We start from the raw sequence: 144179 nt of genomic DNA, 5'->3' as shown, positions 1-144179 counted from the left end.
CCATGATTGGGTATTACACCAGCTTTTATCTATAAGTTATGAAGAATAAAGTAAGGCTGAAGCTATAATAGGAAAACAAAACAATACAAAACAAAATATAGTGGCCACTCATTTTAACAAAGAAAAGAATAAGGTCAGTGATTTTGTCGTTCCCACGGTCTCCATATATATGGTTATGATATAATCTTCCTGTCTTAACCCATCATGGGCACACACTGCCTGGTCTGACATTGGTATTCTGTTAAATAGTTTATTTTCAAGAAAACATCATCATCAGACTCTGAGTGAAAAGCCACATCCTAGCAACACCAAGACCTAGCTTCAGGATATCAGGAGCTGCTGTTTTCTTTTTTATTAAGTTGTATTTTATTTTACATGGTGAACTGCGTTTCTCAATAATACACAATTTGTCTCATTGTCCTCTTTATCATATGTTAATTTATCACGTTTACATGTGTGCTAAAAAAGAGATTTCCATTTACCCTCAAGGGTTCTTTCTCTCTCTTTTTTTGAATTGCCCGTTAATCAAATAAACACTAGACAGGTCAACAAAAGAAAACTGTCAGATTTTGGAAACCTCACATTCATGAGAGATTCAGAGACAGAAAGGAAAGTTGAATTATATAAGACATTCTGAGCTAGGCATGAGTAATGCACTGTGGGGATTCAAAGGATAATCAAAGGCAGAGCAAATGTTTAATAATTGTTGGTCTTCCCTACCATATAGACAGGTAAAATGCCATTTCTGGTTTTAACTCTTATCATGGGCCAAATTCTTTATTTAAATTCTCCCAGGCACATCTTGGAGTGGCTAATTCTTAACCATTACACATGGAATTACTGGTATCTCTGTGATATCACATCATTTAAATTGGGAGAGAAAACAGAGCTAAATTATTCAAAATCCTTTGCTAAAAAGAAAACTGCAGGCCCCAAATGGTATCGATTATGATAAAGCCCACAATTTCAAACATAGTTTTAATATCTGAACTAATTGCTGTTTCAACCTCTTTCAGAAAGAATCTTAAGGAACCAGCCTGGAATTTTCTGGTCAATATCAATTAGGTAATTTGCTACTAGGTCCTCTATACCCCACACAGAAAGAAGAGGGAATCTGACGATAGAAACCCTTGCCACCACCCTGACCCCAGAAGATGTTCTGGTCTAAAATTAAACATTTTTGTTGTTGTTGATGTTGTTGTTGTTGTTAATAGCGTCCTTGTACCTTTTTTCCTATGAAAACTTGACATTTTCTTCAACCTCTTAGCACTTACAGTTTTTAGATGGGATACTGCCTGATTCATAAATCTGAATAAAGCCAGTTAGATCTTCAAATTTACATGGTTGAATTTGTTAACACTTTTATTGTCAGTGACAGGCTAATATATTATTCAGTTTTAAGAATTTAAGTTAAATCTCTAAGTTTAAATTTACAGCATGGTATGGAAGAAAAAAATCTCAAACTTCAAAACAAGTGATCTGATGCAAAAAAGAAGCTCAACAGACAAACAAGCGAATTACTATAGTTGGTACAGTGCTGAAGAAAAGAAGGGAAAGAAATCTTAAGTCAGCACGGCTGAGTCAGTCCTTGAGGTGGCCCTGAAGTTGAAGGGGAAAGTGCAGTGGGAAATCAGAAACAAACTCTGAGTCAAGTGCATGAAGTGCTTGTAGGGAAAGCAGGAAGTTCAAACGGCACCAGAGATGTGTTTGTGAGCCAGCTACCACTGTGGAATGCAAAAATATTTTGGCAAAGCTGGAGCAGGAGGAGTTAGGAGAATTTAGAGAATAATCTGACTTTATCTACAAACAACTGAAAAACAAGCAAACATTTTGAGAAAGAGAGTAACACGACTAGATTTATGAATGCCAGATAGCACATAGACAAGGACAGAAGAGTCTATCAAAAAAATTGGAGGCATAGGAACAAATTAGAGACTTTCTCAAAAAGGTCTAAGTTGCCTTCAGAGCATTCACAAAAACTCAGGGGCTATTCACTCCCAGTTTCTTTTCTGAAATGTATTTCTGTTATGGTATGTATATCAACTATATCTATACATTGTCAAATTATATGATATGCCTTGATTTTGCCAAAACAATTTAACAGATCCACTCTTTACTAAGGAACAGATTTCTTATAGAATAATTTTTTAAGACTGAGCCTTTAATCTTGGGATCTGATACCATCTTCAGGTAGTGTTGGAATTAATCATTTGGTGGTGTGGAAAAAATATAAATATTAGAATTGGTGTCAGAATTAGACTAGGGTTTATTTATTTTTTATGAAATTTTATGATCATGGATTGGTAAAAACTCACTCCTGCCAATAACTAAAATTAAGATATTAAGCAGAGAAATTTAGTAGATAAATAAAAAGCTGTAGAAAGACATTTGTTTCCAAGATGGCCTGAGTTGAAGAGAATTGTACCAGCCCAGCAATGATATGATTCAGGGTTACTTGAAAAACTAATTTGAATAGTAGTTTGAAGACCAAATTAAGTTTAACATATAACAGTTAAAGTAGAATGAGAGAAGCAAAAACTTGTCATTAGTGCTCATAATTTTATTATTATTTTAAGATAGTTTCATGCATTTTAACATATATTGATTATACATAACTGAATTGATAGCAATAAATGAAAGGTAAAACTGTGCATTTAAGATTGCATAATCTAGTTATTTCTCTTACATAAGTCAAAAAAACCAATATAATTTTACCTTCTTAGTCTATAGATCAAAATTTATAGTAAATGAATAGTAAAAACTGCATAAACTACCTCTAGCTGTAGCTGGTTTCCACAATTAGATCAAAAATTCAGAGCTGATATTTTCTAAACTATAGATTTAGTTTCTAGATGATACTCCTGACTGATAACTTAATATAATTAAAACATCATTTTTAAGAGTAATGCAAATGTGTGTATAAATATATACACATGCAAATATATACAATTACTTATATAAACATTATATATAAGCACTAAATATATAAATATATGTATATATAGTGTTTAGCAGAAGAGTAGATTCTCAGTTAAGAAAAACTGGTTTTGACTATATAAACCATAAAATAAGTATTCTGCCAAAACAGGAATTAGAATATATTTTATATATATATATATATATATATATAGAGAGAGAGAGAGAGAGAGAGAGAGAGAAAGAGAGAGAGAAGTAAAAAGTTGAAATTTGTTTATTTTTCACTGGCCATAAGAATATCAGTTTCATAAGGATAGATGGGAACCATTATTATGCAACCTGTTTTCATACTCCAAAACTTATAATTTTAGAAAAAAAAAAATTTAGTGCAGGTCTATTAAATGGTACATTGTGTTCCTCAAGTACAAAATAACTTTGGGAATATTCCATCCCATTTTGTAGCGGATGAGATGATTCAGCCTGAATAGGCTTCCTGTTGAGGCTGAACTGTTTTAATAAAAGAAGGAAATCAATGACTAACCATTGGGATATAATGGATCTGTAATGCTATATTTTAATGAGGAAGCAATGAAAGCCCATTAGAATGAAATGGATTACCATCAACAGCACATAAAATAATTTATTAAACAAGTTGATGTTCAGATAATATGGTCACTAAAACTATGTTGTAGGTAGGGATTAAAAAGTGTTAGGGTATAGTTTCTTGATAAGTTTCTAAATTAATGATTATTATCATTTTTATCAAAGAAAAAATAGTTTGCTAATATTAGGAGCTTTTTACCACTTTTAAATCCCATGATTTTTGTAATTTGTGATAAAGTGAATTTTTTAGTATTTATGATAAAGTGAATTTTTTTGTCCCTACTATTTGGAATCAAATCTGTAAACAATGTACAGTCTTTGAAATAGAATTACTATTAACCTATAAAACATAATATCAGATATAAATAGGTTGTTTATTATTTCTTGTCATGTAATCTATTTTCAGTCTCTCACTATTAACTTAATGCATATCTTATCTAGTCATTACCTAATCAATATAATTTTATAATATCAGAAATAGTTTAGTAACTTCAGAAGCAATTCATTTTGAGAAAGCTACATATCCTATTAGTAGAGCTGTTCATATTGAAGATATTACGCAAGAACCCCATTTATGGCAGAGAAACATCTACTCTTTTAATTTTTCCAGGTAGTTTTAGAAAAATACTTCTAAAATAATTTTCAATATTCTAGAATCTGGGTTAAAATATTCAACCTACCAAAGGGAACAACTCTTTAAAAAAGATATATTGAAATATGATTAAAATTAATTGAAACTATAACTAGAATTGCCTTGAAATTAATTATTAAAGCTTTATAGTGAAATATTAAAAGCTTACTACTGTCAGTCTTTAATGAGTGCATTTTAATTATTATGCTAACTACTTATCATCAAGTGGAACTGGAGACATTAATTTTTAGTCTTCTTGGCTACAAATGTTATTTTTATTTCTTTTGTTCGTTCATGTCTATGTTGGCATGAGTTATGCAAAAGTTAAATACTGTTCTTTTGCAAAAAAATCCTGTTCATTAGACTTTTCCTCTATCTTCCAATATAATAACACCAACAGGCCCCACATTCCTCATAAGTGTTTAGACTTGACATTTTCCCCACTTTGGAGTTAAGAGGAATGCACTTACCATATACCTCCCTACATGTACCCTGCGAGTTGTCAGAAAACTATGACTAGATAACCTCTTTCCTTAAGTAATGATAAATTGCAAACCAGGTTTGTTTTTTTTAATATTTTATTTATTTATTTATTTTACAGAGGGGAAGGGAAAGAGAAAGAGAGGGAGAGAAACATCAAAGTGTGGTTGCCTCTCCAGTGCCCCCTACAGGGGACCTGGCCCACAACCCAGGCATGTGCCCTGATTGGAAATTGAACCAGCAGCCTTTTGATTTATAGGCCAATACTCAATCCACTGAGCCACACCAGCTAGGGCTCTTTTTCTTACACAATAAAGAAATCACCAACTTTTAAAACTTGCTCCCAAGAAAGCTTAATTAACAACATAGCATATATATATGTAATCTTTTCATGGAGAGAAAAAATAATTTTAATTAAAATTTCCAATAAAAAACATAAATCTATTTTATACATATATTTTTAAATAATCTTAAAGTTTTAAAAATATTTATATTTTCTGTGGTTAAACTCCAATTTCATAGTCTCTTAAAAACTATTATTTAATAGATTGATGAGTGATGAGGATTCAAAGATAGTGCTATACTCTAGTGCGGAAGGAAGTCTTTTAATATATACAAAATAAGATCTATGAAGGGTGGGACCCCCAAAAAAACACAATTTATTTATAAAACATTGTGTATTTAGTCTTACATGTTTAAATTTCACTCACCTTCAAAGTATTCTCCATTTGATGCAATATACCTATCGAGATGTTTTTTCCACTGCTCAAAACAGTTCTTGAACTTGTTGATTTTTATGACTATTTCTGCCCTTTTCTTTTTTTCCACATTGGCAAAACATTTTCCTTTGAGGGCTTTTCTCATCTGGGGAAAAAGTTGCTTGGGCTGAGATTGGGTGAATTAGAAGAGTGGAACAAGGGGATCAATGCAATTTTAGGTCAAAAACTGCTGAACACTCAGTGTGGTGTGGACAAGTGTATTCATAAATCACTCATTTGAAATGAGCAAATGCACTGAAAGTCTTCAAAAAAAAAGGTCACTGAAGCCAAATGCAGCTTATCACAGTGACAGCTGGCACACTACACAGACTCACTTAGTGGGGGATGCCTGTATTACAAGTGGGCTACCTTTTAGAAGACAATTGCATTTTGGGGGGTTCCCATATATATATTTCAATACAGTGAAATAGCCACTCTATCACAGAAGAATATATCACACCTCTTGAAATACAGAGGGACACCTGATAAAGAAAAAAAAACTTTAGTAAAGCTGAAAAGGAACAAAACATAATTTATATGACATAACTGTAAAGTAAAACCACCTTCATTTTTATATTTATAAATGCATTCACACAGATAAATGATATTTTAATAGCTCCGTCTGGTTTGTTCTAATCCAGAGTTAAATCATAGCAAGCATGCTTTTAATTATATAGGTAATGAACTAAATAAAAATTATTCCATTTAAGGCACTGAAAAATAAGGATGGATTCAAATGATTAAATATTTAAATATATGTAATAGATACCTACATTACATGGTACCATCTATGAGTAATCAGAGAATGTGATATCCTGCATAAAACTAAAATCTTAATGCAAATTAGGAGGGTAATAACACAAGAGGGCAATATATCCCCTTTCTAGATGTATTAGTTTTTATGCACTTGACTCAGTAAATGGTGCTTCATCAAATATTAAATGGTAGTTGAGTGCTGGGATTTCAAGAAATTTAAATTTTATTTTAGTTGTCATTTTACCTTGTAGTTTTTATTTTTTGTTTCTGAAATGGAGATACATTACATATACAATTAAAAAGTAAGATATATACTAAGAAAAATAGAATTATTATAAAAAGTATGTTTTAGTAATAAATATTTAGATGTTTCTAAGAATAATGATTTTCTTTTTGGCAAGTGTTTCTATTTCTTGGCTTACACTATGACTTTTTCAGTGACAATAGAAAAGAGATAGTGACAATATAAAATTTTATTTATCATATTTATAAAATAAAAAAATTATGATAATTTTATTCACAAAATGAAGTCTCCACCCTATAATTAGCTTTCCAGGTTCTATGTAATAGAAATAGCTTCCAACTTCATTTTAAGTTCACATTTATTCCCTTTTAGTGTCTATATTTTATGACCATATAAAATCTAGCTAAAATTATTAAAATTATTTAAATAAAATTTAATTTTTATTCACATGTTATGATATATATTTTATTATCACAAAACATAGATGTTATACCCATATAACATCTAGATAGATCGATAGATAGATAGATAAAATAATCTATCAATGAGGAAATAATAATCTATGACAGCTGTCCACTCCTTAAAAAGATAAATTCCAAACTTTTTCTGTGTATACACATACACAAATACAGCTAAAAACAAGTTGTAAAAGAAAATGCACTATGTGGTGTAAAGTTGGTTAAATCAGGGATTGGAAGTAGACATGTGGGATATAAGGAAACAATGAGTAGCTTGATTTTATACATTTTTGTTATGCTTTAGTTCACACCCTAAACACACATGATTTACTATGTTAAATGGAAAACCAATTTTTATGATGAAGAAAGATTATTAAAATTCATTAACAATTGAATATCTGAGTTATTGGATATTTTCATAAAATTAGTATTATTTTTATTCTAATGATATGAAAAGTTATATAATTTTTTAATATATGAAACCTTTATTTTATTTTATTTTTTATGTAGTTATTTTTCAAGTACAGTTTTCTGTTTATTTCTCCCATCCCAGCCTACCCCTCCCCCATGCTCCCTACCTCCCTCCCATTTCCACCCCCCTTAGTTATTGTCCCTGTGTCCTTCATATTTGTTCCTCTAAATCCCTCCCATTTTTTCACCTTAAATTCCCTCCCCTCTCCCCTCTGTCCCCCTGTTCTCTATTTCAGTGTATTTGTTTTTATTTTGCTTGCTTGTCTGTTTTGTTGTTTAGCTTCCTGTTGAAGTTATATAAAACTTTTATTTTGGAGCCCTGGCTGGTATAGCTCAGTGGATTGAGTGTGGGCCTGTGAACCAGAGGATCACGGTTCAATTCTCAGTCAGGCCACATGCCTGGGTTACAGGCCATTTCCCAGTGGGGACATGTGAGAGGCAACCATACATTGATATTTCTACCTCTCTTCTTCCCTTTCCCTCTAAAGATAAATAAATAAAAATCTTTCAAAAATTTTTTTTATTTTGGCCCACTTTTAATAGCCTGCTATTTTTATAGTTCTTGATATAAAAATCTTACTGACAGCAAAATTAATGAACCATATAACTCATTCTAATATTTTCATATTTCAGATTATAATAAAATTCTATTTTTTCTTATTTATTCCCATCCAATGCACTAAAAATCTCAACATCTGCCAGAAAACATATGCACTGAAGGGAAAAAGGTACTCAGATATTCAAATCTATCCCAGTGAAATGAATCATAAAAACGTTTTACTCATGCCAAATTTTCCATTACATTCTAAATCACATGTATGGCTGCTGTTTTTGACACCTCTCTAACATTTTTAAGCTAACTTCTCACTTTTTATTGTATTGTAAGAATTGTTTGACTATGCTGCATAGAATTTAATAGTTATTCCAGAAAATGATTGAGGGTAAGGAACATGACAGGTTAAATTACTGTGAGCCAACATAAATTTTATTCTCTTAGGCTATACAGAAAGGAAAGCTAAACTTTTGTGCATTCTTGCTATTTGACAAAATTGTTATCAGAACCTTGGATAAATATAGACCTTCTCCAGATGACCACTGAGCTAGACGAGATGTTCCAGAAACAATACTGTAGGTTATAGACATCTCTAGACCATGTGAATATTAGCATTTTGCTGTTGTTGTTTTTATGACCTGCCCCAAGTTTCTGGTACAGTAGACCTTTCCATCCTCATGAGATGCAGGTAAGTCCCAGCTAGCCAAGAGGGAATGCTATGGAGCCCTAGCTTTGGACAATTCTCAGTTCTAACCTGTACGACGTTGAGCAGCCATTCGACATCCCCAAATCAGTGTGATTTCACCTTTATAATGAGGACGCTTTTAAAGGACTCATGGGGGTAAAAGGCTCTTCATACTGACTATTAGTATGCAAAGTCTGTTGTTCCTCATCTAAAACAATACCTAGAAAGTAAACATTGTATCAACAGCCCCCATCCACCAAACTTAGATGGTACTTTTAAAACCTATTGATAAATCATCATGCAGCATGTACACTCCCGACCCTTCTGTGCACACATCCCTGAGGGGCTGGTTATTTTGGGTGAGCGCCAGACCTCAGTCCTCCTGGTTATTCATGATGCCACTGATGGGGTGTCCATCTTTGTCTCTTTGAGCAAGTTCTATGGCTTATTGATATAGGGAAACCTAAATCTTACTGTTTTAAAGACTGTATTACTTGTTCATTAGGTTCTGAGCTACTTTTCTATTGTGAAAGTTGTTTTTTCTGTTATAAAGCAGAATAAAGCTGTTTCCTGTAGACTAATTATCATTGTGGCCAAGTCATGTCCTGCTGTTGCACAACAGTTGATGTATAAAAACAAATAGCTTTTGGCCCTGGCTGGGTAGCTCATCTGGTTTGGGTGTTATCCTGATATGCCAAAGTTGCGGGTTTGATCTCTAGTCAGGGCATATAATGAGAATCAACCAGTGAATGTATAAATAATTGAAACAACAAATAATGTCTCTCTCTCCTTCTCTCTTTCTCTCTCCTTCCCTCTCTCCCACCCTTCCTTCTTTTCTCTGTAAAATCAATAAATAAAATTAAAAAAACAGCTTTTAAGAGGAAAAATATAGCACTACAGAAATTAAAATGTCACATTTTAGCTGGTAATATCAATGTAAAAGTTACCATCTCCATCGCTTTTGAAAATTATAAGTTACTTTTATTTCAAAGGGCATAAAAATCAGTTTTAAATACATAAACCAAGACCTCAATTCCTTTAGCAATATGCTTACTATGGAATAACTATATTTACTTCTTGCAATATTATATTTGAACAGTGAGCATCTGTTTAAGAGTCAAAGGTGGAAGGATTAAACTATGGTTACTTTCAGTGCTTAAGCTTTATCTTCAATAATAGCTAAAATGTTCACCGCTTAGGTTCCAGCTAGAATAAAATTCTTCGGCAATACCAATGACTATTAACTGATTTTTCTGTACTCTAAAATTTATTTCTTTAATATGTACCTTTTAAAAGAGATTTTATTTATTTATTTCCAGAGATAAGGAAGGGAGGGAGAAAATGAAGGCGAGAAACATCAATGTGTGGTTGCCTCTTACATGGACCCCACTGGGGACCTAGCCCACAATCCAAGCATGTGCCCTGACTGGGAATCAAACCAGTGACCCCTTGGTTCACAGCCCACGCTCAATCCACTGAGCCACACCAGCCAAGGCTGTACTCTCGAATTCATTTATAACTAAAATACTATATGTAGAAACCTTTATTTTCCATTAATACATCGTAAAAAATTAGTGATGAATTACCATTGATTCAGTGACATAATTTAACTGCTGCCTTCATCCAAGGGGTAGATAGATTGGAGTCAGGACAACTGACTTCAAATCAGTTCCTCTATCTAATGCATTAGATTTCAAGTTATTATTTGGGTCCTTGAGCCTGTTTCCCAATTTTTGAAATATTAACATGTAGACTTGGTGTTCTATGATGTCTTGAACTCTTTAACTCTCTAATATTCTTCAAGTCAAAATCATGGGTTATGGCATTTTAGGGAATTACAGTGTATGGTGACAATCCAATGAGTGTGATGCTTGTCTAACTCCACCCTTTTGAGTGCATTTGGAATCTACGACCTGTTTTAACCAGTAGGAAATGGCAAGGTGATAGAATATCACTTGCATGATTATATTACATTGCATGACTTCACATTAGCAGATTAGAGTGTGAGATTCTCCTGTTAGCCTTGAAGAACCAAACAACCATGTTGTGAAATTGCTATGGAGAGTGTCACTTGGCTGGGAATGAGGAGGAACCTATAAGATCTGAGGATAGTCTTTATTCAATAGCCATTCAGAGGCTGGCCCCTCTGTTGCAGAGCTACAAGGAAACACATTTTGCCAACAATCTCAATGAGCTTGGAAGACGATTCTTCACTAATGAAGCTCCAACTGAGAATGTAGCCTGGTTGACATCTTAATTAGAGCCTTGTCAGATCCTGAGCAGAGACTCCTGCTAAACCATGCTCAGAGTCCTGACCCACAAGGAGATAATGTGTGTTGTTTTAAGTCACTAAATTTGAGGCAAGTTGTTACCTAGTAATTGAAAATGAATACAGGTATACAGATTTCACATCTCTGGATAGTTGCTGATTGTGACCCCACCCCTCCCAAAAAGCAAAGCAAACAATAACTCATCTGAGTGTAGGGGAGTCATATTTTTAACTTATTTCAAACTGGCATTTTTACATCTTCTCTCGCTTTTTTGTCTAATAGTTTGCTACAGGAGCAAGTAATTACGAAACACGGGGAAATGTTATTCCTCTCTAATAGCAGTTACTAAGTAAAACATTTTCTTCTTGTAAGTATAATCTGTGGCACATATATTTTTATACTTCTGTTTTTGTTTGGTAAAATTAAGATGATAGAAATGCATGACTTTTTTTTCATAGCCAGCCACCCCATGACCAAGTGTTGGAGTCACGCCACCTGAAATCGTAACTTCAACACTTTCCAGTAATTTCTTATAAATGCTCAAAAATGCTTATTGAGTAAATTCCCAATAAGTTAGAGTAATTATCTGAAGCTATCAATATAATTTAATAGCACCTATGTTAATACTTCAAATTCACTTTAATTTACATTTTCATTTCTATGCAATATCTCTAGCAAGGTCTTAAACTTGGAGCTTTGACCTAAGGGAGTCAAGAGAGCACCAATCAAACCACCTCATTTTACAGGTGAAGAAAAGTTACCCATGAAATTTGAAATGACTGTTTAAAATTAGTAATACATATATATGTCACGGAATTAGGACAAGAACATAAGACTTAGAGTTACCAAGCTATATTTGAGCATTTATATAGTCACATAAAGTTTTGCAATTGCATATTTTAAATAATATTGAAAAGTGTGGAATAAAATAGTAATCATCTGTGTCCTTTCCCTCTAAAATTAACATTCTTAATACCTTGGCATTTTGATACAATTTTTACAGACATGTACTTATATTGCTCTTACTATTATGAAATATAAAAATGTCAGCATAAAACAGTCACCCAGGACACTATCAAGAAATTATCATCAAATGCACTTCAAAAAATATTTGGTTTGTTAATTATCACACGGCTTTGAGGTGGCATAGAAGGGATGGGAATAGATCTCAACCATGTCGTCTTAAAACCCATTATTTATTCTGTATTTCCTAAGAAGTTTGCTTGAAAATGTAAATGAGGCTAGTCCTCCTTAAGAAGTTGGCCTTTGAAAGAAGAATTGCGGAGATAATAGAGTCATCTTCTTGGAAAGAGCACTGTAAGAAGTGGGCAATTTGTTTAAAGGCTCTGAGATGGAAAAAATAGCTCACTCATTTTAAAATCAGCAAAGAGCTAACATTGAACAAAAGTCCTTGTACTTTACAATACATTTACAGTTGAACCTTGTTATATTTCTGGCTTCACCTTCTTCCATTCTCCTCCATGCTTATGCTACTCCTGCTTCTTTTGCATCTAAGTGAAAGCACTTTGTTGGTTTGAAGCAGATGAGTACTCAGTCCAACTTACTTTGTTGCTTTATGTGTTGTTTTGTTAATAGTATGATTTTGTGCTTAATGCAAGTGCAGTATAACTAGATAATTAGATTTAACTAGTGTGTTTTTACTGAGGATAAGAAAATGCAGTATAAGAGGAGACTTCAGGTTGTATACAATGGGATGGTTATACTAATTGACTACTGAGTTTAAATATGATGGCAAGAAAATATATTAATGCTGACAATTGAAAGAGCTAACATAAGTGGAAAAGTAGTAGAGTCAAAAAACTGGTATCTTATCATTGGGGGAAGGAGCTGGGGAGTCAATGTAATAAATGAATTAAGTAGAAAGTAGAGCATGATAAAGACAGTAAAATGTGTGTCACAGATTGTACTGGGTACTATGCTAAATATGTTAACAGCAGATAAATGAGAGTCTGGGCTATAGTGAAGATCAAGGTCATTGGACGAAGGGCACTTCTGAGGGACAAAATCAACTAGCACTTTAAAAGGCTGCAGGGGAATTGGTGCTCTCAAGAAGGAGTGGATTTCTTTAAAAGTGGGAACATTCAGGAAGGTAATTTCCAGATAAAAGATGGTAGATGTAGAGAATTTTGCTAATGGTGGTTTGGTGATTTCAAGGAGGACAGTGAAAACATTTTAAAAAGTGAAGAGATGTGTGAGATGGGAACAGACAAGGTATATAGAGAAACTTATGACATTAGAATTCAAATGAAGACATGACTTTGGAGTCTTGAAGCTTTCATATGGTGACTAGACCTACTGGGTTAAAAACATAGTGTAATTCATATTAGATGGCTCAAAGAAGATATTGCTATCAACATTTCAAGTAATATTAAGAAATAGGAGAAGTGGGTATCTAAAATTTTCTCTTGATCCTTGGCAATTGAAGCAAAAACGTGACTTTTGGACGTTGAGTGTTGCTCTGGGTGTATGAGTCCCCTTTAGCTACTCGATGAAAGTCAACAATATTGAATAAAAGAACTAGGTAACTATTGTGTTTGACCCAGTATATGAGATCTGATTTTTTAAAATTTATTATTTATGCTGTTATACTTTTTCCCATTTTTTCTCTTTCTCCACTTCCGTGCAGCCACACCCTCTCCTTTTCTTAAATCCATCTCCATATTGTTGTTCCTGTTCATGGGCTGTACACAAATGTTCTTTGGTTATTTCCTTCACCCCATCTTTCATCCTGTCTCAGCCCCCAACCCTTACAGCAGCTGTCAGTCTCTTTCATGTATCTAAGTTTCTGTTAATATTGTGTTTATTAGTTAATGGTGTTTATTAGATTCCACATATATAAGAGATCATGTGGTGATTGTGGGATTTGAATTGACCTTTGTTGGAGGAGTGCAAAAATTTCTTACAGTTCCAGAAGCCTCTGTGTTGCACATTGAGCACTGCTCATGGGATTGACAGTAATCAAAGAAACTTGGTATAATTTGGGAACATAAGACCCAGCTGGTTATTGCAGAACATTATTTAAGGTGTCATGTAAAGCTGTATACAGATGAAACAGTTCCATAATCTATGTAAAGATGAAATTGCAAGGGTATTTTTGCATAACCTATCCCATAGATTGAATCAAAGGGGCTAATTAATGAAGTTTGAATGCTCTATTTTATTCTAGCATATTATCTTTTAACAGTCTCTTCCATTAGAGTAAATAGCTATGGCTTTAGGTCTTAAACTGTGCTCTATACTAAAAATCTTTAGTCTTTACATACTGGTAAAAAGTAATATTTATAAAATTTAAAGACTTAGCTTAAGTGAAGTCTCCAGTGTTAGCTTTGTCACATGGAATAAGTCACACAACTTTTGTTGATCTAGATTTTTTAATCAATTAAATAAAGATGGCAGTGACTTTTAAAATGCTTTTCTTGACCCAGTTTGGTTTTACTGTTATTCTTTATAATCCTGAAGCACTTGGAGTGCACTTGTGCTTCAGCTAAGGTAACCATCAAGTTTACCTTCTAAATTACAGTACTTCTGAGAGTGAAAGCAAATGCTGGTTGTAATAGTGTGAATAAACCTTTTCTGTATAAACAATTAAAGATAATATCAAGTTCTTCTCTACTTTTGAGAAATGATAATACTTCATTTACTTTTAAAAAATTAGCATCACTGTAGGGTAGCCCATTCTTGGGTACTCAGGGTTCTACTCTTCAACTTTACAAAGCCAAAAGTTTAGTACTGAAAGACTAGTAAGCCCTTGCATAAAGAAAACATTTATAAGGGTTTTCATGGAGGTGATTCAATAAAAGCTATATTTTAACATAAATAATGTATTATCGATGCTTTAATTGTATGCAATAATTATTTGAACAAATCTCCACAAAACATTAATGAGACATTACAGAAAAATAGCTTTGAAATCAGAAAACCATGTACTGATATTCCTGTATGAATTTGGGAAAGTTTTCCATTTTTATTTGAGATTTCTTTATTATAAAATGTGTACTTGAAAGGCCACTGAGCTGAGTTATGAATAGGATTGTGAAAATTCCTAGCACAGTATCTTATGCAAAGTAGGCTCTCAGTTACTAATAATTAATGTTGATAGCCCTTTTCTTTCTTGTGGTATTAATACCACTAAAACTTGAGAAAATATTTAAAAGTTACCTTTTGCTTTCTGGACAATCAGAAAATAATAAACCTTTTTTGTATTATGGCAACTCTAAATTAGGAGACATATGCAAAGAGCGGTTGCAATTAACAAGGGATGATAACCAACTTTACTTTTATCTCTTAAGGAGATGGCCATTCTTTAATGTGTTGAAAAAAAAAGTAAAGATAAGCCTTTAAATTTTATCTATGCTATTAAATTGTAGGGACTCTTTTTTTGAAGCACTTTAGAAACTATTTTCTGTCCTCATTACTTACCAACATAACACAGGTGACTTTCACATTAACTGCTCCTTTTTTTGAGAGAGAGAGAAGGGGGAAAGGAGGGAGAAAAATGAGGAAAGAAACATTGATATGTGAGAGAAACATCGATCAGTTGCCCCTCACATGGTCCCAAGCACAGGCATGGACAGCAACCCAGGCTTGTACCCTGACCTGGAATCAAACTGGTGACTTCTCCATTTGCAGGACAACACGCAACCCACCGAGCCTTACCAATCAGGGCTGTGGTATAACATTTTAAGAATAGCAACTTTGTGCCATACATTGTACAATATAATATACCTAACTATGAAAAATAAATAAAATAAGCATAACTATGAATAAAATAAATGTAACTATATTTCTGAAGGAAGGGAATGAGGAAGCTAAAGGCTTTTGATAGACCAAATATCAGTGGTTTGCCATACACATAAACAATAGTATACATTTTCCGGAATAAATTCTGCTGATATTTGATACAATGTAACATTTTTAAATGTTAAAAATATATAATTAAGTGACATTTCAATTTCTGCATTTATAAAACTTTTGGGTAAATAGATTTTGTTCACACATTTATATAACTTTTTGGTTTGCATACTAGAATGATTAAAAATGTGGTTTTCCCTATGCTACTGGTTTTATTTCTAAGTTAAACATTTTCTACTTGAGTTTATGGTTTAAGCCAAGCTAATTATTTTTTTATGATGATGAACAATAAATTCAAAAATAAGTTAATTAATTACCTGTTCATAACCCATGGTGAAGAGAGTTTAGGTACTGGGTCTTATGGAATATTCACTTTACTCTCTTTTGAAGAAAATATTTTAATCTATTAAATATAAATTAAAAAGTCAATTTGCAATAACAAGTGACTCAAATGTTACACCTACTTGGACATATTCTATATTGCTTATTATATCTGCATATGTTTGGACAAAACTATAATATATGTACACTAACTTGTGTAAGTATATATATGCAGTTACAAGATGACTTAGATTTTACCCAAATTATGTATGTGTGCATATATTTTTCTATTAAATTTTAGTTAAGGAAATTAAGGCTTAAAACTGTATTTACTGGTAAGACTTAATTCATTAGTAATTGTTTTCTTTGGTTAGAGTCTGAAATGGACCCAATATTTGTAAAAATAAGTTTGCTTAGTATGTACTATAGCTACACATACACAAACATCCACAGGCCCATAGATACACACACATATAGCATAATAAAAAAACTAGAAGTCTCTGCAAGTCTGATTTTATCTGATTATGACAAATTTAGTATCAGTAGTGTATAATGGTTAATAGCATAGATTTTAGAATTAAATTGATTAGAAAGATAATCCTGTCTCTACAATTTGCATGACATTAGACAAATTACCTAACCTTTCTAAGCCTCTTTTCTGGAATTATATTGAGAAACTCAATATTTGTTGTCTGAGTTTCTTTGTTACAGTCTCTTTTATATTCACTTTATACTAAAGCTTTCATTATGAATACCTAGTGCACTACCCAATGTATCAATTGCATAAATCACATGATTCATGCAATTATATGTATATATATATATATATAATTATATTGTACATTGTGTGGGGGTGGATATGTAGATAGAGATAGATATATAGATAGATAGACAGGCAGATATAATATCATGTACTCAGAATATGAGAGCAGGAAGAGCAGTTAATTGCAATACATTTAGTACAAGAACCTCAATTCAGGGATCTAAAAATGTTGTAGATGAAATAAGTATTAAGTCACAAGCAAATTTAGAGACAGATACGGGTATAACAAAAGTTTCATGAATCCAGTTATATTATGTAAAACTCAATATAAAATGTTTACATAAATAATCTACCCCAGAATGTTATAAGCATTCTCTTAAGATATCCCACCTTTTCTCATATACAATTTATTTCAAATATAATTAAAATGTTAGGAATGTACTGGCTAGTAAATTAGGGATGATAAATATGGTAGTCACTACAAACTTAATGTTTAAGGAAAAATATTAAACTATTTATTTGAAATCTCTGTTTAGAATTACTTTTTTTTAATAACATCTAGCTTTAGCAATCAAAATGTACCATCTACTCTATCCCTAGGTGTTTTCCATCTCAGTGAATGAAGTGTATGACCTTGCTATCCATACAGATGGTCCATGGTGGCAGTGCTAGAATCACCTTTTCTTTCTGTCTTTCTCCTATTCTCTTTGCTAATTCATTATGTATCATTTATTCTACCTCCACTGCTAACATCATTGGTTTAGGCCACTATCATCGTTTTGCTGGACTAGAGAAACAGAATTTAACTCCTCTCTTCTGTCCCCCTTCCCTGCATTCTGTATTTATTGGCAAGGAAACCTTTAACTATAAAACAGATTAGGTTATTTTCTCACTTGAAGCCCTTGACTGGCATACCATTGTTCTTGAAGTAAAATCTAGAAATATTTTTATAATATACAAGTCCCAGAGTATGTTTTTTGTTTTTATTTTTTGTCTAGTCCTTCAATTTTGTGTCTTGAATCCTTTTGGTGCATTTAACCATAGCACACTGGCACTCTTTCAGTTCTTTAAAGAGTTCTTTACAGAACTTTTTCAGTTCTTTAAAGATGTCAAACTCTAAATTTTTAATAGGTTCTTCATATGGTATTCTTTTTGCTTGCATTGCTCTTCTTCCCATTCTTTATATCATTAGCTCTTCTCCATTTCAAGCACAGTTTCTGACTATGAATTTCTATAAAGCCCATCTGACCATAATATGGCACATTCTTTTATTTCCACAGTTTGTGTTCTCTCTACTTCATTTCATAATCAGTCACGAATAGAATGTAATTTGTTTATTTTTTCATTTTTTACTTATCTTTAATATGTTCATTTTATTTAAATATCCATGAAGCGCAGCAGAATGTATCTTCCTTGTTTATCACAATTTTCTCTTTATTTAATATGGTGCATGGCACTTGATAGGTTTTGTTTTCTTCAGTTTTAATAAAACATATTTTGACTGAAAATATGTAACAGTAAGATTCCTCAGGGATCAATAGTATTCCCCAACTTAGTCACCATTTTCTTTTTTAATTATTATTATTATTATTTAAATTATTTTATTGTTGTTCAATTACAATAAATACCTTTTAAATTTGTGCATGGATTATTTTTCAATCAGATTAGGCATCTGATTTTTTACCTGCAAAATGTCATTTAAAACAAAATAGAAAGTACTCAGATCTTAGACAAATATATGACAATTTTAGAAGTTTTGCAGAAATGAACTTAATCCTCGAAATATCAAAGGTTTCATAATCTATGCTTTGCAGAGTTTCAGAGAAGAAGTAGGAGATATAATTGACTGATGGAAGGTCTGTTAAGATCTCACTGTGTTTCCAGTGTTGGATGCTTCATTTATATCTACCTCAACTCGTTTTCACTATAATGTGGATGTTATTATCCACATTTGGAGATAATGTAAAATTAAGTAGTTTATAAAAATTCCCCAAATTATTATTACTCATGAGTTTGGAAAACATGGAATTTGAAAATAAGTCTACCTGGTATTGTGGTTCATTAATCCTTGGTATAATACACTTTCCTGGAAAATATACATACCCAAAAGTATTTGGGAAATGTAATTTCCCAAAGCCACAAGAATTAGTAGAGAATGAATAGAATTTAGGCCCAAACCCTGCAGCTTCAAACCATATACTTTTTACATTATAATGCAACTGCTTTATTTACACTGAGTCTATAATTTGAGTAAGTAACAGTAGTGGTTCATATATAAATATACTACATGTTTATATGTTATTTTGATGGAAAAATTAGATAGTTACAAAATAATTGCCATTTTAAAAGCTGTCATAGTTTTAAAAGTTTCAGGACTGTGGGATGACAAATGATAAAAAAAGTAATTAAAATAAGTATAAAATAGATGTACTCACTAAATGTATGTTCTATGGATGTGGTGGTCCCAATTCTGTACTACTAGGGATGGAAGCATGGCCCCTTCCCATGTTTATTAAATAAACATTTCATCAAATAAGCTAAAAACTAAAGAATGTGGATTTAATCCCTAGCAAACTTATTTTCATTCTTTTCTATAATACATAAAGCATGCATCAAGATAAGGCACATTTATGAATCTTAGAGAAGAAATTTTCCTCCAAAGGGAAGTACAATAATAGTCTGTAAAGGAAATACTTAAACTAATTTTAGAATATTAAAATCCCTATACTCATACCATTAAGGAAAATAATTTATACATATTTGCCAAAAACACATTAGCAACTGAAGAAATACCACATGAACACATAAAAGCTGATAAAGCAATAACAAAATATTTGAGGAACTTTTTAAAAACTCTATGATCATTGCCATTCTGAGAAATCTCGAATGACCTAATGATTTTCTCAAATGTTATTTTTTTAAATGTCTGAAGTTTTGATCATTATAAATATAGGAACATTAATTACTCATTAAAATAAATCTTAACTGTTTGAAATAAATATTTTACTATTTCTAAAAAAGTATAAGTGATTGAAGTTTACAATTTTGATATTTTTCTGGAGAACAAATTATTAAAATTGAATTTCTATTTGTTTTGTTTCCATATGAAATAGTCACATAAAACATTTTATCCCTGACCTTGTTTGATAATAGTCTGCATTGAAATAATAATGTGTATGTCAGTTTATGAAGTTATTTTACTGTAAGCTATTGAAAAAAGAGACATACAGTATATATTATGGTCAAGGAGTTTTTATTGATAGAAATTAAAGAGAACATAGTATTTCATTAATATTATGTTGTATTAGTAGTTCCTGGTCTTAAAATGAAAATGTCAAAAATGAAAAACATGTTAAAGATCCCTACACTTTCATTTTATTTTTAACATTGACATTAATGAGGCACATAAAGCCCAGATGTTCTGATGTGGCCAAGTTCTTACTAAAATAAGCCGGAAAAAAATCAACTGAATCTATATCAAAACTCCAGCAGTAAAAATTGCATCATCAGCACATGACTTATTTTTGAAATGTTAACAGATTAGAAAATACTCTTGAATTTGTTACCAACATAAAAAGCCTTGAACAAGAGGGACTTAAAAATTGCTTTCTATATTGCCAAGTCAAAGAAAACATTGATTGTCTTAAACTTGGAGAAAAGAAATTTTGGGTATCATGGATTTGTTTAGTAAAAAAAAATGGGAGTCATACCGTCAACAACTCTATTGATGCCATTGTTAACTTCAAAATAGATAACATTGATTTTAATATTTTGGGGATGTTCTTGGCAGCGACTGGATTTGCGATTAATGTACAACTAGATGAAACCATTGATGTCTGACATTGCAGCTCAGCTTGGGTTTGGGCCTGTTATTGGTCCACTGAATCATTTGAAGTAGGAAATTTGACTGTGCACAGCTATTTATAAGAATGTGTAAAAAATATCTGCCTTCAAAACTGCCTGGAAAAATGACAGCTGGAGTTGTATGCGTAGTTTGGGCATCTCTACTGAGGGAAATAACCTGAATTCCACTTTTTGCATTAGAAAGAATCTTTGCACATACCTGTGACTCATTGTTTTCTATGTAGGAATGCATTGCAAAAGTCTGAACAGACTGTTGTCTGATTCTTCTTAACTAATTCTTCAAACCATTCATTCTATTTCAAGGTGTTTTATTAAGCAATGCGAGCAGAATAGGTATTTAATGGATTTCATTGTTTCAGGTAGAGCTCTCTTGCTTCAACTTTTGTACAGATAGTTTGCCACATGTAAGGGAAGAATGTTTCAGCTCAGGAAATTTAACAATCAGTACTAGAATGTCAAATGGATATCTGGCATTCACAATTCATTGGAAGAATTTGTGTGTGTGTGTGTGTAGAATGAGGAATTCTAGGCTTTGGAGTCCGGCCATTGGGAAAGAAGGGTCTGACTCTCTTCAAATAGTTTCCACTGTTGGGTGAAATACTTTTGCCAGCTGTATTTGGAAAAGGAAAATACTTATTATTTCTGTGAGAGCAGAAATTAGAAGATAGGGGGAAACACTGTAGTCTTCTTGTGTAGCACCTACTCTGAAAAACTTAAAAAAGGTATATATGGTTTGGTAATTTTTAGAATAATATTGGTAGATATAGAGAAAAACTTTTCAAACCCTGCCAGGGATAACCTTACTGATTTGACAAAGTAAACAAATAATAAAATTGAGGGCTTTATATATTAATATATAAATTTCACAAATGATGATTTGTATTCATTTGCACACTTTTTTTTCTGGAAATGGAGATCATAATTTTCATCTGTTTTGGAAAACATCCTTGACCAAAAACACTGTATGTCTTACGTATTATAAAATAATTTTAATTATTTAGTGTGAGAAGGCTAGATACCTTATAGAAAATTCCAGGAATAATTCTTCTTTAGAAGTTATATAACCAAATATTCTGGGATGTGATGTAATATATAAAAGAGAACAAAATATTGTAGAGACTATATGTATTTTAACAATGTAAAAATTATACTGTATTTAATATGGTCATTATTAATAATATCTAACGTGTTGATGCCTATGGTTTGCAAAGTACTCTATGACAGGTTAACATTTTTAATTCTCAGAACTATGTAAATGTTACACTGGGAAAATTACTTCCAATTAAAAAAATATCAGGCTCAAGTAATAGATATTAAAATTGTATTTGTAAAGGCTGGTGAGTTCCATGAATTTCATTCTCCCTTTTATCTTGGGAACACAATTAAATATCATCTCACAAGTATTCTAATAACCTAACATGACTGAGTTCTAAGCAAAAGAATCTGAATGTAAATGATGTGTGTAAATTTCAAAATTTCCCATACCTGCTAGTCCATATTTTTATTCAGTTACCCCGCTCCCTGAAATTGTTGCCAAACAGCAAGTCATGTCCTGCTGCCCCCATTCACCCCCTAGGCAAAATTCCTAGGCCAGAGGTTTGGTTAAAAAGAAGGAAAGGAGTCTTTATTCAAAAGCTACCCAATTTTGGAATAACAGCTTTCCACAAGCTTTAGCCACTTAAGCCTATTAACTAAGGCTGAAATCTTTTTAACTCTTGACTTTCAGCTTTAAATCTTAAGCTTATCAATTAAGGTTAAAGTCTTTAACCTAAAGTTACCCCTTCCACAGGTGGCAAACACAAGGCCTGTGGGCCAAAGCCGACCCTCCACCTTGTTTTATGTGGTGGCAGCTGAGCTCTTGCTCTTGCTGAACTGTTAAGGAGTTATTACATCTACACAGTCCTAAAATTACATTGGGCCCTTTGAAGGCAACCGCAAGGCTGATGTGGCACCTGGTGAAATGAGTTTGACAACCTTGCCCTATCCTTTCCCCTGCTAGTTTTTAATTACCTTATTTCTACAAGATTAGTTTACAAACTAAAACATTGTAAGATACGAAGGCTACTCAATTTTGAAAGAATGGCAGGCTTCTGCCATCCCCTGTAGAACATCCAAAGAAAAATAACCCTGCCACCCTCTGCCAGGCCAGTCAATCCTAGGCTGTGCCCAGAGTTCCTTCCTCCATTTAAAATATCTCTGGGGAATGCGGATAGCTATAGCACGATCATCCAGGTGTCCTTGAGGAAGTACAAGAGAGCCAGTCTCTGCACCCTTCTCTTTAAATCTTCTGGCCTATAATTACATGCACACTGGGAGTTTTCAGCTTCTCAGTCAGTCCCATCCTAGACTATTCACCATGGCCTCAGGCAACCTCCTCCTATGGGGCCCTTCCTACTCTTCCTCAGTGATCTGATTAGATCTGTTTGTATCAGAATGGCAATGCCCAAGTGGCTTTCTGTGACCAATGGTCCTTATGATTTTGATTAAATCAACTTTGAATCCTGGTACAAACATTTTCTCTCTCCTCCTCTATTCTCATAGATCTGACACTTCCCACTGGCAATCTGTAATCCCAGAGGCAGCAGAAACCAATAGTCTGGACCTGACTATGGTCACTAGGTCTCCACCTCTGCTATTGATCTAAGTTAATTTTTAGTTCCTGAGCTTTAAGGTGGAACAACTCCCTGGCTACTGTCCCCTAAAACCATATGGAGGGATGCCAGAAAAGACCTCAATGTCTTTGAGATCTGAAGAAATAATTTATTATCCTTACTTCACGTATGACCAATCAAATCTTGTGATTCGGCTCTATATAATCTGTAACCTACATGCCCTCAAGAAGTCAAGTCTTTACAACATTAGTTCCCTCCACCACAAAGTAGCCAATTCAATATTAATGTTTCTATTCCAGAAAACTCTGGATTGTGTATTTCTTTTGGTCTGTGTACATAGGCAGGTAGACTCAGATTTTGGGGCCTGGTAACACATTGGAGATTACTGGGTCTTTATCATCCTGGACCACTGTCCAGCAGTCTGCTCCTGGATCACTGCTGGAGTCTGCCACTCCAACCTGCACCTTATATCCTGCCCAACCAGTATGACACCACCTTGTACACTTATGTGAGAAAAGCATAAGCATATTATATCAAACCACCTTTTGAGCTAATGATTGAGTAACTCAATGTGCTCTACTAATGGGTTGGCCAAAAAGTAAATTTTTTTTTCTGGTAAGTAAGTTATTTCTAGTAGTGCTTAGCTACCTTTAACTTCATTTGAAACAATTTTGTTAGATTGTATTGTGATAGCTGTCATATTAGCATGCATTTAAAAATTCAAAATTGGTGAATTTTTGTGTAGCCATTTTAATATTGAAGATGGAAGAAAATATGCAATATTTTCAACATATTATGCTTTGTTATTTCAATAAAGGTAAAACCACAACGGAAATGTAAAAAGAGTTTTGTGTGGTGTATGGAGAAGCTTCTGAGACTAATTTAATGTATCTAAAGTGTTTTGTGAAGTTTCGTTCTCAAGGTTTCTCACTGGACAGTGCTCCATGGTCAGGTAGGTCAGTGGAAGTTGATAGCAAAAGAATCAAGACATTAACTGAAATCATAATACCACATGGGAGATAGTCAACATACTCAAAATATCCAAATCAGTAAAGTTATTGGTGAAAATTCAAAAATGTTTTTTATTTTATGGGAAAAAAACTAAGTGGACTTTTTGACCAATATATGTAGTTGTACCTTTAAGAGGATTAATATTCTAACAGGAAACTTAAATATCTCATGAACAAACTGAACTAACAAGGAAAATAGACAGACTCATAGATTGAATGCAGATGGCAGCTAAGTGGGGTGAGGTAGGGGATGGAGGGATTGAGCAAAAAGAAAAAGGACTCATGGACATGGACAATGGTGTAGTGATTGCGGGGCCAGGGGGATATAAGGGAACTAAATGGCCATAGAAAAAATACAATAAAAAATAATAAGAATAAATAAAAAATAAACAAGAAACTAAAATATACAGCATTACATTAATAGTTTTGTCATAGTAATCCGAAAGAATATTACCAAATTAAAAAATTAAGAATTATGTCATGCTGTAGCAAAACATTTAGTAAAACTGTCTCCTATGTTAACTTGGAAAACAGATAATGAATTTCCTACTCCTGTATCTCTAGGTGAAGGAGTGGGAAAATGCTAGAGTATCAGTTTGTATTTATAGTTATTTTCTGCTTTTAGCAGAAAATAAATGAGCTCAGAAAAAATGGTTTATTTCTATACAGACATTAAGTAACTCAGTGTACTAGAGAAGTCAAGCTCTTCTGGACCATAAACAGTAGGAAGTAGGATTAAAATGTGTTTAGAAAGACAAGGGAGCAAGACCTCTTAGTTAATACTCAACTTTGATGCATAAACAAAGAATGTGATTAAGTGTGTTGCTTCTTAACAAGTCTGTTTTCTTCGGATGACTTTTGCACAGACACCATTAAATTGGGTGGATGGGGTAATAAAACAAATGTAAGAATTATATAGCAAAAGATTTGGGTTGTGGTTATTGGCATAAGAAAGGTCCTGAAATCAAATATCATATTTCCTCACTTAATTTTTTTTCATATTTTAACATCTCTGAAATCAGGATTTACCATGAAATTAATGGTATTTTACAATTACTAAAATAATCTGCAAGTGAACAGTGAAATACACTTATAGATTCTAGGAATATTTTTGAATTCTTTGTTTTTAGAGTGAGGAAGAGATGGTGAACACACACTTTTGAAGTGGGAGAAGTGTACTAACTGTGCTTAAATGAAAAGCCAGTTTAAGAATCTAGTACCAATGGCTTCAGATTGTTTTATAGATTTCTTCTCCAGTGTTCCTGAAGATGACATAGAGGATGTTATCGAGTCAAAAAACTTTACCATCTGTGACTGAATTGAGAACTAGTTACAAAGGTTGGTCTCTTGCATGTGAAGGCAGATAAAGGAATACTTTAACTTGTTTATTTACTTATTATTTTTATGCCTACATGTGCACAGAAATGACAGCAATAATGTTTTCCAAAGTGTGGTTCCTGTAGTAGATGCATATGCACCAATGCCTTTCTTAACTTAATTAGTATAATTATAGCTCTTTTATATTTCTGTACACATTTATCTACTTCTTTTTACATGTTGGCAAGAGGTTGAATTAATAATATATTGCGTTTACTTTTTCTGTCCAGTTTAGACCCTTGAGAATCCTGAGAAGCTCAGCAAAGACTACATTGACAGATATCATCAAATCATGCATCCAATAGCTTTCTCCTAATGTATCTACCCTGGACTTCATTCAAATGGAAATTTTACTCTTAAGAGAGTTCTTCAATATATTCTCGCTCAGCAATCTTGAGTACTGTGGACAAAAAAAGAGGCCACAGATTACATCTGACAAGCTGAGGGGTGGCCTGCATGGTGGGCCTTACAAATTTAGAGATCAAAAGTGATCACATAGGATGGTGGAAACTAGAAATTCCTAACTGCAGATTATGGCAGATGGTCATGTCCTGGGCCTGTATCTTTCTTGCAAAGGTCAATCTTGTCTTTAACTGAACCTGTCTATTGTCTTTGTATTTAAGATAACATACCTTTGGGATGGTAGGGTAATTTCTTTGTTTCAGACCATTCAAAGCACAATCTCCCACCAGACACCACAGCAGGAGACCACAGAGCCCCTCATTGTTACTGTTCTTTTGTTAATCGCTAAGTGTTAACTATCCTATACTCACCTATGTAAAAGAAATCAGTGTCATTTTCCTTTTTATCTAGTCCCACAGCTCCCCCTAATTTCCCATTTGCTTTCCCTGGCCTACTTAACCTATCACCAATGAATTTCATGTAGCCCACTTAGGCCTCCTCCTCTAGTTGTAACATATAAATTCAGGTCCAAAACTGTCTTTCTCTGGAGCAAAATCCAGGAAATTTTGTCAGTTTGGCTCAAATTCATAAAAATTCTTACAGGCTTGGATGTATCTGATGTTGACAGAAAAGACTGACATTTTGTGTCCATCCTGTGGAGATTATGTGAGAAAGTGGATTTAAATCAATCCCTTAGATATTCAGTTTATATGGCATTCAAAGACTAATATATAAGGATCCGAATTTTGAATAAGGAGGATACATTGAATCAGAAGCTAGTGTAGAACCCAAGGAAAATCTGTTGGCTTCTGATTTATTTTTTCTCTCTAAGAAATTCACTGAAGTGTTGTGTTTCTTAATGACATCAATAACATTTGACACTTTCATCCACAATGAAGTGGTTAATATCAGGAAAGACAATTGTATTTGCACAAGTAAACTATATTATAAATTTTAATATGGAACATACTTGTAAATTTAATAATTTGATAGTTATTTCATAAAATGTCCATTCTATTGAGCTTTGCACTGTATTGGAGACTGTCATACTGTACTATTCCTTTCTCACTTAGTAAAATTATTTGCAAAAAGCAACTAAAATGCATTTAGTGAATATTATCATGTATAAAGTATTCTTAGAATTAACGCGTACTATTTTAAGTCTGTATAAATAGATTTTATTAACCTTTTCCTGACTAATTAACCACTATATTTACTCAAAATAATCCACGAGAGCTTTAGAGACTATTGGAGAGAAGACAAAAGCAATCTCTACTCTTAGGGACCCCATAGTCTAGCCAAATAATATGTAGTCTAATGAAGTAAAATAAAGAAATGTGATTTCCTAGGGAGCAAGAATTTATGTGAGGAGGTTACATTAGCTTGCTCAAAGACAAGATAAGAAAGTGTATAGGAGATACAGCAGGTAACTTTGTTAATTCATCAGAACATTAAAAAGAAATTCAGTAGTATACCAATAGAGAGCTTACTACTATAAGCAGGAATAGCAGCAGGACAATGGTGAAAAATTTGAGATTCAATCCTGTTCTGTTGGAAATGTTGGTCCTGTTTCTGTAAGTTTCATTATATAGCTTCCAAGCAGTGTGAAATACTCCTGGTTAAATCATGGGCATTTCTGATAATTGATAAGAAGATTAAACAAATAAAAATAAGAGAATGTTTTTAATGTGTACAGAATGAAAGAGCCTTAAGGTTACTAATATCTGGGGTTTGAGAAGAAGACCTAGGTATCAAAGACAGAGAAGAAAAAATGGTTTTGATGAAATACATAGCAATTAAAAGATGATGATATTTAATAATTGTTTAATTTATTTAACGTATAGTGATGTTTTAGAAAAATGATTATGCATTAATACTGGGTCAGGAAAATAAATCTAGATTTAGTTTTTCAGAATCTATGATAGAAAAATATATTAATGTCTGATATTGTAGATAATTACCTGCTTTGTAAGTTATTCTAAGTGGTCAATGCAAGGGAAAGAGAAATGTAATAGTGCCTAAGTTAATTTCCTTTTAAATATTAGTCTCTCTCCTTCAAATAATAGATTATTATATATCTGTAAATTTGGATTTATAGTAACAACAATCACCAATATGTTTCATGTCATTATATTTTAAGTAACATGTATTTAATACTATTTTTATAATGTTTCTAATTGCTTTAAAAAGTCACGATTTGCATGAACCATATACTGGTATCTGGAAAGACCTGTGGATTCTCATCCTTCTGTCTCTTTCCCTTTAATCCATTTCAAGATGAGAGTGGACATGTGTCATGGTTTCAAAGTGCTGAGTGTTGCTACTTTTTAGGTGACAACTAAAACTATATCAACTTTGATCTAGCATCTTGAGAGGCCTGAAAAAACTGAAATCCCTTGAACTCGGTTTACTATGGTGTTTTCTGTTTTGCAGATCATATTGCAAAGTTGGTGAGAATAGGACAAGCTAAATCTTTTTCCTCCTTGGAAGGTGGGTCTCTTGCAGTTCCAGTGAGGTTTCCCTGAGTTTGTTCTTCTGTTTTATATCTACCATTTTGAGAGGTACCTTGTATGTAAATACATTATGTAAGAGATGTTGTTTTATTGCTATCAGTATATAGCAAGATATTGAAAAGGGGAGCTAAAGGGAACTTAGACATCAGACTTAATAAATGTGAGTCATGAGCCTGTGTGCTTTACAGGGAAGTTACAGCTTATCACCTTCCAGGGGACCAAACAATTGTGTTCCACCAAAAGGATTAACAGTTCAAAACACTGGTGATCAGGATCCTCACAGAACTGGTTGATTTTAAAGAACATATGGAAGCTAAACTAATTGAAATTAATGGAAATACACAGGCAACCAGTAGTAATGGAAAGGAAACTGGCACTCAAATCAAAGGAGTGGACCAGAAGGATGAAAAAAGATGACCAAACAGAAAAAGATGAAGAAACAAGAATTCAAAAAAATGAGGAGAGGTTTAGGAACCTTCAGGACATCTTTAAACATTCCAACATCCTAATTATAAAGGTACCAGAGGGGGAAGAGGAACAGCCATGAGTGGAAAACTTATTTGAACAAATAATAAAGGAGAACTTCCCCAATCTGGCAAAGGAAATAGACTTCCAGGAAATCCAGGAAGCTCAGAGAGTCCCAAAGAAGTTGAACCCAAGAAGGAACACACCAAGGCACATCATCATTACATTAGCCAAGATTAAAATGAAGGAGAGAATCCTAGAAGCAGCAAGAGATAAGGGGACAGTCACATACAAAGCAGTCCCCATCAGACTGTCAGTGGATTTCTCAAAAGGGACCTTACAGGCAAGAAGGGGCTGGAAAGAAGTATTCCAAGTCATGAAAACCAAAGACCTACAACCAAGATTGCTCTATCCAGCAAAGCTTTCATTTAGAATGGAAGGGTAGGTAAAGTGCTTCTCAGATAAGGTCAACTTCAAGGAGTTCATCATCACCAAGCCCTTATTATATCAAATGTTAAAGGTACTTACCTAAGAAAAAGAAGATAAAAAAGATGAACAGTGAAAGGACAGGAAACTCACAGTTATTAAGAACCGCACCTAAAACAAAAGCAAACTAAGAGGACAGCTAGATCAGGAATAGAACCATAGAAATGAAGATCACATGGAGGGTTAACAACAGGGGAGTGGGAGGAGGAGAAGGGGGGAGAAGGTACATAAAATAAGTAGCATAGATGGTAGGTAGAAAATAGATGGGGGGCAAGAATAGTATGGGAAATATAGAATCTAAAGAACTGGAGACACGTGGTCATAAACTAAAGGGGGGGATTGGTGGGGGAGGGGGTATGCATGGGGGAGGGGAATGAAGGGGGGGAAATAGAACAACTGTAATGGCATAATCAATAAAATACATTTTAAAAAATGAAAAAAAAAAGTAAAAATAAAAAGTGGGCAAAGGACAGACATTTCTCCAAGGAGGACATACAGAAGATCCAGGGACACATGAAAAAGAAAAAAGAGGATTAATACTCCTTCCCTAACTCTGGTACTAAAGTTTCAGGGTTTCAGGGGAAGTGAAGGACCATATAGGCCTCTTAGTCTAACTAGGGAGTGTAAACTTGTTCAAAGCCAGTGAAAATTTGAGAAGTTGGTTATTTTGAGAAAGCACCTGATATGTCCCAAATCTAAGCTTAGTTATAACCCCAGGAGAACAAAGAAGCACTCTCTCTCTTGCTCATGACCTGCTCTCTCATGTGCACTCCACTGTTCTCTCCATGCTGCTTCTCATATCGGATCAAGCTGAAATGGACCACAGCTGGAAACACATGCTAAGCTAAGCCGATGCTGAACTGGACTGTACTTGAATATGCAGCGTAAACTCTGTACAGTGGCCTTCATCCTGGCCATACTGAAGGCAAGACTGGACTTTTTCCATAATGACATGGAACATTGGGAAGTCGGGATGGGAACTCCCTTACCTGCATATCATCAATAAACTGCACTGCAGAGCCACATCCTCCCGTGTGGGTCTCAGGAAATTATTTTCCTTTAGATACTGCAAGAACTTCACTTCCACTGAAAACAGTTTGACCTGTAGCCTCAGTGCCTGGTGCAGTAAGGAGTAGCTACTGTATTTTGCTGTGTATAATGTGCGCCCACATTTTTGGCCCAAGCTTTTAGGAAACAGAATCTTTCATTATAATTTTTAATGTAATTTTTTATGTTTGTATTTAGATACTTATTTTTTGGATTATAAAGAATTATTACCCAAATAATCCTTTGGATTATTAAAAATTTTAGATTCATTTTTGAACATAGTATGGTACAAGAAATGTTATGTAACAAGAAATTACAAAGCACAAGAACAGACACAAGGTATTTCAGGTGCTACCCTTGTATAATGTGCATCCTTATCTTTCCCTCAAAAATTTGGACAAAACAATGTGCATTATTAACGGTACTTTAAAAATTGAGTTTATGATTAGTGATGACAGATTTGAAGCTACATTGTGATTTCAAGAAGGGAGTGAGAGGTAGCAAGAGGTGGGCTATTGGTTTGAGTTTTAAAGTAGGCGGTATTTCAGACTTAGTTTTTTTTAGCAGAATACGTCACCACAAAATATGCCATTTTGCCATAAGGATTATTTTTTTGCTAAAGGCATTTAAAAACCAGCAAGTATAAAAGGAGCATTTTTATCTCCCCTTTTTCTTTCTGAAAACAGGTGATAAAAATTCTCATAAGGGAGATGCCCTTCTGGTATCAGGAGAAAAGAAACTTCTTCAGTGGTGAGTAAAAGCCAAGAGAAGTCTGTACAAACGACCTTGTTCAAATGATTGTTATTCTCCTTTGGCCCCCTGACATATTTTCTTTTCCACAATTGCCTCTTCTCTCAACCTATCATAAAAGCAAATAGATTTCACTATTACTTTGGATCTTCATTTCTTTATAAGGGCTCGTGTCATGTAAAGCTTATATAAATTTCTACATTTTCCCCCCGTTAATCTTTTTTATGTTAGTTTAATTCTCAGGCTCAGCCAAAGAACCCTGAGAGGATAGAGGTAAATTTTTTTATCTCCCCTTCACCTTATATCTCAAATTCTCTCTAGCTCAGATAACTTAAAGAATATATTGGCTTTAACACTACTAGCTGTCACTAACAATGCATTAATAGTTCTCTCAGTCCACTGGGCTTCTATCACATATGAAGCACTAAGTGATAACAAGCCATTTGTGACAACTCAAGAGTGCTAAGTTAGTCAGATCTTTCTGCCTGCTTCATCAAATGTAGTTGCAGTGTTCTTGATCACAATATTGAATATTTGATATTTAATGACTGATTAACTGGCCATGAAATAGAATTATATTCTATTTAAAATAACTTAGAAAAACTCAAGGAATTACATTAGCTAGTGCTTGTGAATGTAAGTTTTACAAATAAATATTTTAAGTAGGGTATGACATTTTTCTCAAAGAAACAAAAAGTAGAGTTATTAAATTAGATTTCTATGTCTCCATCCTGTGCCTTATACTTTCTCTTTATCTCTGTATAGTATTCCTGTTTTTAGATATCATATTTTGTGTTGTACTGATAGTTAATGAGACTCAAATGTAACTTGAAAACTCATGAAAAGTCATTTAAAAAAGAACAACATAAAGTTTATATGAGAAATTTATTTAGTATATAACTTTCCTTTAAGAAGAAAGTTCATACTTGCACATGTATCTCTCGTTACTATCCAAGGTACGTAACATATCATTTTGTTTATAGTTAAGTACTAGCATTTATTTTTGTTTTCAAGTCCTCACCTATATCTAACACAGAAAGTATTTAATAACCCTGTGTTAAATAAATAAATATATAAAAAAATATCTGAAAGAAAAATGCATGACTAAATGATTAAAAATATGTAACATTCATTGGCATTCTGGTTCATATCTCACAAAATATCCTACTATTCTGTGTTCTTTAATCTTATCACCCAAAATAACCTAATTATACATGTGTGTGTCTACATGCTAATGTGTATGTATGTGTATGTGTGTGTATATATATATATATATATATATTTTGCTTGCTGGTAAATAATGTTATAAGGTTATTGTGGCTCTAATACCTGGTTTCTTCAATAAAGTGATTGAGAATTTAGTAAATGGTAATTCCTAAAAGCTTACATAACTCGATTTAAGATATACTGGTATTTTTAATTTCTTTAAACTCTATAGGAAGATATTATTTCAAGTTTGGATTTGGCAATTGATAATACTAGGTCTACTCCAGCCTGTGAAATATTTATCCATATAAAATTAAGCTACAATTGATGCTGATTTTAAGCCAAGTGTAAACTGAAATGCAGGACGTGGTATATGATATCTTTGTTATTTCTTTTTTATGATAAGCTATCTTCAGGTTTTTATATTTATATTTATTTATTTTATTTCTTTTCAATGACAGTTTATACTCAATGTCATTTTGTGTTAGTTTTAGGTGTATAGCACAGTGGTTACATAATCATGTACTTCATTCACAAAGGGTTCCCCCTGATATTTCCACTACCCAAATGGAAACATGTATAGCTATCACAATATTATTGACTACATTTCTTATGCTGTAATTTTTTGCTCAGGTTTTTAACCCCATGACTATTTTGCTCAGGTTTCTAAACTGTTACATTAAGTGTGGTTTATATCAGTCCCTCATCTTAGTTTGTAATATACCTCAATGATGAAAAAGCCTTTCAGGGCAATGTGGATCCATGGGTCTTAAATCCATGTGACTAATTTGTATATTAAAAATAAATAGCACTAATTTTTATATTTCATGATTTGAGGAACCATAATGAAGTTTCTTTGCAGTATTGTTTCTTTTGACTTTGCCAAGTTCAAAGTGTTATGCTGATTCAGCATTAACATACTTCTGTGCCTTCGGGCTTTTTCCATGATGAATGAAAACCTTTTGGCCCTTTCTTTTCTTGTTTCTCCAAAATCTCTGTTCTGATTTTGAGGGTCATGTGGTGAGGCCCATCTGTTTAATCAAGTTCCTGTTTGATGATGCAGGTAGACTGGAAAGTTTAAACTTAACCATACATTTCTTTAAGTATTGTAATTAGCCTCTTATATCTTCCCAGAAGCTAAGTAATGAGCAATTTTTAAAATGCAGATAATAGCAGAATGTAAATTTTGCTTGCTTAAGCTACTTCAAAATCCCCATGGTTGAGTGTCTTCCTTCAGCCAAATTGGATCAGGATGGTTTAAGAGTGCCTTAATATATCACTAAAGGATGTAAGCCAACCTCTTGGCTTAGGTGCCTGAAGCTATACTTGAGTAGGATTAGAGTCATTGTTCAAAGCCAGTCTAAAAATATGTGTATTTTTAACTTAATTGTTTAGAGTGAGTGAGCATGGATATTCTCTCCCTTTCAGAAAAAGACTCATGTAGTATTGTTCATTTATTATTATTATTATTTATTCCTAATGACTATATGTGGCATAAAGACACAGATAAATTGGTTTTAACCATAGACATGCTTTTTAGGTAATAACTGGGTATTGCAAATATTAAAAAAAAATCAGGGTTTGTATTTGGGCTTATGAGAGGAGGAAATAAGAAAGATACTGCTACAATAATCCCTTTGTGTTAACAGTAAAGATTTCTAAGGTATTTTGGAACAGGAAATCAAGTCAGGTCCATGACTAATTTCAAAATGTGGGTGGTTGAAATGGGTTGATTAAAAGAGGGAATTTATGAATTCCTCCATACCTGTCTTGTTTAATATTCAAGTTGCAGGTACAAGTAGCTATTTAAATTAAAGTTAAACTAAATTAAAATCTAGTTTCTCATTCATACTAACTGGTATTTCAAGTGCTCAATAACCATATGTACCTAGTGGCTAAAATTCTGGGCATCCCAGATATAGAAAAAAATTATCATTACAGAAAGTTCTACTGGAATAAGCTGCTCCAGAGTAATGACATTAAAGGAAATTATTCCTCAATGTTTGGTCCCAGTGGGTCACAAATCCAGGCTTTAGCTGCCCTCATTAAGCTAAAAATTCCTGCCCAGTTGGCTTAAAGCTCTACTTAAAAGGAATACTATTTTTAAATCACCTTGATTCATTTTCGGTACTCCTCAATGTTGGCTAATTTTTCCCTCTATATTTCCTATATCATCATCTAATTTTATTTGTTTCAATTGCCCCCTAACGTGCACTGAATATTGTTTTTAAGAGTAAATTTAACTGCAATTTTACTTTTAAGTGATCTTCCTATGGAAAGCCTTGAAATCTATTACATGTATGTGACAATTTTATTTTTGCATTTGTGTTTTCAGGATTACCAATTATACTTATTTAATGTACTTTATTTGCTTTCCATACATATTGAATTTTATATCTATATTATTAATTTTAATCTCCTTTTAAAAACAACTACTCAAAATAAATCATCAATGCTTTTTACTGTTATTTCTGTCATGCCTATTTAATTTTTCTGGCTCTTTCCTATCTGACTGATGACACATGAAATTGTTTTTCCTCCTTAATGTATTTTCTAGATTTGGCAGAATTTTTCTTACTTTCTTCTGTTCTGAATATCTGTGGCTTTAAACATTTTTATTCCATTTTTGAGAGCTTTTATTTTTAAATTATTATTATTGTTATTATTATTAAGGATTTTATTTATTTATCTTTAGAGGGGAAGGAAAGGAGAGAGGGAGAGAAATATCAATGTATGGTTGCTTCTTGTGCATCCCCTGCTGGGAACTGGTCTGCAACCCAGGCATGTGCCCTGACTGGGAATCGAACTGCGATCCTCTAGTTCACAGGTTTGTGCTCAATCCACTGAGCTACGCCAGCCAGGGCTTTTCTTTCTTTTTTTTTAATTATTATTAAGGGAAATATCAAAAGTACTTCAAAGTACAGACTTAGTATAATGAATCCTTGTGTATATTTACCCAGCTTGGACAAATACCAACTCATGGTAAAAATTTTCATCTATCCCTCTGTCCACTTCACCTACTTTCAAGATTCTTTGAAAATATTTAAAAGACATGGTGTTCGTATGATTCCCTTTCTTTCTCAAAAGGACAAAACTGCAGAGATGCAAAATAGATTAGTGGCTGTCAGGGGACAGGAATATTTCGTGGTCATAAAATAGTTGATATTTGTAGTAGTTGCACAAATCATCACATGAAATAAAATTGCTCAGAACTATATACATTACATACAAATATAGATTAAAAATGGTGAAAACTGAGTAAGGTCTACAGTCTAGTGAACAGTGATTTACCAAAATCATTTTCTAGGTTTTGATATTGCACTACAGCGATAGAATATGTCACCATTGAAGAAAGCTGGACACTGAAATTCTGAGCGTCCATCTTCTGAAATTCTGAAATTTATTTCTGAAATTCTCTGAGTGTATAATTATTTCAAAAATAGACAAGATTTCAAAATAATTTTAATAGAATTAAAAAACTAAAATACTTAGGGGTACACTAGACAAAGCAAGTGAAAGACCTGTGCATGCAAACTAGGAAGTATTTCTGGAAAAAAGAAAGATCTAAAGAATTGGAGAGTTATGCCCTGCTTACAGATTGGAAGAGTCAATATGATGAAAATATCAAATTCTCCCCAAATGAACCATAGAAATGAAGATCACAGGGAGGGTTAGCAACAGGGGAGTGGGAGGAGGAGAAGGGGGGAGAAGGTACAGAAAATAAGTAGCATGGACAGTAGGTAGAAAATAGATGGGGGGGGCAAGAATAGTAGGGGAAATATAGAATCTAAAGAACTTGAGACACGTGGTCATAAACTAAAGGGGGGGGATGGTGGGGGGAGGGGTGTGCAGGTGGAGGGGAATGAAGGGGGGAAATAGAACTGTAATGGCATAATCAATAAAATATATTTAAAATAATAATATACAGATTCAAAGTAATCAAAGGCAATTCCAGCATAATTTCATATAAAAGTTGAATTTTATAAGGACATTTATATGGCACTACAAAGACCTGAAAAGGAAAAAAGCAATCTAAAAAAGAACCACCCCACTTTAAGAACTATTATAAAACTATAATAATAATAAAATAGCCATATTGACATGATAATAAGAAAAAAATACCAGAGTCAGAGAATAGACAGTCCAGAAAGAGACCTGCACAAATTTGGTCAATTATTTTTGACAGAGTTGCCCAGGCAATTCAATAAAATGTTTTTGACATATAAAATTTAAAAGAATATATATCCATAAATGAAAAAATAGAATATCAGCTCCTATCTTATATCATGTACAAAGGTTAATTTGGGATAGATCATATATTGTACCTATGTAAAAAGCAAAAGTATAAATCTTACAAGATAGAGGACAAGCAAATATTTCTTTGAGAAGATGTAAAAAACACATTAAAAATTTAAAGAAGTAAATTAAACACTAGAAATCATTAATTTTTTTAAATGCTGCTTTTTAGATAATATTGTTTAAAAAATGAATACCCAAATCACAACCTGGAAGAAACTATTGGCAAAGCATATACCTTGCAAAAAACAAAATCAAATATATGTCTCATCTAGCAACAAAATGTCAAACAAGCCAATATATAAAATGGGCAGAAGACTTGAACACTTTACAAAGAGAGACATAAAAATTGGCAAAAAAATTTAAAAAAAACTGGACATCATTTATCATCAAGGAAATTTAAGTTAAAACCACAATAAAAATACTATTGCAAAATTACAAGTTTGACTAAAATTTGAAAGTCTGAGAACACCAATTGCTGTCAACTAGGGTAAGGGACAGGAAGTCTCATACACCTGTGGTGAGTGTGCAAAATGATACAAGCACAAGAAAAATGCTTTGGCAATGTATTACGAAGGTAAATATATAATTTGTCCTAGGACATAGGATTCTACTCTTAGATATTTATCCAAGAGAAATGAAAATATATGTCCACAAACATTTCTATGAGAATGCTTATAACATCTCTATTCACACTAGCTAAACACCAAATACAAAACAAATATGCATCAATAACAGAATTGATTACAGATCAGTATATTTATCCTTAATAATAAAAAAGGAACAAACTACTGAAGAATTCAACAATGTGCATGAATCTAGCAAACATTATGCTGAAAGAACACAGACACAAAAATTACATACTACGTAATGTCATTTGAATGAAGTTTTAGAAAAGACAAAACTAATATATAGAAATTAAAAAATAGAAAAATGGTTGCTTTAGGTATATGGATGTTGATTGGGGAAAATGAGGGAGCTTTCTGAGATTATGGTCATATTCTATATCTTAACAGTGTCTGGTTACACAGATATACACATTTGTCAAAACTCATCAAATTATACACATGATTTTAATATTTCACTGTATGTATCTATAAATTAAAATAATTATAGAATATTGACTTTTGCCCTGGCTGGCGTAGCTCAGTGGATTGAGCACAGACCTGTGAACCAGAGGATCACGGTTCGATTCCCAGTCAGGGCACATGCCTGGGTTGCAGGCCAGTTCCCAGCAGGGGACTCACAAGAGGCAACCATACATTGATATTTCTCTCCTTCTCTCCTTCTCTCCTTCCCTTCCTCTCTAAAGAGAAATAAATAAAATCTTTCAAATATTGACTTTTACTTGGTTTGTATTTAACTGTTTATCTGTTAGTAATTCTGAAACTACTTTATATATTCTATATATATATATGTATGTATACACACAATTTCTATCTATGTATACACACACGAGCGAGAGAGCGAGCGAGAGAGTCACCAGATAAAAGATGTTTAGTTTTGTATGGCACATTTTGGAAAGTCTTTGTAATGTATGCCATTTGTATAAAGACCTAGCAAAGGTTTAGGAAAGAGTCTAGAATATCCAGAGGAAGGATATTCTACATCTAAAGAAAAAAAAAAACTAAAGAAAAACACTGACATTCAGGGTGTAAAACTTCTGGTGTGATAAAAGATGAGGGGGAGGTCGGTGTGGGGGAATATAGTCAATGATAATTTTAGAATGTTGGCAGACACCAAAATATTATAGGGCCTTTTCGGGCTTTGTGAAGATTATTTGTTTTACTCTGAGAGGAACAGGGAGCTATTATGTAGTTTAAAGCAGAGAATCAATATGTGTTGTGGATAGACTGTAAAATGTCCACAGCAGAAGTAATAATTCGTGTCAGAGATGATGATAACTTGGTACAGAATAATAACTAAACAGAGGTGGTGAAAGTAGACTTCAGATTTTGAAATTTTAGATTCAAGGATTTTAGATATATAATTTGTTTTAGGTATTTAGTTTTAGGTAGCTCTATCACAGAATTTGCTCATTTAAGAGAGGTCAAATAAGCAGTTAGAAATGTGTCTGTATTTTAGCAGAGCGATCCAAATTGGAGAAATATGTTTAGAAGGTACCTGTGTGGGTTTATATATAAAGCTAAGAGTTTGAATGCAACCCTCAGTAAAGGTGGAGTAGACTGACAATATAAAGACAAAGGCTGAGTCCTGGGGCACTCCGTGGCAGACTTTGTGAAATAGGAGGAATTTTAAAACGAGAGTGATTAGCGCCAGACAGAGATACAGTAGTAGAAATGAGTAAAGTGATGTCCTAAAGCAAAAAGATAGGTTTTTAAGCTAGAGAGAGTGGTCACTCTGTCAAATATTGCTAGAAGCAAGGAAATGTGAAGACTACAGTTTTGCCATTGGCGATTATTGCTGCCATTAACAAAACAATTTTGTTGAGTGGTGCTGCGAAGGCCTAATTCGAGTGCTTACCAGAAATGACACCAGGAGAAGCATCTCTAACTTTGAAAGGAGAAAATTCATTCAAAAGATTGTAGTAAGAAGGGACCATTGTTGGAGGAACTGCAAGGTCAAGAAGGAAGCAATTGTAGCTAATGACAAAGATCAATTAGGAACCAAAAAATTTTAAAAGCATCAAAGACAGGGAAGACTTTTTGGCATAATGTCTTTAAATTAGGTGGAGTTACTTTAAAATATATCATTAAAAAACAAAATCTTCTGCCAACCCAGAAAATTAAAACTCTCAAAAACATGGGTAAGAGAAAAAAAACACTTTTATTATTGAATAAGTTTTAAACCAGACAGGACTCTTACCCTTTTATATAGCCAAACAGGTACAATCTGTTAGTCAATTTTGATCAAGAACTGCAAAGGCATTAAAAAGCTTTATTTGGAGGGTTTTTGTTCGTGTGTGTTTTAAACTGCAATCAAGGAGACACAGACTTGGGTGGAAACCCCAAATGTGTCCTGTGGGAGAAAAAAAAGGGACTGAGTTTGTAAAGACAGAGTAAAGGGGTTTTCAAAAGGACTACATAAATTGTTTTGAAAGAGCTGTAGTTTGTGCTTGTAAGTGGACTTACCCTATGTTACACATGATGAATTGTTTTTGTCTATTCATTACACGACTATTTTATTGTTTAACAGAGAGTTCGGTGATATAGAGCCAGTTCCAGGAGCAGTATCAGGATGCAGTCGTCTGGTTTATCCCAGTTCAAAAGTTCAGTTTCACATGGAGGGGGGTAAGGTAGCCTTATTTCCCAAAGGCCTCCCAACTGCACTTTAGATTGTTCTCTTGACAATATAAACTCCGTTTTGCTGTTTTTCTTTCACAAACTCATTGACATAGGTGTTCTCAAAATAAACAAGAACTAGTCCTCAGTAAGAGGACTTGACAGCACCATTTGTCACACAGGTCATCCTGGATTCGCTTGGTAATTGGGATGGCCATCTGTGTTTGCTAATTGGCTTTCTCCAAAGGAAAGATGGACTTTTCATACCTTTAGGACAGTGGAAACTTGGGCAACTTTGAGTGAGGTGCACACTGAAATCAGGCTGCTACCCTCCAACACATCTCCCTCAATGATTACATTTCAAAGACATGGCTTCCAGGTTCTCCAGAATGACATTATTGGATCTCAAAGCTGGCAAGATATTTATTTAGCTTTTAAAAGATATACATACATTTTGAAGAGACAGAGAAAAAAGTTACATGCCCTAAAGTAAGAGAGATGTGCCCAAAGTAAATGCCCTAAAAAAATAAAGACGTGTTCTTTTTTTGTTTTCAACAGGGAGAATTAAAGCTCTCTTATTTTTAGTTTGCATTTACCCTTAGAGTTCACAGGAGCAGATACCGATTTTATACAGGAGCATAATTTTCTTTATAGAGTTACAATGTAATGTGGAAGCAAATATCTGTCCACAATCTCTTATCAAAGACCTTTGTAGGTGCTATAAAATATGAACTTTTTTGGATTATAGACCAGTAATGCTGTGATATATACTTCATGTATTAGGAAAAACTCTAAGTCTTAAATAACACCCAGTAATCAAACTATTAAAGTTTTGGCAGGGAAATATATGAATATTCACATTAATTAGTATAAGAAGACTATAAGGAGCTATACAACCATTTCAGTCAAATTTTGCTAAATGGATTTAAGTCAACTCAGGTCAAGTTTTATAACCAGTTGAGATATAAAAATTTTTCAACTTTCACAGTTTTTTAAAACTTGCTTGTGGATAAAAGATTTGGGAGTTCTAAGGGGAATGAGATAGTGAATGAAAAAAGAAAATATAGTATGGTTCATAAAAAGCATTAAGAGGTCTCATATAAAGCCCTTTAGACTGAAAGTGACAACTGTCACCATGCCTATGCGTTTCTCTCCAACCATGTTTATCTGTGCATTAATGTCTCAAAATAAACAGAAAGACTGAAACAGGCCTAGTTATTTCCAGGAAAATTGTGGAAAAGGGCAAAAGCTTTGAGTATACCTGTGAGATAAATGGACTCTAAGTTAGGTAACGAGAGAAATGAATTTCTCAGTGAGGGTGTACCACTTGAGTAGTGGGAGGAGTTGGAGAGAAATTCTTCAACAGGCGTAAGACTAGGGGTAGTAGAGACAGGCAGATGCAAAAATAAGAAATGGTGTACACACTGGAATTCAAAGCTGAGATTATAACATTGCAGGTTACAATGGCAAGCTTTGTGTAATATTCATGGTATTTAGTGACCCAGGCAAAAATGGAGATTTTTGGAAAGAACATCTGTACAAAAATTGGAATTACAAGAATTATAATAGCAGTAGGGCTGGAGAGAGGAATAGTAACCCAGGTGCCAAACTATTCAGAGAAAGAGAGGAATAACCCTCTATAAACAAGTACAACCAACAACTTCCTATTGTTCATATTTAAATTGAATATTTCCCCCCTTCCCAACATTTCTGTTTGGAAAGCTGATATTTCTCCGCGTTTTTTAAAATTTAATTGTTTTCCAACTACAGTATTCTGTCTTTTACTTCCATCCCATCCCATCTCCCTTGTCCCCCACCTCCCTCCCATTTCCACCCCCCTTAGTTGTTGTCCATGTGTCCTTTATACTAGTTCCTGTAAACCCTTCCCCTTTTCCCCTGAAATTCCCTCCCCTCTCCCCTCTGGTCGCTGTCCCCTTGTTCTTTATTTCAGTGTCTTTGGTCATATTTTGCTTGCTTGTTTGTCTTGTTGTTTAGGTTCCTGTTAAAGGTGAGATCATATGGTATTTGTCTTTCAACACCTGGCTTATTTCACTCAGCATAATGCTTTCCAGTTCCATCCATGCTGTTGCAAAGGGTAGTAGCTCCTTCTTTCTTTCTGCTGCATAGAATTCCATTGTGTATATGTACCATAATTTTTTGATCCATTCATTTACTAACAGGCACCTAGGTTGCTTCCAACTCTTGGCTATTGTAAATTGTGCTGCTATGAACACTGGGGTGCATAGGTTCTTTTGCATCTCTGTGTTTTTATTGGCAGATTAGTTATTTGATTTTTATTGAAAATGCTTTCATTTTTCTGGTTATTGTTTCATTAATGTTATTAAACTAAGATAAAATGTTTGAAACTCCTAAAATTCATAAATCAAATAAAACATTTAAGGAATTTAAAATTTAAATGTAAATCTATTTTCATACATAAATTTAAATTTGATATTTCACAATATTCAAAGTGATGCTAGGAATGCAATGTCATAATTTATCAGTGAAGCACATCCCAAGCTCTTTAAAAATGGCTACCAAATGGAAATGTTCCCCTCAAAGTTTGAAACCAGCAGTGTGGAGACTGCCCAAGATAAATTCAATCATATTTAGTTTTAGAATTCTGTATAAATAGTCAAGATGTGTGGTCAGCTTTCCATTATGGATATTGGGTATAGGAAAAAGTGCTCATTAATTATTTCTCTTCTGAATGGGCGTGGTGGATATAAACAAATCAGATAATAAATTGCTAGATCTGTGATCTGTTTATCAGATACTTGAGCAACGATTTACTTCTCTTTCTTAAGGCAGAGCTTGTCTACATGCACTATTTCATACATTCTGCTCTCTAAATCTGTGGAATTATGAAGTTGCATTTCTATCACAATACAAATCTCAACACGTGCATGTTTGCAGATGATGGCACCAATTTTATGTTTCTTTAATAATGCATTCTTAAATTTGGTTTGAAGTTAAGAATGCATTTGGTTACCGATCATGATGTATTATCCACACCATGGAAAGAACCAAGTAGTTTGCATCATCTTGCTAATTCTGAATAATTCAGTAAGTGTTATGAGTTGTGTTTATTTTTGTTAAAAATTTTCCGTATATACCTGACAAATAATGGCATGTAATTAACTACATATAATTATGAGCATGGTACTGTTTATAAATTTACAAAATTATAATGGCTGTCAGGTATACCATACATATGCACCTATATATAAATACATATATACATGTGTATACATTATGTATATATGTTAGTACATGTTTAGAATTATCCTATGGTATTATATTTATATTGTACTTCCAATTATGTTTATTGTAAAATTCTCTTATAGGGATCTTTCTCTCTCCTTAAATATGTAAAAATGTACTGTTTGGTATAAACTTTATATGAAATAATGTTATAATTGGCAAAAGCTACATTTCTTTACACAAATTAATTTTCCCCTGATATACTGTTGTCACTGATATTTTTAAATTATGAAATAAGATTTGAAAAATTATTCTGGCTGGGCTTTCAATAAAATAGTTTCAAAATAAACAGAACTGGGAGTATTTAAGCATATTTTTATGGAAATAGTACAGAAATGGTATTGTGCTTTTTAAACATACCAAGCCCCAGGTTATTACCTTGGAATTGAGCAGGCAAGTGAGGCTAACAACCCCAAAGAAATGTACAACTGACTGATTTATACAGTCAGTAGATTCTTACACAGGATAAGAAGGGTGGTTTAATTCTGAGCCAGCTGAGAATTTCTTAATTTCTAAAGTTAAATAAACATTTCATTCAAGGTGCCAAAAATACATGTTACATAATTTGTACAGTTTGAAACTTAGTCCTCTCCAGGCAAATTTTATCACACGGGAACAAATAGAAATTGTTTTGATGAAACATATTAAAATAAAAAGTTAAAAAATATATTTTTATCTTGGTTTAGAATAAGTGTGTCTATAAATAAGCATAAAATACAGCATTAGGGTACATTTAAGTTGTGAACTTATAAAGATAACTTTAATAAGGGCTATATATTTTTCAACTTGTCTTATTTGTGGAACTCCTTGCACATGTAACCAAAGCTGCTAAAAAATCTTGGAAATAAATTGGCATTTGTATTATGACAATAACTCATAGTTTATTTCTTTACTTATACCATTTCCTTGAGAGATATTTCACTCACTGTTAAACTGCATAAAGTTGGGACTCATTTTTTTTCTATTCAACTAAAAGATCAATGACTGTGTTATATTATTATAATACACTTTAATCATTGCTCTCTTTCATGAAGGGTTTCAACTTATTTTAGTCCAAATCAATTTGTTTTGAATTTGTTCTATGAAAGACAAAGCAAAACAAATAACTAAGGCTAACATCTTCAAGAAAATAAAATTACATGTTGTAAGTTAAAATCATTCTTAAAATTCTGCAGAAAAGAAAGTGTACCTATATCTGTGGACCTTTCCTAACCCTGCTTCCAACCTATTTTTATTAACTTCTCACTACAGTATACTGTGTGTCCAAAGTGATGTGAGAAGGAATATTGAGATAAATGATCTTTTTTATTAAAACCTTGAAACTAATACCTTTCAAATTTTCTCTGCTAACATATTAGACTTACTACCTATGCTAACCTAACAGACCTAGCTGGCTTGCATTTGCTTACATTTTCTGGATAGATTGATATAGCCTGAAACCCTACAATCTAAATGTTAAGAAAACTTAAAATAATCCAAACGTATTGAAATTAACTAGTTACTAATCTTTATTTAAATATATCAGATGATATGCCTTCAAGTTTTAGATATGTTATCTAAATGATTTTAAGAAACATACTTATTCATCTTTTAAAGGAGAAACCATTACAAATTAAAAATAATAATCAACCAAAATAGTTCATCACTTTAAAGTCACTGCCTTTTGCTCAGCTTTATTTGCATTCAGAATTTGATCATAAAGTTTTAGAGTCTTTGTTTATACTTTTAATTTTAGAAACTGACCTATGGGTAACACATTATTTCTCAGCATATTATTAAGAACAATGAGAGAAACAACAAGAAATAAAATTTCAATTAATGACATAAATCTCGAGGACTTTAAATTTGAGCCTTACACATGATCTGCTTCATTAAAACAAAACGTGGAGAGAGACAGTAACCTGCCTTAGCTAAAAAAAATGCTTGAAGGTTGTTGAATCAAGCTTAAACTACTGACCTCAGTTTTCTACTGCTTTTTAAAATTATAATTTAAATTTGGATGTGCTTTGGTTTTAGTGATGCATTTAAAAATATATCTGTATATGTGTATGTATATATGTGAATATATATTTTATGTATATATGTATATATAATATATATGTATGTATATATATTTCCATGTATTTTTCCTTGCCATTTAGTCCCTTTACACCACCCTCACCCCAGCGATCACCACACTGTTGTCCATGCCCATTAGTCCTTTCTCCTTTTTACCCCATTCTTCCCATCCTTAAACTTCCTTCCCTACCCTTAGCTATCATTTTGCTCTCTATTCATGAATGTCTTTGTTTTCCTTGTTAGTTCGGTTTGTTCATAGATTCCACGTCTGAGTGAAATCACAAAGTATGTCTTTCTCCAACTGCCTTATTTCACTTAGCATCACTTGACAAATGTAGTAAATGTCCAGCTACATAATATCTAATTGTAAATAAAAATTTAATCTGCAAATTATTTTCTAAATGATAATTAGAAATATTTTGAGCTATAAAGTACAAGTTTGCAGAAAATATGAGAAGCCTTTGATTACTTATATCAAAAGGATATATTTATACATATATATTCATTTAGACAAATTTAAATAAAACTATAATAGTGGAAAGGGAAAAGAATCTCTTCAATTATACATGTTAATTTTCATCAAATCTATGTTAATTATATTATTGAAATTAATCAAAAGTTTCTTATTATATAACTAAAACAAATCCTATGAAATCTTTTTTCTATATAGCTATTCATTCTGTTAATTGAAAAATAAGGAGTATTTCATGAGAGGATTATAAAGTCAGTGATGGTATTAATATATAAATATCCATATATGTCATTTAGGCTATGAGTAATATATGTAACCAGCATATGGAAGAAATATAAAGTAATATATTTCTTGTCTTGTGGGAATATATTATTGTTATATTACCATGTAGCCATTTACTACATTTGTTGAACTATCACAACATACAACTATTAATTTTACCCCTCAACTATCCAAGTTGAGTGCCTTAGCATGTTGAGATTTAAAATATATTGGTTATTTTAAAACTAAATTTAAATCTTGAAAATTAATAAATGCCTCAAAATGGTGCTTACTAAGGTATTATTTCAAGCAAGATTTACAAAATTATAATAGGGTAGTCATTTGGAAGTTCAGCATGAAACTTACTTCCTATTGAGGGACCTAATTAGCAAACATTTTTGCTCACATTGTCTGAAGGTTATGATTAGAACACATCAAAAAAAAAAAAACCCAGCAGTTTCAGAGCTAAGTGAACAACAAGGTACATAAGGTGACAAAAGGTCTCCCATGAAAGCACAAGGCCATGGCCATTAGTATCTTTTATGAGAGCAATATCATTTAAAAATCAATGCAAAATCTTTTAGAGAGTCTGTGTTCAGTAAAACACAAATAAAACTGCCCAGGAGAATGATAGCTTCTGAATTTTGTTCGAAGTAAAATAGAAATCACATGGAAAAGCATAGACACAAAAAATACTTGAATATCTAATCTGTAACAAATACCGTATACTTGTTTCAATGTTTTAAGGTTGTTGTTACTAAGCATTGTTACAAACATTATTATTTTTAACATTAAAATTTTAATTTTGTTTTAATAATTCTAATAGACACTGTGAAGTGGTAGAAGCTATATAATGACCTTATTTACATACTTGAGATAGCATAGTTTAACTTTCTAGGTGACATAGATAGATATATCTAGATGAATAGACCGATGGAAGAAAGTAAAGTCTAGAAATAAATTCAAAATACAAGGACAAAAAATTCTGATAAAGTTGTGAAGACAATTTAGTGGGAAAAGTACAGTCTTTCTGAAAAAGAGTGCTCTAATCATTGGACATCCATACATGAAACTGTGATATGTTTCTCAGACTATATGCAAATATTAATTTTAGATGGGTCATAGGCCAAATATAAAGTGTCAAGCTATAAAGCTTCCAGAAGACATCAGAGAAGACAAGATTTTTGGCTTTGTCTTGGTCAAAAACTTCTTAGCTATGTCATCAATAGCATGGTTCATAAAAAATTGATAACTTGATTTCAAGATAATTAAAAATACTGCTCTTCAAAATAAAAATTGGGAAATTATTTTATAATTACATATCTTATCAGAATTTGTATATAGACACAGAGTGTACACCTAAAATTCACAAAGAAAACTCAAATAAAAGTAGGCAAAATACTCAAACAATTTATGAAAACAAATTATAGGCAGCAACTCATAAAATATATTCTACATCCCTAGTCATAAGGAAAATATAAATTAAATCACAATGGGTTATTTGGTGTTCTCTGACTGACTTATTTCATATAGCATAATAATCTCCAAGTCCATCAATGCCGTTGTAAAAGGTAAGAATTTCTTTGTATGGCTGTATAGTATACCATCGTGTAATTGTACCACAGATTTTTAAAATCCATTCATCTACTCTGGGCACTTGAGCTGTTTCCAGATCTCGGCTATTGTAAATAACACTGATAGGAACATAGGGGTGCTGAACAAAATAAACTGATGAACAAAATAAGAAAAAGGTATGCAAGAGACTGACACCTGTCAGAGGGGAGGTGATAGAGGGGATGATGCAGATGCCGGCCTGTAGCGTCCACGGCGTTATGGATAAGATGAGACATTTGCACAGACTACCGAGTCCTGTGGAGGAAAAGGGATGACACAGCTACTCTCTCAAGGGGAGAGCACCCTGGCCCTTGCCTTAACAAGTTTTTTATTGGCTTTCCAATATCATACAACAAAGGAGGTTTTCATTCATTATACTTATGTTAGCTTTAGGTAATTACTTTTTACAGATAGAAACAGGGGGGACATAACTGATTATGTCTTGCAGATTAACAAGGAAAAATGTTGCAAATGCAAGGGAACGATAAGAGTAATAGGTCTGGTTACACTTCAGTCCTTGGAAGAATTAGCACAGACTTCAGGAAGTTACTTTAAAGATATGCAACAGGGGCTTGGTGCCTAAATTCAGGGTGAGAGAGTTTTAGCAAGAGCAAGTCACAAAGCAGCCTAGGTATAATGCAGACCTGATTTCCCATGGGAGAACTTCTTCACAGGCCTGGTCCTACATGCCAACTTGCTCCCCACTGGTTTTCCATGTGGGTGCTGAGCTACATTTCCACATCTGGTGAAGCAGTTCCCTACAGGGGGGCTGTATGAGAGAAGGTGAAGGTATAACCCAAAGAACATATATACATGCATGACCCAGAACAAAGGGGAGCAGGGTCTGGGTGGAGGTGGGCAAAGTGTGGGGGGGATATGGGGGCATCTGTAAAAATTTCAACAATGTTGTAAAACGTCACAATGAGTTAATACTAAATACTTATTAGATTGTCTTAAGTTGAAAAGAGTGACTATCACAGGTGTTACCAAGAATGAAAAGCAACAGTGATTTTCATATGTTGGAGTAAAAATGTAAAATGATACTACCATTTAAAAAATTGGCGCTTTCTTTTTTTTAAATTAATTTTATTTAGTTATTTTTCAAGTACAGTTTTTTTGTCTATTTCTCAAGGCAGCAAGGGAGAAAAAAGAAATAACATACAAGGGAGCCCCAATAAGGTTAACTACTGACTTCTCAATGGAAACACTTCAAGCAAGAAGAGAATGGCAAGAAATATTCCAAGTAATGAGAACCAGAGGCCTACAACCAAGGCTACTTTACCCAGCAAGGCTCTCAATCAAGATAGATGGCCAAATAAAGAGCTTCCAAGACAAAAGAAGCCTAAAAGAATATGCCTCCACCAAACCAGCTTTACAAGAAATACTATGTCCCCTAGAAAATTGGCACTTTCTTAAAGATTTAAACATACATTTATCATATAATTCATATAATATCACACTTAGATATTTCTCCAAGAAATTCATAGCATACATTTATACAGATTTGTACTTGAATTGTTTATTGCATTTTATTTGTAATAGCCCCAAACTGAAAACAACAGAAATGTCTATCTAAAGACAAATAGGTAAGCTAAATGTAGATTATGTATACAATGGTAGAGTGTATAACAACAACAAAAAATAAAGAACTATTGGTATGTAAGGCAACATGGATAAAACTCAATATGATTACAATGAGTGAAAGAAACCAGAACAAAAAAGAGTAATATACGTACATGCTATGTGATTCTATGGCTGGCAAGTTGGGAAGACAATGGGGAGGTGTGAGAGAAATGGCAAAAGGACCCTTTGAGGAAACTTTTCAGGTTAATGGGAATGTTTATTATCTTGAATGCAGTGATGATTTCATGGTACACCTATATTTCAAAACTTACCAAATGTCTTAATTAAAATATGTCCAGGGAATTTTATGTTAAATATAACATAGTGTAGCTGTTAAATATAAAGCTACTACTCATGTTAGTTCTGTGGAAAAAATAAAAAATTTGAAAAGATATTAAAAATAAAGTAATAATAATAAAATGATGAAGAAGGAAGGGAAGACATACCATAACTACTTTTAGGCTGTTTCCAACAAATGAAACAAGCAAATCACCAATGTCTTGGCATGAAAGAGGTTTCCTCATTCATAAAATGATTTTCTTGTATCTTCTTTCTGTCTTCCACTAGATATTGTTATTTTGGCCTGTGGGACCAAAAAACGTTGGTGAAGGTGGCACATGGGACAATGTGAGAGAACAAGTAATTCCCAAGAGCTATTTGAGATGGCTTTTAACTACATAAAATGTCTAAAAATACCACCCCGGAAGCCAGTGAAATAAATAGCTTTTTGCAGACCTGATTTCCTAGTTTCTCATGTTCCATGTCCCCTGGGCAAGTAAACCTTGATTGAACAAAATAGAAATAGATAAACTGTGGTTGCACTTTTATTTTGGAAGATCAGTATTTTGAATAAAATCACATAGAATTCTATTCTAATAATGTGCAAACTTAGACCACTTTCTGTAAAGATTAGAAAATATAAAAATATCAGTAGAGATGTAAAAAAAAGTTCAAAGGAAGTATACTGTGCTAAGAAAGTAAAGCAGCATATTCCCTCATGAAACAGAAGGAAACTTAAACAGATAACACTAACAGCAAAATTTATGATACATTTCCCCTGTGATCTTGGATCAGAAATGATCCGTTTCTGATGAATGACATATTGTATAAAATGCAATTGACAGTAAGTGACAAACTGGATACTATTTGACAAACAAGTCTGTTAAATATTCTTTTAGAATTTTGAGGGAAATCAAAAAAATAATATACTTAGCAAAAATAAAGCAGAGATTGACTATATGATTCCATATTCATGAAACAGCAATTCTGAGTGAGATAAGAATAGTCAGAGAAGCAAAAGTCAAAACAATATCTGCCCCCCTAGTTTTTGTCCATGTGTTCTTTAAACTTGTTCCTGTAAACCCTTTCCTTTTTCCCCTGAAATTCCCTCCCCTCTCCCCTCTGGTCAGTCAGCCTGGGACAGGGGTGGGCTGTGATGGAAGTAAAGACAAAAAACTGCACTTGAATAACAATTAAAATTAAATTAAATTAAAAAATTCAAAACAATAGAACAAAATATTTCTATACACAGTAACATAAAACTTTAATAAAGGAACCCAGTAATACCACTGATGTTAATCAAAATGACCAAACTTAATATTGTTTTGTGAAAAAAATCACTTTCTAAATCTTAGATAAATGATAAGCAATCAGATGGAGAAAATGCAATATAGTAGTAATGAACACAAAATAAATATACTTAAAAATCAGGTTAGAATTATAATAGACAAAAGGATTCTGATTTGCATATGAGGATCTGAAGGTGAGTGAATGCCAAGGGAAAGATTCTAGCATGTTCCTCTGATTCTTCTGTGATGGACTAGTACAGTTTCTCTGATATAGGGGTATAGCTGGGGAGGTAAATTGATGGGTGAAATTATGTAATGTGGTCCATGTTGATTTTGTGAGACTCCTAGACTGGGATTTTCAGATGTCAGATTATGAATTGCACAATATTTGTGATATCATAAAATTATCCAAAGAACATGTGTAGAGTAACAAAGTTAAAAATTTTCCAAACATGGAATTTTTAATTTATATTTAATTCCTTAATTCATATTAATATCTTTCATCTATTCAGCACCTACCCTACACCAGACAAATTTGATTTTTTTAAAGTATTATCTCATACAATCATTATAAAAATATTTTATGGTGTTATTATCCTTATTTTAGATGAGGAAACTGAACTCCAATGGATTAATTTGTGTAATAAAACATTTTTAATGCTAGACTGTGAGTTATGATGGCTTTCAAACTGTTCATCATATCACTAGTCATTGCCCCCTAATACCATTTTCACACTGAAGCCTGAGTATTGTCCACATTGCCTTGAAGATGACCTACAAGCTCCATCATATGTCATGCTATGCCCTTCAGAAGTTTATCATCCTGTGCTTACAGCTTCCTTTTCACAGTGTTCTATACCTTTCTGCCCCACAGGAATCCCAATGTCAAATCAGATAGATTGTGTGGCTTTGGCTGTACCTGCACATGGTTTCATCCTCCCTGAATGGCTGTCTTTTCTCTTACCCTCGGCCAATTTCCACTTAAAATTCAGGGCTTGCAAGATCATTTCCTACAAGGAGTGCTCTCTTACTATCTCCAGTTTCAACTAGAAATGCTGTGTGTTTTATTTCCACTCTGTTCATACATGCCATTGTACTCTTTACATTACTTCTACTGCTACTACAATAGTTTTCACTATGAGTCTATAGTTTTCACTTTCTTTGTTAATAGGTCATAAAAACCTTAAGGTTATGTATTATTTCCATTGTCTATCACATTGTATGATATAATAAATACTCAAATAGTATTTTTTAAATAATCTATAAGTACATAAATAAAAACATAAGGAGAAAATTTAGATAAATTGATTATGTTAGAAAGAGAATTCTAAAAGAGATTACAAATACACAATAAAGCAAATGCACATCTAAAAATATTAAGTTATAGGAAATATAAAAGCATTTCCACAGATGGATAAATTAAAAAATTTGTTATTAGAAAGTCATATGAATTGAAATTTTATGACAAAAGAATAGCAATTTATATGAAAATAACCATTCACAATTAGGTAAGTCAAATGTTTCATAAACAACATGTAAAGCAGTGATCCCCAACCTTTTTGGCACCAGGGACCTGTTTTGTGGAAGAAAATTTTTCCACAGACCCCACTGGGGTTTGTTGGGGAAGGAAGGAGGTAAGAAGGTGGAGCTCAGGCCAGGGAGCGAGCTGGACGCGGAGCTTACCCCCAGACAGTAACACGAGCAGTGTCCACAGACTGGGGGCAGGGAGGTTGGGGATCCCCAATGTAAAGTATTCAATATCATTGGATTAATATTTAATTTCTATCAATGTAGCAGCTATTAAAGCAAATTTTACTTGTTATAATTGTGCATAATAACACAATGGCAAGCAAGGCTTTCCATGAATTTACAGAAGGACAGCCAATAGGAATGGGTTTGGTATGGTGTCAATTTCACAAGACCAGTACAATTCCAACTGTAATACTGGTGAACCATCAGTTTTATCTTAGTATTGAATTGTTTTTAAAAAGGCAAATGAAGATATCCAGACAAAAATGATCATCACATGGCAACTTATAATAAGAAACTTAGAAACAATTTACATGTTCAATAGTAGCAGAATTGCTAATAATTTATATGTGATGAAATACATATAAATTAGTATAACATATGTTATATATGAAAAAATTTAATGACTTCACAAACCTCATGTGTAACAATTGTGTATGATATAAATTAAACAAAAATACAAAGAAAAACAAAAAATGTATCTACAAAATAGTATAAGGGATCACGAATCTTAATTTTTTATTTTAGTTTTCATATTTTTCTTCATTAAGCATATTTAATGAATCAGAAAACAATAAGAACAATACCTAATTAATAAAAGTAGAATTAAGGGCATATTATGGAAAACTACAAAAGTTAGATGGCATGACTATGAAATGTCTTCACATTTTAAATACTAACAGTGAAATTCTGTGCTTGTAAAGCAGAGAAATATTGCAATTGTACAATCACACCATTCAGAGCCCTGAGCATCCATATGTTTAAAGCATACAGTTAATTATACATGTTTAAGAAGGAGGTGTTATAAGAGCATTGAAATCATCAGTCAACCTTACAATTCTTTCAAATGGGCTAATGGGTCCATGTCTATTTTGAAAAATAATAACTATAGCTATATCATTTAAATATATAACTTACATATGGAAGACTTTACTAATGATCATTAGGAAAACAAGAATGCTCTGGCTGTGTAACTCAGTTGGTTACAGCATCATCTTGATATGCCTAGGTCGTGAGCATGTATAAGAAGCAGCCAATGGATGCATCAGTAAATGGAATGACAAATCAATATCTCTCTCTCTCTCTCTCATTCTCTCTCCCTCTCTCCCTTTTTCTTTCTGTCTCTAAAATTAATCAATAAAAATATATATTTATTTAAAATTAAAGAAAGAAAACACAAGGAAATTATAGGTACGCTCTACCAAGTAGACAAAAATGTCTTCTAGGTTAATGAAGGTTACCCTATTCTTTGCTCCCACAGAAAAGTATTTTGCATGGAACACTGTATTATTATGACAACCGATTAGCATTTTGACATGCTCCAAATTTGTTCACATGGAAATTAAATATTAAGGCAGACAGCAATTCAAAGTAATAGAGCTATGGCACAAAAATATTTTCTAAATATTTTTAGATAATAGGTTGCCAGAGAATGCACTTAAGATTATTCCTACCTTCTCTAATTACCACAAAGGTAAGTATATAACAAGAAATAGATTAATCTACTGTGCTAAAAGTGTACCTTCTTTTAAATTAGTCTATGAAAAATTAGTGTAAAATCCAGGAGCTATCTGCCTTTTTAGTAAATGATGATAAAATATTATGTCTTGAGATTACTGGAGAGTGTTGAGATTCAATTTTCTCTTTTATATAGAGGAGATGAAAAACTGAAAATATCATTAAATATATTTTCAAAGAGAACATATTCATTAGTATTCATTATTCAAAGAGAAGTTATTCTGAAATTTGTAAATTAGATTTCTACAAAACTTTTCTCATTTGTAACATTTCATACTCTGTTGTTATATTATTACTTTAAATCTATACTATATGAGAGCAATTATTTTTATTAAGCTTAAAATGTAATTGTTCTTTTTTTAAACCTACCTACTGAAATAAAAATGTTGCATGAGAGCAATGATGATAAATGTTCTTAAAGAAAAAAAAAGAAATGTAACATTAAAAGTAAATTACAAGTAGTTGAAATGTGTTTAAACTATGCTTGATCCTCATTGTGAGAAGAGAATACCAGCTTACATTTGGGATATGTATTTGCTCTTTCAGTTCACAGTCTATTTAGTAAATGACCTCTTCCGGCGTAGGGAATGTTACCACAGTGGCTCATGAGTGCTCTTGCACAGCTCCAAATTGCAAGGCCCCAGTCCTAATGCTGCTTCACTTCTCTTGTATCACGCCTAGAGCTCCATTGTTCATTCGCTTTTCAGAAGATAGAAGTTGCTAAATATCCTCAAGATCTTTTAGTATAAACACAAAAGAGTTCAGTTTTCCCTTCATCACGCAAAAGGATTATTCGGGGAATTCTGGTTAGCAAATAGCAATATATGTCGACATATAAAATTGTATTATTTTATAATATTCCATGTGATAAACATTTTGACTCTTAAATATACAGTACAAAAATGAATTATAATAGGTTAGTGTTATTGGCTTCCCTTCTTTTGACCTTAATATGATCTATTGACATTTCCTCATTTTTCAAAATAACTCACAGTGTTTAAAATATAGCAGATTGATGTCATTGCTATATTTCCTCAGCATCTGGCTATCCACAATTTGAAAAGGAAACCACGAGAATATAGTGCAATCTATTCTCTTTTGAAAAAAATATATATTTCATGAGTTCGTTGATGAAGGAAACAAGAACAGTGCTTACTAAGACCAACGATGTAAAGACTCACATATATAACCGTCTGACGGAAACGCTGCCAGCCACGAGGGAGCCCGCTTTGCTTTGTGATGGGCTCGGAAACAGCCACTCACCACGTATGTTTATTCTTGTTCATTGAAACAAGTGCTGTATTTCACCAAATGGAGTTTGGAAATTTTATTTATTAATTATAGTTTACTCATTCTTCTGAAAAAGAATTATATTGTCTTTGAACTATAACGTCTTTGAAGTTATCTTCAGCAAATTGCTGATTGAAAAGAAAAAAGAACTTGAAAGACACAAACACCAGTATTTTTTATGCCTTAGCCAATGCTGACTGGTTTGGGGTTTTAAAATTTTTAAGGTGAAGCAAAGGAAAGCCAGATCAACACCTAAATAAAATATTTTACCAAAAATATGAAAAGTCTGTAGCTGTCAGGAAAATACAGTTTAATAAAGTAAATACAACTCAAATAAAATTCTCAATTTTAAAGATTGTTTTTCACAATATTAAATAACACCTCTTGTATAATTCCTAAAAGATTGGTGGTCATAAAGTATTCAAAACACACCCTATAATCAAATGTAATGTGTTCATTGTTTTAAAAATTCACAATAATATGGACAACTTTTCAAAATATAACCTAGTTTGAAATTTGTACCCTGATACTTTCAGAAATATTAGTGGTGATTTCTTGTATTTAATTAAAATGCCATCTTTTGTGGCTTTACATACAACATATTTTTAAACCACTTAGCAATATTGTTGATGTTCCTAACAGGAAAATGTGGTATAAGCGGAAACCGCAAATGTATATATTATTTGACATTTGAGGTATACTGCTTAAAATACTACTAAGCTGGATTAAATATATTGATTTTTAAGACCTGCATGCAACTGCATTGAGTGCATTGAGTGCATACATCGTACATATTCACTTGGTTCAATTATGAATAATAATCTAGGCATACTTTATAAGAAAAATAGATTATGGTTTGATTACGAATGTTTCCCAGACATTAATATGATTCTACATATACAGAATAAGTATTAGATGATTAAAACTTTCATTATCATGGTAAACTAAGGCTAATAAAATTTTAAAAATAGTTTAATAAGTCACATTGTTATTTTATAATTTATTTATTATAGATTTATAATTTTAAAAAATATCATAATGGATTTTAATGAATCAAGGAAATGATTACCAAGGGCTGCTAACATCACAAAATGAAAGGCAATGAATCATTGTGTTTCTCTAGATAACTAATCACTATGTCAGCACCAACTACGAGCTAATCTTGTTAAAACTTTTGATCCTGAATCTGATGAAACCTCTAGATTTAGCTGTTATTTTAAAGAAAAGACAACTATACTTGAACAACAATACAAAAGAAAAGAAAAGAAACATGTTTAAATGACTCCATTAGAATGCAAAATCAAAGTTGTGAGCTATGCTACCTTTACAAGCTACATTTCTTCAACAAAAAGTTGCATGAGAAAAAAGGTCTAAGGAGAAATTCTATACAAAAACATCTTAAGAGGCATATCGCCTTACTCTGATATATAGACTTCATTTGGATTCCAATTCAAACATAGTTAAAAAACTATAGGGTTTGGGTTAGTAAAAAACTAACAGGACATTTAATGATATTAAGAAATTACTAATTTTATATGTAATAATATGATGTAGTTAAAAACTTATGCCTTTGGCAATGCACACTGAAATATTTAAAGATAAAATAACATATTGTCTGAGGTTTACTTTAAAATAATAGAAATAGAGTGTGTGGATAGGAGTATAGATGAAAAAAAGACCTGCTATTAATTCATAATTGCTGGAGCTGGATGATGTGGATGTGAAATTAATTATACTATTCTCCTTAGTTTTCTGTATGTTTGAAACTTTTAAAACTAAAATTTAAAAAATTAAACAGATTTTTGAAAGATATATGTTGAACTTATGTCATGACAATAGCCTTATAGACCATATGCCAATAAGTCTCATATTCTTCTTCCTTAAATTCTGTTATATAGCAAACAAACCAAAGCTGGAGATGGAGTCTATTTACTCTGTACATTCAACAAAGTCATAAATTTGTTTTTAAATATTTTGCAATAAGAAAAAGCAAGATATATTGTTCTAACACTTTGCCTCCACAACCACATTTTTTTACAACTTTTATGTTGTTTCCACTGGAGTCATCAAAATGTTTATGGGACTCATCAAAAAATTTGTGGGTAAAATCCATTTGCTAAAAAACATTTCTTACTTTTTTAAAATTTATTTATTTAATTGCTGTTCAAGTACAGTTTTCTGTCTTTTACTTCCATTCCGGCCCCCCCCCAGTGCTCCCCACCTTCCTCCCGTTTCTGCCCCCCTTTGTTTTTGTCCACGTGTCCTTTATACTTGTTCCTGTAAAACCTTCCCCTTTTCCCCTGAAATTCCCTCTCCTCTCCCCTCTGTCCCCTAAACAACAAAACAAACGAGGAAGCAAAATATAACCAAAGACACTCGAATAGAGAATAGTACAATTCTCTGGCTGACAGTGACAGATTTATAAATTTAAATAAGGGATCTAGTAATCAAAGTAGCTGCCTTTGTGAAAATATAGTGTACTTCAATATATATGAGTAAATTTATTTTTAATTTATTTGGGTTTTTTGCCCTTTTAGAATACATGTTATTGAAATATATCATGTAGCATGGATGTTATTATGTTAACATGCATCTAATTATGCAAATCAATCACAATGATATGTGTTACCACACAAGTTTGTATATACCTCTAATAAACTCTTTTTAAGGCTAATTTTATCTCACATATATAATTTGTAACTTCCCTGCTTCCCCACCAAACAAACAAACAAACAAACAAACAAAGGGCTAATTTTGGGGACAGAGAGAATATTTCTAAAAAGCACAATTATTTTTATCATTTAGATTGTTTAAATTAAGGCTGATTCTATGGGTGAAATATTATATATATATTCACATATGTATAAATTCACATATTTAAGTAAAACAAGTATGTATATATATATATGTGTGTGTGTGTGTGTATATATATATATATATATATATACATACATACTTGTTTTACTTAAATATGTGAATTTTGAAAGTAGATCTAGCCATTATACTTTTCCTGTGGGTCAATCAATCATGAGCTGACATTCTCCATACAATGAAATGTATATACTTATTAATGATCTCAGATAAGTCTCAAAGATAATATATATTTGTTCTTTACTTGAATTTTATAAGTATTTAGTTTCCACTTAAAAATAAACTTCAAACATTAGCTATTTAGTATTTAAACAATAAAATTTACTTATTGGTAGTCAACAGATCTGGCAATACGGATGCAGAATGCCTGAGACTGAGAAATAGTAGTGTTGTACTGTTTCTTAGGCAATATGCTACTTAGAAGGCAAGATTTTCCATTATTACATATGAAATTTCTCACTCCAATGACTTGTATTAATTTATACAACACACTGATATGAATAAAAATCCCTGCTCTTTTCAGTGATATAGTGAACAAAAATGTTTTTATTGAGTACAGTGGATGAACATCAATTAAGAAGTTGAGCTTGCTGGCTTTTAAAGGTAAGAAAGTTAACAAACACTTCCCTGTGAACATTTATACAGAGATTTAGAGAACTGTGTGTGCTGAAATGCTAGTAGGATGTTCTCACACAAAACACAGACTTAAAAAATTAAATATTTTATTTATTTATTAATTTTTTTAGATAGAGGGGAAGGGAGGGACAAAGAGAGGGAGACAAACATCCATGTGCGGTTGCCTCTTCCGGGCCCTCTCCTGGGGACTTGACCTGGCCCGCAACCCAGGCACCTGCCCTGACTGGGAATCAAACAGATGACGCTTTGGTTCACAGGCGAGCACTCAGTCCACTGAGCCACACTAGCCATGGAAAAACAAAGACTTTTTATAGTCTTTTCTACCCAAAATTGGAAATTAAAAAAAAAAAAAAAAAACAGAAACAGAGGCCATACCAACAGTTCCCTGGACTTCTTAAAATATACCTTTATGAATATTAACTCAGATTAATAATGAGTATCAGTCAGAAATTATAATATAATTAGACATCTTGTATTATTATAATAGTATTACTCATATAGGAAATGCTTATATAAGAAATAAGTAGATAGCATTAAAGCAAAAGCATTAGAGTAAAATAAAATGACATAATTTTGAGGAAGAGAAAAGCATTGGATTTTGTTTTATAAACTGAAAAATGAATATGTTTTAAGTTTCTTGAGTTTACGTTCTGATTTCTTTTCTCACTGCTTGTTGACTTAGGGAAAGTTTTTAACTGTACAAAGATTTTTTTATGCACATACCAAATAAGATAAAAATGTCTATGCCTTATGGGTTTTTCATGGGTTAAATGAACATGTACTTCTTACATCATAAACACTGTAAAATATGTTATTGAGAGGTTTCTTGAAAACTGTATTGGAATGTGGAAAGAATAATTTATGTAGATTAGAATTCTAGTACTAAAAAAAGAAATAAATAGTTATATAGTTAAATCTTATATATATTAACAAAAGCATATAAACAGTTAAGTGTACAGTGACAAATATGTTAAGAATTCAGGTTTCTTTCACTGACAGTGAGTAGACACCCTGCAGCACAATGCTCTTTTAAGACAATAAAAGAAAAGCAGATACATGGTGATTGGATTTGAAACACTGTTGAGTTATTTATTAAAAATAAAAGTAATTCATCATGTCAAGAAAAGAGGACAGTTTGGTTTAAAAATTTATGTATGCACTACCCTATCAGCATTTAATTGCAAGTTTATATGTAGAATTATGTGAAAGCTGAATTATACATATAAGGAGAATGAAGCCATTATTTGATCTATTCATTTCCTTTTGAAGTTGAACTGAAAATTTATTGTTAATATAACTTTATTTTTTCAATTCCAATACTTATGTTATATGATAACATTTCTTGATATAGCTATAATACTGGTTGATAAACACTTGCTTTCTCATGATGACCTTAGGATGATTCTTTGTGTTATAAATTACTTTTTTTCTAGCACTTAGTGGAAAATGGAACACAGTTGCTTACCATTATCTTCCTGATATTGACTTTCTTATGTGATGGCTGTGATTAATTTCTTCTGTTGGAGCCTTTTCTAAGGTTTCCCCACCATAGACTGGAAGTAAAAGAGTCCTTGTCTGATTCAACACTCATTTATTTGGCCCACACTAAGCCGTCTGCTCTTCATTCTCTCAATGTTTCCATTAGGTGGTTGGCATTAAAGCTATATAAAACAAATATTGCTCAAACAAAAATTAAGATATGTCTCAGTATTTCTAGACTGCCTAAAACTAAGTTGGATTAAGTTACTCATTTTCTATTTCCAAAAGCTGGCCAAGAAAACGGTAACAGCACCATGATAACACAAAGAACCTGAGTAATGAGTTCATGAAGTATATGGTTTTGACTGAAGTAACTTCCCAATGAATTTCTCAGAATAATTTTGGTGTAAATTGTATACATGTTTTATCTAAAATCAATCTTATTTAATGTGATAATGACTATAACTTAAAAATATTCTGGAGGACATTTGATAAGATAATAAGTTTAAATACAAAATCATTAATATTCATTTTCCATCAATGGTTTACAAAGCTACTAATTTACAATAAGATATTTTGATTAGTTAGTGAAAATAAGAAAATATTTATTGGTCTCTTTATTCAATGACACACACATGAAAATGCTTTTACTCTCTGTCAAGCACAAGTTTAAGTGATAGAGACAATAAATTAATGAATATATGATGAATACATAGTATTATCAAAGTATTGTAAGACCAAAGATAAATATAAGAGAAGCATATGATGGAAGCAGAAAGAATTAACATGAAACTCATTCTTGGGGTATTGTCATATTTGGTTCAGGGTCTGATGATTGGAGAAAATTAACTTAAGTGCTTCTTGTAAGAGTATTGCTGAGGCAGTAGGTTAGTGGGAGGGAACCATTTCATGGGGATAAATGTTTAAAGATGTAGAGATGTAAAAATACAGGGAACTTGAAGTAGAACAATAACACTGGTACGCAGAGGGAGGATAAAGATGACACAAATGGAAACTGGGGAAGCAGGCAGAAACAAGTTTTTGAAGGGCCTTGTATGATATATTGAAGAACTTAAACATCAGCAGGCAACGGGAAAATTTAGGAAGAAGTCAATAATTGCTTTTGAGGAAACCTGAGTTTAGTTTTGGACAAGTATAAGAACATATATATGGATCTGCTCAGTAGCAGGTATGTGGTAATTATAGGCATGATGGTAGGTAAAGTCACTGAAGCAGGGATTCTAAAGTGATAAGTACAAAAAAAAAACATGAAACCCAGAAGGACTACAATACTTCCATTGATGGAGAAGGAAGCAAATGCAAAAGAGAATGAATGCAGACATTCAAAAGGGTGGAAGGAAAACCAACAGCTAATACTAAAAATAGTGATAATTGATATCAAATTCTGAAGATAAATCATATAGGTTAAATAAGGAATTTTTAAAATTGTCATTTTAATGAAAAAACACTCAAAGTAGAATGTTGAATTAAAAATATAAAAGTAGAATGTTGAATTAAAAATATAAAACAGTAATTATATACCTATCAACTGAGTTTCAATTTTATAACATTATAGCCAGATATGTAAAGTTAGGGACTGGAAAGAAATAACACACCATGGTAATCCTGGCTATGTATAGGTTATTTCAGTTTCCAAAACGTCATAAATTCCCAAAAAAGTTGTCTTTAATAAAAGTAGAAACAGTCATTGAATCTTCTTCTTGAGAAGGCAGAATGTTAAGATGGAAAAAGCTTTTCGTTTAGGGCCAGGATTTCCTGAGCAGCAATGCCAATTCTTCTAATAAACACAGCCAAATTAAAACCCAATTGGAAAATCATGCTAACTTATGTAATAGTTTGTTTATTCACTAAATTAAAATTTCATCTTTACCATAATATAAGCTCTAATAAGATACACATGAGTTTATCATGTATTTCATTTCTCTTTTGTTGCATTGTTCTTTGATCTAATTCTGAGCAAACAACAATCAAATTGAAATTAAAGGTGACAAAATCGCAGTAAGATATTAGAGTTGAATAAATCAGCATCTTAACTAGATCATCACATTCTGTGTATGCAAACAAAAGTATACTGGACATTATTATTTCTACTATATCCTTCAGCAAAGGCAACATTTTAGACCAATTGTAGAGAGTGTTATAGGCTTGAATAGTCATATTTGCAAATGTATAAAGATGAAATTGAAATCCTGGAACATCAGGAAATTGTGGTGTGGCCTAGGGAATGAATTTGTGGGCAGAAGAGTGGAGCCAAAAGCAGGAACTGAGAAAGTAATGAAAGCCACAGTCAGTTACCTCAATAGGCATAATTGGAGGAGAAACATTATTATGAATAAGTCATTCCAATAAGGGTCAAAAAGAAAAGAACACCACTTGGTTAGAAGCCCTTCGAAACGCAGTTCTACAGCCATGCTTCCTCCTTTATTGCTTGCCTTATTTTACCTTCTTGCCTTTTCTCTCCCTTCTTTTATCTCTTTTTGCCAATCATTTGTTTAATTCCCTCAATCTATCTGTCCGTCATCTCTCTAGGTCAGGCATCTCTGTTAGAAAGGTTTCATGTTTCCTTATGGTTATACATACATAAGGCCACAGGTGACAAACACAAGGCTCACAGGCCGAATCCGGCCCTCCGCCTTGTTTTATCTGGCCCTGCACCTTGCTTCTACCTGGCAGCAGTGCCCAGCTCTCCCTTAACTGTTAATGAGTAGTTACATTTATACAGTCCTAAAGTTACATTAGGCCCTTTGAAGGTGACCTTGAGTTTGATGTGACCTTTGGTGAAAATGAGTTTGACACCCCTGCATAATACCACACAACTTTCTGGATGAATGGTATAAAAATTATGAACTTGACTAGTCTGTCTATGATTTACTGAGGATGTATATATTTCCCTAGGCCAGTAACTGTAAATGGTACCCTGAATCTATCTTGGACTAATCATCAAATCATGCCATAAAAGAAAGCAATGTGTACTTGCCTAATACATATGTTTTATAGCTCACAGATATATATTTTCTTTCAAATTCCAAATCTCATTTTGAAGAGCCTGACTCTTGGTAAAGTAGAAAAGATTTTGTGTCAAAAGAGAGACAAAAACAGTTAATCTCTTCTGTTAATATTATCCCTGATATGTCTTCCTGCTGGAGAAACTGAACGAATACACAAGAGACAGGTAAATAGATTTAATACTGAATACTTCAAAGCAGACTGTAATTTTGGGATAGAGGTAGACAAAGAACTTACCAGGAAGTAATAAATTTTGAAATCTAAGAGGAAACCAGAAACCAAAGAGCACCATCAGATGGAAAATATTATAGATTCAGTCACATAGTGGTAAACCTGAATTCAGGGAAGATTTTTTTTAACTTAACATTACTTTGTGTGGAATCTAATGAACAAACTGAAGTAGCAAGGGAAATAGAGAGACTCATAGATAGAGAGCAGGATGATAGCTAAGGGCAGGGGAAGTTACTGGGTGGAAGGACTGAGCAAAAAGGAAAAAAAAGACTCACGGGCATGGATAGCAGTGTGGTGATTGTGAGGAGAAAAGGGGATAAGGGAACTAAATGAAACTGGAAAAATACAATAAAACTTAAAAAAATAAAGTTACTTTGGGAGAGGTACTTTTGTGACATTTTTTCCTTTGCTGCACCTTAAAAGCACTACTGAGCTCCTGAATTTATGTCTTTATAAAATAATACAATGGACCAATACATGTAGTTTCTCCAGAAAAAGTTCATCCATTGTTAATATCATGAGAATGGTTTATGGAGCATCAATGTTACCTGGCAGCCAAGGAGATTGTGCTGCAATGCACATGCATGAACAATGACAAATTCACTGGACTAGTCAGTGGGGGTGACGAAAGCTGTTCAGTGAGCATTTGTACTGTGTGGTTGTTGTTTTCAAAATGACTGAGTAGAGCAATGAATCTGCACCAGATTTTGCATTAAGCTTGAACATTCCTCTGAGAAAATCATTCAGATGATTCAGATGGCTTTTAGGGTTGATGCAATGAGTGCAGAACAAATAAAAGTGTGGCACAAATGCTTCAAAGATAGTCAAGAGTCTATTGAAAATGGTCCACATTCTGGAAGGCCCACAACAAGCAGAACACCTGAGAATGTTGAACATGTATGGGCTAATCCACAAAGACTGGCAATAGACAGGGTGAGAACTAGAAGCTGATCTGGTGATGCAAAAAACTATTGTGTCTGAGATTTTCAAGCGAAGTCTCAGTATGACAGACCTCAGTATATAATACATTATGATTTTCATTTGCGGGAATTCTCTTTTAGGAAGGCAGATCTATCTATCCATCTATCTATCTATCATCTTTCACTCATTCAATCAATCAATCAATTTACTTCTATCTATATACAGGGTGGTTCAAAATTAGGATTATCATTTTTGTATGGAAAATAATACAATAATTAATAAATAATAACAAGAATAAACACTATTTTGCATACTTGCACTGGAAACCTACTTTTGCCCCATCCAGTATGTATATACTTTAATAACTGCAGAATGAAGATGCTTATTTGTTTGATTAGTAAGCATAGTAAGACTCATGCTTACTATGAGTCTGCTCTTGAAAATATTAATTATGAAATTACTTAGATAATGAGTTCCCTTTTGTTTTCTCAGAACACTAGTAGACAATATGATTTCTATTATGTTGTGCAGTGCTATAGACTTGTAACATATATAAAATATGCAAACTCCATTGAAAAAATTTAGAAATTCAAAAAAATGTGAATTACATATTTTCTTTCTTTCATCATTTAGAAGAACTGTTGATTGCAAATACAGAATTTTTAACCATTCCTGTATAGCTAAATTTCTACAGTTTATTCTAGAACCTTGAGTCTAGTTAGGTGTATACAGGTACTTATCAGTTAGGCAACCCATTTAATTATAGGAATTGTTATTGTTTCTCCTGTAATTAGTGTGAACTAGAAATCATCCTGGAGAGCTAAATAAAACTCTACTGCCCTTGGTCTTTTAATTTTCTCATTTGGGGCTTGCTTAGGTATCACACAGCATCAGAAAATAACATCTTTTCTAACAAGACAGATTTACACTAACATAATTTTTAAATGTTTATATTTTAAATACTGATATTCTTTAACATTTTGAAGCACAAATTTATAATTTCTTGCACTATTTTTCACATAATCACTCATACAAAGAACTTGCTTTATTTTAATGACACAGACAGAAGCAAGTACTTTAATCAAAAGCAAAATAATACCATTGAGGGCCTTATAATGGAGAGGCTCTGCATTTGTTATCTCATTCACACAACAGGCATAAAAGCTGGTGCAATTATTCTGACTCTGTGGGTGACCAGCGATAGGAAAAATGCTAATGACACCCAAGGTCACATAAATGGAATGAGTTATCCTGGATTTAAATGTCAGGTTTATCTGGTTCTGAAGCTATAGTTAAAAAGCAAAATGTATTTATTATATATGCTTTTTCAATGTAGTTGGAAAATAATAAGCTGTAACTGTGGAGAATATTGGTGAAATGGTTTTCATATATGCAACAAATGTATTTAAGAACTTTAGAAAGAGGTCCACAAAAATCAGTGATTTTAAAACCAGCTTTCTACATTTGTGTTCAAGCTCACAGTAGAATGGTTACAAATAGACACCTAACTGGTTAGGCTTCCCAGTATTAGGGACTCTGGAAGGTGAAACCACAAGGAAGTACATTAACTTGCTGGCATGTTTTTGTCACAGAACCCTCCTATCTAATATAAATAAAAGAAAAACTAGAACTAACTCTGACATATGGTTATGTTGTTGAAATCATTCAACCACTAAAAGTAATAATTTAACTAAGAAATAATCATATGGTAAAACAAGAAGTAAAGTCAGAGAGTAATTTTATTTCATTTTATCTTTTTTATTTTAATTTCATTTTATTTCTTAATTTCTTTTATTTAATTGTTGTTCAAGTACAGTTTTCTGTCTTTTACTCCCATCCCAGCCCACCCTTCCCAGTGCTCCCCACCTCCCTCCCATTTCCACCCCCCTTAGCTGTTGTCCATGTGTCCTTTATACTAGTTCCTGTAAATCCTTCCCCTTTCCCCCCTGAAATTCCCTCCCCTCTTCCCTCTGGTCATTGTCCGCCTATTCTCTATTTCAGTGTCTTTGTTTTTATTTTGCTTGCTTGTCATTTTATCTTTTTAAAAATATATGGTTTTTAGCCCTGGCTGGAGTGGCTCAGTGGATCGAGTGCTGGCCTGTGAACAAAAAGGTCTCAGGCTCCATTCCCAGTCAGGGCACATGCCTGGGTTGCAGGCCAGGTCCCCAGTAGGGGGTGTGTAAGAGGCAACCACACATTGATGTTTTTCTACCTTCTTTCTCCCTCCCTTCCCCTCTCTCTGAGAATAAATAAAGAAATCCTTTTAAAAATAAATATATTCTTTATTATATCTTTCCATTATAATTTAGTCCCCTGTACACCCTCCCCCAAGACATCAACACCCTGTTGTCCATGTCCATGAGTCCTTTTTCTTTTTTGTTCAATCCCTCCATCCCCGAATCTCTCCTTCCCACCTACTAGCTGTCATTTGTTCTCCACGTATGTCTGTCTGTCTTATGCTTGTCAGTTCAGTTTGTTCATTAGATTTCACCTATGAGTAAAATCATATGGTATTTATTTGCCTTTCTCTGACTAGCTTATTTTACTTAGCATAATGTTCTCTAGGTCCATCCATATTGTTGGAAAGGGTAGAGTTTTCTTGTTTTTTATGGCCAAGTAAAATTTCATTGTGTAAATGTCCTATAGTTGTTTTATCCACTCATTTATTGATGGACACTTGGGCTACTTCTATATCTTGGTGATTGTAAATAAAGCTATAGTGAACATAGGGGTGCTTATGTTCCTTTGAATTAATGTTTTGGGTTCCTTCAGACATATTCCCAGAAGTGGGAAGGAGGGTAATTTTAAAGGAGCATGATTCCTCAAATGTAAACAGATCCCTTGTAACAGAAAATAAATAATTCAGAGGATGGAGCCGCAATACCAGAAGAGTGAACATGAAAGCCATGTAGAATCACTTGCAGGGAAGAGAAATAAAGCCTTAGTCCAGAAATTGGAGACATATGCCAGGCTGTATTCAAGAACTCGATAGGACCAATGATTAATATGTCCACTGATCTGTACCCTTTTTGAATGGATATTTCAAGGTCTTGCCTAAAAATTACATAGTGGGTGTAGGAAAATGTGGAGCAAATAACTGTGTCTTTAATTCACAGGTCTTCAAATAAAGAGGAGTTGTAACTGAGGAGCTTCATCTGTGCCTGGTTATGATTCAGATGGCGAGATCCAGGTGGTGAAGCCTGAATCTGATGTCATAATGTCCTGAGGACTTTGGGGATCTTGGGAAAGGTAACTATATTTTGCATATAAAAGGAATGTAAATAGTCTGTTACCAGTGGCTGGACTGTGTTTGAGAAGAAAAAATGGCTACAAAACTTTATCATTTCCTTTATTTAGACATAATATTTATTTGTCCATACTCATGAATCTGCTTTGACTATCCAGCTATAGAGATTTAAAACTTCAAAGAGCAGTTTGTAAGGAATGGAATCTCAGGAAATCAAAGGAACATTCATTTCTATTTATTATTGATAATTTAAAATTGTATTCATGTTGACACTGTGCATTTAAAATAAACAGAAAATTAAAAAAATGAAAATATTAAGAAAGTATAAAATCCTGCCTAAAATAATTTATTTTTTCAGGAAGTGTTTGCATTAATTTATTTGAAAATAAAGGATCTTAAGAGAATAAATTATATCAGTTTAAAGAATTTATTTTTGGAAAAGTATTTTATGGAAAGTAAATATATTAAAAGTTTGTTACCAGCTTGTCTAATTCTGTAGGATGGGGTAAAAGTAAATTTACAGTTGTTCATATGAAAAATAGTATAATAATAATAATATAAGAATAATTATGTTTCATATACTCACAACTCTAAACCTACATTTGCCACACCTTGTATATTTGTTATTTATTTTATATAATTAATATTTATTGAGCACCAATTATGAAAAAGATGAGCTTTTGTCAGGGAATATTGAGTACTGCAACATTTTTTGAGATAGTATGTGTATTAGGACATGTTAAAAACTAATGCAATAATCAATAATTATGAAACATAATAAAGGTCTCTGTTATGTGGGTAAAGAGATAGGAGATTGAAAAAAATTACAAAAGAAGATATTGAATAATCAGAATTTTAATGCTAAAGATAGAAAAATGAAGTTCATTTTTATAGTACAAAAGAGCAATAGATGCTTAAAATAATTAGAAAATACATACTCTGTATTAAGTGGAACAGTATCTATAAAGATGAGGTTCAAAAATTAGCACTGTAATATAGAAGGGCTTTATTGCAGCATGAGGAATTTATTCTTAAATGATCTAGGGTTTTACATAATGAGAACAGTTTTCAGAATTAATCTGCTAATATTGTTAAAAGTTAATTGAAATGAAGAAACACAAATAGTTGAGATGGTATAGTGTTATTATAACACTATAGGTTTAAGTGAGAATTACAAAGAATTTGAACCAGAGTTCTTTCTGTGGAAGTGCACTTTACTCAAAGAACATGGAGAATACAAAATTTATTAAATCTGAAATTGGTTAAGAATGTAGTTAAGATTCACACAGGAAAGAAAAACTGCTTTTCACATCAATTATAATTTATATAAATATGCTGCTATTTTAGTATTTCTGGAATAGACTGCATTTATTTTATTTCTACCATGAAAAACATGAGAACCATATATTTATGATCACATAGTCATTCACTGAGTGTCATGATAAGAAAATATCTTACTAATAGCATATCAGTAATATGATATGAGTATATAAAGCTTTATAAGTACTATAGAAAAAAACACCTTTAGGATACAGCAGTGGTGGCTAAGCTGGTGGCTAGCTCTGTGTTTTGTCTTTTATATCACAAGCAATTCAATTACTCTGTATAGAAATGATCTTGTAGAAGTTCTTCCTAAATTACTAATTGCATTTAAAAAATGTCTCGGAATGGACTCATCTACTTGTATTAAATTATATACTTAGATTTGACTTTGGTCTCTCCTCCACTAGTATTTGCACTTAAATAGAAGATATTGTGCAGAATTATTCCTTTGATTCAACCTATCAGCTTTACATTTATGAAATGGTTCACAAAAGCAATCCCACCTCACTCTACATTTTTTTCACTTATGTCCGTTCACTTTCAATTATTCTGTAATCTGTCTCTTTCCAATAACTTCCAGAGGAGTGTTCCATTCTTCAAATTATTACTTATAAAAAGATAAGATATATACTATGTTATAGTGAATTTCAAATATACTATGCTTTATGCCTTATGTGATTTCATGTTCAAACTTGAATTTTCAAAAAGGACAGAAACAAGCATTTTTTAAAAATAGTATACTTCACATAACCCTGTCAATCTACACAGTATTATGTTACAAATATAATTCTGTAGTTAAAATCTAGTTTTTATATTTCATCTTAGCTTTCGAAAACCATATTAACTTATTTTGCATTGCCTCCAGTATTATGGGAGGGATTAGAGAATATTTGCTTTCACAAATAAGGGTGACAGTGAATGAAATGAAAAAATTGTCTTATAGATTTTGCTTTATAAATATCTCTGTATCTCCCCTAAACATTGTATCACGAATCCCTCCATGTAGCATTTTCTTGTGCCAGTTGAAATGTGTTCTACATGAAAAAAAGCACTGGTGTATTTATATATTCTTTGTATTGGTATATATTCCCAGAAATAGAATTGCTAAGTCAAAATGCAGTTCCATTTTTAATTTTTAAGGATATTCCATATTGTTTTCCACAGTGGCTGCATCAGTCTGCATTCCCACCAACAGTGCACTAGGGCTCCCTTCTCTCCACATCCTCTCCAACACTCGTTGTTTGTTGATTTGTTGATTGTAGCCATTCCAACAGGTATAAGGCCATATCTCATTGAGGTTTTAATGTTCACTTCTTTGATAACTAGTGATGTTGAGTATTTTTCATATGTTTATGGGCCCTCTGTATGTCCTCCTTGGAGAAGTGTCTCTTCAGGTCTCTTGCCCATTTCTTAACTGGATTATTTTTCTTCTTGGCTGTTGAGTTGTAGTAGTGGTATGCATATTTTGAAGACTAAACCCCGTCAGCTGTTTTATTGGTGAAAATGTTCCCCTATACAGTGGTTTCCCTATTCCTCTCACTGATGTTATTTTTAGCTGTACCGAAGCTTTTTAATTTGCTGTAGTCCCATTTGTTTATTATCTGCTTTGTTTCCAGCCCGTATGTTTATAGCAGCACAATTTACAATTGATAACATTTGGAAACAGCCTAAATGTCCATCAATAGGTGATCAGATAAAATATGAAGCCATGGCACATTGACACAATGAAATATTATACAATAATAAAAATGACAAAACTCTTATATTTGCAACAGAATGGATGGACCTGGAGAAAATCATGCTAAGTGAATTAAGCCAATCAGTGAAAGAAAAATACCACATGATCTCACTTGTATGTGGAATCTAGTGCTCACAGTAAACTAACTAACACATGAGTAACAGAAGCTTCAGTATATCAAACAGACTGACTGACAGCTGCCAGAAAGGACCTGGTGGGATGAAAGATGCTGAATGGAGGGACTCAGGGGTGTGCAACCTTTTGGTATCTCTTGGCCACACTGGAAAAAAAAATGTCTTGGGCCAACACATTAAATACAGAAACACTACCAAAAACAAAAGAAAAAGTCTCAAAATGTTTTACATAAATTTAGGATTCTCTGTTGGGCTGCATTCATAGCCATCCTGGGCCACACACAGCCTGCGGGCAGTGGGTTGGACGCCCCTGTCACGTTTATGCGCAACCCAAGGACACAGACAACAGAATGGGGATTGACTTGGGGAGGGGAGAGAAAAGTCAGAACAATTTTAACAGCATAAAAAATAAAAATAAATTTAATAACTAGAGATGAAGAACACAAAAAAAGCATTGGTGAGAAATCATTTCATAATGTATACATATATCAAACCATTGCATTGTATACTTTATATATAATTTTAATGGCCAATTATACTTTAATAAAGCTGAGAAGAAAAAAGAATAATGAATCATTAGATTAACCTTTCCTGAAATTCAGTAAGTGGTAACTAGAGAGACTGAAAGGGATCTGTGAAGTAATAGAGGATTATTATGAATTTCTAACTAATTCATCATAGATGGTTATCAATTGATCCAGCTTTCTAAATCATGACTTCAGTATCTTTAGATTTTTATTTGTTGTTCCATTTTTAAAAGAAAAGTTTAGTGATGGGTTGGAAAATTGTTTTTCATTTTTGATTGGGATAATCCTTGGAGCTAGGGTATATTTCTGATTCTGAATGAACCACTGTGGTTTCTTTATAGTGTGGGTTCATGAATGATGTCATCGGATCATCAAAACCATTCTTAATAATGAAAACAAACCACTCTTCTTTTATGAGTTTTAAGTAAAAATATTAGCAGTAGAATTATATAAAAGTACTTTCTAGAATACATTTATAATAAAAATTCCTCTGAGTTAATCTCAAAAATATTGTTAACATTATCAGAATAATACAAGGTCCCGAATTTTGGTTGATGAAATAAGCAAAAGACTATTACTAAGTATTTTCTAGTAATTATTTGGTATATTTTCTGAAATACATGAGAAATTATTGTGAAATATTTTGCTGAACTAAGGACATTTTCTATGGCATATGAAAGCTTTGGCAGTTAGGTAGAAATAAGCACATATGTAACACTGTATTTTAAAAAATAATTATTTAAATCATTTTACTTTGCATTACATTTGAGGACTTAACATTTGGTAAAGAATTAAACAAAACATACCTCTAATGCACACTTAGCCTTGACATCCATCTGTAAAGTTAGAGCTTTCAGAGTTTCGTTCTGTGCACTATTTCCATAAGTTTCCAAATGAGATTTACTAAACTATATCAATAGTTTTCCTCTTTCCAAATAATGAAAAACGGCAATGAAGCACAATTTTATACCTAAACAAACAATAAATTGTCTTTTTAAAAAAGCACTAAATATTGTGCTCCACTTTCATAGCCAATCCATATACTGTCGGAGTGTTATGGGCTCTTAGCTTAAACACAGCAGCCATGGTTTACATCTTATCAAGGTTCAATATCTAAACCTTTAGATATTAAACCTTGATAAGATGTTAACATATCTCCCCTTTGACAAGGGGAGATAAACAAAGATTAAGATTGCCTAATGTTTCCAAAATTGTTTTATTTTTTGCTATTCTTTGTGTTCATTCATGGTTATGACTAAGGATGATAAGGAACATATTTCTGAAAAATCAAGATTCAAGTTTGTTACATAGCAAACTTCAGTGTATGCATATTTCTCAGTAAAATAAAAAATCTGTTATGGATTAACCCTATCATTTTACTGTTTTCATTTGCTGTTTTGCACAGATCCATCGCAATTTAGAGATATAGAACTTTTATGGAGAAAAGTAAATACAATGAAATCCCAAGAGTAAACTAATTGACACCTTTCTTTTTCTGGAAGATCATATCTAAGATGTTCCCACAACTGTAGCCCGGACCTTATGCCACCCAGAGTAAAGTGGGTGTTTTTGATACAATGGTTTTCTTTTTTTTAATTGTTTTTCTTTCTCACGCCCCCTTTCCTCTCCTTCCTCCTCCTTTTCCTTTTTTCCTTGTCTTAACAAGAGGTTTTTTCAGAATGTTCAAAGCATATCAAATGCTTCTTCTTTGTACAGTTAATATGTACAAAGAAGATGTAAATTCAGAACTAAATTCAGAACTTGAGTTGATATCCAATCTCAGAAAAACATTAATAAATAAGCAAAACTGCCTGGAATGAACACAACTGAAAACAGAAATGTCTTACTTTTCAGGTATATGAATGTCATTCACCTCAATGTAGTTAAAAAACATAGCTTTTCCGTTTATTTTCCCCCAATTAAACATTATTCAAATTTTCTGCTTATGATTATTTGGGAAACTTTTATATTTGACAAGGCATGGTCACGCTCAATACCTGAAATCTAGAATATTGTTAATTTACTTTGATTTTCAGGAGAGGTGATTTTTCTCCACAATCACAACAGTAAAATAAATTAATCCCTGATTTTTTTTGAAGGAAAGAGAAATTGAAATTACACTCACTTCAAAGTCAAGGATAATTTTCGGTTGTCCTCATTTATCTTATGAGCACCCATATTTCTTAGCCATTTTTCAATAATCTAGGCTTATGTTTAAGTTCGAAATTTGAATGATGCCTTTGTATGTTCATATTATATGCATGTTCTTGCTTCAACTCCTCTCATAGAGCGTTTACCTAAGAAGACAGTTTACCTTTCTTCCTTATTGTAAACCAATATGAGAAACTGAAATGCACAAGTAGTGGAGTTTATGGGGAAAGCGGGTCTTAAAGATAACAGCCCTTACCCTTATCACCCAAACCTTACCACTTAGTGATGAACTTAAGACCAAATATGAAACAGAAATTACATCGTAGAGAGAACTAAGAAAGAGGCATTTCTTGTAGGTCAGGGTCATCATGTTAACAAAGAAGAAATGGAAAGAAAATATAAAGAAGGTGTCAGAGACAGTGGCTGTTCCTTCCAGTTACAGGAAGTGGCCAGTAAGCACATTCAAAGAGCCATGCAGTGAGACTCCACATTTGTAGACAGAGTGAAAGGAGCAAGTTAAATTAGTTAAAAAAACAAGCCTCCAAATTCTAATGTGTGTTCACTATTTATGGCTGCAATAAAATACATAAACTTAAAGATGAGGTTGGAGACTTAGGTAAAATAATAATTATGATCATTTGGGAGCAGAGAAGAAGGATATTGTCTCTCACACAATTCAGTTATCATCATTATCATTCTCACAATTAGAAAACAGATTCTTAGAGAGTTTCCTAACCTTACCTAAGGACATTTCTTGTAAATATTAGATACAGGGTTTGAAATCAAGACATTTTAACAACAAAGGCCAAATATTTATTTATTTATTTAAAATACTTTAGATTATGTTAAAATATATTTTATAATATATTTGGAAATGAAGAAGTAAGATGCCTCCAGCTTTGTTCTTCCTTCCCAATGCTGCATTGACCATTTATGGGTCTGTGTGATCACATATGAATTTTAGACTGGTCCAAGCTTTCAATCATTAAGTTGCATTTCCTTTAAGTTTCAGATATGGAATCTATGTGGTTGCACTAAATGTAGTATAATCAAGCTGTCTCTGATGATATTGTTTTTGATTAAACTTGCTTAAGAATATGTAGTTTGGAAATACAATCTAAAGCTTGGTGATCATTTTATAGTAATGTAAATTTTGCTAATTTTACCTTATTGTTTTTTGCTCATTTTCTTCTGTGACTATACTCTTATTTTTATATAGTACTTTCTTTTACTGAAATGCATTTAACATTTATAGAAGTTTAACATTTTATTTTCTATTTGGCAAATGTAACATATAATCATATCTATATGGCAATGATTTTTAAAATATTAGAAGTAACAAGTATGGGGATGGAGATCCCATATCCATTTATATTATTCTTACTAGTTTTTCTCCCTTCCTCTTCCTCCTTCTCTCTTCAAGTGGGTCAATGTAAAGAAAGTATTCAGTAGTGCTGATCTATTCTGAAATATTCATTTTCTAAGTGTCCTGTGCATCTAAAGATGTCTGTATTTTCTTTTTTAGACCCTGCATATCAAATGTCTTCTTGAAAAATTAAAGTACTTGAAGTGAAGAAATTGTTTTCCTTCATCATAGAGAAAACAAAGAGGCATATAAATATCTTTTCTTTCTTTTAAAAAATTTTTTGGTCGCCTGCCACAGATGAAGTTTACACTAATTAGAAATTGTCTGGAGGCAGGAGAGCAGATTGAGCCTTCGGCTGGAAGTACTTCCTGACAGGTGGTTCACCACAAAGTAACATTACAATTACCTAACACACTGTTTGATTTGTGTAAATCTCATTACTACTCACATTATTTAATGAACTATGAGCATTCCTTCACCTCCCTACAGATTTCAGTGCCCCATTTCCATTTCAATTCAGGAGTAAAGATTGCATGGTTTAAACCTATTTGCTTTTTAAATAAAATACTACCTTGAACTTAAACTTCTGAATTTGAATAGCAGTTTTAAACAATGTATCTAAAACTAAACAATGAAACAACCAGACTAAAGTTTGTTTATAATACTAAAATATTATTAAGATTTATCTTTTTTGGCTATATTTGCCCCATGAATAAAAGAGAAAACCTGATGTTTCCAATATGCAAGAATGTGCATGGTCCGCGTGTGTTCCCATGTGTACTGAGCTGGAAAATTGAAATAATTATTCAGATAATTCAAGTCTCAAATCACAAAATTGCCTCAATTCTTAAGGGTTTTTTTTGGTGTGGATGTTCACATACTGTGAAAGTCCACTTGAATGAAAGCAATATTGTGTTTTCTTTTAAAAAGTTAAAAATTTTAAATATTTATCTTGGCCTAACATTTCATATTTTAAATATCTCATATATTTCCTGTTCTGAACACAGAACAAAATGATATATAGTTTCCCAAAGAAGTAATTCTGATTAAAAGAACCAGATAAAAATAAATATAGCTTTTGATAATTGATTCTTTTAAAATTGCTTTCTAAGTTGCTTATATGTGCCTAGCATTAGGTTATATCCTTATAATAAACAAACTCGTGGTTTTTTTAATCTGGGGTTAAAGTCAATCAGTTTTCAAGTTGAACATAGTATGACCTCAACCTACCTTTCAGTTCTTTATCACTGTTTATCCAGAAGCTTTCATCCTTGTTGAATGGTTTATTTAAAAGTATCCACTATATACTCCCATATTCTAACAATGCCCTTTTAAATGCATCCTCTATTTTTCTCTCCTGATACTCACTAATCAGCAAGGAAGCAACTGACTCTATTTCTGCCTGACTTCACAGCCTGACCCTTCCTTCCACACTGTCTCTCTATTTATGTATTTCCATTACTATAAGAATGGGATAAGTGGAAAATCATTAATTATGCAATAACTCTGTGGCAGATTAAAAATAAATAAGATTTTTGTTCCTACTCCTTTTATGAAGTAATAGAACTTAATTCTTGTCCTTTAAATCTGTTCTGCCTTTAGCAACTAGCTTGGTGCATAGAATTTGACAAAAGTGATAGTGTGTTAGTTCCAAGGCTAGGTTACAAGATGCCCTAAAGCCTGATGTCTTAGGAAGCTATGAAATACTACCTAAGAAGTCCTGCTAGGCTACTTGGACATTGCTACCCTACTGAGACAATATATAAGCGCACTGGGCAGCAGCCCTAGCATGCTTGAGCCTTTCTGCCATACTCACCAAGGAGCCAGGCATGTAAGTGAAGCCATTTTTCATCATTCAGACCAGACCTACTGCCAACCGAAAACCGATTTCAGCCAATTTCACATGGAGCAGAACTGACCAGCTGATCTGTTTGAATTCTTGACCTACAAATTGGGAGTTATAATAAAACATGTGAAAGTGTTACATTTTGAGCAGAGCAAACTCTCGAAGCCTTTACTAAGTGACACATATTTATTTCCTCTCATGATTAATTGGCAAGAAAAATGACAATTGGCAGAGGATTACCAAATCTAATAACTATAATGCTAATGATTATAACAAATGTTATAATCTTTTGTATATATGACATGATTTTTATATAACATGATTATATAAAAATCTTTTTTATATAACATGATTTCTCCTTCTTCTAAATTTTGAGAAATTATTTAATTGGCAATTCCTTGTATGCTTCTGTCAGTATATTTTCTATTGTTTTGAATTGTTATTTTAATATTTAAAAATATTTTCTTTTCCAGCTCTTGGCTATTGTAAATTGTGCAGCTATGAACATTGTGGTGCATAGGTTCTTTGAAATTGATGTTTTGGGGTTCTTAGGATATAATCCTAGCAGGGGAATTGCTGGGTCAAAAGGCAGGTCGATTTTTATTTTTCTGAGAAAATTCTATACTGTTTTCCATAATGGTTGTACCAGTCTGCAATCCCACCAACAGTAAACTAAGGTCCCATTTTCCCCACAACCTCTCCAACATTTGTTTTTTGTTGCTTTTTTTATGATAGCCATCCTGACTGGTGTAAAGTGGTATCTCATTGTGGTTTTAATTTGCATCTCTCTGATAGCTAACAATATTGAGCATCTCTTCATGTATCTCTGGATCTTCTGTATGTCCACCTTGGAGAAGCGTCTGTTCAAGTCCTTTTCCCATTTTTTAATTGGGTTGGTTGTCTTCTTAGAGTGGAGTCATGTAAGTTCTTTATATATTTTGGAGATTAAACCTTTGTCTGAGGTATCATTGGCAAATATGTTTTCCCATACAGTTGGTTGTCTTTTTAATTTAATACTGTTTTCTTTAGCCTTGCAGAAACTTTTTATTTTGATGAGATCCCATTTGCTTATTCTTTCCTTTATATTCCTTGCTCTAGGGGACATTATCAGTAAAAATGTTGCTGTGTGAAACATCTGAGATTTTCCTGCCAATGTTCTCCTCTAGGACTTTAATGGTGCCCGTCAGTAAATGAATGGATAAAAAAAATTGTGGTACATATACACAATGGAATTTTATGCAGCAGAGAGAAAGAAGGAGCTACTACCCTTTGCAACAACATGGATGGAACTGGAAAGCATTATGCTGAGTGAAATAAGCCAGGTGTCGAAAGACAAATACCATATGATCTCACCTTTAACAGGAAGCTAAACAACGAAACAAACAAGCAAGCAAAATAAAAACAAAGCCACTGAAATAGAGAACAAGGGGACAGCAACCAGAGGGGAGAGGGGAGGGAATTTAAGGGGAAAAAATGGAAGGGATTGAGAGGAACAAGTATAAAGGACACAGGGACAATAACTAAGGGGGATGGAAAGGGGAGGGAGGTGGGAGAGAGGGGTGGGCTGGGATGGGAGAAATAAACAGAAAACTACTTGAAAAATAACTAAATAAAAAAACCAATTTTTCTTTTAATAATGTGTTGCAGAATTTGTTCTAATTCTTGAAAAATAAAGATAAAAAAGAGAAAAATGAAAAAAAGACAACTCAAATAAAGTAACAGTATGAGCCAAGAGTAGGCAAATGTAGTGAGTAGATTTAGAATAGAAATTGAAAATTAGAAACAATAGAGGGGAAATATTACCAAGAGAGGGGAGAGTGAGAGGGTGGCACTATAGTAATAGATCTGGGAAGGCAGACAGGGAGTTTTGTGTATGTTTCATGCAATATTTATTTTGATAAAATTGTGTTCTATATGTTGAAATACTATGAAAAAATATGAAGTGACCTACCTGGATTTTTTCAATGAATTTCTAGATCAACTAATTATAATCAACCAAGGCTTTGACTGATGAAATTCTGAAAATGTTGCTGTTTATGGAAATTTAATAGCTAAAACTGAACTGACATGAACTAAACTGAAACTATTCCACAAAACCCATAAGTTATCTCATTTTTATAGAAAATTTCCATTTCCTTTCATGTGTGAAATAAAGTTTCCTCCTCAATTACATTTTAGAATAAAATAGTGACAACTCACATAAGGTGAAATGAGAATTCCAGAGAACTGGAATAATATACCATTTAAATATTCTAATATGGTCAAATTATTTTAATAAATACATATTTTGCAGGTAGAACTTGGGAAAAATTGTGTGTACTATATTTGCCGAAGGTAATTTCCCTCTTCCACTTGTCTTCTCGTTTTCCTTTCTGTACAACCCATATTTAATATTATCTCCCCTAAATTTCAACCTTAACAAATGATGTGAAAACATTAAAATCAGCTTGTGAGGGATCCTTTTATTAGCTGATTATTAGGGGGGTAATCCCAAGGGAAGGGAAGTAGGCAGATGACTGAGGAAGCCACTTGTCTGCGTGGTCTTTTGGGAAAATAGATATTAAATATCTTCTCTAAGGAGGGTCTATTCTTATAGAATTCTCTCAACAGCTGCCTCTGGTAAAGGGCTGTTTATGATAAGCAAATCCCAAATATATGGATTTATGAGGTATGGCTAGCTGAAGAATGTTAGAGCCCTATTCAATCCTTTGGGTTTAAAATGGATGGTCTACTTCAGATCACAGTTCTTGCCTGATACAAGAAAAAAAGTCGGGGAGGATAGATTGCAGGAATGGGGTCAACTTTCACTGTATCAGACCTCTCTCTGCTTCCTCTGAATGTCTTGATTTTCTAGGTCCTTGATATCTCAACACATGAGTCTGATTTAGCAACTACTCCACTGTCATAGGTCACAAATCCTGTTATGCACTTTCCTGTTGCTAGCCTAATTATCCTACAGATACACATTTGGATAGATGACAAAGTTTTAAACACATAAATTATTTCTAATACTGGAAGGTAATTCCTTTGCAACAATGACATAATAGATTAAGTAAAAATAAAAAGCCTGTGCTTTTTGTTTTTGTTTTTCTGTTTGATTTTAGTAGGAAGTTTTGGGTTACTGGATCTTCTGAATATTGATTTTACTGCCCCTTCTGACTTATTCCACATTGTTTTCCTTTTCAATTTTCCTGACTTCATCATCACTATGGCACCTTTTGTTTTTTAATAGAACTTGTGAATATGGTGTTCAATTTTTTTTGTTATGAACACTATCAAAATTCCCTCTGTGATGTAGTCATATCTGATATTATACTAAACACAATTATAGGTCAATAATCTATTCATACTATAAATTTTTTTAAAAGAAATAAATTAGTTTTAGGAGTACACTTCTTAGTACCCTTAACATTCTTTAAAATAACAATGGCACGTAGTCTAGCTATATACGAACAAGGCCATCATTTCTGTGCAAATAACCCAACACCAAAATATATAGAAAATGTAACTTGTTTCATGAATATTTACATAGATTATAAAAATAATTGTTTGAATAACATGCACAATATAATCAATAAAGTGATGTAGTCCTTAGTAAGTTGATGAAAACTGATTTGCAATGAAAGTTATTTTTCAAAGATGCAAAAATCCTGGAGGGGAGATGTAACTGAAGGTAAAATTATAAATACCCTATCTTTTGCTGTAAGGAAGAAACCTATTTAAATGTCACATTAATAATTGAGGAAAAAGATACAAGTATGTAAGTAATTGGTAGAGTTTTTTCTGAAGAAGGTGTATATATATTCATCATAAATACCTAAGGATTCTTCATTAGATTGGAAGAAAAAATAATTCAGGAATATAATAGATTATTTCAATATGTAATTATATTACAATGTAGATGCTAAATTTTGAAAAAATATTGGGAGTCAGAATGAATAAATGATGTAGAAAAGTAAATATGATGTATACAAAAGAAAATATTCAATTTATTTGAATTTCTCCTACAGTTTAAAGATTAAAAACTATATTAAAGTGTGGTAAAAAGAAGTGATTTTTAGAATATGCTGTTGGTAATTACAGTCAGTTCACTGTTTATACCTACAGGTATATAATCATAATTAATATTCAAAGTGCTTTTCTTCAGGTAATTTATTAAGCTTAACCAAAACTAAAAGGAAACTAAGTTATATTTCCTATCATGGTTACAGTGTTAACTTATAACATATAGAAATATTTTCAGAATTTTTAAAAATAAAATGATTTTATGTGGGCCAATATATTTTCATTAGCTTTATAATTTCAAAGATTTGAACCTAAAGGGAAACAATTAATCTGGTTTAGGATAATATGAAACATAAAGGAAGAATATAGAAATTTTTGCCTATTATGTTTAAAATAAATTCTAAAATGAAAATTATCATTAACTTCCCTTAAATTATAACACTTTATAATACTAAAATCTGAGATACAGCCAGTGACATTATACATAAGGAAATTCACTGCCTTTCAGAGTATGATGGCTTTATAACATGTTCAGAAATTATTTTTTTCTTTTTATATCAAATTCAAATATTCTTTATTTCAAAGCTATTTTACTTCTTAGTTTTATTCTTTATTGGTTTTCAATTATAGTTGTCCCCATTTCCCCCCATCACTTTCCCCTGCCTCCCCTTCTCCCCCATAGGATCCTCCCCTCCCCTCTGTTGTCTCTGTCCCTGGACCCTTTATACATGTTCCTTGACAACCCTTCTGCTCTTTCTCTAGTTATCCCCCTCTCCCTCTAGTTACTGTCAGTTTGTTCTTTATTTCCATGTCTCTGGTTCTGTTTTGCTTGCTTGTTTGTTTTGTTAATTAGGTTTGACTTATAAATGAAATGACAAGGTATTTGTCTTTCACTGCCTGGCTTCTTTCACTTAGCATGATACACTCCAGTTCCATCCATGCTATTGTGAAGTGTAGGAGCTCTTTCTTGCTGCTGCATCGTATTCCATTGTGTTAATGTACCATAGATTTTTTGACTAACTCATTTACTGATTGGCACTTATGCTGTTTCCAGCACTTGGCTATTGTAAATTGTGCTCCTATGAACATTGGGGTGCAAATGGTTCTTCTGAATTGGTGTTTCAGATTTCTTAGGGTATAACTCCAGCAGTGGAATTCTTAGGCACACCTCCCTTCAAAAAATGAAGCCAATTCTCCTTTTGGATGTGGGTCTTATATAGTGACTAGCATCTAATGAGTAAAATATAGCAAAATAAGCTATGTGACTTTTAAGGTTACTTCATAATATGTACACCTTCCATCTGGCTCCAGTTCTCTGATAGATAACTGCCATCTGATAAGAATGCCCAAGCATTCTATGGAGAGATTCATGTTGCAAGGAAATGAATACTTCCACCAACAACCTGCACCACCTGGTTAGTTATGTGAGTGAGCCACCTTGATAGAAAACCCTCTGGTCCCATTCAAGCTTTCAGATAGCTTTGTTCTTTTCTAAACCTTGACTATAATCTGCTATGAGGCTCTGCGCTAGAACCATTTAGCTAAGCCCTAAAAATTTCTGACCCATGGTAATGGTAAAGATTGATTATATCTAAATCTGTCTATTTCTATATCTATATCACCTACATCTATATCTATACCGTCTCTCTATATATCAATATATCTAGCTATATCCATATCTAGCTATCCATTCCTCTATCTATCTATCTATTTATCTACTTACTCTTGTTTAATCACTGGTATGTTGATGAACATTTAATAATAGACTCTCATCTATTCAGGAAAAAAAATCTGAATTTTAACATTTGTTGATCCCTGTGGTGTAAATATTCTATGAGATTAGATAATTGATTACATTTTGTGAGGGTTAGATGACTGCACCCTACAGCTTTTGATTTGTAATCCAATTATTCCACATTATAAGTATGCTATCAGTAGGCACCTAGTGAGTATTTTTGATGAGTTATTTTATACTGTGGATTTATAATTAACATTAAACATTATTGCTCCTTCAAATTTTAAGTACTTAACATTAAATTCATTAATTAATATTTGTTGTGCATGCATATTTTTAGTGTAGTCTTGATGTATTATGTTTAAAGAACAAAGAAGTCTTTCTTGCCTTTTCAATAAGTAATATGAATTACTTTAATCTTAATAGGATTCCAAAGCCAAGAATAACAAGTGAACAAAAATAAGGGTTTTATTTGTAAAGTATTATAATACAATCTGGGGTAATTTATACCTAGTTTGCTTTATTAATGCAGTAACTGCTTTATTTCATTTTCTTGCATAGCTTTAATCACAAAAGTTTGGAAATTATCTATGTGTTCTTAATAATTCATGTAAATCGGTAACTCTTTCTGATCTTACCAAAAAAAGATATAGCAGTATACAAAATTAAAATTGAGAGTTTTTATTTCAAAGTTGGAAAGTAGGAAATCATATATATTTTGTTTCTCTACTTTAGTCATTGAAGATTATCATAGGTCATGACATAATCTCCCAAGTACTTATACTCTTTCCTTTGGAAAAAAGTCAGCCTAGACTTAAAAATGATAATGAAAGGCCTATTATATCTCCTTCTTATTATACATGAGGAAGCTGAGATAGGTTTTCACCTGTGGTAGGCTAAAAAAGGTCTCCCTAATTTGTCCATGCTCTAATTCCCAGAATTGTAAATATGACAAAACATGATAGACACCACAAAGGGACTTTCAGATGCAATTAAATTAAGGATCTTGAAATGATGAGTTTATTCTGGGTTAGTTGGGTGGACCATAGGTAATCACAAAGGTGTTTATAAGAAGGAGACAGGAGAGTTAGTGAGTCAAGGTGGCTAGGGAAGTAGAGAAAGATAAGTAGACTTTAAGACAGAAGTAAGTCATTCAAACTTACCTACACATTAGATTCATGAGTGGAAATTCTTATCTTGCTTGTTAATTGTTGTGTATCTTATACTTAGCACATGATTTGCCTGTTGTACTTGGCTTATAATTATTTGTCAAATAAATCCCATCTAAAATTGAAATATAAAAGAACAATTCAATAAAAAGATGTGCTCTAGTTCACATAAACCTTATTTTTAAACAGGAAATATTGTTAAAACTTCCAATAATTTTTCTTTAATGCAAAAAATATCACGTTTAACACTGTGAATATGCTGAATGTTTCATGGTATAGATTGCTATTATCATCAACGGACCATTAAGTTCATTTTATGAATCATTAAGTTAGCCAATGTTCCCAATATAGTGGAATTAGAGCCTTGTGTAATTCCCAAAATGGAATTGATAATTTGAAAAAGATGTGATCATTGAAAAACAGAAAGCCTGGGTAACACCTAAATTTAGGCAAAATAGCCAAAGATGAGTCAAAGAATGATCTGAGTTAGATTATAATTTAATGTAGCAAGGAACATTAAATCTGGAAAGAGCTAACTACAGAAATGAAAGTCATAAAGACAATTTTAAGTCCAAATTCAAGTGATTATAAAATGTGATATAGTTGGCTTAATTCAAAAGGATCTTTGATTTCAGATAAATTGCACAGACTCATGGCTTATTATGTGATACTTTCTGTGTATTTCACTGGTATATGATATTTTCATGTAATCAGTGATTCTAAAATTACTTGTGAATAACAGGTCTAGATCAACGGTTATGGATGGAACTTTTTTCAAAGAGATCATTTTTGAAATTGCAATGACCTATTTCCACAATCATGAAAGTACATACCTCTCTAATATAATTTCAACGAAAGTGCCAAAAATAGATGTGTTACATAAGTTGGCGGGTTTATACATTTTTACATGTTTAAAATATATTATATTTTAAAAATATGTTGTACATACTTCATCCTTATATTAGGTATGATAATATGTTTGAAAATATGGATAAATATTTGAAAGTATATATCTAGGCAATGTACTATAGTTATGATATATTTGAAGTGCCATGATACATGTTAAAGCTTAATAGGTATTTTGCCATATATATATATATATATATATATATATATACTATTTATACTTACATATGCATATATCCTTTTAATTATGAAAAATGAGTAGAGAGAATACTATAATAACCAGCACCCATCTTCAACAATTATCAGCTCATGGTTAATTATATTTTATTCACGCTTTTTTGTCTACATCTCTCCCCTCTGAATTATTTGAAGTAGTCCCAGGCATCACAGATTTTATTTGTAAATATTTTATTGGCTTGTTTCTAAAAGATGCTTTTTGTTGCTATTTATTTCACCTTTCTATATCTATATTTGTATTATTCTGTTTCTCTTTTATTAATGTTAGTTGCACACTTTTTATTATTCTTTTACTGTTTTCTGTGTGTGCTATCGACTTACCACATTCTAATAATATTTTTAAAAAATCACAGTTTTACCAGTTCTGAGAGAGTTATAGAACTTTAGACAATTTAAAATATGTTTCCTGTTAATCATATTTCCCTTACTTTGGCATGCATTATTTTTTTTCTATTCTTCAACACATCGTAATTATTGTTTTGTTCAACAAGTATTTATTTTATTGGCCTACAAATTTTCCTTCTGCAATGTTCTTTATTTCTCCAAGAATAGCCACGTTTCTGTCTGAAAACAATTTTCTTCTATCAGAAGAATTAACTTTTGAAAGTGTAGGCCTGCTAGTGTTAAATTTCCTTGATCATGGTTTTCTTAGAAAAGTCTTAACTTCATTGTATCCTTCAAGTGATGTTTTCACTGGGTAAGTATTTCTAGACTTGTGTTTACTTCTTTTCTCGTTTTAAAGATGCCTTTTATTGCCTTCTGGTTTTCAGCGTTTCTGTTGAATAGTCAGCTCTTATTGTTGGCCCATGGAAAGTAATTTGCTTTTTTGTTCTGATTGTCTTTAATCTATTTTCTAAGATTACTAACAGGTTTACTTTACTTTATGTGCCTAGGTGTGGTTTCTTTGGTTTTGAGATTTGCTAACTTCTGGAATCTGAAGGTTGATATATCTTATCAGTTCTGAAAATTCTCAGCCATTAGCACCTCAGATATTTACCATTTTTTTATTTAATTATTTTTTAAGTACAGTTTTCTATCTATTTCTCCCACCCCAGCCCACCCCCTCAGTGCTCCTCACTTCCCTCCCATTTCCACCCTCCTTAGTTATTGTCCCTGTGTCCTTTATATTTGTTCCTCTAAATCCCTCCTCTTTTCCCCTAAAATTCTCTCCCCTCTCCCCTCTGGTCACTGTCCATTTTTGCCATATTATCTTCTCTGTCACTTTTAGAGATTCTAGTAACACACAAATTAGATCTTTTTTCACAACCTGTATGTCTCTTCTATTCATTTATTAAAATCTGTTTTTGTGTTTTACTTGGAGTGTTTTTTGTGGGCTTGTTTTTGAGTTTACTGATACTATAGTTGCAGTAAAGCCATCAATGAGTTTGTAATTTAACTTTGTTCTCAATTCTAGAATGTTCATTTTATTTATTTTTATAGGTCCCAAATATTTTTGAAGTACTTATTCTGTCTATCCTCCATTTTCTTTAATATTTTTCAGTTATTTTAAAGATTAGGTCTGTTAAATTCAATAAGTGAATCATCTGTACATTCTACATATATTATCCTCTATGTCTCTTGATCATTAACCATTTTTCTTCTCTTTGCATGCCTCATCTTTTTGTTGTTGCTGTTGTTATATGCTTAAAATTATATGCAAGAAAAATCCAGATGATCTTATCTTTCAAGAGAGATGGGTTTTTCTTTTCTTATTAAGTAACATAATCAGAAGTGGAGGCAAATCTAACTAGATTCCAGGGATTTAAAAATATATAGTTATAGCCCTGGCTGGTGTAGCTCAGTGGATTGAGCATGGGCCTGTGAAGCAAAGGGTTTCCGGTGCTATTCCCAGTCAGGCCACATGCCTGGGTTGCAGGCCAGGTTCCCAGTAGGGGACACATAAGAGGTACCCACACGCTGATGTTTCTCTCCCACTCTTTCTCTTTCCCTTCCCCTCTCTGTAAAAATAAATAAATAAAATATTTAAAAAACATAGTTATATAGTGTTTACAGTTTTTAAAGTATTTTTTAAAGATTTAATTTATTTATAGAGAAGGATAAACAGAAGGAGAGGAGTATATCAGTTGCCTCTCAGAGGCCCCCCCAAGAGATGACAAGGCCCACACCCAAGGCAAATGCCCTGACTGTGAATTGAAGTGGTGACCTTTTCTTCCACCAACTGACACTCAATCCACTGAGCCACACCAGTCAGTGTTAGATTGCAATTTTAGTGAAACTCAATCTCTTAATTTCACCCTTGTTGTTAAGACATGGCCCTCTGAATATAATGGTTCTCTCTCTTTTTCCCTGCAATATTGTTGGAGATCAAGCTCTGTCCTTCAGGGATTCCGAATTAAGCTCTCCTTTTTGTTCCAAAAGTTTGAAATTAGGCAATATCCATCCTTCCAACAAGTCTTTTGTTTTTCTGAGCACTGTAGAATATGTAAGATCAACTCTGCTTTTTGCAAACTTTCAATCTACTTTCAAACTTCCCTCAGTACCCTGTACAGCAACAGTACTTAACAAATATCTAATGAAAAGAAAATGAACTATGAGATTTTTTTCTCTCAAGTTCTCAGTTGTGTCCATCAGCCTCAAGCAATCATTAAATTTTAGGTCAATGTGTATTTATCCTCGGAGCAGTATTCCGTCAAGAATTCATGACCCTCCAGGGATGAGCATTAGCTTTTCTTGGAAAAGTTCTCTTCTGTTTAGAATATTTGCTTTTCTAATCCTGAAGGCATCACACCTCTTGATACCATGATATTATCATGTAATTAAGGGTGTTTCTGGGACTGAATTATATAAAATTTCCTATGTTTTTAGGTTAGAATCGAACTGCCATAAGAACCTTAGCCAGCCACCGCCTATTATGTTTTTCTCATAAGCACAGTCTTCACATAAAAGTATTTTTATAAGATATACTCAGTAAATTTGCAGCCTGCAAAAACAATTTATGTTGAATCCAATAAAATTCTTAATGTTTTTATACAACAAACTGTTAATACATGGCTTTTGTTATTCTCAGAGTTAGTGTTACATTTTGAATCTACAATCATTGTCAGAGCAGACATGGTTCATCCCCTGATGAGCTGAAACCTTTAATAAGGAAGATATCTTTGTTCATAGATTTGCACGATGTGTAATTCAAATTTTTAGTTTGAGGTAAAATTCTGCTGAGCTATAAAGATATTTATAAAACGAATCTGATATTCTGAGAAGTTTCGATCAAACTTCTATGAGGAAGTTGCTTTGAACTTCAGAGCTCGGATATGTGTTATGTAAGATAAAGCTAAGATTTAAAGTAGAGAAATGTAGTACAAAAATAGAAGCACCTTAGTGCACTAATGACTCATAATCCTGTAACAAAATGAGGCCTGTCAGGTTATGGGAACACCTTGGGGCCTATTTATTTTGACCTTGGTTTGTCAGTGCACATGTCCATAGACCTGTTCATTTGGAAATGGAAATGAACAGGAAATGGAAGTTGATGTTAACCATGAAAAGATAGGGAAGCCTGGTATTTTAGAAAGAAGGACTTACACAGAAAAACATTATAGTTTTTAAAGATATTTGGAAATAAATTAGACAAAAACAACATCAATTCAAGGATTTTTATCAGGTAGCAAACAAGTCAATTTAAGATTTTACAGAGATTACTGTGAACTGAACAGGGTGAAAGATTTGGAGAGGAAATGCAAGATGAACCAAGTATTCCAGGAATGGAAGAGAGTAATCAAAATTCCAGAGAGTGTTGTGAATAGTGGCTATTTCTAGGAATTTATAAGAGAGATAAGTCGGGGGTTTTCATTTGATTTGGTCTGGGATTTAAGAGAGATGAAGAATATAGGGAGTAAGTAGAATGTCACAGCTTGTCATCTGAGGGAGACACTGAAATATTATGTTGACAAAATAAATTTTTAATTGATACAGGGTGCAGCCAGGGGGGCCCCAAAAAAAAGATTTGGAATGGTGTCCAGAATTCAAAGTGTATAAGAATATTGGAGAGACATATAAGATGTCCTCACCCCCCCCCCCAAGGGGGAAGGAAAGAATGGAGCCAGGCCATTGAGAGGTGTTTTGCATAGCAACAGTTTTGGAACTAACCTCTGGAATGATTATTTAACATATCTATAACCTTTAACTGGTTTCATAGATATGTTAAATAGCAGTGACCAAGTTTGGAGCCAGGGAGAAGGTTGTGGCAGGGACTCAAGATGAGAACTGGGGCTGCTCTCCGGAGTGAGAAGGGCTGGGACTCAGGAGGATGTAACTAGGGGCTGTGCTCCTGAGTGAGAAGGCCTGTGTGAGAGCTTGAAAAAGACTGGCTCCAGGACATGAAGGGTCCCCGCTTGGCCAGATGAGAGAGAGCCACGCGGTTTCAGCAGAGTGAGGACCCCCCTCTAGGTGAGGTGAAAGAGGGAGCCACGTGGTTTTGGCAGGGTGCGGACCCCCTCTTTCCCAGGTGAAAGGGAAAAACCACGCAGCTTTGCCAGAATGGAGATCCCTGCAGCCAGGTGAAGAAGACAGCCACATGCTTTTGGTGGAGTGCGGACTCCTGCAGCTTTGGTAGAAGAGGCCCACACGGCTTTGGGGTGCCCCCTTTGGCTGTGGGGCCTGAAAAAGCAAGAGAGACTTTGACTGGAACTGGGTACAAAGGACTCTTGCCAGTGGACCATGAGAGGGTACCACGGTACTTTGGATTAACTCGAGATCCTGCACAGTGACACAGCTGACGGTGCCAGCAGCCTGCAATACAGACGTGTGCTCTTTTCCTGATTTACGGTACCCGGAGTTGGGACAGTGGGAGAAGGGAGCGCTGTGTGGGTGTAGGTGTATACCCTAAAGGACTTTGATATTTTAGTGATGGCATTAGGCCTGAATAGCATTAAATAAACATTTTGTTTCCTTTTCACAAATCTCTGGCATTAAGAGATGTCTTTCCAATTGGCGGCGGACAGAAGGGCCCAGTAGATATTAGTATTTTGGTTTTTTGGGGGAGGGGCCCCTGTTGTATAGCAGTTTTGGGCATCCCTAGGTGGGCCAAATATTGTATTGCCCCTCCCTCGGACCTCTTGTTTGGTAACATAATGACACTGAAATTTAAAACATAGTCTATGTAGGTATTTTGTTGCAGTTGTGCTGAAATAAAGCTCATCAGCATCTATAAAGATAAAACAACTAAAAGGTTAGGATGTATAAGATTAATCAAAGTGGATGTTGAAGTCACTCAACTGGATAGGAATAGGAAAGATGTACTAGGTATAATGCCATTAGGAAAGTTTAGAGGGTATAAAACTTTCAGTGTAGATGACAGTGTTGTAGAGAGGAGAAATGTATGAATTATCCTCTAGTGAGAAGATGACATCAGACATCACTTTTACCATGTTAATTCTATTTATAATCATTTATGATTTATTTGCATTTTTACTTATATATGCTGTCACTTTTGTTTAGCTATTATTATAGATACAAAATGTGTTGGCCATGGAAGCAAATCACAAGAGCAAAGGAGATTAATCTATTTGGAAGACAGAATTAGCTGTAGTAGCACCATGCTGCTAACCTAAAAAGTAAATTTTAACTTATGTAAATATAGAAAATTGCTTTTATGAAACAAAGAGTTCAGTACAACCATAACATAATAGAATATGACTTTTTCATAATCTAGTGGAAGGAAGGGGATAGATACCAGCTATGACCACAATGTTCCTTTCTGTGCTTATTAGTTATGTTTTACTAAAAAAGTAAGAAAAGTTGTGGATTTTAGTTAAATGGTGCTACAGTCAAGAAACTTGGGCTTCAAACCATGGCACAGAAAACCAAAGGAGGGTGTATAAGGCATCTTGAAAATATTTACAACCCATTCTAACCCATAAGTATACATTAGGGGAACATACATTATTGTTATTTCATCTTTATTCAAAGTAAAAATAAAAATTTTGCATTTTACTTAGAAAAAAAATTCCCCAAAAGAGTGTTTCTGCACATAAATAATGTAAGGATGTGGTATTTTTGGCTTACTTGATTTCATAAAAATGATACTCAGATACACAACCCAGGGAAGAAATACCCCTGAACGTATCAGAGGCTGAGGAAACAGGGGCATCAATGGGGGCAGCAGTTAACAGTTGTAAGTGGTCTCCATCACGAACCAAACACATCCATTTCATCTTCGGTCTGGAGAACAGGAACCCAGCTGCCACTTATGTGCCTGTGTGCTTTCTAAAGAATGAGAAGTGAATCATTCAAAATCCTCTTTACTGTAATGAGACTGAAAAAAATTGCTGTAGCTAGCTCAGGGGAAAAATGGTTGTCTCACACTCAAGTGATGTACAAATGCAGAGTATAGTAGTGGTTTCTTTTGTGAGGACAGATCAGAACCAGAGGGCCAAAAATACTTCTTCTTAGCCTCATATGTATCTAGATTTATTTTTACCTGTGGACATAGAATATAAATCAGAAAAAGAAAAGACATAAATGTTATCTGATGTCTTGTTTTCTCCTGCAAGGAAATTTATATAGCATTTTCTATCTATGACTTAAGTTCTACTCTGACTTGCTTGCACATGCCATTACCTTCTGTCTATCCATAAAACATCTGTGTACCTCTTTCCCCAAATCTGATTATTCCCTGATTATCTTCAAGAGCTAGGTTCACAGTCACATTTTAAAAAAGCATTTCTGCTTTCATGTTCTGGATCCAGAAAGTATCCAATTAATATCAGCTACTAGTCCATATTAGTAGTTGTTGAAATTACGGTAAACACCAGTTTGGAAAGAGAGGTTGGGGGTATAACTCCGGTCAAAACAGACGTAAAACATTTCAAAAACCTGAGGTATTCAGAATAAAAAAGGCTAAGTTCAAAGGCAGAAAATATAGTAATGGCTACACAGTGTATGGTCCTTTGAGTCAGGCATTGCAAAATTCTTTATTACTCAGGCCACCTCTGTGAAAGGTAGATGAAATCAACAAACTCTCAGTTTACACTGAAGAATTACATTCTCTTCTTTCAAACAATGCTTCACAAACTTTACCCATTGTTCTGTAATTAAGTTTTCACTGGTTTGCAAGATAAAAACTATTAAAAAGTAAGTATTAAAATGATTAGCTTCTTATATGGCAACATTTATTCAAGGACTATCATGTGTCTAGAGATTATTTTCTACCTATAATAGTGATGATAACAATGGTAATTTGAACTTGTTTGTTTTGCTTTTTTTTGTTTCTTCAGTCTATAAATTAAATACCAGAAATTATATATTAGTTTACTGATTTTTCCCCCAGGTAGATAAAAATTAAAGGTCTCCATTGCCACTTTACTTTTTTTATAGTTACACTATAGATATAATTCTATTATCAATATGAGGATACCATAAAATTTAGTAATTGTGGAAAAAACTCCTCGATTTTGCAGGAGATTTTTAATTCTTGTTCTTTAAGTTATTTCCTCAAAAACAATATTAAGTCTTACCATATACTTTACATTATCCTAGGCATATATGGTAAAAAATAAAAGAAGAAGAAGAAGGAGAAAAAGAACAAGAAGAATAAGAAAAGAGCAAGAAGAAGAAGTTGTTTCTTTCCTTAATGGAGCTTAAAACCTACTTCAGGGCCAATAAACAAATAAATTGATAAATGAACTCATACATATACATATCTCATACATAAAAAGTCTATGGATACATATAATTAAAATAAAACATGATCGTCTCTGAGTAAGTATTTATATTTGGGTGATCATGGAAAGCCTTTCTGACTTGCCACATTTAAGCTAAGATTCGGATGAGAGGCTGATGCTAGGTTATACAAAACATCTTTCAGGAAGCTGGAAGGAAGAGCCCCTGGAAAAAAAGCACAAAGGCATATATTCTAAGTAGAACTAATGCCCCCTGGAGTTGTGCAGTACAGCAAGGCTGATTCAAAAGCAGAAAGAAGGCTGGTTTGCTTAAAAAAAAAGGAGGCAAGACTAAGGGAAAGGAGTAGGTTATGGTCAGAGAGAGAGCAAGGATTACAGAATCAGTTTCAAAACACAAAGACTCCTCATATTTAATCTTTCATTCAACCATAGCTCATATGTATGCATTAACTTATTTAATTCTCACAATAAGACTTTAATATATTTATTTTTAAACCTCCATTTTATAGAAGCTGAATTGAGGCACAGTAATTTGTGCTCCATTGCAGAGATCAAGTAACTATACAGCAGTACTTGAATGCATGCAGTCTGACTAAACTCCGAAGGGGGAAGTTGCATTCACTGATGTGTTGTTAGCACTTACTTCATGAATATACCATGGAAAGATGCCTGTCTTAACTCACAAAATTTAAATTTTATCTGAAGATAATATATTTGTTAAAAATACTATACAATTCATTTAAGGACTAAAATGTATTTTCCAACATAGTACTAAGGCCTAGAATTTCATTTCATAGTCTTTACATCGTCTGTTACGATGAAACTGCATTATAGCAGTTGTCCTCAACTGGTACAATTCTGTTCTCCCAAAGGGCATTCATCAATGAATTGACATACTTTTGGTTGTCACAAATCGGAGGGTAGGGGTGAAGCTACTGGAATCAAATAGACAGATACCAGACATGCTGTTCAACATTTTACAATGCACAGGACAGATCCCATAATGAAGAATTATCTTGCCTGAAAAGTCAGTAGTGCAGAGACTGAGGTTGAGAAAAACTGCTTTATGGAAAAACTGCTTTCCATTAATATGGAAAATATATATTCTATGACCATTAATTTCTTCTTGAAAACTTAAATAATGACTGACACGAACAAAGCTTATGGTAAATTAACCTCTCGCTCTCTGTCTCTCTGTCTCTCAGTTGCCAAGCGTCAGAACACCTTTACTGTGTTTGAAAAAATCCCTACATATAATTCTTAGTGAGAGCTGAATAAGCTTCCAATAAGGGTGAAACTGTCAGCTATTTGATTTTCTTTGCAACTAGTACATAGTCATGTGGCATGGGCTCAACAACAACAATAAAATAACCCACGCAGGCCCTGAATTAGTAATTGGCAAGGCAAGCAAGTGGGGATGGCCATAATCTATCTTTGGCAACAGCAACAGGAAGGCTAACTTCTTGGAGCAATGGAGCAGCAGTGATAAGGGCTGGTTGTGCTGGCACTTCAAACCGTTATTTGGTGCTTGGCAGCTGCAAGACTTTCATCACCAAACCTGCTGTGCAGTGTGATTTAGGAGGCGGTTTCTGCATGCACAACTTGATGCTGTGGCCCATTGAGCAATTATGAAAATTGCTTAGTGTCCTCTAGTAAAGTTTTATTCCATTTTCTTCAGCCAGAATGGAAATCAGTTTATTTCAAACAAACAACTCTGAGAAGAAGCTATTTGCAAGATTTTTGATCTTGCTTTATAGGTATCCTGACATCTTGAGAAGGATGTCCTGGACATACTGACATCATCAAGACATACATACTATATCTTGAGAAGATATAAATAAATGCATACATATATATGTATGTGTATATATATATATATATATATATATATATATATAGTTGGTTTCCCCTTCAACTTTTTACTTTTTATCATTATACACAAAAGCATATAACATACAGATCATTTTAAAGCAGCAAACCAAACACATGTACCATCATCCAGCTTATGAAATTAAAAATATGAGGGAATTAAGAGTTCTCTTTGTGCCTTTCAATATTTCCCCCATCTCCCTCCACACAGAGCAAACGACTCCACTGAATATATGTAATATATCTACATATGTATACATGTAAAATATTCTGGTATATGTAGTCTGACATATATATTTTACACATATTTAATAGATACCTTGTGATGTACATATATTGGTTCTGAGCATATCTGACAACTGTATGAATGACTTTTGAAAGTTAACAGCAAGATAAAGCTTCCTAACTGCCACTTATAATAAAAACAGATTTTTATATCTCAATTTTGTTCAGCTTTGAAAACTAAAACCCATTTTAGTGTTAAAATCAACATTCCTCTATCATCATCCAGAAATCAACAATTCTTTGAGTGCAATGTAGAAATTTTGAATAAAAATTTTTTTACTGTGAACTGGTATTTAAAATAAATTGCCTATTGCCCTGGATGGTGTGTCTCAGTAGATTGAGTGCTGGCCTGTGAATTAAAGGGTCATAGTAATTCCCAGTCTAAGGCACATTCCTGAGTTGTGGGCCAGGTCCCCAATAGGGAGCACATGAGAGGCAAGCACGCACTGATGTTTCTCTGTCTCTCTCCATTCCCCTCTCCAAAATTAAATTTTAAAAAATCTTTAAAAAATAAAATAATAAGTTACCTATCTTTTCCCATGTAGTATTTTCAAACAGTATCTCTCCTCTTCATTCTCTTCTTTTTCCCTTTTTGTGACCTTCCTCTCAGATTTCTGAAAACATGCTGAGGCCTCTCCCAAATTATAGAAGACCCATTATTTTTTTTAAGACATCAAAATAATCCAAAAATCAACTTTATCTAAATGTTTTTCTTCATCATTGCCTCACATTAATTACTTATCACATTAAAATCTGCCCTCATTTTTCACAATGCCTATACTATATTTCACCCATGTTTCATAGTATTCAGGATACACGTCTTTTACATCCTTGGTTAAATTTATTCCTAATTTTGATACAATTGTAAGTGGAATTGCTCTTTTAATTCTCTTTCTGGTAGTACAATTGTATATAAACACAACTTATTTTTGCTTATTGATTTTGCATCTATGAACTTTACTGAATTTACTTACTATTTCTAATAGTTTTTTGTGACATCTTTAGGACTTTATACATATGTAAGCTCATGTCTTAAATATACACATGTATCTGCAAACAAATAATTTTACTTCTTTCTCTCCTTCTTTCTGATTTGTGTGCCTGTATTTTTTCTTGCCTTATTTGTGAATTATAATCTCAATAAAGTGCACCTCCCTCCTTCTTTCTGAGATATTCCTAGTTTTTAAAACTGTCTCTTGCCTTGTATTATTACTACCTCTAATGAGTTCCCCTAATTGCTTTTCTGTTTGGTAGACATCATTAATGTACTAATAACTTCCATGTTTATATTCAATATTACCACCTTAGTGACTTTCTTCCTGAGATCCAGTTGTTTAATAACCCCCTGCTAATGTCAAATAAACTTTGAAGCTCAGCATGTCTGAAACTGCAATCACTTTCTTTCTACCTAAGGCAGTGCTTCATTTTGGTTTTTCAATTCTTGTTCGAATGAATGAACTTCTATTTATTTACCCTAATAATACTGTTAGAAATAATTCTCAAATCCAATCTCCCTCATCTTTTAATTTTTAGAATTCATTCTCCTAAATTGACCTAAATTTCTTCTTTCCTCTCTATTTTAACTACACACACTCCAGTTCAGGCCATTATCATCTCTTTGGTTTAGGTTACTGAAATATTGTAACCTAAAACAGAACTCTTTATGGGAAATGTTGCAGCCATGACAGTTACCTTTTCAAAACAAACTATGAGATTTCAATGTTTTTTGACTGTACCCCATCTTTGGTCACTGCACAAATTGTCACCTCATATATACCCAATATTCCCTCATGTAGTTCACTTAAGTGCACAGCTGTCAACCTAACCTTATTCTATATACTAAGTGCACCCTGCTGCTTATTTCTGGAATATTGCTAGTTTTCAAAAGCAGTCCTTACTCTTTATTACTATATAAATACAATTTTAACTCATTCTTTTAAGTACCTTAATATCAGCACCTTCATCTTCCTCTTTGCTGTTATTAAATCATGCATTCATAACAACCTTTTAATAACTCGCTATATATTTATGTATTACTATTAGAGTTGAAAATGTAGGTTAAAAATTAAGTAACTAATATTACAAAATTTAGATGTAATAAAAGCAGCATAACATTACAACTTTTTCTAATTTTACAATCTATCATACTACCTTTATTTCTAGTACCATTTTAATACCTTTCATATTTACCTATTATTATATATATTTATCATGTAATGTTGTGTTTATTTGTTTATATGACTGTCATTTGTATACTGTATATCAAGAAATGAATATTTACATATGATAAAGATTGTAAGATATTGGTGAATATATGTACGAATATATCTATAAATCTAAAACCTGTCTAATTTTTTGACTTTCTATAGCTATATCCTTTGTCAGTATAAAATATAGAAAAAAGGAACTAAAATTACAGATGTATAGAAAGCATTATACATGTGAAAAGCATTATAAAAATGAGTGTTATCAACATTAATTTAGATTCCAAGATATTTTAATATTATTGTTTGAGGATCTTCTTTTAATTTAACAAATACTAGAAAATTCACATAGAAAAAAATCTGAGTAATCTCATCTATATTAATAAAAGTAGATATTATTTCCATAAACAAAATTTGCTATTATAATATATAATAAAAATAATGAGATAATACAAAAATAGATCATAGAAACAGGGAAATAACTATACATAACCATTATTATCTAATTTTCACTTTCTATTTTAAATTTATGAAGTCATATTTTAAAATAATTTTATAAGTACTGATTATAAATTTAAAACAATATTAATATTTTAAGCCATATGCACTATCAACAGGGAAATATGCAATACTTAATAATAAAAGATATACAACTTAAATATTGAGGCAATTCAAATGTAGCAAAACTATGTAAAATTTTGCTAAATAAAACTGAAAAGCTTTAGTATGGTAAAAAATAATATATATAATGACACATAAACATTCAGAGAAATTACCAACAATGTAATAAGGCTAGAATTGATGTTTTTATTTATATAAAATTATAAATGATGATATGAAAATACTTGAAACTCTATGAAAATATTTTAACCAGACATATTTAAATATCAGAATAATTTAATTGATAAACAATTTGCAACACTTCTCAGAGCAAAAAATCATGTTAACATAACAAGAAGCCATTCACCTCCTAAAACATTGGAAAAAATTGATTTGAAATGTCAATATTTGTTAGTACCCAGGTATATGCTGATAAAGATGTAATTAAGTACTTAAATTTTCTTGAAAGATAAATTGCTATCATATGTCTAGAGCCTTAGTTTGTATGTTTTGATCCATATTTTCCTTAAATTTATTATGATAAAATAATTATAATTGTAGGCAAAATTTATATGCACAAATGTTAGTCAGCATTATTCACGATAAAAAAGTAGAAAAACATTAAATTTTCAACAATGTAAATATTTAAAATATTTTTGTACCTCTTAATAAATACTATATGATCACTAAAACATGGCTTTAAAAGATAATTGAGTATCATGATAATAGGCTCATGGCATAGAATTGAATAATTAGATATGTTACAAAATAATATTGTTTGATGTTCATTAAATTTTATTATTTTCATTACTATGACAAATTTAATAGTTAGTGTACCTAAATTTAAAGTTAGTAATTTTGTTTTCATCTTAGTATTTCTCTAATTTGTATGACATTTTCTTGTTTTATTAATAGAATGCTCTTATAGAAATTATCTTTTTGAAGAATATGAATCTCTTTAAAAATGCTCACAGTCCAGTAAATAGAATAAAAATAACTGCACAAAATTTTATAACTATTCTAATAGAACTTGTAAAAATAACAAGAATAAGGGCTTAAAATTGCTGCGGACAAGGCGCAGCAGGGTCCAGGGATTCTCACAGGTAGGTAAGGAGTTGGCGATGGGTAACAGATGACAACACGCCTCAAAGGACAGTGAAGCTCTGTTCCGTTTATTGCAAGTACAAGCAGGTTTTTATATTTTAATTTTAAGCAGTGATTAACATTTGCTGGTGTATAGCATGATCAGTTAAGCAGAAAAAAATTAATACAAAGGTAACCAGGAAAAGTATGAAAGTTCCCATAGATTCAGTTATAATAAACAAATATTATTTTGACCAGGAGAGCCATTAATCAGACAATTTGAAATAGCTCTATGTACAGAGTTTGAAGGTCTTATTGTTTATTAAAGGTCTTAGAATTTGGCATGGGGCAAAAGTTACGCTAGACTGAGCAGAGGTTAGGAAATTCATTATAAGGCTTTTGTGATGTCTAACTTAGCTATCTATCTTTCTGTCCAAAATGTTTCTCTATGTACTATGGACTCTAACTCCTTGGTAATTGTTTCTACATGTTTAGTTTGTGGTATCTAACAAGCTTTTCCTGTTTCTTTGCCTGTTTAATTCTAATTAATATATATTCTTGTTCAAGGTAAAGGTGGGGCTGTTACTCCAACATCTTTTAGACATTCAGGAGCTATTTCATCAGAGGGGATTTTGTTCTCTGGTCAAGAAATTATTTTGTACAACTTCATTGGAATTATGCTAATCAATGAATCTGAAAGACAAGTGTCTAACAATCCCACCACCTTTCGATCACCCAAACAAACATGTAAGGAGAGATAAACAGTTGCCTCTGCCTTGCAGATGCATCTCAACCGTCCCGACCGTATCCCTGGGCTGTGGGTAGGGGTCTATATGGTTTTTACTTGTCTTCTTGGAAGACCCTTTGTATCTGTGGGTAAGGAACAGTCTTGGGAAAGTCTTTCTAATCTGTTCTTCTATTCCCTCAACTGTTGGCAGCACAACCTGTGTTTGCAACAATAACCTGGTTCTTTATTAAATGGCCTTAACTGTTGATTTAAGAGATCTAACTTGTTTTTCTTATTTCTGGTGCACCATGGTGGTCCTGATTGCTTTATGTTGCTCAAACCAGGGTAATTTATACAACTTGACATGTTTTCCCTTATGGTTAACAATTATATTACTCTGGCTGTCGTACTCCCCTGTATAAGGGAGAGGGGAATCTGTGGAGATTTTTCCATCCTTCCAGGCAGTTTCATGGGAAATACTAGTGTCTTCCCCTGAAGTGCCCCTTCCTCTTGGGTGATTTTCACAGGAACAAGTAAGTATAGTACAACGTCTATATTCAGTAGCAAGAGTAAAATAATTAAAATAAAACAGCCAATTGTTAACCCATTTTGGATGCCACGTTCTCCTCCGGGGAGACGAGTTCCTTGAACTCGACTCCTCCATGCCCGGACCTTGTCAGACAACATGGTTGGAAGAGAACGTGGCATAAAGTGAAAACTTTTAACATATTCAACATATGCCATAATGGCTGTCTTAATTTGAAGCAGTTTTTCTATATTATTCTACTTGCCAAATGTTTTACATGTTACTATAAATTAAATTTTGCTACATGGTAGTAGCAAAAACCACAATGAGATACTACTTCACACCAGTGAGAATGGCCATCATAAGCAAATCAACCAACTAGTGTTGGAGAGGGTGTGTAGGAAAGGTAACTCTAGTGCACTGTTGGTAAGAATGAAGACTGGTGTAGCCACTGTGGAAAACAGTATGGAATTTCCTCAGAAAACTAAACATGGAACTGCCTTTTGACCCAGCATTTCCACTGCTAAGAACCATGAAACACCAATTCATAAGAACCTGTGCACCCCAATGTTCACAGCAGCACAATTTATGAACTTAGGTGGAAGCAACCTAAGTTCACATTAGTAAATGAGTGGATCAAAAAACTACAGTACATTTACACAATGGAATACTACTCACCAGAAAGAAAGAAGGAGCTCCTACCCTTTGTGACAGCATGCATGGAACTGGTCAACATTATATAAAGTGAAATAAGCCATAAATGAAAGACAAATACCCTATGATCTTACCTTTAAGTGGATACTAATCAACAAAACAATCAAGCAAGCAAAATATAACCACAGGCAGTGAAATTAAGAAAAATCTGACAGTAACCAGAGAGGAGGCAGGAGGGGATATTGCCCATCAAAGGGGATAAGGGTTTTCAGAAGCAACTGAAAGGAGACACAAAAAAAGAAAAAAAAATGATAGTAGCATATCCTTACATTAAACATTATAAAAATTTTCAAAGATGATGTGTGTCTTAGTTAGTTTTGGCTTCTTTAACAAATTAGTGTAAAATAAGTGGTTTAAACAACGAAACTTTATATTTTTCAGATCTAGAGACTGGAAATTTCAAGATCAAGGTGTCAGAAAATTTGGTGTCTGTTTAAGGCCTTCTTCCTGGTTTATAGATGGCCACCTTTTCACTTCATCCTCACATGGCAGAGAGCAAGGAGATTTTTCTGGGTCCATACAAAATATTTATTTCGTCAATCATTTTTAAGTGGCTAATTTTAAAATATTGTAAGCTTTTTCCCATGTAAAAAATAATTCTGAAGTATAAGATAACATTAATATTTCAGAGTTAGTAAAAACAATTGTCTTAGGTGTCCACAATAGCTGACTATGGCAAATGTAGTTTAGCTGAAACAGAGTCAGTTATTAAGGCCATCTCTTGTACTCTTCTGCTTGTCTTTCTCAATGTTCGACTGAACTTAACTAAAATTTTAAAATAATGTATAGTTCATATTACCAATTTTAAAAGAAGATGACTAGAATCTAAACTGCCTAAATGTTTAAATCATTTCTTCTATCAGTTACATGACTGTTTTTATTGAAGTCACGGCAGAAAGAAAAATAGAAAAGTCAATACCTGATTTCATTGTTAGAAATTGAATGAAGAAATCACAAAATGGAACATAATAAAAATTAGCTACATAAACATTAAAATAACTATAGTTACCAGAAATATTTTTAAAAATCAGCTTCTGCATATTCTGATTTTCAAAAATCAGCAACTGTATTTGGAACTAATGTCTCCTTTTTTGCTTTGGGAATAATATTTTTATAATATTGGCTATGTTCGCAACATAACACTGCAGCTGCAAATACTCTTCAGATTCTGCACTGATTATACTTGCTAATTACAGCTGGGATGTAAAACAGATTTCATATTAAGCTACATTGAAATGGAAAAAATTAAAACAGAGCTATGTTTTGGAAGTAGTATATTCTTCTGGAGACTGCAAATTTTAGGGTAGCCTTAGCCAATTAAAAACACCAGACTAGTTCTTGAATAAAGCATTAAAGGAAAAGGTTACTTTTACACTTGAGTGGTATACATCAAAACAACTATTTTTGCCTAAAGGCCACCCTTGTGGCAAATGAAATGAAAAGCTATACTATACAATAAAGGATAATAATTTGTACAGTTCATGCAATTTTAAAAGCTTTTTCTATCTCCTTGATAGGCTGCCTAATTTCAGCTAGGTTTTTATTTCAGCAATACATATTTCACTTATTTATCCTTGTATATTTATCAGGTATCTGCGTATTTAGTGTAAGAGTTCTCCTCATGACTGACTTTATCCTTTCAGGAATGAGTTTGCTGGAGTGTGACATATACAATACCATGTAATTTAAAAATCTAATGTATTCTTATATAAAGTGTGGATCCAATATTCCTTCCTCAGGACACAGTATTGTTTACAAATGAAGGAAAACAACTACTTTTGAATTGGGTTCTGAAAGTGTATGCTGGGTAAAAGTAATTTGTCTGCTCCAAAAGTAATTCTGGGTCTGAAAGACCAATTGGATAAAGGTTTAGCATGGAATTTGAGATGAGCAAGTGTAGGGTAGAATGATTCAATAAGACTTTTGCACTTGCTTTTCACTCTTTCAGTAACATACTGGGCTATTATTGCCATCCCTTTGCTTATACTGTTTTGTACCTAGGATGTCAATCTTTTGAATTCCCACTATGTAGATTACATTCACTTTTGAAAGCCTAAATCAATATACATGTCTTTGTTGAAGTCTTCTCTGCCACATCAGTAAATAAACTTACTTCCATCTGAAAGTGTCTTATACTATTGTTCCTTTAGCACAATTATTTAAGCGATATGTAGGAACAAACACACACATTGTAGCTGGATGACAGTCTGTTTTATCTCTGCCATTTACTAGCCGATGTTATAATCTCACCTTAAAAAGAAATAATAATGATACATTATTATCATTGTTGTTGATAATAATGAACATCAAATATTTTAAAGCAAAAGGAAGAATGTACTAAAGTAATAGAACAGCTTTTATATTTTAAAATGTAATTCTATATCACCAGGTGCTTTGCTTTTTTATATAACTGCTTTATGACTGTATGATATCCAATATAGTAGATTATAAATTCCTAGAGAGCAGGGGTTCAGTCATATATATGCACAAATGTTGATTTGCACTATGGATATTTTTGATACATTTATTCTATCTATCTATCTTCAGACTGGAATGAATAAAAGGCCCAAGACATTTTAGAGACCAGTGCAAAGGGAAAATAATTGAATAATTGAACTTATTTTGATAGGTTAAAGTATTCAATAAACTAAGAGAATAGATCTTAAAACTTTGCGACATAAGAGAATAAATTGTAACTGTATAAAGATAAATATAACTAAATTTACCGTGATGATCATTTTAGAATATATGCATACATCAAATCATTGTTATATACTTAAAATCAGTACAATGTTACATGTCAATAATGTCTCCATAAAAATATGTATAATTCTATTGTGACAGGAAAAAATCCAATAGAGCAGTAAATTTTATTTGTTTAAAAAAGAGAAAGAGATTCTGATCAAGGTGGTGGCATGGTAAACATGGCTCACCTTGCACAACCACAGCAAAAATTACAACTACATTATAGAACCACTATCACCCAGAATCCTCAGAAAATGGAGTTGTGTGGAAGTTCAACAACCAAGGAATTAAAGAAGTCACATTCGTTCAGACTGATAGGAGAGGATGCAGAACAGGTGGTGTCATGCCCACATATGGTGAACAAAAATTGCGGGGGATGCCTCAGAAGTGAGGGATTCCAGCACAACACCAGACCACCCAACCCACAGTTCCAGTGTTAGGAAGATAAGTCCCTATAACTTCTGACTGTAAAAACCACTGGGGGTTGGGGCAGGGGAAGAAGGTGTGGGATTCTCAGGTTTATCCTCTTTAAGGGCCTGCAACAGCTCTAGGATTTACACAAACTAACTCCTTCTGGGCTCCGGCACCAGGACAGCAGCTGAAAGAGCCCCAGTGGTGGTATATGGGGAGAAACTGAAGTGTCTGGCATCAGGGTGAGTGCCAGGTGACAGCTTCCTCCAAGAGAAAAATTCAGAAGCCAGGCAGTGATCATTATCCTTTTTCTGAGCCCTGCCCCGCATAGAGTTACAGAGCAGTGACACCATATCTAAGATTACATGAACCGGTTCACATGGGTTTCCCCACCCTAGTGATATCTAAGGCTCTGCCCCATCCTTCTCATGGGTGTGTTTTTCTACAATGGGCCAACCTACTAAGACAGGGAGTCAAAGCAGCTCTATCTAATACACAAAAACAAACACAGGAAGGCTGCCAAAATGAGGAGATGAAGAAATATGGCCCAAATGAAAGAAAAGAACAAAACTGCAGAAAAAGAACTAAATGAAATAGAGATAACCAATCTATGAGATCCAGAGTTTAAAGCACTGGTTATCAGGATGCTCAAGGAACTCACTGGGTACTTTAACAGCACAAGAAAGACCCAGGCAGAAATAAAGTTTGCACTAAATGAAGTAAAAAACAAAAAAAATTACAGGGAATCAGCAATGGAGTAGATGAAGCCAAGAATCAAATTAATGGTTTGGAACATAAGGAAGAAAAAGAACATTCAATCAGAACAACGAGAAGGAGAGAGAATCCAAAAAAAGTGAGGAGAGGGTAAGATGCATCTGGGACATCTTCAAACATACCAACATTCAAATCATAGGGGTGCTGGAAGGAGAAGAGAAAGAACAAGAAATTGAAAACTTATTTGAAAAAATAATAAGAGAAAACTTTCCTAATTTGGTGAAGGAAATGGACATACAAGTCCAGAAAGAAGGGATTTGTTTGGACTTGGATCCAAACAAGATGGACCCAAGAAGAACCACACCAAGACACATCACAATTAAAATTCCAAAGGTGAAAGAAAAAGAATCTTAAAAGCAGCAAGAGGAAAGCAGAGTTACCTACAAAGGAGATCCCTTAAGACTATCAGCTGACTTCTCAAAATAAACTTTGCAGGCTACAAGGGACTGGCAAGAAGAATTCAAAGTGGTGAAAAACAAGGACCTACAACCTAGATTACTCTATTTAGCAAAGCAATCATTTAGACTCAAGGCAGATAAAGTTCTTCCCAAACAAGTTAAAGCTAAAGGAGTTCATCATCGCCAATCCATTATTGAATGAAATGTTAAAGGGACTTATTCAAGAAAAAGATCAAAACTATGAACACTGAAAGAACAATAAATTCACAACTATCAACAATTGAATCTAAAAAACAATGCAAACAATAGAACAGAAACAGAGTCATAAATATGGAGATCATTTGTAGGGTTATCAGTTGGGAGAGGCATGGGAGAGAATGGAGGAAAAGATGACGGGATTAAGAACTACAAACTGGTAGGTACATAGTAGACCAGGAGATGTTAAGAATAATATAGGAAATGGAATAGCCAAAGAACTTATATGCATGACCCATCAATATGAACTAAGGAGGGGGGATTCTTGGAGGGAATGGGGAGGGTAGAGGTGGGTGAAGTGAGAAAAATTGGGACAACTATAATAGCATAATTAACAAAATATATTAAAATGTAAAAAAGTAGTAAAGTTGAATTGATAAGCAAATGCATGAGATTATGTACAGAGAAGCATTAAGAGTAAACTGCTCCCAAGTTAGAACAACTATCAGAGGATTATAAAATAGCAACTTCTCCTTTATGTTCTAGAATGGTATATTTACAGGTCACCAATTGTCTTCAGAAGCTCATAAAATTAGGCCAATGTATATTTAGTAAGTATATAATATGGCAAAATCCTGATTAAAAAAACTCCCCAAAAGGACAACCTGAAAGAGTTTATATGAAACACATATTTCATATCGATAGACTGTCCTAGGCAGTGTAAGAGAAAATTAAAATGTGAAAGAATAGTTACTGCTTTGAGATTTATATTTTTAACCAAATAAATAAATAAAACAGTAGTTGTCAGAGGGGAGAGGGACTGGGGGACTGGATAAAAAAAGGTGAAGGAATTACTAAGTACAAATTAGTAACTACAAAATAATTATGGGGATGTAAAGTACAGCATAGAGGATATAGTCAATAATCACATAATAACTATACATAAGGCCAGGTATGTACTTGAAACATCAAGGGGACCTCTCTGTAAAGTACATGATTTTCTAACCACCATGCTTTATATGTGAAAGTAATCCATAACAATATTGAATGTAAACTGTAATTGAAAATACATACATACAGCCCTGGCTGGTGTGGCTCAGTGAATTTAGCACCAGCCTGCAAACCAAAGGGTTATCAATTCGATTCCCAAACAGGTCACATGCCTGGGTTGCAGACCAGGTCCCCCGTAGGAGGAACGCAAGAGGCACCCAAACATTGATGCTTCTTTCACTCTCTTTCTCTCTGCCTACCACTCTGTCTAAAAATAAATAAATAAAATATATAAAAAAGAAAATATAGACATACATAAAATAATAATATAAGGTATATTGTGGTCATCTGAAATTATGATTTAGGTTACTAGTTATGTTTCTAGTTCTCATTTTAAATATTACCAATCCACCACTCAGGCTGCTCACATAAACTGCAATTTATCTTCCAATTCTCAAATGTATTTGACTTAAGCAGGATAAAGCTACCTTGCATCAGGCACTCAGGAGGCAGCAGTGGGCATATGCTGATAAAACTGCTCTTAGGGTCTCCCTTTTATTATCTGAGTTTTCACTTTTTCCCTTTCCCAAATTTAACTCTCATTTCTAGAAAATAAAAGGTCCTATGCTACAGCTCCCATTTTGGTTCCCTGTCTATAACCCAGTTCTTCTGGAACTTGCAACTCTCTCTAAATAATTTGTTCAGCTAGAGACCAGACCATTATCCATAGACTCTGCTGAAATCAAGTAAACATTTTTGATGCAATTGCTTGTTTGTCCTATTTGAATCTCTTAATGTTTTTGGTTTTGATTTCTTATTTTTTAAGATTTTATTTATCTATTTTTAGAGATGGGGGAAGGGAAGGAGAAAGAAAGGGAGAGAAATATCAATGTATGATTGCATCTCATGCATCCCCTGCTGGGAACTGGCCTGCAACCCAGGCATGTGCCCTGACTGGGAATCAAACTGGTGACCCTTTAGTTCACAGGCCCTTGCTAAATCCACTGAGCTACACCAGTCAGGGAATGGTATTAACTTTTTAATTCCATGCTATGATTTTTGAAGAGACACCCAGTTTCTCTCAGTTGAACCTCCTTACAGTGCCTGTTGTGGTAGACATACAAACAATTGTTTGTCAGATGGTGTCATATTCTTCTCTACTAGATCATCCTATAATTTTCTAACTCATGCCTAACCTTAGTGTGTGACTATATTTTCAACTATTGCTTCTCTCCAAGACATTCCTGTCACCTAGAAATGCCTTATCAGTGTGTACTAACATGTATCAAAAGCCATTTAATGAAATAGATAATTATTATTATGTCCCAAACACCACCAGGTTATGGATGCGATTTTATAAGAAGCATATATGGATCAAAGAACTGCCAGGGAAGAGAATGAGGTTAGTCTCTCCCAGAAAACACAGAGTCCCCAGCAGGGGCAACTGAAACACTCAAATTGGGTTATCAACTTGGTCCCTTTTGATTGAAAGCTGAATAAACAAAATGAACACCTACTAGAAAATTATTTAATTTATAAGTGTACTAGTCAAAATAATAACCTTCAAGTATGTCTGTATTTTTGTCTCAAGAAAACTTCGAAGATGTCGTGTTACCTGATAAAGAAAAGTTAAGGTTGCTGATAGAAATAGTTTGAAAATCATAAAACCTTACAACAAGGGAGAGTATCCTGGATTATTGAGGTTGACATAATGTAATTGCGAGGGACTTTCAAATGTAGAAGCAGGAGGCAGAGTGTCAGAGTCCGAGGATGGTGATGTGAGAAGACCTCAGCTGACCATTGTTCTTTTTAAAGTTGGAGGAAGTGCCCATGTGCCGAGAAATGAAGGCAGCTTCTAGAAACTGGGAAACACAATGCTATAGATTCTCCTGTAGAGACAGGAGCAGAAGAAAAGGAGAAGGAAGAGAAAGAAAACACCCAGAAGGACTATAGCTCAGTGAGAACTGTGTCAGAATTCTGACCTCCAGAACTATTAGATAATACATTTGGGCTGTTTTAAACCGCTAAATTTATGGTCATTTGTTAAGCAGCAATAAAAATAAAACTGATATAGCAAAAATTGAACATTTCTGACAAATTTATTAAAATAAAGACTTGTAATTCTATAGCATGTAATGGTGCTTCTCTTAATCATCATCAGAGCTTGGAACGCTCTGATGAAAAGGATTCTACATAGTCCCTTTATATTTAAGTCTCTTTGCTCTTCTTTAATTATAACTTACACTCATAATCTATTCTATGGAGCTTAAATACTGTTCATGAATTTGTGCATATATTTGCAAAAGTATTTGTGGGGCAAAATAATCTAAAACAGACAGAAACCTGACACAACTAGAAAGTTGGAGGAAGTTAATAGTCACTGCTAATCTCACTTGGTCCACATTTTTACATTTTTTCCCTGACCACAAAACATCTCAAATAAAGGGAAAATTAATTAACCTTTCTTTTCTCAGACTCATTTGTTTTATTATTCCTAAAACAATCTTTGGTTACCTTTCTAGACTCACTCTTCTTTAGTAACTTGGACAAATTACATGGAGAAAAGGAAACTAAGTTCTTCTGCAGACCTCTTTAGACTCGAACTGCACATTTCCACTTGTGTTCTGACTGATGGCACACCTATAATACCAGGCGGTGAGGCTGGTAGCAAGTTAGCAAGTTTCACCTTGAAAGATTTATGAGTTGACTGATGCATAGGAAGTACTAGCGACATTCTCCCAAATTAGGAGGCACTTCATTTCTGTCTTGGTCAGAACCTTTGCTGACTCCTTAAAAAAATGGAACATTGATTTGTCCTTTATATTTTGGAAAGTCTCACAAGAGCAATGTCAATGGAGTGAGTTTAAAAATTAAAAAAATAACTATTTTCCAATATCTATCTGTTAAGTATACTATTTGAATCTTCTACAGAAACATTACAATTGTACTAGGCCTATGAAGAAGAAGAATAGTAGGTGACATAGATTCCAGTTATTACAGGGATACGAATATTCTAGAATATACTAATGCTTTTTCTGAGAAATGTTAACTTTAATTGAAGCAGCTCAGGACAAGTAGAATTAGGACATTAAAATGTTTAAATACAATTTTATATAAAGACATTTCAAAAATATTTTCATTACTATCTTTAATGTGTTTATTAGCTGGTGAAGAGCTTTATTTCTTAACTGGAAATATGTTAATGTTTTCCAAAAATCGAAAAGGAATTTTGCACAGAAATATATAAAGTATCAGGCTAAAGCTAAAATTTGATGGGTTTGTGTCCAGGAAATCTTTGCCATATCGCCGTCATCTTGATCACAAGTTTATATTTCTTGAATTATATTATTCTATGGCACAGTTCCTATGTAAGTAATCAATTGGAAAATAAAATTAACCTTTTCCATTTATTAGAGTAATATTCATACATAATATTGCTAGGAGGTAATTTGTCATGGATGGTGTGTGTGTATCTTTAAATGAGAAAGAAAAGAGAGGAAAAGAGAAAATTGTACCACTACTGGCTTACATATAAAAATTGGTCAATATTCCAGCCAGTCAGTTATTTAGAACTCTCCAAATAACTAGTGTTCCAACTGAAATTATTAGTCAACTGAAAATGTGGCATTATTTTTATTAATGATTAAATTATAATTCACAGATGCCATCTGTTTGCTCTGGGCTAGTTACTGAACCAGGTACTATATAGACATTCTATCATGTACTGCTCACAACAATATCATGTAGTAGTTACAACAATGACCTATAGCTAAGAAAAGTGAAACTTAAAAGAAATTAAACAAATCCTATGGTCGGCATATTATTCAAGCTAGCACATGTTTGAGAGAGCAAGGAAAGCCATTAGTAATTATTTATCCAACTATATTAGCATACATCAGAATGCCCCAGGTAAAGTAAGAAATATGGTCACCTAACACATACAGTAAGTAACAGAAATAAGACTCACCCCAAAGGAACCGGAGTTATTTTTAAATATATGTTGAACTGTGTTGTGAATCTGCACAAGTCAGACAGAGTGGAATTTTAAATATCCTACAGTTGGTTTAGCATTCTTGGCCAAAGTCAAAATTAAACATTTCTCCTTGCCACCCAAATATCTCTTTTCACTTTTATTTACCTAATACTAAAGCCAATCTGCACAGCTCTGAAGGAGTGACATGTGTTTCACTTATGTGTCTCTGCAATACTTTCCCTCCATCTTCAAATGTGATATTTCTACCAATATATACACCATTCTTAATTTGGTACTTAGATAAAATTTTCCTCCTCCAAGATGTCTTTCTAGATTCATCTCTGGAAACTTCAAAACATGTTATTTGAACCATTATCATGATAATTACTAAAATATTCAGCATCTTTTCATGTACATTTTGCCTCCCCTAAATAAAATCTCAACTCTTACACATGATTGAAAGTTACAGAATCATTAACATGTTTGAGTCATCTTTATTTTTAAAATTGTGTCTCTTCTCAGAATTAGCAAATTACTCTTAACATGAGGGTAACCATGGACATGTACAACATTTACTGTTCATAATTTAAATAGGCATGGTTGAACAATTAATTTGGGCTACATATAGAAGGTATTTTGTAAAATATTGGATATAAATATATACACACATTTCAATATGATTTTAGATATTTATTTTACTCAGAAAGTTTATCATTTTAAAACTCTATTATTTAATTGTTTAGTAAGTAATTGTTTATTTTTTGAAATTTATTAAGCTGTGCAAGCCATGCTTTTTCAATCAGAAACTTTCTGTCATGTATCTTTTTGTCTCATTAATATTTTGTGAATATCATGCAGGAAAATCACTGCAACATGATTTTGCTTAAAAATATGTACTCATTTACTTTTACTCCGGCATTTGAAATTGAAAGGTAAAAATGGAAGTTATTTGTATGTCACTAATATTTTTAAAACAAGGGTTTCTTCTCAATGCCAAGAGAAGAAACTAAGAGAAACTGTTTAATTTGTTCCACATGGATGGTGTTTGGCGTGTATATAAGACAGATGATAGCTGCCCATGTGCTGCAATTTCAGAAACTTCAAACAAAATCCACTGTTCTAAATAATCTGTATCACTGTATTTCTACAGTACCTAAATTTATGTCAATTAATGTCACTCATTAAGGGTGTCTCCAAGAAAAATCAACTGGTAATGCATTACCTTAGAGAGTAAGCTTATTGGTACAGATTTATCTTTATTTTAATAGTGCCGAGGTAAATAGCAGGATCTGGCAGTAACAAGACGGTGAATGAGTTCATCTTGTGTTAAAAATCAGCAAGAAAATATTCTAAACTGAAGAGTCTTCACCAAGCACATCAATTCCCAGCAAGCTATGGTTTCATAAACACAGATACCCCAGTCTTACCAGCAAAGGCTTTTAAGATTCAGTGAATTGGAGGCACATTATTGTGTTGTTCTGTACCTCAGGGAGAATCTCTAGACCTAGAGGAAGCTCATTAGCTCCAGGAGGTACAGAGACAATACAGTAGGTTGGAAGGAAAAAGACAATTTTGACTCACTGCCGTGTTCAGTCCCGTCTGAGTGTCCTGGGTGAAACATTTGGCTGTTGACCTTCATATGTCATTCCGAGTACCTCTGCTGAATTCTAGGACCAATTTTTCAGAGTCATCTACAACAGGGCATACGGCCTGCTTGAAACTGTATAAAAATAAGTCATCAGACCTTATGTCTTATGAGAACTTGGTTTGATTTTTGACAATATATATCCAGTGAGGTAATAAAGTACCATGAAAAGCTAATATTATTACCTCTATAGAAGAGATGTAGCTTACCGGCAATGAGTTTCAGTAGGAATTTTTCTATAAAGTGACCACATGTGGATGCAATGACCGATGTCGCTGTGCCCTGGTAAGAAAATGATTTCAGTGCTATCATGTAGGCCTTGATGCAAAGAAACATGCTGGCCGAGATCAATAAGAGAAAAGTAAACAAAAGGTAGATTAGATTGTGAATAACAAGAGGAAAATAGACTCCTGTCTGGTCTGGTGGCATTTTATCTTTTCTTACCAAACAAAAGATTCTAGGTCTTTTCAAAATAGTGTAATTGAAATTTAGTTATACACTATAATTTTTATATATGTTTTATAACACGCATATTTTCTTTTCTATGGAAGGTATTATGTAGCCATTACATTCTCTCTCAAAATTATTAAAGCATCTTACATGCATATAGCTATACATCCTTCAAATTAATATTAAAGATTTTTTCGCATGGCATTTTTTCTTATAAGAAATCTTTTTAAATGCACCTGAGCATAATTAATCTCTTTACATATCTCTAGTATGAGACTTCTACTTTACGCAGTAACTGTTTACTCTTTAGTTGTGTCTCTGTTTGAGACTATACTTCTAACTGTTCCCAGTATATGTTGCATATGCGATATTTATAGTGGGATTTTGTTGAAAGCAATCATTTTGGTTTTACATTTTGCCTTGGAAACATAGAGATATGGTATCAAAGTATTGATAACTTAAAGAAAATATTTAAAATGAGACAGGTTCTGAAGGAATATACACTCTTCTGCATTAAAAACTTGGCTAATAATTTAATTTTCTTTTTAGTTACTAGAGATATATAGTATTCTGCACTCTAATTGTAACATAAATTCAAGACTTCCCTAACAACTCCCCCACTCACCTCAAATTTCTCTCTTGGGTCTTTAATCTTTTTCTCTCTTTCCTTTTATTTTTCTCTGTGATACAAATGAACACTCACAGGAGCACAAACATTCTTTCCTTTTTCCTGTGTTTTTTTCCCCACAAAAATCCCTTTTCTCCACAACTTTATTTTTCTTTGATCAACCTGTTATATACAGAGGTAAAAGATAAACACTGCTGTAGAAAGAATATGGTTTCTGAAAGCAGATCCTCTTTTCCTACAGTCATTGAAGTTCAGTGGTAAAGGAGAGGATTTTTAAGCCTTTGTTAGTACCATATTTTATTCAATTATATGCCCTGGGGCCTAGCAAAATCATTGATAAACTTAGCAATTAATTGGTTTCTCAATCGAATAAAAGTGGGAAGAGAGCATTCCTGCAGTGTTAAAATATTCTTCAAGCAAGTCTCTTTCTCTGGGGAAAATTTTATATTAAGTCATGATGGAGAAAATAATTGAATAAATTCACAAAATTTAAGCGAGTAGTTAATTTTAACAAATATACTATAACCACCACCCTTCTCATGAGATAGAATATTTTCATCACACCAAAAAGTTCCTGCATGCTATTTTGCAGCCAGTCCTATTCCCTCATCACTGGTCCTAGGAACCACTATTCTGCTTCTTGCCACTGAAGTTCTGCAGTGATGTAGTATGCAGCCTTTCTGCCCAGCTTCTGGAAGCAGCAGTGATGTTCCTAGCATCACTGCAGCATTAAATGGACAGTGAGTGTAGTTTATATGCATTTTGTAAACCAATATAAATTCGAAAACAAAAAAAAACCCTTCCGCATGAAGATTTGAAACACTCCTACTAATGAAACAATCTTGAGGAAATGGGAAAATACAAATAGACATTAAAGAATTTCAGTGATTCTACTTCTAGGAATTTATCCTAAAAAACCCAAAACACTAATGTGAAGAAATACAAGCACCCTTATAGTCATTGCAGTGTTATTTACAATTGCCAAGATTTGGAAGCAGCCCATGTGTCCATCATTACAAGAGTGGATAAAACAACTGTGGTACATTTGCCTAATGCCATGCTACTTGGCCATAAAAAAGTAGGTAATTTTAAGCCTTGTGACCACATGGATCAAGTTGGAAAACATTATGCTAAGTAAAATAAGTAGTCAGTGAAAGACAAATTCCACATGATTTCACTCATATGTGGAACAAGCAAAATAGATACAGACTCATAGAGAGCAGGATGACAGCTCTGGGGTGGGGTTAGAGGGTGGAGAGATGAAGCAAAAAAGAAAAAACTCATGGACATGGACAGCTATTGCGATTACTGGGGACAGTGGGTAGAGGTGGAAGGAGGTATAAGGGAGATAAATGGTAATGGAAAAACTTCAATAAAATTAATTATTTTCTAAAAGCATTAAAAAAGAAAGAAATAATATAAACACTACATATTAAACTTTATGGCATGCACTTAAACAGTGAAGAAAAGTATAGCTTTAAAGAGAAACAGAACCATTAAGATATGCATACACATATACACATAAATATAGGTATGCATGTAGATCTATATGTAGATATGTATATCTATACATAGATATACGTTTATGCATATTTATATGTGCATATATATATGGGGAGGGGGAGAGGAAAACTATTTTGAGGATATGGCTTATGTAGTAGTGAAGGTTACCAAATTTAAAATTTGCAAGATAGATTAGCAAACTGAGGATCCAGAGAAGAGTTGATATCGTGGGTGAATCCTAAGGGAACCAGCTGGAAGAATTCCTTCTTCTTTCAGAGCAGTTATCTTTTTTTTTTCCTATTAAGGCTTTAGACTGATAGGATAAAGCCTAACCACATGATGGAAGAAAATCTGCTTCATTCAAATCTACTAATTCAAATGTTAATGTTATCAAAACAACTCCACAAAAACATCTAGACTAGTTTAACCAGTATTTGGATATCATGGCATAGTCAACACATAAAATTAACCATCTCAGTTTATATGAATAAAACACACAAACAAATAAAAAACCCAAACAATTTAATTTCCAACAGGACAAAGAGTAAACTAAGAAGATTACCAGGAAAAAATAATAAAGACAAAAGCAGAGATTAAGGAAATAGAAAAAATAAAAGCAATAGCTATGATTAATAAATTTGAATAAATCAGAAATAAGTTTTCTTTTAGTAAATCAACAAATTAGAAAAGCCACAGGTAAGTTTTTCAAACTATCACAGTATCTGAAAACAGTTTTTACTGATGTGATTCATGTTGTATTTCAGGTACAAACCTGATGATTTCCTGTCATATATCTTTTGTGAAATAATCACCATTAATCACCAATAATCACTGAACCTATTTAACATATCTATCAATTCATAGTTACTATTTCTTTCTTTCTTTCTTTCTTTCTTTCTTTCTTTCTTTCTTTCTTTCTTTCTTTCTTTCTTTCTTTCTTTCTTTCTTCCTTTCTTGGGGCAGTAAATACTTAAAATTGATCTTGTTAGCAAGCAAATAGTACAGAATTGTTATCTAGAATCACATCGCTATACATTAGATCTTCAGAACTTATTTATCTTAAGTAACAAGCTTTATAACCCATGATCAACATCTCCCCACTTCTCCCTCTCCAGAGCCCTTGGTAACCACCATTCTACTTTCTAATTCTACGATATGACTCTTTTATATTCTACATATAAGTGAGATCATGCAGTATTTGTCTCCCCAATTTTGGCTACTTCACTTAATATATTGATTTCCAGGTTTATCCATGTTGTCACAAATGGCAGTATTTTCTTCTTTTTTAATGCTGAATAACACTTCTTTGCATACATCTAAACCTAAGTTTCTTTATCCATTCATCTGCCAGTGAACAGTTCCTTTGTTTCCCTATACTGGTGATTGGGAATAGTGCTGAAATGAACACGGGAGTGCAGGCATCTCTTTGAGACCCCTATTTCCTTTGGATATACCCCTAGAAGAGGGAGAACTGGATCATAAAGTGGTTTTATGTTTATTTTTTTGTGTAGTTTTTTACTGTTTTTATATGGCTATACCAAATAATCTGATTTTAAAATGAGCAAAGAGCATGAATAGAAATTTCTCAACTAGCTGATGAAAAGGTGCTCAATCACTAGTTATGGAGGAAATGCAAATTAAAACCTCCCTGTTACATCACCTCACACCTACTAGAATGTTCGTTATTAGAAAGGCAAAAGATAACAAGTGCTAATGAGGATGTAGAGAAAAGAGATAGTTGTCCACTGTTAGTGGGAATGTAAATCGGTACAGCATTATTAAGTTTAAAAAATAAAAATAACATGCACAAATTATTGTATTACAACAATAACTAAAACTCATTTCATACTTTAAGTTTGGGGATTATGTATTCTAAAAATAATTAGAAATCAAAATGTTTAATACATAGTTATAATAATGAATATAATATTCTGTGTCAAAGCTAAAACACAACTGGATAATGGAACAAAACTTTAAGTAATTTTATGCATTTATTAAATACCAAGTAACAAAAATAAGAACGATAATGATAAGTAATTTAAGGGTTTTCCTTTCATTTCAGTTATTTTGTTTTAAAACTCTCAAAAATATGTAAGTGTAATGTCTGTGCTACTGATGTATATAAGTAAAAATCAGGTAGAAGCTATTAATAAGTCACATAGTCCTCCGCCACATTGGTGGATGGAGAGATGATTAGATTTCTGAAAAAAGAGAGTAAGTAATAACATCAGTAAAAAATAAGTTCACAAAAAAGTGAACTCTACAAAAGTGTCACTGCTGACTAATCTAAGGTGCCCGCTATTACTTCAATATGGTTGTCCCCATTCATTTTTTAAATTTTGCATCATTGTCACCTAGGCACCATATGGTACATCATATGACAAAAGAGTCCATCAGTATAAAAGTAAAAACTGCTACCATTAAATCAACTTCATTACAGAAGAAATGAGAAATAAAAACGTGATTTTAGTATAGCAAACCAGATGTTTTTTCATGAGTTCATGAAGTTCAGAACCATATAAACCTGCAGTGTAATTAAATGTATCATCAGGCCTCATAGAATTTAAAATTGGCTATATTTAAGATGTTCCCCAAGACTTGACTCAGAGTAAGTTTCTATCCTTTATTCTGAAAATTAAGTTAGTTCTGCTGAAAGTTTAATTGTAAGTCGGAATAGAAAATGGGTTTACAAATAATCTAAATAAAACACTACCATAGGTGTTTTGAAAGAAAAATCTGAAATGGATGATTGACTGATGTCATCTGTCTTCTGAGACAATGCAAATAGGTATGTTAACAAAATAATTCTAAAGTGCCTCTAAAAAGTACAATTAGAAAAAAGTTATTATTGTCATGTTATACTTAGTAATATCAATACGAATAAATATTCATAATGAACTGAACTTTATACAAATTGATTTTGGAAGAAGCTTTATTTTTAATGAGGATTCTAATACTATTTAATTTTTTTCTCTTACTGATTACAGAGAGAGAAAGGAGAGCAAAAGAGAGGGAGAGAGACATCAATGTGAGAGAGAAACATTGATTGGATGCCTCTTGCACAAGCCCCAACTGGGGCTGAGCCCATTATCCAGGCATGTGCCCTGACCGGGAATCAAACCTGAGAACTTTAAGTTGGTGGAATGATGCCCAACAAATGAGCCACACAGGCCAGAGTAGGGTTTTGATATTCTCTAACAGAATGTATTGAAACCTGACCAAAGAGTCAAACTCTTTATTTCCCTTATATAAAACCTATCAAGAGAGTAGATGCTGTAATGGGTGAACATATTTATGTTGAAACACCATATTTAACTGAATAATTAAATAAGCTTTAGCTTTTTTCTTCGGGTGTTATAGGAGGTGTTAATTTTAACACATCAAGATGTTATGGTGTATTTACTGGGCAAAATATGTGTATTTTAAGGAAATAGAAAATTACATTGATTAAAAATACAGCATTTATTTTAATGTGTATACAGATGGTGCTGGTACTACAGAAAATATTCTTAAGTTGATTCACAAATTTAGAATTTTTTACCAACTGAAAAATAATTTTTAAAATTAAATCCATGGGAAATTTATTTCTTTCACATTTTTAATAGTTTAATTCTGGGAATTAAATTCACACAGTCAAGAATTCCAATAAAATATTTTTGGACTATATTTTAGAAATTAGTGGATTAAACAGAATTACATATATATATATATATATATATATATATATATATATATATATATGTAAAATAGCTTGAAGTAGTCCTAAAGTCACACTTTACTGGATTCAAGAGACCATAAAATTGAAAAATGGGTACTTCAACTTGTTTCACTGAGAGAAAATCTATTTGAGAAGATTTCACTTTCCTATGTGGCTTACAAAATGTTTACTAAGGAGTAGGTTTAAAAAAAAGAATCCATGCATTAATTTTTTTCAATTTCTGCAAGTCTAAAAAGTCATAAGAAAGTTCATTTTTCACTTTAGTGGATTCTATTTTAATCAACTAATAATTTGAAATTAAATGTCACATTTGTAAACTACTGCAGTTAAAACATCTATAAACATGTGAATTAAAAATATAGTAGTTAGAAGAAATAATAATTAAGTGCAGTAAGCAAAATAAGTTTAGAATAGTACTTTATTTACTTCCTTTTCTGAGGAGGATGTAGTACATTTTTGGTTTTATGCAGGATAATTGTATCATGTTAAGTGGAATCATGACCTTGTTTTCTTCTTTAATTAGAACTTAAGGTTTGTTTAAAGATACATGTAAGTGTGCCAAGTTGGCAAGAGGTGGGCTTGTGATGATTAACTTTATGTGTCAGTTTGCCTGAGTGCCCATGTTAAACATTATTTCTTGGTGCATGTCTGTGAGAGTATTTCCAGGTAAAAGTACAGTTTGAACTGGTGGGCTCAGTAAAGCAGGTTGTTCCACCCAGTTTGGGTGGTCATCTTCCACTCTTATGAGAGCATAAATAGAACAATAGAGAAAGAAAGAGAGCATTCATTCCCTTCCTGTCTGCCTACTTGAACTGGATCCTTGGTCTTCTCCTGCCCTTAGATGGAGGTTTATGCCACCCACTCCCCTGGTTTTCAGGCATTTGGGTTCAGACTGGACTAACACTGTGGCTTTCCTAGGTCTCCACTTGCTGTTGGTACTTAGCTTCCAAATGTCGGTATGTTGAATATTATTTAGATAAAGAAACTCTCATTTAAATTTCAAATTTATGTCATAAAATGCATTTTAACCTGGGCTTTACTAATACATGATATTTTTTGCCTTAGTTTTAGTCAGCATTTTGTTCATCTGAGCAAAGGATAACAGCAATTAAAATGACATTATTAACTTTTAAGATTATGAAGGTTAACACTAGCTTGTAATCATTGAATAGTTAAATGACAGACACTCAAATAAATCGACAGTTTTTAAATTCACAATGTGAAAGTATGTTTCTCAGAGTAGAGAAATATTACCCAAAGATGGGCAGTTCATCGATTTTTTTGCCTTTATGTTGAAAATATTCAAAGGATGCTTCCAGATATAAATATTTGGAGTATTTTCATTTTATTGTTAAAGCTTCTAAACATTTATCATGCAAAACTTTTTAACTGTGGAGAGCAGGACCTAAAACTATGTTTGGAGCATGCCCAGTAGTGCCCCAACGCAGGAGAATGATGCAGCCCCTCAGCTTCTCTGAAGGGTAACTAACACCACCCTCTCAGAGGATGCACAGTAGGGCGACATAAACCACCTGTGCCTAAGGGGGTTGCACAAACAAGCATGTGCCTGCCGGAGCTGATAAATATACAACACATGCCTGTAGGGACTAAGGAGAACATGTGTTCGTTCAAATTGAGAAAAACATGTTTATGAAATATTATACAAAATCAAGATAACTTTGCAACCAAAGGTACCATAAAAGCAGAGGACTTCCAACCATGGGTGACACATCTGGGGAGTGAGTCACTGTGAGACATCCTGCATATTCTGCCTCAGGAGAGAACTCTGCTACACCTCTGTCCCTCTGACTGCCCTCTCTTGTGCCCGGACATGGACCTGATCTGGACTCTAGGGACTCAGTTTGTTATCCCCATTTCTCTGTGTGATGTTATTGTTGATTGTTTCTGAGAGGTTATTATTGTTATTAGGTTAGCATCGCTTTGGACTGAGTCTGCATTAATAAAAGTGAGTGAACAGCATAGTCACCTGTGTTGACTCCCTGCTGTTCCTTAGTGCCTGTGTCACCTGTAAGACTGGTGCTTGTGTAGGTGGCCTGGTGCTTTCAGTTCCTGAGGCCCAGACAGAGGACCTCAGGGGGGACTATAGGCTGACATCTTATGATGTCAATGAGCAGAATTTATGGTTCATAGTTATAACTAGAAAAATAAGATGTTAAAATACAGTTTATATTATGAAATATATTTTACTTTAGCATAGGTGGACCTAGAGATTATTATTCTAGGTAAAATAAACCAGTCAGAGAAAGACAAATATTATATGATTTCACTTATATGTGGAATCTAATGAACAAAATTAATAAACATAATAGAAACTGGCTAAAAGCCACAAAAAATAGACTGACAGCTGTCAGAGGAGAGGAGAAAGTTGGGAGAGCTGGGAGGAAAAGGTGAAGGGGTTAAGCAGCATAAATTGATGGTTGTAGAATAGCCACAGAGATATAAATTAGGGAATATAGGCAATAATATTGAGGTAACTAGGCATGGGGCCAGGTGGGTGCTTGGAGCATGGGCAGGACCACTCTGTCACGCATATGGTTCTCTAAACACTTTGCTGTACACCTGAAACTAATATGGAATGATACTGTATATAAACCGTAATTGGAAAAATAAACTTAAAAAGAGAAAATGATGAGTGGATTTTACCTTCTCTACTGAATATTATGTCTTTTTTATTTTTATATTTATGGTTTATTCTATTACAGCTGTCCCAATTTTGTTTCCCTTTTGCCCCCCTCCACCTAGCCCACTCCTCTATGGTACAGTCAATCCCCTCTCCATTGTCCGTGTCCATGCATTGTTCGTACATGTTCTTGGACTAGTCTCTTCCCCTTTCTTTCACCATCGCTCCCCTCTCTCCTTCCCTCCTACAGCTGTCAGTCTTTTTCATGTTTCTATGTCTCTGATTCTATTTTTCTTGTTAGTTTATTTTGTTCATTAGATTCCAGTTATAAGTGAGGTCCTGTGGTGTTTGTCTTTTGCCAACTGCCTTATTTTACTTAGCATATTAATCTCCAGCCCAAGTGCCCATAAGTGGATGAGTGAATTAAAAAATGTGGCACATTTACACAACGGATAACTATACAGCATAAAAAAGAAAGGAAGTCCTACCTTTTGTGAGAGCATAAGTGAACTAGAGACTGAATATTTTCTTGATGACCATCTTTGGCCAGTTGTTATACTGTTGGTAAGTTCCTGTCAAATTTGGAGTTACATTAGATTATCAGCACATTATGATTAGACTCTAAAATTGTCATATGAGGATCTGTCACTACTCTTACCAATACTTTGATCTTTAAGAAACCTGAGATTCAGATTTAGGAATCGATCAAAACTCAGTTATAAATTTGTATTTATAATGTCATGGTTTTCTCCATCATATTCCTCTTTTCTGTATATAATCAGAAAGTCTTAAATTTAATTTATAGTTTGTTTTGTTTTAGCTGGGAAATTTACACAGCTTAAAATTAATTGGATATCTGTGTCATTAAGATCACTCACATGAATAAAAAGGTCAGATCTTTAAATTATAAAACATAATAAATAACTTCACAAATGTGATTCTAGCCTCCTTCTTTTACAATGAGAATGAAAAGACATGAATAGATGAAGTCTCTATATTCCCCTGTTACTAATGACTCAGTTAGTCTTTCTAATTCCAGAAATACATCAGAATCTGTATTTGGGAGCATACTGATACAGTATTTTTCTGGTCAATGATATTTTATTTTTCCTGACACAATTCTTATACTCTTTAAGGCATGAAAAGCATGTAACTTTATTTCCTCATGGTTTAACACTTGATCGTTGTGATGTTAATTCTGTGTGTCAACTTGAATGGATATTTGGTTACACAGTATTTTGCAATTTATTGTGAGGGTGCCCTGGGTGAGATTCACACTTGAATCAGTAGACTGAGTAAGGCAGATTGCACACTCTAATGTGGGTGGCCTTGATCTGATCTGTTGAGGGCCAAAGAGAACAAGATGGCTGAGAGTTCCCGCTGCCTTGCCTCATGACCTGGGGCACTGATCTTATCTTGCCCTTAGGCAGATTTACACCACGAGCCCTTTGTGTTCTCCGGCCTTTGGACTGAGACTGGAATGACCACCAGCTCTCTTAGGTTTCAGGATTGCAGATAGTAGATCACAGAATTTTGAGCCTCCAGAATCAAATGAGCAAATCACTTACAATGAATTTTTCTCTCTCCTTCCCTTCCTCCCTCTTTCCTTCCCCCGTCCCTCCTGTTGGCTCTGTTTCTTAGGAGCTGGGAGTAGTTACACACCCAGTAGTGCACAACGGACAAATTAAAGCTTAGCTTCTGCTGTCTGATGGATTTGGATAGATTCTGCCTTTTGTAGTTGCTGCTATGTGATGGTAAACAAGAGGCTGTTGACCTGAAAATTGAGATAATATTACCTATCTCATATGTTTTTTTTGAGGGGGTTAAATGAAATATTTTGTAAATTGTGAAACTGAAAAATATATATATAAAGCTCAAAATAAGGTGGCTGATGTACATGAAGAGTTCAATAGGTATTATTATTAAGCTTCCAAAGTGCCTCCAGTTTTACAAAAACTCTTTTTGGAGGCTTTAACCTCCGATCTATTTCTTTCAACTATTTTTTCAAAGTGTAGGTGCCCAGTTATCAGATAAATATCGTTCAAGGGCATAATGAATTTTTGAAAAACTGATTGACAAGTGAATCTGCTAATTTTTTTATCAGTCAGATATTTGACTTTTTTTTCTTTATATGTGAAACAATGTAGACTGATAATGAATAATTAAAATGCTTATGATAGCTGTCTGTAGTAAATGGTGCACTTTTTCTGAACCTTTCTATTGACAGTACTCGATCAATGTTCAACAAATTCATCAAGTATAAGTAAATCATTATTATGTACAATGTTCTACTCTATTGATCTAATATAGTGTCTCCATCTTAAGACATACAAAATATTGAATAACTATAATTTTCTTAATACAATGGAAATATATTTTGTGATGGTTCTAAAAGTGGTATGGTGTTTTATCAAAATAATAATAAAGGGCAGGAAGAGAAAAATAGCAATTACAAAAACACAAAAAATAGGGACACCACACAGAAAATTTATTTATATAAATTGCATATAAGATAAGAGCAGATAATCTTTGCATTGTCACATTTGATTTGTTTAGGAACTATAAGCTTTATTCCCAGAGAAAATGCCATAAAAATACATCTACTTCTCCAGGGAAAAAATTATTAAAAAACATGTTTAATGTCTAGCTGTGTACTTTCTTAGTTTAGGACTTCATTCTTCTTACCCACAATGGTAATAAAACTTTTGTTTCTTGAAGGTTTGCTTTGAGTTCATGCTGCTCTGGAATCCCCTTGAAGGTTTTTCTTGCCTATGAGAGTGTGGATAATAGTCCCCAAAAGTAGTTTTCACATAAAAAATGTTTTTGATTTTAACAATTTATCAAATCATAGAAACACAATAATGCCATTTTTTGATATATTAAAATGCTATCAAACATTAAAATTGAATATACATTGTATAATGAAAGGGGTAATAATATAATTAATTTTATGAGTGTTAAATTGCTAAAACTGCCACCATTAATTGGTAATTTTCTTGGGAAAATTAAATGATTCAGAACTTGTGAAGTTCTATGGAAAATGTAAATCTTGTGTTGTTACAGTTTATTTTTATAAATTATCACTTAATTATAATTTCGTGTTTACTCGAATGACTTCTTAAGGTTCAAAAATAGTAAAACAAGTTCACTGAGAAGTAAAGGAAAGTGAGGCACAAAAAATTTAAGTGAAACGTTTTTCAAAATTTAAGCCTTATGTAAATAATATATAAAGTTATTCCAAAATAATGTAATAGGTTTTTACTAAAGGTCCATGTTGTAAGTATACATACAACTCAAGTTTGAATTATCTCATTGTGTACCTCGAGCTCTCACACATTTATAAATGCATTGGATTTTGAACTGCAGTATGAATTAGTTGTTTTAGCTAATATAATTGCCAATATGTTCTATGTAAAGAAAATGAAAATATCAACTAGATACCTCTCAGATTTTGTAGTTAAAATGATATAAATTAGGATTCTCAGAGAAAAAATACTGACATAAACCTGGTGAGCATATTAGTATGTAAAGGACAAAAAAGTCATGAATAATCACAATAAAACAGTAGCTAAACATGTAAGACAAAATTATATAAGTGCTTTATGATATGAAGGATTAAATGTATATTAAATTTATAAAAGAAGTGTTTTATAATAGAGCTATTCTTTATTATAATTTATTATTTGAGAAAACATTTTAACCCAATAATATATCTGGAAATACTCATATATACTTAGATGCATAATCATAATTGTATATAGGTTTTTTAAAATGGCAAAAATGCATTTCACAAAATAATTTCACAAGTTAGAGTTATAAAAAAGCTCAGCATTTTATTAGTTTTTTTAATTAAACAAGTAAAACATAAATGTTTGATAAATGCCCAAAATTAATAGGTGAAACTTAGAAGATGTTTGGTTGTAGAATTAAAGGTCTGATTTAACATTATATTTGGACTTGGTGTGCTGTCAATTTCTCTGCTACTTGTCAGACTGCACCAATATGAAATTAATTTGTAAATCACAGGTGACCAGTCACAAATGTTCACTTCTATAAAAGATTAATCTAGATGAAGGCTTTATTTTAAATGCTATTTTCTTTGACTTTCAGTGACTGCAGTAACATTTATTAATGATACTATAAACATTATACATATAGAAAAGAGACAGTAAATGTATTCAATGTTTATTGTTGGTAAACACAGCAAGCCTCTACAATACTATAAAAATATAAACTTTTTAATTTTATAATTAAGATAAATAAAGAAGCCTATTGTGCCAATTCTTAGAATTATGTTCTCATTGACATATTCTTGGCAAGTATTTCCTTAACATTTTCTCTGTAATTTATTACCTATAGATTTAGAAAATATGATGCTCAAAATGTTTTGTTAAAAGATACATTTCTCTTTTGAAAACCAAAGCTTACCCAACTTTGTTTACTGGAATGGCTAGAAACATGGTGGAATACCTAGAGCAAATGTGGCAAAACATTAACAATTTTTAAACATACAGGATATGGTACATTTATAAAAGTGCATAGTATACTTTTTTTTAAATTTTGACATTATGTTATTTATTCGGAAAAATAGATTAGGAAAATATCATTCAGCTCTAAAAGACTTCATCGCTGACATTACTCTCCAAACTTTTAAATTTCTAATTTACTTTAAGAAAACTCAGTGGAGCTATTGAAAAAAGGATGGTGGTTTAACATAAGAAAAATCATCCAGTGAACCCATTTGTGATTAAATAGCCTTGTCCATTTGACCTATAGCAAAATTTTGGTAAATAAATACACTATTATGCATGTCAAAGTGAAATAAACAAATTGAAACTTTTGCTATTTATGAGTGAATTGTTCATGTCACTTAGCAATGCATATTATGTTTCTTTTATGCATAAAATATCTTTAATGTATTTTATGTGTGTTGATGTATTTTAATACTAAACATTAAATATAGAAATTTAATTTGTTATATTATTTCAAGAAAAAAGTGTTTCTTTTTCATAAGGTAACAATGACATCTATGTTGTGATATTTTCAAAATATTGATTTCAAAGTTGATAAAGTGTAAGTTACAGTCGTTTTGCATTGTTCCACCTATGTGAATATCATTTCTTGCATACATTACAATTATACAATGGGAAAGTGATAACTTTAATTTGCTTTTCTTACATTGAGAAACTCAAAAACCCAGTATAGGCTTCGTTAGTCTTTTCAGCAACACTACCCTTTATGATCCAATGACACTGACTGTAAGACTGAAAAATGTTCAAAGCTTTTATTTTAGAGGGCTTGCCTCTTTGTACATTTCTTTCAGAGACACACCGTCATTGAAGTTTTACTTGCCTATATAATTGTATGCCCCTGCTGGTGAAAAACGTTTTACTGTCTCTGAAATCCAGAATCCAGAGTTGGGCTTTGAATTCCATCCCTGTTAAAAATCTATCTGTAGTGCTGTCTATGAGAATTGTAAAGTCAACTTAACTTGAAAATACTAACTTTATTCCAAATTAAATTTTATAATGGATTTGAGTAATTATTTAAGCTCTTACAATATAAATTTTAGACGTTAACTTGAAATTGGGAAATAAACTTGGAAATACATATTTTCAAGAGTCTTTTATAAGATGTCTAAGAAAAGAGAACAAAGGAAGATGCATGTGTTAAATTATACTCTTGCTCATGATTTTTTTTCTGAAAAAGAATTATACTATATTCATCCTCTCTTGTTATGCTTTTTTCTATACTTCCCAATATCCTTAATAGGCTTGGTCTTTGAGTTACTTTACTCTGGATGTGACTTTTGCCAGGTCTGAGAAGCTTTCAATGATTGTTTGGGTTCTCAGTCTCTTGGGCTTCAGCCACTTTTTACTGGAACAACATGTCTCAAAGTCTGTACATACTTCTGAAGTCTGTGTCTAGGAATAAGAAGACACAGTCTAGAGAAGAGCCAGAGTCGACCTACAGCTTTTGTGTGAACAAAAGTGCTTACTGGTGTAAACCCACTGAGAGTTTAAGGATAACATACACCACAAAAGTACACTTAGTAAAAACTAGGAGTATGATTATTATGCCCTGCTATAGCCCTTGATAAACATTTCCTCTTCCAGCAGGTAACATTACATCTTCCAGACACATAAACTTGCATTATATCCTGCCATAGTCTTATCAGTAATAGCATTTTTAACAAGATTTTCTCATTTCCTAATAAGTGCAGACAGCTCACTACTTCCAATTCCACTGGGCACTGTTGTGTCTGATTGGCAGCATCATTATTTGCAATAAATTTCATCAAATCATTCAACACCAGAATATTGTTTAGTGTACATCCAACTATGCAGCCTCTATTCCAAAGGAAAAGTAATCTGTGAACATCTCTGTAAGCCAATTTGTGTCAATTGCTATGTAACGTTGAAGATAAATGTATTTTCCCATGGTGCTATTCACTTTCATCAATTCAGTTTCATCTATTTTTATTGACACTTTTCATTATTACTCCTCCTCCACAGGATTTATAACTCATACCTGGTTGGTAAAATATCATTCCATGCTCAGAATTGTCTCCGAGCTACTGAAAGTGAAATGCCATGTAAGTGATCTAAATATGTCATCTTTCATAGCCTATCATTAATAATTGTTCTTTAAATGTTTATTAAAATGTTAAGGCAAAAACACTAGTGCCATGTTTTAATCATGTAAACATACAGATAGAAATGTTTATTGGAAAAATTATAAAACCATTATATTTTTCTCACCCTTAATAATATTTAGTTATTTAAAGATAAATTTTATAATGAGACTAATATTTCTCATGAATTGACTTTATCATGACTCAGCAGACATATCAGAATTCTAAGAGGAGTCACAAGTTAGGTTAATATGAGAAGATGATAATATGAGAAGATGATCATGGTGAAATGGATTTCTACAATGCCTGCCATGGAAGTCCAACCAGAAGTATAAAATAGTTCATAGTTCATAGTACTCTATCATTCCCTTTGTATAAAATTATATGAGAATTCTAACGCACATGTATAAACACAATCTATGATATGTATAATCAAACTTTGACATATTGGTTGAAATACCTTATCATATTTTTAGGATAATTACAAAAAATAAAATTAAAAAAAAAATAAAATGAAAGTAAATTGGGTTACACTATATTAGTGGGATAGTCTTTGTTTTTTTATAATAAAAGCTTTAAAAATATAGAGGGCACAAGAGAGTAACTATAGATTTTATCATTTGTTTACTTGTTTTTAGATTCATAATTTTTGCTTTAACTTGCCTTTATTTTTCTCAATTTTACTTTTTATTCAATATTAATTTTTATTAGTGTCAGGGGTGTAGCATAGTGGTTAGAAAATCGTATATTTTACAAAGTGTTGTCCCTGATATTTCCAGTACCCAGCTGGCACCATACAGAGTTGTTACAATATCATTGACTGTAAGTTCTATGTTATACTTTGCATGCCATGACTATCCTGTAACCACCAGTCTGTCCTTCTCAATCCTCCCCCTTTTCGCCTGGTCTCCCAACCTCCCTCCTGGCAGCATCGGTCTGTTCTCTGTATCCCTGAATCTGTCTCAGTTTTGTTTGTTTATATTGCTCTTCGTTTTGCATGTAAGTGAAATTCTATTTGTTTTGTCTTTCTCTGACGCACTTACTTCATTAGAAAAAAGTAACTATAGATTTTAGAACTTAATTACTTAATTTACATAAAATAAGTTAATGGCATTTGCTTTATTAAAAAGCATTTTATTTTACAAAAATATTTTTAGCCATATGTCCTTTTTTATTATTAGGAAAATCCATTTTAAAGTAACTAAGTACATTAAATAATAATTAGTTTCTCACCCTGCTCTCTGAGAGAAGAAAAAAAAATAACAACAAAGTTTGAACCCTTATAGTTCTCTGTCCTATACAGTACATGACCTGGAAAAGTATATACAAAAATATCTGAAATGTGAAAATAAGAAAGACTTTGAATAATGATTGGAAATAAAAAATATTTTTGCTGTATATATTATCATAATCACCATCAACAACAGTTTAGAAATGTGTTGATTATTTTTGGTTTAAAATATATTGGGTAGATAGATACTAAAAATATTTGTATAAGTAAATGATAAACAGATTAAAATTTACACGCCTATTACTATTAATTCATGACATTTAAAAATGTTGGGTAAAAGAAGAGGAAGGGTCTAGTCAAGGAACACGTGTGAGGGACACATGGTAATGAATAACCGGGAGGGCGTTGACAGGGGAGAGCGATGGGGGGAAATTGGGATAACTGTAATTGAACAACAACAAAAAAAGTTTAAAAAAATATTGTTTAATAACCCCTTCTCATGATGTTTAGCCTCTACTGTTCCATTTGCAATATTATAAAAATAACTTTCATGGATATAAGTTATGAGAATTAAAAATATTGACCTCATTTTTTAAATGCAAATCTGAATTATTTTTAGTGAAATAGAAGAGAATTACCAACAAACAACTTCCTACACTAAGCCTGTTCTTATTTTGGTAAATGTCTCTGGGTTTTCTGTGTACTGCTATTAGGGATAAAAGGAGGTGGCATTGTCCTAATCCCCACCACTTTGTGCATTGGCAGCCACTGGAGCATAACACAGTGGGGAAAGCCCAGGCTTAATTGACAGACAAACATGAATTTAAATTCTGACTACAAATTACTTGCTATGGGTCCTTGGGTGAGTTGCTTAATTTGTATAAGCCTTAGGGTTCTCATTAGTAAAATAGTGGTAATCGTATCTAACTCAACATACTGTGAGGATTAAATGAAAAGTGGTATGGAGAAGAGATTAGCACTGAAAGCAGTAGTAAATGGTACTTGTTCTATATTGTAATCATTATCTTTATTATTATTGCTATTAGAAAAGTGACAGGTGGTCTAAAAACAGTTCTAGGGTTTGAAGGGACGCCTCCTTCCAAGTCACCTCTGGGATTCAGGATTAGTTGAGGGAAGCAGCAAAAAAGAACATGTGACTGCATAGCATTAAACCTGCCACAACCTCCTTTACTTCTTCCTCTTGTCTGGTGATGTCAGCAGTCATGTCAGAGGGGAAATGGATTGCTCTCAAATCAGATTTTGCAAGAGTGCCAGAGAACTGCTCTCTGACTTAAGAATAGTATCTGACACAATTATTTTCCCTGATATATTATAGAGAATTTAAAATGCATGCTCAACTGGGTGTAGCTATAATATTTGAGTATTGAGTTCTATAGTTGTAACAAAAATTTTTCATTAAACAGGTGAAATGACATGTTGAAAATGAAATACTGAAATGTTATTTAAATTGCATATCATGAGGAGGCATTTTAGAAATACAACTGCATTTTTTATTTCTCCTTTCTCCTCCTCTTTCTTGTACACTTTATGTTGAACCATTTATTATAGCAATAGTTGATATGTTTTATAACGAAGTTCAACAGGCAGTGTAATAGCAATTCATTGCATAATTATAGTATCAAAGGCCTTTAAAATACATATTATGTTAAATATTACTGAGTATGTTGAATTTATTTGTACTGGTAAATTAGGAAAAAAGAAGTTTAGGGGGAAACTGTAAGGGAAGGACCTGAACATTGAATCTGCATGGAGGTATACATATGGATAGCTGCATGTATGTGCTTGGAAGCCAAAGATCTCATGAGAGCTAATAGACTTAAAACTTCACTTCATCCTTATCAAAAATATCTTAAGCAGCTTGTGGAATATAGATTCATCTGGCAAATCATCACCTCAGTAAGGTCAGACTGACTCTGTCAACACTGATGAAACAGATACTAAACCCCAGATCAAATATATTGTGAACTTGCCAGACATTTATTTTTTGGTCAATAGGAAAATGGAGGATAAGCATCAAAGTCTGAGAAGTTTTCAAGTTGTTAAGAAAGGTGCTTTGAAACCAAACGTCAAGGAGGCCTTCAGTGGAACTGGGATGGCACGGGTAATTCATTGCATGAGTCTTTGTCTCTGAAAGACCATCAGGTCTAATTATCCATGGTGCATGCTTACCAAGCAGCAGCAAATACACATAAATAAGATGTATGGATATGGCTTTACATCACGAAATGGTGCTGTGGCTGATAGGTGTGAAAAAACAAGAAAACAAAGCTTTTCCTATTTTTCTTGTTTTAGATTTAAAACAGCTGAAACATTTCAAAATTGTATGCCTTTCATTCTGTGTAAGCTGTGCAAACTATGATATGATTTCATTCAAAACATCATTTTTTGATATTTACTGTATATTTGTGTTACAAATGATAAACAGTACATACATTTTTGGAAATTATCTAAAAGCACACAAATAAAGGAAAATATCTTCTTAATGGTGATTTTACAATTAGTAATACACTTAGGCTCTTTTGCACCTTGAATATATAAGTGGGGGTTGGGAACAGGTGGAGATATGTACCAGGAAATCGCTACCTGAACTGGGATATCAAACCTCTTCCTCATGCACCGCCACCACCAATGAATGCACACCCGGGGGGGAGGGAGATGTATAGACTAGGAGTGTAGGTTAGATGAGTAAGGAGAATACTGAGATGTGGGAATCCTTTCCCTCTTGAGCATCTTTGACTGTGTTTGTGTCATTATATTAAAATTATGACAAACGCATAGCAACTGGTTTTCATGAAAACATAATGTGAGACTCCTGAAGGTAGAGGGATATTTTGATGTAGACTCTGAGATTCTAGGCAAATGGTGGCATGGCATAGCTTGAGAGAAAGGTATTACACCCTTTCTAGGTAAGAAATCTAAAGCTGGGTAACAACGGAAGTTTGGGAAGTTTCTAGAAAGAGACTTTTGACACAGAGATCTGTATTCTTACTATTGGCATGGCTATGACCCAATTATTATGCATTGTCTGCAAGTAGCAGATATAAAAAGATAATAAAAAGATTAAGCCTGTAATTTCTTTGGACTCCAGGAAATATCCAGGGGAATATCTGGTAGATATCTAAACCCAAGTTTAACTAAAAGTCATGAGACTGAAGATAATTTAATATACTCGGATATGCCTAGTGAGTGTGAATATATTTCATAATCCTAGGATACTTAAGATAAATGAATAATAATTGTTATTTAACTATTTATCATTTTTCAAAAATATGTTTTCTTTAAAAATATTACTTTTCTTTTTTAAATTCACATTCATTTTTTTGTAGTCTCCTTTACTTGTCACTAATTATTAAACAGAATACTCTGTTGTTTTACATAATCATTTGTGTTTTTTGCTGCAAATCACAAAGGCCGCATTATTCATAAGATGCAAAAATTAAAAGTAGATAGCATTCTTATTCATATTATATTTTAAAATGGCAATTTGAGAATTAACAATGAATAAAAATTTAATTCCTGTAATTAATATCTTATTTTTAAATGTGTTGTAATAAAGATGAATTCTTTACATGTGGAGTTATAATTTAGTAGATTATTGTTTGATGTGTATTTGTAATAGTACCTATTCTGTCAGTGGAAGAGGGAGGCACAAGTGACAGAACTGCAGATACAGCAGCAAAAGAAAGCCCTGACCCAGCACTGTTACTTCGAAAACGGAAGAATGGAACTGTGAGACAAAGATGTGGGGAGCCTCCAGTTAGGAAAAAAAAAGGAAACAAAATTTTCCCTAAAGACTCTGGAAGAAACGCAGCCATGCTGACACCTTGATTTGATCACAGTAAGACCTAGTTTAGCATTCTGCCCTCCAGAACTGTAAGATAGTGAATTTGTGTTATTTTAAGCCACGAAGATTTTGGTAAACTGTCATAGCCCTTATAAGAAAACTAATACAACTTAAGTAGTTGATTTAAATGAAATTTGTCAATGCAGTAAAAGTGTAAAAGTGTTTATTCATAAATTGAATAAAATAATTTATTACATTCTTTAGAACTGGAAAAATGAGCACTATTACTTTTGTCAAGGTACCTATAAATCTAGAGTAGTAATTGACTACAATTTGGCAAAAGCATTCTATATAACACATATTTTTGATTGTTGTTTAATTACAGGTGTCCCAGTTTTTCCCCTTGGCCCTTGTCCTCCCTGCCCAGGCCCCCTCCACGGATACAGTCAATCCCCACCCTGTTGTCCGCGTCCACGGGTCCTTATGTAACCTAAAAAAACATACTCTTTCAGAGATTTCTTAAGAACTAACATCTAAAAATATACACAAAATATTGGAGTAAATGAGAAGTATAATGTTTTTGCATAAATTTTTCAGCATTATGTTAAATATATAAATCCTTGGCAAAACAATTCAAGAATTCAGTGTAATTCTTTCTAAAGGTGAGAAAAGTCCTTTGAAAAAGTTGTTGAGAGTTTTAGCAAGAAAACCAAGGAACTCCTAGATTTTAAATTGTGTTACAAAGCTACAGTAATTAAAGGATCTGGGGGAGTGAAGACAGAATAATTAATGAAAGATATCATACAGTCAACAATTGGGCTCAAATACAGTAAGTACATTTAAACACAAAACATTTTTTTGTCACTGGATAAAGGACTGACTCTTAAGAAGTCATTGATCTTGTGGCTAGTGGTTGATGATTTGGACAAAAAATCATAAAGTTCCAGTCTTATCTCACACTAAACATTAACATAAATTTAGGTTAATTGAAGAGCTGATTGTAAGGAAAAGTTGGGAATGATTAGAAATTAATGAAAGGAAATAAATGCTGTCATTTTTTAGGTGGACAACCTTTGTGAACTCAGAATCAAGTGTAGGATTCAAACAACATAACACTGTGCAATTTTGAGCACAAAATTAGGAGCAAAACTTTCTGGGTTTAAATCCTGACTAAGGGTTGTGTGGGTTCTTTAATTTTGCCATATCTCAATTATTCTACTTATCAAATTGAAATAATAAATTATACTTCTGAAAGTTGCTGTTAGGATGTGAGGTTTAATTGAATGAATTTTTTTAAAAGTTGGAAACATTTACTATGGATAGAAAGTTTGATTTTTTCTAAGTCAGCAAATTCTTTAAAATTTATATATACATATTAATCAATATATTGACTTAGATTTGTTTTATTTCTACTTCAAAATAAACTATAAAGATAATACAAATTTCTATAACTTTTAAAAAGTAATCTTCTTCATAACATTCCTAATTTTTTATCATAATCAGTACCATTGGGTTATGAAGGGAATATAACTAGAATGAAATATTGACTATTACCACAACAATTAACAATAAATATACTAGTTTCCATGGCTTACTTTACCAATCTTGAAGTATGTATGGCATTGTGCATTTGGTTCTATTTCTTTATGAGTTAAAATATAATTTATTGTCCCGATCTGGTGAAATATTAGCTAAATTGTTTTATACCTATACCTAGCTTCTTTATAAAGTAATAAGAAATATAACTGGATCTTAAGACCCTGTAAATTAACAAAATCTGAATGAATTAAGTATAACTTCCTTAATATAAGTTTAATTATAGCACATCTAAGCTTGGCATCATTCCCTCCTTTGTCCTATCATTGAACATTATTAGTTTGAAGATGATGTGGAAGAAAGGTGATGTTCTCACCAATTTCCCTTTACAGCAGGCTCTCATCTTTTGAAAGATGACAACAAGTTTAGTGTTGGTCCATAACTGCTTCTAGAACTTATTTATAAGCCAAGCTCAGAGGCCTCTCCATCCCAGTTTCAAATAAACATACTTTTTCTCATCTCTGACTGCAGACTCCAGTTACTTTCATTTTACCATGCATATAGGGGGTGGGCAATGTAGTTGGTTTGAAATTATATAAATACAATATTTATTGACAACATGAACTTTAAATTGAATCATAAATAGTCCACCCCAATCCACCCCAATTCTGTTCTCAGATTGTGTATATGTCTGTAAGGACACTTAAGTGGACTATACTGAAAACATAGCTTTCATTTTCCATATTTTTTCTCTACCAACCAGTGATTTACAAAGTGACTTTATCCTTAATGCTTCGTATTTGGAAACAAAACAAACACACACTGAAAAACCTAACCACTTTTAGCATAATGAACTGACAATATGTTATATAGCAGATAAAATAATGCATAGACAGATTTCAAGTCCTCTATATGCCACCTTACCGATAAAAGGGAAGTTTGTACATTGTATTGCAATAAATAACCTCTTCCCACTCTGTTGGCTATTATCAGGGCTCACTGGGGGATATTTCTAGCAAGGCACCATATGCTGCTCTCCTTTATATTACACACTAGAGCATAGAAGCAATACATCCCATCCTATTAAAGAATATATGAAGATTTATTGGAGTAGAATTTACTGTTTCATTTGGTTTAAATCAAATTCATGAGATTTTCCAACCTTGCTAATTACTTTGGGAAATATGAGGAAAAAGTTCTCATTTTTTATTTTAGAGAGGTCAACTTATTCTGGCTTGAGATATTTCTCAAGCTTTTTTTTTTAGCAACAGGAACTTGGTGTTCCATTAGCATAATTATATGCATTCTTCAAGCCTCAAGGAGGACTTTGATACACTGAAATTTTAACTGTGTCTGACTACTCATTCAAAAATAATTTCTCAGAAAAAAAATCCTAGAGAATCAACAAAGTTATGTGTCATACTGAGGATTAAGGACAGTGAAAATGTCTGTTCTGTGATAAATTTCTTTCTTTCTTTAAAATAGAAACCTCTGATGATGTGATTTTGAAATAAGAAAATAAGGCTTAGAAACAAGAAGTCATACATAGTTAACCTCTATGATCACCAATAACTCACAAACCATATTAGTCTTGAGAACAATCATATAAAGTTTAGCAAATTGCATGAATGTTGGATAAGAAAGATATATCCATTTCTAATGTAAACAGAACCTGAACAATTTTTAACACACATTTTCTTTTCTATATTCATGCCTGTTGTTTTAGATATTTATGAGTGAGGAATAGTATTTTTTAATAGCAAAAATAACCACTCTATTGGCAAGTGTGAAAACATTACTGATTTATAGGCAACATATTGAGCTATAATTTTAACTCTATCTACTGTCTCTATGGGAGAAACTCACTGAGTTTTGTTACTTCCTTAAAAAAGATATATCCTTAAAAAAAAACAAGGAATAAAAATCTATGCAGTTTTATTACCTTGGTTTGATATTACTGGAATTGTGTTTCAAGATCTTTGAATTTTTGTTTCTGTTTTTGCAGTTTTCTTAAGCTTATGGTTGGTTTCTCAATTCTTTATTTTTCTGTAATGATCATCACTGTAAGTGTGTACATATGAATTAAAGGAACCTGTGGTATTCTCACTCAGTAATTAAAAAACATGAATATGAAAAATATGAAATTCTTTACTATTTGCATTTCTTGATTTTATTTTTTTTTTTTTTTTTTTTTTTTTCTTTTTTTAATTATATGCATTCATACATATTATTTTTTGATACAACTGATAATTTAAAATACAAAAGAGAATATTTTTCTAAAATTATTTTAAGAAATGGAATTAGTTGAATAAATATTAACTTAAGTAAATATATAAATAAGCATACTAATGTGGAAAATCATATGTGACACAAGATTGAAGATTATTATAAAATATTACACATTTTAGTATAGTACACACTAAATATATTTAAAAGAATGTACAATCAATAAGATGAAAAAGAGAAAATGCAAATATGTTCAGGTAGACCAAATTTTATTGATTTATTTCTGTGTATTGATTTAACACAGTTTGAGAGAGAGAGGGGGGGGAAGTCATCAATTTCTGTTGTTCCACTTAGTTATGCATTTATTGGTTGATTCCTGTATGAAGCCTGACCAGGGATCCAATTTGCAACCTTGGCGTATGGGGACCATTCTCTAACCAAATGAGTTATGCAGCCAGGGACTGAACTAAATTTAAAATATCTTTAAAATTATGGAGAGAGAATAATGTTCAAGATGAGAAAACCAGGGAAGAGATGGAAAATAAAAAATGTATGTATAAAAAGAGCAATCTCTGAGCCAAACATTGTACTTGAAACTTTTATATGTTATCTCATTTAATCTTCATAAAAATACTTTAAAGTGCATACCAATCTCACCACTTCACTCAAGGGAAACTGAAAATTGCACAACATAAAGGCCCCTTTTGATCTGTTCAGGACAGAGGAGGACAAGAAAGGGAGAGGTTTGCCTATGGGCCTAGAGAGATGTTACGTGCAATAACTTTGAGGAGGAATGCCTTTTCAACTTCTTTTCTAAATCTTTTCCTTTAAAAAAATTTCCCTCTGAAAACACAACTTGAAAAACACTAATAAAAAGAAACAGGCAAACAGATGAGTTCAGGAAGTTAACAGAAGCTAGATGTTTAAAATAATCAATAAACATTGATAGAGCCACAGATCATCCCACGGTACAAAGTTACCCAATGTTCTGCTTCAAGTTGCTGTGTAACCAACAACACCAGGGCCTTCTTATGGAATGTGGGTGGAAGCAGATCATAGGCATCAGAAGCTGGCAAACTATTACCCAATTGGCCTGTTTTTGTAAGTACAGTCCTTTTTTAAAAAATTATTTAGTTATTTTTCAAGTACAGTTTTCTGTCTATTTCTCCCATCTCAGCCCACCCCGCCCCATGCTCCCCACCTCTCTCCCATTTCTACCCCCCTTAGTTATTCTCCCTGTGTCCTTTATACTTGTTCCTCTAAATCCCTCACATTTTTCCCCTTAAATTCCCTCCCCTCTCCCCTGTGGTTGCTGTCCCCTTGTTCTCTATTTCAGTGTCTTTGTTTTTATTTTGCTTGCTTGTTTGTTTTGTTGTTTAGGTTCCTGTTAAAGGTGAGATCATATGGTATTTGTCTTTCAACCCTTGGATTATTTCACTCAACATAATGCTCTCCAGTTCCATCCATGTTGTTACAAAGAGTAGCAGCTCCTTCTTTCTCTCTGCTGCATAGAATTTCATTGTGTTTATGTACCACAATTTTTGGATCCATTCATTTACTGACGGGCACCTAGGTTGCTTCCAACTCTTGGCTATTGTAAATTATGCTGCTATGAACATTGTGGTGCATAGGTTCTTTGAAATTGATGTTTTAGGGTTCTTAGGATATAATCCTAGCAGGAGAATTGCTGGGTCAAAAGGCAGGTCGATTTTAATTTTTCTGAGAAAATTCCATACTGTTTTCCATAATGGTTGTACCAGTCTGCAATCCCACCAACAGTAAACTAATTTTCCCCACAACCTCTCCAACATTTGTTGTTTGTTGCTTTTTTTATGATAGCCATCCTGACGGGTGTAAAGTGGTATCTCATTGTGGTTTTAATTTGCATCTCTCTGATAGCTAACGATATTGAGCATCTCTTCATGTATCTCTGGATCTTCTGTATGTCCACCTTGGAGAAGTGTCTGTTCAAGTCCTTTTCCCATTTTTTAATTGGGTTGGTTGTCTTCTTAGAGTGGAGTCATGTAAGTTCTTTGTATATTTTGGAGATTAAACCTTTGTCTGAGGTATCATTGGCAAATATGTTTTCCCATACAGTTGGTTGTCTTTTTAATTTAATACTGTTTTCTTTAGCCTCACAGAAGCTTTTTATTTTGATGAGATCCCATTTGTTTATTCTTTCCTTTATATTCCTTGCTCTAGGGGACATATCAGCAAAGATGTTGCTACATGAAATTTCTGAGATTTTCTTGCCAATGTTCTCCTCTAGGACTTTAATGGTTTCAAGGATTATATTTAAGTCTTTTACACAACTTGAATTTATTTTTGTGTATGGTGTAAGTCTGTGCTCAAGTCTTATTAGAATACAATTATATCCATTGTCAATGGCTTTCTTTGCATAAGAAAGGCCAAACTGAATAATTAAGGCCAAGACCACAGAGCTGACATTAACAAAAATATTAATTTGAGAATATTCTTTCTACTTTAGGTAGACCTGTATTGCTATGAACTTCACTCCCAAGACAGCCTTTGCTGTGTCCCATAGGTTTTTGGTTGTTGTGTGTTCATTTTCATTTGTTTCCATATACACTTCAGTTTCATCTTTGATCTGGTTGTTAGCCCATTCATTATTTAATAACATGTCATTCAGTTTCCATGTATTTGAATGTTTTTTTTTTTAGTTTTCTTTCCTTGAATTAGTTTTTAGTTTTAAGGCATATGATCTGAAAAGATGCTTGGTATGATTTCCTTTTTGTTGAATTTGTTAAGTCTTGTTTTGTCTCCTACTTTGTGAACTATTTTTGAAAATAATCTATGAGCCATGTACATTTGAAAACAATGTATACTTTGCTTCTTTCAAGTGGTATGCTCTATAAATATCAATTAAGTTCACTTGATCTACAGTGTCATTCACTTATAACATATACCAGAATAAACTCGAAATGGATAAAAGACCTAAATATAAGTTGAGATATCATAAAAGTCCTAGTGGAAAACATATGTAGTAGACTTTTAGATATCCCATGTAGCAATACTTTTGCTGACATTTCTCCTAGGGCAAGAGAAATAAAGGAAAAGATAAACAAATTTGTCTACATCAAATTAAACAGCTTCTGCACAGCTAAAAATCCATCATCAGAATGTAAAAGGAACCAGCTGTATGGGAGAACATATTTTCCAATGATATGTAGGAAAAGGGTTTAGTCTCCAAAATATAAAAAGAACTTATATGACTCAACACCAGGAAGTCAAACAACCCAATTTAAAAAATGGGAAAAGTACATGAATAGAGAATAGACCCTTCTCCAAGAAGGATACATAGATGGCCCATAGACATATGAAAAGATGCTCAACTTCATTAACCATCAGAGATATGCAAGTTAAAACCACAATGAAATATTACCTCATACCTGTCAGAATCACTATAATTAATAAATCAATAAAGAAGGGCTGGAGAGGACATGGAGAAATGGGAACCCTTTTGCACTGTTGGTGGGAATGCAGAATGGCACAACCACTATGGAAAAGAGTATGGAATTGTTGGGAACTGCTCTGCCTGGTTTCGGGAATTGTAACTACCCTGCATGACTAAGGATGAGTGAGTGACCTCTGGAATGCGAGCCACTAAGGAGACAAAGCTTGTCTCAGGTAGCAAATGTTACCTTGGTTTCCTCCTTACCCCCAAATCATGGTCGAAAGTCCATAACAGGTAAGTCTCCTCACAGAGAGGGGAAACCTAAGCCAGACTCGATCACTTGGGAGGCTATCATGGAAGGACTCAGGGGGGCTGCAACAAAGAGCGAGCAATGGACGCTTGCCCCCTGGCTATGTGACATAGCCCAAGTCTCTATGTCCTCTGGGAGAAGCACTTCCTGGCTCTAATCCACTTAAGCCTGAAAACCTGATATGAAGGGGTACAGCTCTTTGCCTCGCTAGAAAGGATCCCTGGGAGAAATCTGGCAGAAAGAATTCCTCAAAATCCTGTGAAACCTGCTTTGCTAAGAGTGCTTTCATTCATATATTAAAGGTCCGAGCAGGAAACCCTAAATTTTCTGCATACTCCCTTCCTGACAGACTCTGATTCAGACTAAGCCCTCAGAAATCTTTAAAATGTTATCTACTGTTTGATCCTTGCTGCCCTGTATTCCTGTGTATTACAACCCAATAAAACCCCCTGGAGGAAGGGGCTTGAGGCCTTTTTTCCTTGGAGAAACTGGCCACCTCTCCTCTCCAAGCAGATCAGGCCTTAGTAGTGTTTACTTTCATCTGTGGCAAACGGGGGGACTTGAGGAGAAAGTCATCCCCCCCATGGAATTTTCTCAAAAAAATTAAAAATGGAACTTTCATTTGACCCAGCAATTCTACTCTTGGGAATATACCCTAAATATAACAAAACACTAATTCAAGAGAACTTATGCACCCCTGTGTTCATAATAGTAATGTTCATAATAGCCAAGTGCTGAAAATAGCCTAAATGCCCATCATTAGATGAGTGGACTAAAAACTGTGGAACATTTACACACTGGAACACTGTACAGCATAGGGAAAGAAGGCATTCTTACCTTTTACACAGAATGGGTGGAAATGGAGACTATTATATTAAGTGAAGTAAGCCAGTTGGTGAAAGATGAATACTATATGATGTCACTTATGAGAGGAATCTAGAGAACAAAATATGTAATGAGGAAAATAAAACAAAAGACATGGAAACATGGAATAGACTGAGAGCTGTGAGAGGGCAGGAAGGGGGGATGGTGGAAAGAAGAAGGAATCAGTCAAAGAACATGCATGAATGGCCCATAGACATGGACAACAGTGTGGGGATTGACTATGGAATCAAGGGGTGTGTTGAGCAAAGAGGGAAGAAGGGGGGAAATTTAGGACAACTATAACAAATTAACAGTAATCCTATAAATAAATAAATAAATAAATAAATAAATAAATAAATAAATAAATGATATATATTAACTTAAAATATATTTACTATTTAGCTAATTAAAGGGAAAGTTTGCCAATTCTTCTATCGATGGCTGCTTGGAAAGTCTCAAAATAATATTAGGTTGTTCATTGCTTTGATTCTGCACTCTTAATGTTGATAACACTGCCAGTGTGGAAACGCAAAATAATTACCTTCTGGAATTAGTATTATTATTATTCTTCATTCGAGGATGTGTTTATTGATTTTATTTCTTTTTAAAATTTATTTATTTTTTATTGTTGTTCAAGTAGTGTCACCATTTTCTCTCCACCACACGCTGTCACTCCGCTCATCCCCTCCTTCCACCCTTGATCCTTCCTCCTTTGGCTTTGCCTATGTGTCCTATATACAGATTCCTTGATAGCCCTTCAGCTATTCTCCTCTATTACTGCTCTCTCCAACCCTGGTTACTGTCAGTTTGTTCTTTTTTTCAATGTCTCTGGTTATATTTTGCTTGCTTGTTTATTTTGTTGATTAGGTTCCACTTATAGGTGAGTCATATGGCATTTATCTTTCACTGCCTGGCTTATTTCACTTAGATTAATGCTCTTCAGTTCCATCCATGCTGTCGCAAAGGGTAGGAGCTCCTTCTTTCTTTCTGCTGCATTGTATTCCGTTGTGTATATATTTGCAAATGATACCTTGGACAAGGGCTTAATCTCCAAAATATATAAAGAACTCATGCAACTACACTCCAGAAAGACAAACAACCAAATTAAATAATGGGCAAAGGACCTGAACAGAAACTTCTCCAGGGAGGACACACAGAGGGCCCAGAGACATATGAAAGGATGCTCAGCATCGCTGGCCATCAGAGAGATGCAAATTAAAACCACAGTGAAATACCACCTCACACAGGTCAGAATGGCCATCATAAACAAATCAACAAAAAAGTGTTGTAGAGGATGTAGAGTAAAGGGAACCCTAGTGCACTGTTACTCAGAATGCAGACTGGTACAGCCACTGTGGAAAACAGTATGGAATTTCCTCAGAAAACTAAAAAAGGAACTGCCTTTTGACCTGGCAATTCCACTACTGGGATTATACCTTAAGGATCCTGAAATACCAATTCAAAAGAACCTATGCACCCCAATGTTCATAGCAGCACAATTTACAATAGCCAAGTGCTGGAAACAACCTAAGTACCCATCAGTAAATGAGTGGATAAAAATAAAATAAATAAACAAAAATAAAACTATGGTACATTAACACAATGCTTACTGATTTGAATGGGGGGGGAGAGAGAGAAATATCAATGTGAGAGAGAAACATCAGTTGATGGACTCCCATAGTGCCCTGATTGGGGGTCAAACCAGCAAACTAAGCCTGCCAGGAATTGAATCTGCAACATTTGGTGCACAGAATGGTACTCCAAACAACTGAACCACCAGGCCATGGCTAAAATTATTTTTTTAATCTTGCAAAATTACTTTTGAAAGGTAATATTTTAAATAAAATAAAATTTCTTTCTCTATTCTCCCCAATTTGTTCTTAAAAATAAGTAAAGCACATATTACCAGAATGTGGTTACCCTATCAAAAAATATTCTACTTACTTTGGGATCATTTGAAAGAAATTCTTGAGTGGTACAAATATTTGCTTGGAAATGTTCATTTAAACTGCCAAAGCTGTATAACAACAAAAGCCCATACCACCATAGGGTTTTGATTAAATTGTGCAAGATAAATTTACTTATGCTGTACATTCGAGAATCTTCAGAGAACATAATCAATGCAAATACATATAAAGATGGGTCTCAAATCTTTTCAACAATGGAGGAGAGATGGTGACTTTTAAAAGGGTTAAAAGTTAAATTTGAAATTCTTTGGTATTTATATTTTAAACTAGAAGTATTATCAGAGCAAGCAGGCAAAGTATTTCAATATCAGCAGTATTATTATTACTTTGATTAATATTACAAATGGAGGTGGTGGAAGTACTGAAGATCTTTGTTTAGCCAAATTCTAAATGTTAGTCTATTCTTGATGTCAGATCTGCCATGCAATTTGTGACCATTTGTGGTCATTCCTGATGTTACTAAAATAAATTAACATTTTAACAGTTCAAGGTCATTGTTTAATAACATGTTATTAGCTTCCATGTCTTCTGTGTTTTTCAGTGTTCTTCTTGAGATTGCTTTCTGGTTTCACAACATTGTGATCAGAGGAGATGCTTGATATGATCTCCATCTTCTTAAATTTATGAGACTTGTTTTGTGTCCTAACATGTAGTCTATTCTAGAAAACATTCCAGGTGTACTTGAAAACTATATATACTCTGCTGCTTTGGGGTGAAGTACTCTGAACATAATCAGTTAAATCCATTTGATCTAGCTTGTCTTTTAAGGCTGCTGCTTCCTTGTTCATTTTCTGTCTAGAGATCTATCCACTGAAGTCAATGGGGTGTTAGAAGCCCGAACTATGACTGTATATTTCTCTCAATCTCTCCCTTTATGTCCATCAAGGTTTTCTTTACATTTTAGGTACTCCTAATGTTGGGTGTGTAAACATTTACTAGGGTTATATTCTCTTATTGGATTGTTCCCTTTATCATTATGTACTTTCCTTCTTTGTATCTTACAATAGCCTTGGTTTTAAAGTCTATTTTGTCAGATATAAGTACTGCTACCCCAGCTTTTTTTACCCTTTCCATTTGCATGAAATATCTTTTCCATCCCTTTACTTTTAGTCTGTGTGCATATTTCAATCTAAGATAGGTCTCTTGGAGGCAGCATATGTATGGGTCTTGTTTTTCATCCTTTCAGCTACACTCTTCTTTGGTTGGAGCATTTATGCCATTTACATTTAGGATATGCATTTAGTTCCATTGTATTCTTAGACTAATTTCTTCTGTGTTCTTTTTTACTTCTTCTTTTTAAAGCGAACCCTTTAATATTTGTTATAGTAGTGGTTTGGTGTTAAAAAACTCCTTTAACTTTTTCTTGTCTGGGAAGTCCCTTATTTCTCCTATCAGTCAACAGTGAAAACAAGAAAAAAATTAAAAATTACTTTGAAATAAAGGAAAATGAGGACA

The sequence above is a fragment of the Artibeus jamaicensis genome, unplaced genomic scaffold (genome assembly GCF_021234435.1).
Source record: "Artibeus jamaicensis isolate MK-2021 breed Jamaican fruit bat unplaced genomic scaffold, CSHL_Jam_final scaffold_474, whole genome shotgun sequence".
NCBI lineage: Eukaryota > Metazoa > Chordata > Mammalia > Chiroptera > Phyllostomidae > Artibeus > Artibeus jamaicensis.
Note: the sequence above shows the minus strand (reverse complement) of the source record.